At 35.6% G+C, this 121,896-nt stretch overlaps 4 protein-coding genes and 1 long non-coding RNA gene across 7 annotated transcripts in view; 1 reads left to right on the plus strand and 4 right to left on the minus strand.

Annotated features, from left to right (window-relative positions):
* Positions 1-9,592, minus strand: part of acss2 (acyl-CoA synthetase short chain family member 2) — a 22,777-nt gene extending 13,185 nt beyond the window's left edge. Inside the window, exons 1-7 of one of the 2 annotated variants that reach the window (XM_073875037.1) lie at positions 8,768-9,592; positions 8,165-8,361; positions 6,781-6,871; positions 6,571-6,674; positions 4,418-4,490; positions 3,313-3,388; positions 1,933-2,044 (exon numbers count right to left, since the gene is read on the minus strand). In XM_073875037.1, coding sequence (XP_073731138.1) covers positions 1,933-2,044; positions 3,313-3,388; positions 4,418-4,490; positions 6,571-6,674; positions 6,781-6,871; positions 8,165-8,361; positions 8,768-8,894 — 780 coding nt within the window. In that variant the 5' untranslated portion in view covers positions 8,895-9,592. Of the gene's footprint in view, positions 1-1,932; positions 2,045-3,312; positions 3,389-4,417; positions 4,491-6,570; positions 6,675-6,780; positions 6,872-8,161; positions 8,362-8,767 lie in introns of both variants that reach the window. The other variant, XM_073875038.1, reaches the window with a different exon arrangement.
* A 1,890-nt stretch (positions 9,593-11,482) lies between these two features.
* Positions 11,483-14,147, minus strand: rps21 (ribosomal protein S21). Of its 2 annotated transcripts, XM_055188097.1 has the most exons (6): positions 14,073-14,146; positions 13,583-13,666; positions 13,235-13,298; positions 12,818-12,889; positions 11,863-11,918; positions 11,483-11,543 (listed from the first exon to the last, which is right to left on the minus strand). In XM_055188097.1, the coding sequence occupies exons 2-6, from the start codon at positions 13,630-13,632 to the stop codon at positions 11,534-11,536; spliced, it is 252 nt and encodes an 83-aa protein (XP_055044072.1). In that variant the 5' UTR covers positions 13,633-13,666; positions 14,073-14,146; the 3' UTR covers positions 11,483-11,533. The 2 variants fall into 2 exon arrangements, with proteins under 2 accessions (XP_055044072.1, XP_055044073.1); XM_055188098.1 differs by lacking the exon at positions 11,483-11,543 and having other exon boundaries at positions 11,859-11,918; positions 14,073-14,147.
* Positions 14,148-62,162: 48,015 nt separating this feature from the next.
* On the plus strand, positions 62,163-63,548 carry LOC129430273 (uncharacterized). The gene is made up of 3 exons (XR_012373064.1): positions 62,163-62,661; positions 62,816-63,000; positions 63,287-63,548. It is a non-coding gene; the product is annotated as an uncharacterized lncRNA (long non-coding RNA).
* A 1,884-nt stretch (positions 63,549-65,432) lies between these two features.
* On the minus strand, positions 65,433-96,952 carry cables2b (Cdk5 and Abl enzyme substrate 2b). The gene is made up of 9 exons (XM_055188809.2): positions 96,396-96,952; positions 79,444-79,536; positions 75,183-75,260; positions 73,361-73,469; positions 73,051-73,210; positions 70,520-70,614; positions 70,331-70,437; positions 70,012-70,216; positions 65,433-68,475 (listed from the first exon to the last, which is right to left on the minus strand). Exons 1-9 carry the CDS (start codon positions 96,890-96,892, stop codon positions 68,335-68,337), a joined length of 1,485 nt encoding a protein of 494 aa, XP_055044784.1. The 5' UTR covers positions 96,893-96,952; the 3' UTR covers positions 65,433-68,334.
* A 1,407-nt stretch (positions 96,953-98,359) lies between these two features.
* ccm2l (CCM2 like scaffold protein) lies at positions 98,360-117,844 on the minus strand. The gene is made up of 10 exons (XM_055188852.2): positions 117,721-117,844; positions 112,570-112,737; positions 112,351-112,434; positions 112,035-112,218; positions 108,523-109,130; positions 105,856-105,985; positions 104,082-104,145; positions 103,481-103,631; positions 100,924-101,062; positions 98,360-100,162 (listed from the first exon to the last, which is right to left on the minus strand). The coding sequence occupies exons 1-10, from the start codon at positions 117,748-117,750 to the stop codon at positions 99,882-99,884; spliced, it is 1,839 nt and encodes a 612-aa protein (XP_055044827.1). The 5' UTR covers positions 117,751-117,844; the 3' UTR covers positions 98,360-99,881.
* Between the last annotated feature and the right edge of the window lie 4,052 nt (positions 117,845-121,896).

Here is a 121,896-nt window from a genome sequence, read left to right on the forward strand (position 1 = left end):
CTATCTCCGTTGGGATCTGCCCACTTTTCTTGCATTTTTCAAATATTGCCAGTGGGTGGAGTCAGGCTCTGACCAGGGGTTTAGTTACACTTTAAAAGCACGGTCACGTTTACTGTCTACAGCTGCGTCTTAATGTATCCAACAATGGGCTAGACCAAGGGTCAAACAGAAGTTGCGCGCTGCTTTAATCACCCGTTAATAAAATTAGTGGCGTTAAAATGAATTTGCGTTAATAATGCGCTCATCTTGACAGCCCTACTTTTTTATATTAACAGAATAAAGAATCTCATACAGGTTCAGAACAACATGAGGGTGATTAAATGAAAGAATTTTCATTTTTGGTTGAATTATCCATTTAAAAAAGTCTAGTCACTAAAATAATAAGAGCTTACTACACTCTAACAAATGCTGGGTTGTTTTAATCCATGGTTGGGTAAAATATGAACAAACCTTATGGCTGGGTTAAATTAATCTAAAAACGTCAATTTCTGATTAAACAATGGGTTGAAACAACCCAGCATTTGTTTTTGTTTGAAATCGTGCACTATTATAAACATTTGCATATATCAGAATTGGCAGTCAGTACAAATGTAAACATTCATTAGTAAGTATTTAACAAATATTATATAATGCTGGACAGAAGGTTCTGCATTTACAAGTGAATGTATATGAAAATATTATATTAATCTCATTACTGTTTTAACTTTTCTGAATGAAAACAACACAATAAAAACAGTATATACACAGTGCCCTCCATAAGTATTGGAGCAATAAGGCAAAACTGCTTTGTTTGCTGTGGAGTCAAGAAATGTCTGAATATGAGGTGAATATGAGACAAAAGTGCAAAAGTCACATTTAATTTTTCACCTGTTACAATTTAACAAATCAACGAAGCAACACGTTTAGATTTTAATACTCATCTAACGTGATCATATTGAGACCATTGGCTTACAAGTGTTAAGTGATGAGCTGTCGCTTTGAATAAAAGCATCTGCATAATCATTGCCTTTCTTAAAGCAACAGCACACGGCAATTGCCATGCGATGCATACAACTCGAACTCTTCATAACCCAGCACACGCCTCTGATGTCAAACACAAATTTTGAAAGTGAAACTGATGCCAAGACTGATGTAAATAGCAAAATTGCATTTGCAAACGCAAACACACAAAAACACACACCCTCCCAAACTATGAGAATGAGAAGACAGTGACAAAGTCCATTGCAAAGAGTGATAGAGCCGACAAACCAGTGTTAATATGACAAGAATCTAAATGTTTCAAAGGTCTTAAGTGCAACAACTCTGGGAGCTCCTGCAAGACCTTTATGGTTTTACAACAGTAAAACAAAACTCTTAAACAAAAGATATCTGTAACACAGAGATGTTAAGGACAGGAGTTATGAAGAGGAGTTCACTCATAAAATGTCTATCATTTTATTACCCTTGTGCCATCATAACATTTGCTGTTATCTATACGTTTCTTCAGAAATAATCTTCACTCCACTGCAGTCTTTAAATCATAAATATGGCGTTTGATCATGCGAGACATCAAGACAGTTTGACTGATATGCTTTTTGTCCTTTTTAGACCTTGACACATGTTCACCATGAACTTACATTGTATACAATTCTCAGCAATATAGGTATGGATTGAAATGAGGGTGGTATATAATGACAGACGTTTTATTTTTGGGTGAACGATTTAAAGGACCCAAACCAAGAATTAATTAAAGAGATGTGTTTTCAATCTCAGAGAGTACAATTTATATGACTGATGCAAAGATGTAAAGCACCATCATCAACTGGGACCAGTTTAAAGTCAAAATTATATTAGTAATAAATTTATTTTCTTATTATATATTATTGTTTATTCTTGCACAATATCCTGTTTAATATCCTCACATATACCTGATGATAAGATAATAAGTTTTACCTGCAGGTCAGGGCAGGCACGCTTTGCCGGGGGAGACAGCGAGCCAGGGGTGGTGCCTTCATCCTCCTTTGTGAGATGTTTAAGCATTATACATTTCTCCACTGGGAAGGATCTGATGGTGAGAAATCGAGATTTAGGTATAAAGATCAACATGATATAATATGTGTTGATAAAGAGAAGTTACATAGGCTAAAGTTGTCACTTTATTTTATGTTTATACGTAGTGCAGGACAGAACTTTATTTCCATTTGAGATACAAGTGAATATTTTATCTAAAACAAACATCTTGCCAATATCTGTCTGTGCCCATCTCAAATCTCAAGACTTATCAGACTCAACTGACCTATAGCCATCTGGGCACAGTTTAGAGGTCACAGCTTGAATACTTAAAGTCAGTTTGCATGATGGACAGTGGTGGAAGGTGCTTTAAAATGGCTCATTATGGTTGTACGTAGATCCTATGGCGACTTTTGTTGCAGTTTGAGTTAAATCACTCCTCAACTTGGCCCATCTTTGTTCTCACCGTCGCGGTTTTGAAATTTGGCTGGCGGTTAAAGTATAAGAAATTGTGACGATTTATTTCCTGTTTTAGGGCTTTGATGATTATGGCGATTAATTGTCTGTTTTATTGCTTTGACATTTAATTCTCATACTTTTTTCTTTGTTTATGAAATAATTTTCACACATTGTTGTGATTATTTATATTAAAATATTTTGCAAGGTTTACCTGGCAGTAAATATGAATACACATAACACATATTTAAAAGTAATCCGATACGGTCTCGTTTGTACAGGTGCTGCAGCTCCCGCTTGTGTTTTTTAAAGAGATGTACAATCATTGCGGTGATCTGAAATCATCGCGACGAGGTCAAACAATCGCGATGAGACGATCATTTAATCATTGTGACAACCCTGACCGTCGCAAAAGGAAATACCTATAATGCAGATTTATTTACCTGACGGTTCTAGTGGATCATAACGCTTGCGGTTCACGTAAAACTGATGCCCTGTTAAAAATTTGGCGAGGTGCACATAAGGCTATAGATATGCCTACGGGATAGACCTTACACACGACTATAACATGGGCTTAAAGTGTGGCTGCATTTTGCAAAATAAAATAAAAAATCTAAGCTTAGTGTAATTATTGTGATTAACTATTATGTTGCAAGATGGGTGTCACCAGCAATATGGCAAAGCATTTGCAGTTGGTTCATCATATTGTGCTGGCACATGCTATGTGAGATCCCTTTCTCTCTCGCTTCGAAACGAAGGCTTGCGCAGGAGAAAAACTGAGGAGTGTGACTGTAAAAATATTTGAAAACATTTTTTTTTACAAACCGCACCCTGATTATACATGACAGTGAAAGTGTTTTTTCATACTTTTCCCTGCATTTCTGTAGAGCCTCATCAGCTATGAGCTTCAGATTGATCAGCTTATCACCGCGGTAAAAACCATCTGAGGAGAGGGGAGACAATCAAACATAATTGCATTCACAATATATATATATATATATATATAAAATCCAAACATTACAGTCATTACAGTACAATCCTCAGTACAAGCCTAAACAAAACGGCTTTACTCTCGCATGTCTACTATAGGTACTGTGACAATATGAAGGCCCATCTGAGCCCAAATCAAAGCACATAAGCATATCTTTATAATAACATATACATTGTAAATATCAGCTCAGTTTATTTAAGCTTTTGGTGGTTTATTTTTTAACTTTTTGTGATTACCCCTCAAAAACCCTTTCCTGAATGTAATGCACCAGTTGATCTCTTAAGACTTAAAAACAGCTATATAATGAATTATGGAAGTCATCAAGGTCACCAAAGGAGGTTGAGCTTTATCCCACCTGGCACCTAAACTGTGGAATAGCCTTCCTGACATTGTGCGGGGCTCAGACACTCTCTCCCAGTTTAAATCTAGACTAAAGACACATCTCTTCAGCTTAGTATACACATAATTGCATTCTTTAACTTTGAAATATGTTTATGACTTATTAATAACTATCCTCTACCTAATAAGCTATAAACAGCGGTTATGTTTATCCTGAGGCCACTAGCGATTACACCAGCACCAGTCTGGATCCAGCCTCTGTCAGATGACCCAACACGTATGGAAAGATGTCACAGGCCCTTGCAAGGTCTTCAGACGACACCAGTGCTGGACTACAAAATGATCTATAAATTTTAACTGTTGTGTTTTGTGTATAATCTACATTGTGTCCGTTTGTAAAGCTCCTTTGCAACTGTGTAACTGTGCTTCATCTTCATCTAGAAGCCAAACTTTGGCATGGAGTTCACCCTCTACTTAAAACCACAGCACATTGGCCAAATAGCTTTTGATAATATGTAATATGATTAACAGCATAAGTTTTTTTTTTCTGCAGATGAAAGTTTAACTGATCGGTTTCCGGATTAGCTGCTTTAAGACACTGAGAGTAAATTAAGTCAGATTTTTCGGTCACACTTTTCGCACCTGCAGTGATCAGAAGACAGCAGCGAGAGTCCATGATCCTTTCACACAGCGACTCTGCGGAGAAACCTGCAAACTGTAATGTAAACACACAATAAACATGACGTGATTATGACATTTTTAGGGTTAGGGTTTTTTCTTTTGTATCAGTTTTTGGTACAGTGCCAAATCATTTTTCCTCACGAACCAATCAACATCACACCCAAACAAATAAGAATAGGGCTTGGTTTACACGTTTTTTATTAAATGGATAGTGGTGAGGCTGACTTCTAATGCCTAGGGTTAAGATAATGTACTATTAGTTGGTGGACAAACTGTGTATATTGTTTAACAAACAGCACTGTACAACACAACAAATAATTTTACGTTTATATTGATGCTGCATTAAAGGAGCAGTGTGGATTTTTTAGCAGCATGTAGTGCTGAAATCGCAAACTGCAACCAACAGCTCAGTCCAGTGCTGCATCCGAAACCGTCTACTTCCATACTGTATGGGTGATTCTCACGAAACCATTGAAACACCACGGCACTAATGATTTTAGCTTTAAAATGTGTAATATAGTAACATTAAAAAGCATCAGAATTAACACAATACTGTGTTCTACCTTGCACAATGTGTGATTTCAACATAAGAATTTATAATTGGAAATTTTATCTCATTTTCTGCTGAAATTCTCATTACCGCAATGTGTCCGGCTGTGTTTGAACATGCGTTATGTTGTAATTTAATCAAATTAACACAAAAATGTTAAGAGAAAAAATAAATGGATGTTTTGCTAGACTACTTTAGATGACAGAAAAAATATTTACTGAATATTCATGTATAATAATAATGAAGAAAAATTAGGAAAATGATGTGTCCATGCCTGATGTTCTCATCCTCCGCAACACTTTTTGAGAACAGTTTAAGCACACATACAGATTTTTAATAAAGTTTGATTTTGAGTGACCAAGCACATAGACCAGTTACTTCAAGATGGCTACCAGGTAAGATCATTTTTTTTTACAGTTAATTTGAAATATTGTCTTGTCAGAATGCTTACACGACATTTTGATTATCATTACCGCAACAGATGCTTATTAAATGTTAATTTAATTAATAGAAGCATAATACTTTGATTTTAAATGCATGTGCAGAATCTCCAAATTATGTTCTTTCAGGTTTGTCATGTCATTTTGAAAATATGTCAGTGTTTATGTTTTCTGACTGTTGCGGTAATGAGATTTTTTAGGACTAATTTTTTCAATTATGTTACAAAAAGTGTTAAATGATAAGAAAAAGTTTTTAAATTAATGTTCCCATTTACTCCAGACTTTGTTTTTCAATGTCTGGTGGGAAAAAAGTAAATTTAAGCAATTTTTACATTTTCATGCTTGACATGTTTAAAACCAAGTTTTCGTGAGAATCACCCGTATAGTAGGCGAAAAGCAGTAGGCGAGGCGAGTAGTATGTTGGAAAACATAGTATTCCAAAAACAGTATGCGAAAAGTACCCGGATAACATACTTCTTCCAGTTAGATTTTGAAGTGTGCATACGATGGACACTTCAGTATCCCATTCAAGCTGGTATGACATGACGTAATGACGACGTATGTCACGTGATGTATCAACATGGCGGATGTAGTACGTCCGAATCACATTCATACTACCAGGATTCATACTATACAGTACCTACTGTTTCAACGTCATTAAGTATGTACTTCATCTCAGTATGCAGTTTCGGAAGCAGCCAAGAGCTCAGCCTTCATATTTGTAATGCATACAATAGCCGCCACAGGACAAACATGTCATCGTCTGAGACAACGTGCAGACACAAGTAGAACAGTTTGTCTGTTTAGGACGACTGTATAAACTTGATGCCGACTCCATGTAAGGAGATCCGTGTTGTATGTAGATAAAAACGTCTCATTCTAAGGTAATAAAAACAATACAGTTCATTATGTAAAGTCTTTATACACCACTGATAATATGGTTATGTATACTATATTGCATTTCTGTAAAGAGATCCTTCGAAAAGTTACACATTGCACCTTTAATACTTAGCTATGTGTGATGCCCCAAAATACCCCTTAACCCATTGAACACTGTAAACTAGTCTCTGGTGGCTTATTGCTTTATTTCATAGATGTTGATTGGTCAATATAAATCAACTGACCACAATAGAGTGCACCGCTCCGATCCGAGCACAAGCCAACATGGCCACCACCAGCTCCACTACCATGGGCATATAAATAGATACGCGATCACCTTTCTTAACACCTGCACAGAGTGAGAGAGACAATCTCATCTTACTGCTGGTCACGGTTTTATTATTATGATACATAAACCAGTTAAACAGCTTTTTATCTTTGTCGTTGAGTTGTACCTTGTGACTTGAGAACGTTGGCGAACTTGCAGACTTGTTGAAGCAGTTCTCTGTAGCTCACTGTCTTTTCATCTCCAGGTTCATTCCCCTCCCAGTCAAACACCAATGCACAACCAATGCATTATTACTGGCAGTACATTTTAAAACACATTAATATTCTATCACGTTTTATTCAAATATTCCCCCGAAAGTCTGAGACAACTAGTTTGGATTTGATAATTTCATCATAATTTCATGTAATCAGCATAACAACAGTAAATGTCAGGATGTCCTAGTATTTGGTACAGGGTATGCTTTAAAGACAACGTGCACTTAAGATGACAGATTTTAAATCATTTATGTTTTCAGTGTGGTCTCAAGACTTTTTTGAAGAACAGGTTAAACTGTACAGATTAAACTATAACTTTTTTGGCTTTTTGACAGATTGGCTTTCTCGCAAACTTTAAACAGAGCAAAGTAAGGCAAAGTCTGACAGAAGACCACAACTAAAGCACAATTTGAAGAAAAATCCGCCAATGGCTCAAACTTGTGTAACATCTAACACAAAGTGACTCGATATTGCAAAACCGGCATTGTGAAAGCAGAGGACTACACCAACTGAACCAAGAAGCATTTGTTGCACGTAGAGAGGCTATTTTTATGAACCTAAATGCTAATAAACAATGACTGCCAAAAACGAACAAATCTGAACTTGTGACCTATGGGCAGCATTCAGCACACAAAGAAATTTGACCCATGAAGGTGCAACACTAAGGATGCACCTTACTTATGAGCTGGACCTGGGTCAAGCTTATACGATTGACGGAAATAGCTTGAGAGTCTAAATTTATCCCACTTATTCTCCAAAGCACATCTGCTTGTCAGCAGGTCTTTGCATTTGTCAATGAAATATAATAAACAGCCCTCAATTTCTATATCAACCCACTTAACCTGAAAAAAAAAAAACACCACCATGCCAGTATTGTGGGCAAGCATTCATGTCTTAACCAGAATACAACAGTGATGTGGCTTTGTGGTTCTCAAACTGGGGACCGGGACCCCAAGGGGGGCAGCGAGATGGTGCCAGGGGGCCCCAGTTTTATGACATTTTATAAAATAAATAAATGTATCATGAATTCTGTGGAATTAAACCTAAAAAAATAAGGCTACTAACCAACAGCACTACTTTGTATCATTTAATATGTTTTGTTTAATTAAAAGTTGAGTTTTAGAACAGTTTTTTGTCATAAATTTTCTTTGGGGGGCCACAAAGGAATGTACACAAGGGGGGCCGCACGCTGAAAAAGTTTGAGAACCACTGGTTTAAACAACTGAAAAAAAGATGTTGTGATTGTTCGACTTCCATATATTAAAACATCTAAACCCCAATGTTTATTAATACCAACCAGTAAAAAGCCACTCTGTCCCCCAATTTCCTGTCATTGACGTTGCGGTCCAAAACATTGTAGCAAATGTTGGTTGAGGCACCTTCCATGCACTTCACATATATTTCCCCCTTGGTCACATCGAAGTTGTAATCCAGGAACTTCCCGTTGTGTTTCTTTTTCCAGAAGAAATCCTTGACAAAATCCGCCCAGAACTCTGGATACAATGAGAGAAATACACAGATGCTCAATTTATTACAAGACGTGAAAGTCTCAAAACCCCTAACCATCTAGAATGCATTGAGCAAACACGATCTGACAAGGTTGGTCAAGTTATGATGCCCATAAATTGGTAAGATAATATGATATAAGTATGTTTCAAAATCAGTATAACATGCAATGCAAAGTGAAGTGTGCTGGATAGATCCAACAATTACTTCAGCAACGATGACATCATTCACACCAATTATACATAACGTTAGGTCAGAGACAGCACCTGTAGTTATTGATGCCCCAAACTGCTAACTTACCAATCGAGGGCACTAGGATTTGAGACATATGCAGTAAAATCCTTTCTAAACATAATAAATCTTTCATCTAATACATAAAAGCATGAAACTTACCCTCGGGAGACTCGACAGATTTAACGTAGAGCTCTTTATATTTCTCAAAGCTGGGGACGTGGGCTTCTTTCTTAAAGTCCCCTGATGCGTGCAACACATCCTCGCCTGGTGCTTTATCGGGAATCATTTTAATATCTAATTATATTTCTTAATAGCTACTAGAAAGTAAAATAGAAATTACAGACGACTGGCCTAACGTGTATAAGTCACTTCCGCGTGGGAGTGTTTCACTCTCATACACGCGCGGTTTGTTTTTGCGTCTGTCAAATCTTTAACAAAACCTACATTAAAATTAGCATATAATTTTAAATAAGAGCAAAAGGCTCAGATTTTGTTTACCAGAAGGACGTAATGTCAGAGAACCGTTGATAAAACAATTCACTTATATTATTATTATTACTACTAGCAGTAGTAGTAAGCTTAATTCATTAAAAATGTGAATCAAGCTGTTGTAATCGCAATTACTGGACGAATAACCTAAAAAGGTTTTGAAAGTCTTAAGCTAAAAATATATAAAGGTATATAAAGATGCACTTGAGAGCTGTCAGACTGCAGGTCTCCTCCAGCTTTCGTCTTCGTTAGCTCGAGTGAGGTCGATTAAAGGTTGCGATTTTTCCCAGCATTGGAGCGGAAATGCAAGATAAAAAAATAACAGCATTAAATCAAAACAGCCGTGGATGCAGTGTGGGATTATTCATTATTCCACACGTGAATTAGAGATCCTATGTGTGTCTGCAGAAAAGCAGCCATACAACTGTAGAAACAAAATTAACGCGAAGAAAGGCGATTAGCACGGAACAGAGAATGCTAAAGTGGGCGGGGCTAAACGGGCGCGGATGTTTCCTTGTTTTCCGGTAAATAATAACTTTATTATTTTAAATATAGTTTTAACTCTTCGCACGTGCATTTTGTATATAGTCATTATTCAATTGTAACTCATTGTCAAAAACTGTTTCATAAATAAAACAATTTATGCGTTGTCAAGTGACACCCGTTACTTTCCTCATCGCGCATCACGCTTGTCCAATCACATTTGTTCGTGATCACTCAATACTTTTTTCATTTTTAATTGTTTTCTCAGTTTGATTTTCATTTGTTCATGTAGCAGTTTTTAACCTTAATAGACTGAAATGTAAACTAGATTTACAATTCAAATATTTTTACTTTAACAAAATAAACACACTTGACATTTTAATGCTGGTCAACGAGCAATACGGCTCCCTAAGCCGCCATACGCCCCCTACAGGAAGAATTTATGGGTCTCATAACATAGCATCCAGACATCTACAGCCATAAAACTAAAAACAACGAGATACTTCTGAAAACAAGGATGGCAGCTCATTATGCCTCTATCGGACGGAGGACCGTCATTATCATCAATATCAACGCTAAATTATACAAACCTACATAGTCGTGCAAAAAGTAACTTAAAAAACTCAATTCCAGTATGAATAGTGTTCCAATAACAGAGAAAGGAGTTAATGCGTTTTGTAGGTATTCATTAGACTGGAAGTTTAACTTATAACTTTATTCGTCAAGTTAAAACTGCCCTTATGTCCACCAAAACAACCGCTGGATGCTTTGTTGACTTTTATCGCCCCCATCTGGCTAGATTTTGTACTTCATAATAGTATATATTATTTATACCAAAGTTTGGAGTGAAATAAAACTAACGTTTATAATGTTATTTAATGGCTTATTTGGAGACCCACATTTTTATACAAATTCAATATTATACAATATATATATAAGCTACCAACCAATTGTACAATTTAATGTTTTATTTTAAATTGGAGATTGTTACATGTAATGAATATTCTTTGGGGAGACCATGAGGTGATGCATTGCACACTACACAAGGGCTGTGCACGCCAAAAACACTTTATAACAGGGTTGTATTAGTAAATAAATGAACTAACATGAATAATATAGTTTATCAGCATGTATTAATTATTGGCAATGCTGGTTCAGTTACAAGGCTTGATTTTGTAAATGTATTTGAAAGTGAAAATATTAACATGAATTAAGATTAATAAATGCTACACAAGCATTGTTTATTGTTAGTTCATGTTAGCCAATGCATAAACTAACTGTTAACAAATGCAACCCTATTGTAGCGTTAACAAAACTAAATTCAGAAGGGCAATTCCCTGCAAATCTGCAACCTTATGCATACTGACATCTTAGATGTCAATGTTTAGTGGTTTCAATGATCAAAATCTGTGTTAAAGTTTTTAAAGCATTTTCTTATGATCCACAGTTGAGTGCAAATTTCAGAATAGTCACATCCATATAATGGATAAATGTCAAGTCCATAATCCTGTTTCTTCCTCAAATGCACATACAAAACCTAAAATAAATATTAAATGTTCTTTGAAGAGCCACCTCTCCTCCATGTGTCTTATGCTTCTGGTTTCTGCACTTTAATTCACAGAATTCCCACAAAGTATGTTGTCAACGAAAAACCTTGTCTGGTTTTAAATTAATTGGTAATAAATGCATTATCTGAATTAATATTTTTAAGTTAACGGCAAATGTCACATCCTTAAAGCTTGAATTGCCCAAACACTTTGTACATTTATTTTCACAATGTTTTAACTAAAACACTACATGATTTGAAATGTTTTTGACTTGCCTCCTTAAAATCAAACTACTACTAAAAAAAAAAACCTTAACCAACCACAATGTTTTAAAGAGTCAGTTCAACACACAAGATGTAAGTTTTAGTTTATTTTACAAAGACACATCAGGAGCCCATCATTACATTTAGATGTTCCTGTAGAGAGAAAATAGAATAATTAAAGGTTTAATCCAGCAACAGCAAACACATTCTGACAATCACTCAGATACAAATAATCAAATATAGTAATTATGCAAATAGCATTTCAAAAACCTTTTATTCCTTTGCATTACAATCAATTCAAAAGTTTCATACAAACGGGGACATATAACATGCCATGTTTAAAGGAACTTCAACTTGGGTTTTTCAAAACCTCAATAGAACCATATGTTTTATTATACTGGGATTCAGATACCATTTAAAGCTTGACAGGAAGGTCAATTAATGATTAAGAGAATTCATTTGATGATCTTACTTTGCTACAATGCTGTCGTTCTTTGCAAGCCTTAGGAGAGAATCATCAGCTTCACCCTGCATGATAGTAAACAAATGCTTTGAAAATAGATGCGACTTCTAAAAAAAAATCATTGTGCTTTTAACTTGAATAAATACAATCCAATTTTCATGCAAACTTGTTACTAGGGCTGCAACAACATTTTAAATAATCGATAGTGAAAACGGTGTTCAACGAATGTCAATTAGTCTGGTTTTTGACATCACTTGCCCACCAGCCCATCGAAACAGCACGAGCTGCGCAGTTATAAAGTCAGGCACATCTGCTCCAAACAAAGACACTAATATTAAAGAAATTAAACTTTCATTAACAAAAATTGCCCTTTTGCCTCTGTCATCATCCTGTCAATCATCGAGCCGTCTCATGTCATCATATAACCCCCGCTGCTCTGTAGCATGGGCTGTATAAAGAGTAGGGCTTTAACAATAAATCGTGTGATTTGCTTTGCTATACTTCTCAATAAATGATGGTGAAATGTCAAAAGTCGGAGGGTGCTACCGTGCAGAGACTCAATATTTATATCACTGTTCATGACAGGTATGTTCATGACAATAAAGAATATGTATAATGATAATGTTTGACACGTGTTGCCTTTTCAAATGCATGTTATAATTGACTCAAACTAACAGTGATCTTAGATTGATAAGAACTTCCTACTGATCAAAGAGCCGTAATACATGAAGAGCTTTTTTATAATATCACATTTACGATTCAGAATCGAGATCAGACCGGTGTATTAGTGTGTGTGTCGCGATTTATTGTTACAACACTAATAAACAGGAACACCATTTTCATTATCGATTATTAACAATTCATTGATTAGTTGTCGCAGCCCTACTTGTAACATCCGATATATGACGCATTTATGCACAAAACTGGGCTTTAAATGTGGTTTAGCTTTTAAGATCAAACATACCATTCTACGGATGGCTCCACAGATGGCATAGGTTTTAAACTGTCCATTGAACCTGCCTGTTGCCCGATCCAACTATAAAAGAGTGTAAAAGACTGGTTAATAATCAAGTGAATTTTTCAGTTAAACACTTAAACAACATTCATGCAATTTTGTATAGATGCTGTTATGATTATACGTATAAAGGCATTTTATCTCCCACTCCGCTATCTGTATATCATTTGGTCATTTACAGCAATGTTTACAGAATGTTTTAGATGTCTCCTTATATAAATCACCTGATTCAACTCAAGAAGGCTGATGAGTTGAATCAGGTGTTTTATATAAGGAAACATCGAAAACATTTTGGAAGTGGGTACGTAAGGATTGGCGTTTATGAGTCTATATATAAGAATAGTAAAGCCTAACTAATTGTCAAACCTCAGCAATGTTGAGCTGGATGGAGGCATGATCCTTGGCACCAATGATTCTGTTGCTAGCAGAGCTGAAAATAAAATATTATTTAGTACATGAGTATACATAAAGAACATAGTAGCAGTACAAGTTAACGTGTATTGCAGGGATGCTTTAGTCTAAACCCATAATGATTTTATATGAAGACATAATCCAAGTTTTAAAACGGATTACGACGACATGAAAACACATCGCACACTGAACACCACCACGCAACAAATAAATGCACAACTATACATAATCTATAACATACAGTAGACAATCCAGTTTAGTTGCAAATGCATTTTTAACTTTGAAAATCCTGGAAAACCTCACCATTTACGGGGGACGTACAGGTCCACGAATTCACCAGCGTCGTTCTGCATGTTGAGTTTACTTGATGACAGTCAATCAGCTCGTCTGCATATCAATAAATGAAATAAATCATTATTCAAGCAAAAACACATCCGATTTACAAACCCTCTGTACAAGACGAGCAGCGCAGTCAACAGCGTCTGTTTGACATTTAACGTTACTTATATATAACACAGACAACTAAAACCAAACGGAATACATTTTGTTTAATGGGTTGATAACTGGCTCGCGCGGCCACGATGAGCGCTCGACTTCCACATGTGTTTAGCTACCCAGCACTGCAGTCATATTTATTCACAATTAAAGAGGTTCGAAACATATTTATTCAGAAAATATGGGAGAGACCAAAGGCAAAGTACTTTAGTGCGTAAAACAGTTGAAGAAAACATTGATATGAGGCTCAAAGCAATACAAAAATGCTATTATAAACTGGAGCAGAAGCTGTTCTTACCGTTCAACACAAATGGCCGACGCGGAAAGGAAGGAGAATGGGACAGGACGTGACGTCACCGGAAGAACTGTAAGGGAGTGTGTGCCGCTTTATATTATTCAGTAGTTCTTGGTTACAAATATTATTACTGTCGTAAAAAATGGTTTCCTAAAAAATATAAGGACGGAGACATAGATATGTATAAAGGCTAGATGGCTCAAGGCGGAGTCCCTAACGGCATCACCTGGCGGCCATCTTACGACAGGGCGCTCGCTCACTCGTAGCATTGAGTTTAATGGTGCAGGTACTTTTAAATGACCATAACTTGCTCAATTTTCTACCGATTTTCAAACGGTTTGGATTTTTTACAAACGTTATTAACGTGGCTATAATTCTGGATGCTTTAACATGTTTCATGAATTTATTTTTTATTTTTAGTATAGGTATGCAGTGTCATAGGTACATCTTTGACGTTTATAACAAACCAAACCGTTTGAAAATCGGTAAAAAATTAAGCAAGTTATGGTCATTTAAAAGTACCTGCATCATTAAAACTCAATGCTACGAGTGAGCGAGCGCCCTGTCGTAAGATGGCCGCCAAAATGCGGACGTTGCACTCCATTGGCCAGTAGCGCGGACGAGCCATCTAGCCTTTATACATATCTATGGACGGAGATATATATATATAAATTCGAAGCATGAGTGGCATTTCCCCCCACATTTGGGTATAAAAGTCCCTGCGGCATCGGGCAAAATGTGACATAATGGAGAAACAAAACACGTATACAAATACTTTAAAAATAACAAGGACTTTTTTGTAACATATTTATTTAAAAATTAACCACAGCAAATGGTGCATCAGTTTTAACTTTGATTAATGAGCTTTATTCTATTTTTAGTACAGTGTGTTTAACAGCTCAAATTCAGAGATATAATGTCAATGTATAATTTACAAATAAATCCCTTTTGTGATTGTAATGATTCAAACTTTGCAGATCTTCCAAAACAAATAGTTATATCTTCTACCACAGTAGTTCTCAAACTGGGGGCCGTGGCCCCATGGCGGGGCCGCGAGATGGTGCTAGGGGGCCCCAGTTTTATGACATTTTATAAAATACATAAATTTGTTATAAATTCTGTGTAATTAAAAATAAGGCTAACCAACATCACTACACTATATAAATTAATATGTTTTGTTTAATTCAAAAATCAAAACATACTTATAGTGAAAATAGCAGATTCTAATTAGATACATACAAGTATAGATTACAAACCATCACATTTAAGAAGTACTATGTGCAAACATTGTAGTTCCCTCTCACATATTCCCTCTCATAGTTAAAGTGTAGGCTAAATTACACATAATAGGGTTCATTAAAAGTCAACATTTATGAAATATATTTTTAGTTTATGTTATAATAAAGCCCATAAAAACAACAAAAATAAACATTTCATGCCGGCTCTTTTGCATCATATGTAAAATACTATACAGACATGTAAAGCCTGTGGTAATGGATTACTAATATTAGTATGTGGGAGTGGAATTGGTGACTTGTGTTAACTCCTGGACATCAGAAGGTTAAAAGGTCACATGACTGTTTCTTCAACCAATACTGGACTAAAAAACGTTTAAGCTAAAAATGCATTGATTTGTTATGCAAACTACACAAATAGGCCTATGTGTTCACATTTGGCATCATATTTCACAAATACATGAAAATGTATTAAAAATGAATATTCCAAGACATAATACATAATAATTCAATTTATTTAATATCTTAAATATTTACAAATTTGATTTGTATACAGCAACAAAGTTAACATTAATGCATATTTAAAATGTCACAATATTTGTACAATAGAGGCATAACAATATATTTTAAGTATTACAATGTTTTTTATGCATCCATGCATTAATGCCTTGAAACTGTATTTGTATTCATAGTTTAATATGTTAAATGATAGATTTGTACTGAATAGCAGACAGTCAGGTAAGAGCTTCTACAGTCAAACTGTAATACTGTATGGCTTGTTTACTTGCTTATTTTGACCATCAATCGTTCAGTTTTCAAAATGAATGACGTGATCCACCAACGTGTTTCCCAAACATTTACATGTGCCACATGTGCCGGTGTAAGGATTCCCTGTGCTGTGTTCTACTTTCCATATTCAGGACTCCCTCTTATATTTATACTTATTGATGCCTAAGGCGACGTGGAATTGACATTTTTACTCAACTGACAGAATAGACTGAACTAAAGGTGTGCTAAGGATTAAAGGTTATGTGCTAAATGATTAAAAACATCTCATCTTACCACATCATTTTAAAATAGATTTTTACAATATATAAAATTTATATCAAAGTAATATGACACAAACAAGAGGGTTGTATGTTGGGTCATACACATAATAAAATCTAAGTCAAAAAAAAAAGGAAATATCATGTCAATATATAACACACTTTAAATCCATCTTTTTAAAGATCTTGTGCATCATATGCAAAACACTATGGGCCTGCAAATTTTGTGGTAATAAAGCAGTAGTGTTAGTCTGTAATCCGATTGTAAAACAGGGAATTCCTTATTGCTGTTTATATGACCTAGCATCTAATTATAGTACACGTAAAAGTGAAAAAGTTGTCATCAATACACCTCACACATACATGCTTTAAGACAGGAAAAAGGTCAAACGTAGCTGAAAAGGGTCACATGACTCTTTCCTTTCTCAAAACTGGATTCTCTTAAGCTACAGGTCAGTAAGTCATTAAGAGAAGTCATCTGTGTGGTAAAAGGTCAAAAACATTCATTTTAAAACATTTTAATATCATATACTAAAATGTAACATAAGCAAGAGTATGTTATGGTTGTTTAGCACAACTAGTTAAAAAAAGCTTGGACTAGAACTAAATGTTATTATAAATAAATGTAATGTTGTTATTATTATATTTAGCTCCAGTCCTTGAATATGATTGGACGTGAGGTGGTTGATCTCTCATCAAACATATGTTTTAGGCTTTTGCTTTTAACTGCAAAGGTCATGTAAATCCATTGCTTTACATATTAAGGCTTAGAAAACTAAAAACATGTAAACTTTCTTGAAATCCAACTTTTCATTTTTAAATATGCAAAATTCACAATAATATTATTGTATATTTTATGTATTATTACAGGTCCAATTCGCCATTGTGTTTCAAATATCTTTTGTACATTTTGTGTACATATGTCCTGTATGTATCTTAATAAAAAGAGGGAAAAATAAATATAGAGTCATTAAAACCAGCAGTTGGTGTTGGCCTACGACAATACTGTGTATTTTAATGTCACCCAAGGGGATTACTCTTTGGTCATGATGGAGAAATCCTCGTTCATCCCTGGTAAGCAGCATTTCTCCAACCCACTGTGGTTAGGATATCCCATAGAAAGGGAATCCCGGCTGTATGATTGTCTCCATGTATGGAATATTATCTATCATGGTTAGAGCCATCTTACTTCTGCTTTTCATATGCACACTGTGGTTAGTTTACCTCACCCAGATCATATTCAAAACAGAGGAGTCTGCTGTTTAACATGAACTTTCACTATGATGCTTTTCTGTTATTGTGTTTTACAAAATATCTACATGCAATTGGGTAACATTTTCTTTGATTTGGGCAGATCAGATTTTCGGTGAAACCATTTTACAGGTCCACAATAAGGTACCAATTAAGTTTAAATTATAAACTTAAAATATTGAGATGCCTTCAAAATACTTTGGAAGCAATGTTTTTCCAAGCATTTCTAAGTTTTTAAGTTTTACAATATCAAATTTTCATATTATATATTATAAAATAACATTGTATAATTCTATTTCTTTTTTTTATGTATTTGTGTTTTTATATCGTTCCATTTTTTTTTTTAATGCATGTACTACAAAATGCCATTTAGTAATTCTTTGTACAGCACCAGGAAGCAATGTGCTGTAATTTGTGTGCTTTATGTAAGAAATAATTGACGACGGGCCGTTGAATTATTCGAAAATAATGCACAAGGTGGTACCCAAGGTGGTAGTGTGGACGTCGCGAAGCAAAGTGCATTACACCGCGGGTGTGCATTATTTTCAAATAATTCAAAGGACCGGAGTCAATTATTCTGCTTATACCACGGTTACCAAACATTGCTCTGGTGGTTATTTAAAGACATTTGACAGGTTAGGTGTACAGTTTACGTAAGGAATAATTGACGACGGGCCATTGAATTATAAGAAAATAATGCACACCAAGGTGGTAATGCGGCACGACGCGAAGCGGAGTGCCGTTACACCGCAGGTGTGCATTATTTTCAAATAATTCAAAGGACCGGAGTCAATTATTCCGCTTATACCACGGTTACCACAAACATTGCTCTGGTGCCTACTTTTAAGACATTTGAAAAGTTAGGTGTGCGGTTTACAGAAAAATAATCAACACCCATAGAACACTTCTCAGCCAATCAGAATGCAGCATTCAACAGACCCGTGGTATAAAAAAAAATAATCAACACTCATAGAACATTTCTAAACCAATCAGAATAAAGCATGGTATAAAATAAATAAACTAAACCTGATACTAGTAATTATGCTTTATTATCTACATATAGTGCTACATACATTTACTTGCCTTTATTTGCCTTCAAGCTATGCTTTCTCATGTATGTATAGCTGGGGATAAAACCCATGACCTTTGCGTTGCTAGTTAATACTCTAACAATTGAGCTATACAGTCAGCTCAGCAATGAATCGTCTCAGAATGTGTTTTTTCAGGTGGTTTGTTCTTTCTCTAAAACTATTACAGATTTTCAGAATTGACCTTATAGTCATAACAGTAAAAGTAGATCCTAAAATCCTTTAAGTGACGGATTAGGAAACGGCTATTATTGGAGCTTCACTGGTCATGAGATTCACAAACTGTATTCCTCCATTTCATTTACATGTTGCGGTAAGAAAATCCTACTGAGAGGGAATCCCATTAAGGACATGATCGAATAATAGACACATGTTTGTGTTTACTACCTGCAGTATCAGATTCAGATCACTTACTTTGCATACTGACCACATCTAAACAAAACTCCATCTCAATTTTCTTTTTTGAAATTCCCTCTCCATTGGAATATTTTGCTTGTTGCTGGGATCTAAAAAAAATCGACAAAAAGAGGCATTTAAAATAAACCAATTCACATATACTGTAATTTGAATATACTGTGAAATATTTTAAAAATGATGATACAATAATGTTAAATACTTTATAGGGTCATTACAAGACCAAGAGATGCATACGCAACACTTTCTCCATGGTTCATGTGGGTTATACCTGGTGATATGCAAAATTTTATAACGAAAGTGACCTTTTCACAGTATTATAAACAAATCATAAATACAATAAACAAACACAAGATGGTTTCTACCACAGGGGCAATATTACCATCGGTATCAAACTCTGTAGAAGTCTTGTAGGCTGATGTGTGGGCTAGATAGGTTGTTTATCATTTATTCTACTACATAATTCAGCACACATGGAAAATGTCTTTCTCTGTGAGAGATGTGAGTGTATCTTGTGATTAAAAGAGCCTGAATATTATTACAGTATTATGGAGATCCCCTTATTTATTATGAGGGTGGGCTTTACAGACACATACATAACTTATTCATGTTAGTAATTGGGTTGTGGCACCACAAATAATAATTCATGTTTGCTTTAAGATCATATTTGGGTTTTTATTGGTGCCTTGTTTTCTCTTAAATCGAACCCGGCAGGCGCACAAGGGAGAGATCAAGGCTTACATATCATGTTAAGATAATAAAAGCAGGAATTAATATATTATATGTATACGAGCAATTCAATGTAAATGTCAACCTTGTTATGAAAACATTAAGTTTTAACCAAATATTTTTTATCCATACTTATATATCAGATGTTAATATGTTATGGTATAAAAGCATGCAAGGTCTCTGTTTAAATTTTTTAAACATTTGTTTAAATTATTTTTCAGGTAAGCACAGATTTCAGAAATTTCACAACCATAACGGAGAAATGTCACACTCATAATTTTAATTTCCCTCATCTAAAACAGAAAACATATAGACTGATATGTCTAGGGGTTTAGAAAATCATAAAGGTTATATATATATATATATATATATATATATATATATATATATATATATATATATATATATATATATATATATATATATATATATATATATATATATATATATATATAATAATTCTTGGATAAATTATATTTTAACTATTGATTGAAAAATAACATCCATAACGCTATAATATGAATGTTTATAAACAAATGATATACAGTATGTATAGAATATGATATATGATAAAATTACATATGTATAGAGTATGATATATGATAAAATTATATATATGTATATGAAATGTCTTTTCTAAGACCTGCTGTTGTAATAAAGCCCTGGAGTATCATCACTGTCAGCGCAGTATTGTATTTGCTCTTTGTTTTTTTTCCGATTGCTCTTTCGGTGAGATTATGTCACACTGCCTACACAAGATGAAAAAGAGTCCATTCCCACACCTGAATTGGCACAGGTAACTGCATCTTTATGGAAAATAGAGTAGGCATTAGCTGCACTGCTGTTTGTTTCATGCAAATTTGTCGTGTTGGAAAGAGCTTGGTGGACTACGTCACTGTAAAATCCTTAACAGCGTCCAGCTCAAGGTATAAATGTCATTGGAAATCACTCCATACCTGCATTCCTGCTCTGCCTTGTGGATCAGTGGATTTAGACGTTTCTGAGGTGCAACGCTGTGAAAGATTTGAAGAATGAATATTTGCTTGCTGTTGGTGAGTAAAAACATGTACAAAAATGATAGTGTTTACAAAATGCATGTTTAACTGATTGTAATGGTATCGTGAACAAATGAATTGTACTGTAAGTAATGAGATACAGATTTAAAGAAACCTTGTGTCCACTAACAGGTGCTTTGTTTTTTATCAGGTGGCTCTTTCTGCTGCCGCATCTGCTCACCATCTTAAATCTCAGGACTGTTTTGACTGCAGTCAGCCCTGCAATGATGCACAATACCAAACAATTATAAGTCAATATATAGAAAACATAAAGCATTTGGATTGCCATGGAGTGAACTTGTACAAGATCTTAAAAAAGAAAATTCCCTGGAATTGCACGTAAGTAAAATTCATACAGTTGTTCAGTTATGTTAACTAGTTGTATGCCTGGTAATGCACTGTAAGTCGCTTTGGGTAAAAGTGTCTGTTAAATGCATAAATGTAAATGCATAAATGTAAGTAGTGGCATTTCATGAATGTAGTTTTAAAAATCACATACAGTAAGGGTGAGGGTTTTTCAATTCTTATTGTGTACAAACATAGTTCAATTACTTTGATTACTACATTAAACTTGAATAAAGTAAAAATATTTGTGTACTTTACATCAACAAGTTGCTTAGAATTGACATTTCTCATATTGCCCCAGGAGAGGCTTAAGACTAGATCTAGATTAAAACATGTTTGAGCTGTCTCAACTCAACTTGCACTGATAGATTCTAAAATATACAAGAGCCGTCTCAAGATACACACCAGTATCTTTTCTAACGCATGTTCATAAAAGATGCTTAAACATTTTGATTTTAATTTTAATTTAATTAAGGCCTGGTCCTGGCTTTAGCTAAGCCTTCCTTGTGAAACCAGGCTATTATAAAGTGGTTTTGCATTACATGTTTTAAAATCTTACCTTCCTTCCACAGACTGACAACACATCCTGGCATGTTTCCTGACAACTACTATGAAGCCATATGTGACAACTGTAGCAGCAGTCATACAACAGCAGTGCAAGTGAAACAAACAGTAAACATGTTAAAAACAAAGAGCTGTGGAAATGGCAAAAACATATTTGTTGAAAAACCAGTGGAAATCTCAGTAGCATGCACATGTATAAGTAAACAATTGTTAACATTGTATCACTTAAACAAAACATAATTTCATACAAAGCAGCCTTTTATTATTGTCCTTCACAATTAATTTAATACAATATTGTACAAAAATCCATATGTCCAGTTATGAGCCATTGTAAATAAGTAATCTAATAATTAAGTTTGAAAATTAAAAATATATATTTATAACATTTGTGATTATTTTAAATTATTTTTCAGATTGTTTTGCAAAGTGTTTGAAATGTTTTTGTTTTACTGCAAGAATGAATGAGTGTTTTTCATTGTGTGAAAAAGTTTCATTTTATATATTGTTTTTCTAGTGAATAAAGTTTGTTTGCTCCTCTGAATACACCAAGTTATTCTAATTTTTGTGCATGGTCTTTATATTTATTATGATTTCATTCATATACTGTATGTGTAAGTGTGTATGACATGTTTTCTTGTTAATGACCATATATCAGGCTTTTATGTTTAGTTTAAAGGTGACATAGAATGGTTGAACGAAGTATTTATCCTTGTTCTGTGATGTGACATGTAGACAAAAAACATTTTGTTTGGGTCTGTAATGCCTTAGAAGCTTCCTAAAAACTCTCTCGGATAGCTCTATTAGGGTGGGGGATTTTAAACAGGTGGTTTTGCACCTATTTGGCTCCCCCTACTGGCTTAACTTGCAATCTCATTACTGATTGGCTGACTTTGCTGCCACTCAAAAAATTTAGCCAATTATTTTAAAGTAGATGGGCAGTTAGATGCCAGTGATGTCATTAGCATCCGTTTTTCAGATTAGGCTGTTTTCTGGCTGACATTTCTAAAAGAGGAATTTCTATGAAACTGAGATGTTTAGCATGTTTAGCACTTTTTATATGTTTGTGAATGTGGGTAGACTTATTCAACAAAGACAAGGTAAAAATGGGTTTTCATTCTCTGTCCCCTTTAAGTAATTTCACTTTAATGGTTTTAGTCAGTAATTGAAATACCTCATTTTTACAAATGACACTTTAGTCATTTTATTGGTATTTAACACATTTGACTGACTTTTACTGCAAAGTGCAAAAACAAAACAAAGTTCAGATCAAGACCAGACCAGACTTGAAATTCATCCGAAAGATTCACAGTAAAAGTCATAATAGAATTATAATTGACATCATTGCAAAGATTAATTTTGTGTCTACAACTTTCCTTTGGTTGCTATAAAAATGTTTTTACATGTTCCTTTTAACATGTTTGCCATTGTTGTTATAAATTTTAGAAACATGTATGAATGAATGATTTAGTGGTTTGCAGCACACTTGTCTATTATTGTGAAGACATTTCCTCGCCCTTAAACATGTGGCACAAAGTGAAACGTGATTTGTTGCTTTACATGTCAGTCATATGGCTTCTTGGGTGGTCCTTGGCCATTCATGGTTGTCAGACCTTCAGTATGAAGGCAGTCTCAAAAATGTTTTCTACATCACATGCATATTATAACCAATCACATCAATGTGTTGGCCATGTGGAGTCCAATCTGGTGTGATTAAATGGAGGCGGGACTAATTTGTATATTTATGAATGTGGTCTTGACTTGTGCCCTGACACTACATAAAAATACTGTCTACACATATTGGTGTGATATAAATATTGTAAATCATTGCAAATATTGTAAATCAGTGCATTGAAAATACATTGAAATGCATTGATATCCTACCCCGAGCCATTTAGAAAGACGCCCCAGGTTTAAAAAGCTCAGCTGTCACGTGATTCATGGATACTTCAGTTAGTTTGAGCCATTGAAATACATTGAGTTAGAGGCAAAGGGCTGTGGGTTTGTTCTTAATTAATAGTCAAGAAATGAATTGATTTACAATATTTATATCACACCAATATGTGTAGGCAGTAGTTACATCAACAGTGTTTTCTGACAAATAAAATATATGAAGATTAGTATGTTCTGCTGCTAGTTTGTGCCTTGTTTAACAATATGGCAAGCCGTTTTAACTTTTATTCGTTTGATATCAACAATTATATTTTCACTAGTATTTTAATTCTTGATATCAGAAATTACATTTAGTAACAATGGCAATTGTTCATATCAACAATTACATTTCCACTAGCCACCCATACGTTTTATGCATATATGCACTATGTACTGACATCTTATTCAATAGCCTCTAATTACACAATAATGGATGAATCTGCATTATGATAACAAAATTAACCACATAAAGACTGTTAGTCGTTTGTTATGTGTTAACTTTATCCTCACTGTTAATTGTATGCTTGCGTTTAAGAATCCACAAGCTAAATAAGAGAGCATTAGTTACAGTGACTGTGAGGTTTTTGTTGAAATAAAGGGATTGTATTTAGAGATTTACACTGTGATTTTATTATAATCTGAAATACTCCCTACACATTTGTCCTGTTAGAATTGTTTATAGTATAAACCAGCTGTTGGAACTGAGAAATATGCTAATAAATCCTCTTACCTGTAGCCAGTCAATAAGTGATTCAGTGTTTCACACTGTGATTGCAAAAAGTTTCCTGCAGATGGTAGCAGCAACCCAGTGCCATGAACAAAATCAACACTGCGTCTCACTGCAAAGGTTACAAACGTGCAAATGTCTCAGTATGGACCGCTCAAGGTCACAGGATAAGGACATTACACAAATATTCAACAATCAAACAAAATATAACGGAATATAAAATCTTCACATTCAAGAAGTACTATGTGCAGTTCCCTCTCACATATTCCTTCTCATAGTTAAAGTGTAGCCAAATTACACATTATAGGATTTATTAAAAAGTCAATTAAATAAATTTTTAGTTTATGTTTTAATTAAGCCCATAAAAAACAACAAAAAGAAACATTTCATGCCGGCTCTCTTTTGCATCATATGTAAAATACAGACATGTAAAGCCTGTGCAAATGGATTATTAGTGGGAGTGGAATTGGTGACTTGTGTTAACTCCTGATCAAAGACATCAGAAGGTTAAAAGGTCTCATGACTGATTGTTTAACCAATACTGGACTGAAAAAAAAAACGTTTAAGCTAGAAATGCATTGATTTGTTTTCTTTCTTGATATTATGAAAACTACACAAATATGTGTTTTGTGGAATTATGGAATAATTCCATTTATTTAATATCTCAAATATTTACAAATTTGATTTCTATACAGCAGGCCCGGTACTAGGCTTGCTGGACTGGGGGGGCAGTCAGGATTTTTGGGTGGGCAGCCATTTCTCAACTAAAATGATTCATACACTAAAATTATGGATGTTTCAATCCAATATTATTTTGCATATGTCTTATAATAAAAGGCCATTTATATGTCATTTTGCACGTTCAAATTTTAAAAGTAGATGCAATTAGATTAATGATTAATAATGTTATAATGATTACACTAGTTTGACACATTTAGTCACAGTTAATGAAATCAGGCAAGCAGGTGATATGAATACAAAGCTGTACATATAGCTATATTTTATTAATGTTTACACTGCATTTAATCTATTATTTCACTTATAGATAAATTAAAGCCATTCTTATACCTACCATACCCAACATATGCCTTTATTCTAAATAAACACTTGTTAGGAACTTTATTTCCACTTCTCAAACATTTTCTTCATTTAAAATAATGTATTTTCAATGTGATATATGTGATAAGCTGTATTGTCATTAATTCCTGACCCTATTATACATGCTGCTGCAGCAACCTCAAATATCACAACAAAGCACAATGCTTTAAATAATATATTTTGAAACATCATGTAAGCAATTTGACATGCATGTCAAATTCGTTAAAGGTTATCCTGGTTATGCCTATAACAGCACCAGACAAAAGGACAAGCCCTAAAATACTGTAAGTGTGATTTGCGACGAGACCAAAGATAAATCACACTGCTTTGTTCATAACACAGCAAATTAGATATTATAATACAACGCAACATTATAAAATACAAGGTTTACCTTACGATGACCTTGCGGAGTGAAAGCTGCTCCTGAACTTAAAAGTCTGTAGATTTTTGCGTGTGAAGTTTTCCTCAAACGCGAGCTGAATGAGCTGATGAATGACGATGACAAAACCGCTAAAATTTCATTTTAAAAATGCACGCGATGCTCAGCTGTTACAATACTGTATATTTACTGTATAACCATCTTATATCATTTATATCTACTATATAGTATGCCACAACCAAACGGCATATTCTAATTTTAATAAACAGAACTACGTCTAAAACAAACACATTAAATGCTGCTGGAGACTTGCCATTGGCTGTTGTATTTGAATGAATAAATAATGAGGTGAGTCCAAGAAAGGATAAGGGGCTATTTTGGGCATGTTTTACTATAAAAAAAGTTTTAAATTAATTTGTGTTGGGTTATTACGTTTATGCAATACTAAATTGCATTGTTTCTGATATATATTTTAAAGATGTGTTTTTTTTAGTTACCGTCATAGAGAACAGTAGTACTTTTTCTGTGACTTAAATACTGCTGAAAAGACCTCCAATACTTGATTAAGCTAATCAGATGATAGTGGGCGGGAGCTGTAAACGTTAGCGCTAGCTAGACTAAAGAAGACATTTTTTGTTTAAAGACACTCCGTTATTTTAAGGTTGGATGGACATTTTTTTGGGGGGGGGGGCAGAAGGAAAATATGGGGGGGCAATGCCCCCCCAGCCCCCCCGTAGACCCGGCCCTGTACAGCAACAAAGTTAACGTTAATGCTTTTTTTAAATGTCACAATATATGTACAATAGAGGCACAACAATGTATTTTAATTATTACAATGTTTTTCCATGTATCCATGTGTTGTAATGCCTCTATTTGTATTTACAAGAAGATAGAGTTTAATACGTTTAATGATAGATTTGTACTGAAGAGCTACGGTCAAACTGTAATACTGTATGGTTGTTTACCTGTTTATTTTGACCATCAATGGTTCAGTCTTCAAAATGAATGACGTGATCCACCAACGTGTTTCCCAAACATTTACATGTGCCACATGTGCCGGTGTAAGGATTCCCTGTGCTGTATACTACTTTCCATATTCAGGACTCCCTCTTATATTTATACTTATTGATGCCTAAGGCGACGTGGAATTTTTACTCAACTGACAGGATAAACTGAACTAAAGGTGTGCAATTAAATGATTAAAGGTTATGTGCTAATCGATTAAAAACATCTCATCTTACCACATCATTTTAAAATAGATTTTTACATTATATTAAATTAAAGGAACAGTATGTAGGATTGTGGCTAAAACTGGTACTGCAATCACGCAACTGGTGGCCAATACACAACATGACAACATAAACATCAGTTGAGGGCTGCAACTCCACTTTTTGAATGACAATATCCTTGCTTTTAACTGCAAAGGTCATGTAATCCATTGGTTTACATATTAAGGCTTAGAAAACTAAAAACGTCAACTTTCTTGAAATCCAACTTTTTCATTTTTAAATATGCAAAATTCACAACAATATTATTGTATATTTTATGTATTATTACAGTTCCAATTCACCATTGTGTTTCAAATATCAATTACATTTTGTGTACACATGTCCTGTATGTATCTTAATAAAAAGAGTGAAAAATAAATATGGAGTCATGTCACCCAAGGGGATTCCTCTTTGGTCATGATGGAGAAATCCTCATTCGTCCCTGGTAAGCAGCATTTCTCCAACCCACTGTGGTAAGGATATCCCATAAAAAGGGAATCCCGGATGTATGATTGTCTCCATGTATGGAATATTATCTATCATGGTTAGAGCCATCTCAGTTACTTCTGCTTTTCATATGCACACTGCGGTTAGTTTACCTCACCCAGATCATATTCAAAACAGAGTCTGCTGTTTAACATGAACTTTCACTATGATGCCTTTCTGTTATTGTGTTTTATAAAATATCTACATGCAATTGAGTAACATTTTCTTTGATTTGGGCAGATCAGATTTTCGGTGAAACCATTTTAAAGTTCCACAATAAGGTACCAAAAATCCTGGTTCATTTTTTTGTTGTTTAAATTATAAACTTAAAATATTGACATGCCTTCAAAAGTCTTTGGAAGCAATGTTTTTCCAAGCATTTTAAGTTTTACAATATCAAATTTTCCATCTTAACATTGTATAATTTTATTTCATTTTTAATGTATTTATGTATCTATTTATATTTGTGTTTTTATATTGTTCCTTTCTTTTTAAATGCATGTACTATGCCATTTAGGAATTCTTTGTACAGCACCTTAGGAAGCAATGTGCTGTAATTTGTGTGCTTTATGTAAGAAATAATTGACGTCGGGCTGTTGAATTATTCCAAAATAATGCACAAGGTAGTACACAAGGTGGTAGTGTGGACATCGCGAAGCCAAGTGCATTACACCGCGGGTGTGCATTATTTTCAAATAATTCAAAGGACCGGAGTCAATTATTCTGCTTATACCACGGTTACCAAACATTGCTCTGGTGGTTATTTAAAGACATTTGACAGGTTAGGTGTACAGTTTACAAAAAAATAATCAACACTAGAACATGAGCTTTGCGTTGCTAGTTAATACTCTAACAATTGAGCTATAGAATCACCTCAGCAATGAATCGTCTCAGAATGTGTTTTTTAGGTGGTTTGTTCATTCTCTAAAACTATTACAGACTTTCAGAATTGACCTTATAGTCATAACAGTAAAAGTAGATCCTAAAATCCTTTAAGTGACGGATTAGGAAACGGCTATTATTGGAGCTTCACTGGTCATGAGATTCACAAAGTGTATTTCCTCCATTTCATTTACATGTTGCGGTAAGAAAATCCCACTGAGAGGGAATCCCATTAATGACATGTGATCGAATAATAGACACATGCTTGTGTTTACTACCTGCAGTATCAGATTCAGATCAACACTTACTTTGCATACTGACCACATCTAAACAAAACTCCATCTCAATTTTCTTTTTGAAATTTCCTCTCCATTGGAATATCTTGCTTGTTGCTGGGATCTAAAAAAAATCGACAAAAAGAGGGATTTAAAATAAACCAATTCACAGATACTGTAATTTGAATGTACTGTGAAATCTTTCAAAAAATATAATACAATAATGTTAAATACTTTATAGGGTCATTTCAAGACGAAGAGATACGCAACACTTTCTCCATGGTTCATGTGGGTTACACTTGGTGACATGCAAACCTTCATGATGAAAGTGACCTTTTCACAGTATTATAAACAAATCATAAATACAATAAACAAACACAAGATGGTTTCTACCACAGGGGCAATATTACCATCGGTATCAAACTCTGTAGAAGTCGTGTAGGCTGATGTGTGGGCTAGATAGGTTGTTTATCATTTATTCTACTACATAATTCAGCACACATGGAAAATGTCTTTCTCTTGTGAGTGTATCTTGTGAATAAGAGAGCCTGAATATTATTACAGTGTTATGGAGATCCCCTTATTTATTATGAGGGTGGCTTTACAGACACATACATTCACATAACTTATTCATTTTAGTAATTGGGTTGTTGCACCACAAATAATAATTCATGTTTGCTTTAAGATAATAATAATAATAATAATAATAATAATTCGTTACATTTATATAGCGCTTTTCCAGTGCTCAAAGCGCTTTACATATGAATGGGGGAATCTCCTCAACCACCACCAATGTGCAGCATCCACCTGGATGATGCGACGGCAGCCATATTGCGCCAGAACGCCCACCACACACCAGCTTATTAGTGGAGAGGAGACAGAGTGATATAGCCAATTAGTATGAGGGGAAGATTAGTAGGCCAATGGGCAAGTTTGGCCAGGATGCCGGGGCACACCCCTACTCTTTTTCGAAGGACATCCTGGGATTTTTAATGACCACAGAGAGTCAGGACCTCGGTTTAACGTCTCATCCGAAGGACGGTGCTTTTTTTGACAGTATAGTGTCCCCGTCACTATACTGGGGCATTAGGACCCACACAGACCACAGGGTGAGCACCCCCTGCTGGTCTCACTAACACCTCTACTATCACATTTGGGTTTTTATTGGTGCCTTGTTTTCTCTTAAATCGAACCCGGCAGGCGCACAAGGGAGAGATCAAGGCTTACATATCATGTTAAGATAATTAAAGCAGGAATTAACATATTATATGTATACGAGCAATTCAATGTAAATGTCAACCTTATTATGGAAAACATTACGTTTTAACCAAATGTTTTAAATATATATGTTATATGTTGTAGCATCTGGCTAGATTGCCAGAACCGGATCAAATCTGATACTTGGATTGCAGAATAGCTGAGTAAATATGATATTATGTGTTATGCCCCCGTTTATGGCACCTTTTGAAGCTCAACAGAGAGCTGATAAGGAGATGTGGATTGCCCTAAAGATATGGCCTAAAGAATGTCTTTGAGACCATATGACAAACTCTTTTATATCTTGTCTGTAAATACATTTATGCATGTGTGATGTATGTTCGTTCCCTCTTTTATAAACTGCTTTTTAAATAACTTGTATTCCAATTGTGTTTCTATGACTAAGTGCCGGTTGCATAAACATAGCCGTGAGGTTAAGACTGCGTCTTAAGTATGATTCTGACTAACTAGCAATTGGTTAGGGATAATCAGTCTTATTATTTGGATTTAAATTAGACCAATCTACCTTTCTATGTAACATACTTAAAACAGTTATGATCAGTCTTGAAGAAAATTTTTTATGACTAAATTTTAAAGCTAGTCTTAAAGTTTTATGCAACCGGCCATAAGTCTAGATTACCTCTGACAAATAGAGATGTTTTAGTTACTAATACATCGGAATGAATCACAACTTAATGCTTGTTTAAAACCATTCAGATTGTGTATCAAACGGTTCACCTTTCAATTTCCTCTTCATTGATAAATATGGTATGACGGTAAAACAATTCATTCTAGTTATTCAATGATCTGGACTAATATTTTGCAAAGGAACCTGGAGGCAATAAAAGATGCAAAGTTACAGTTAAGGGGGACAAACAACTATCCCCTGCTCAGCTCTGATTGGTCGATTCAAACTTGGATGGGCATGTCCTCCTCAAAGAATAAATACTGGCAAAAATTTTATCTCATTAGTCAGTTGAATTCGTTCTTGCTTATTCGCCTCATCTCTTCTACAAGTGAGCTCTTCCAGCAATTAGGCCTAGAAGCCTTTTCTTTGTTCTGGAGTTTTAGGCCAAACTCACCTGAGTTTTTGACCAAGAATGGATTTTCAACAATCAGAAAACCTCCAACTCACATCTAAACTTTTCGGAACAACTCTTCAAATGGACTGGACGCTCGGTTCGCACACCAACACCCTGGTCTGTTCTTCCAGCATGAAAATGCTTCAACTGGACTCTGTCTTGAGATTCTTCAAGAACCTGCAAAGCCATCTTCTTCTTCCATCTGAACCTAAGACTTTCAAATGCCTTCAACTGCACAGACATGCAAGTATCCTATATCTTAGAATATAGCTGCGTTTAAGTCGGTTAAGTAAGATGAATGTGGTTTATGCAACTCTCTCTCTCTCTTTCTCTCGCTCTCTTTAGATCAATGCTACCTCACGCTCAAGGTTTCTCAGAATTGATGTACAATTTTAGATATAAATTCCTTGGCAAATTAATCAATTAATTGTTACGATTCATTCTGTTAAATCCTACAAAATATTTATAGTTAATGAAGATTAATTGTATGTACACTGAAAAAATGATTGATTGAATTTAATCAATTTTTTTAAGGTAAGTGGTTGCAATCTATTTATTTAAGCTACATTTAAACAAAAGTTTTATATTTTATTTTACTTTACTAATCTTTTTTGTTTAAATGTAGCTTAAATAAATTGATTGCAACCACTTACCTTAAAATAATTGATTAAATTCAATGAATCATTTTTTCAGTGTATTTGCATTTGAGCTAAACCAACAATTCCCCGAAGTGGAATAGTGATAAACAATAATTTCCCTTAACAGAGTGGTGGAGAAAATATCAACATTAATAATTGTAATTATTAATGAATAACTCATAACTCATTATCAAAATGATGATTGGTTGTTTTAAACAACACTATTCCGTAACCCCTCCATTCACCACAATGTATAATAAAATCATTCTTTGTTAAATTATATTTTAACTTTTGATTGAAAAATCACATCCATAACGCTATATTATGAATGTGTATATAACAAATGATATACAGTATGAATATGATATATGACAAAATTATATATGAATAGAATATTATATATAATAAAATTACATATGTATAGAGTATGATATATGATAAAATTATATATAAGTGTATATGAAATGTCTTTTCTAAGACCTGTTGTTGTGATAGATAATAATGTCTTTATAGGCCTGCAGGATCATCACTGTCAGCGCAGTATTGTATTTGCTCTTTGTTTTCAATTGCTCTTCCGGTGAGATTATGTCACACTCCCTACACAAGGTGAAAAAGAGTCCATTCCCACACCTGAATTGGCACAGGTAACTGCATCTTTATGGAAAACAGAGTAGGCATTAGCTGCACCGCTGTTTGTTTCATGCAAATTTGTCGTGTTGGAAAGAGCTCGGTGGACTACGTCACTGTAAAATCCTTAACAGTGTCCAGCTCAAGGTATAAATGTCATTGAATCACTTCATACCTGCATTACTGCTCTGCCTTGTGGATCAGTGGATTTAGACGTTTCTGAGGTGCAACGCTGTGAAAGATTTGAAGAATGAATATTTGCTTGCTGTTGGTGAGTACAAACATGTACATGAATGATAGTGTTTACAAAATGCATGTTTAACTGATTGTATTGATATAATGAACAAATGAATTGTACTGTAAGTAATGAGATTTAAAGAAGCCTTGCGTCCACTAACAGGTGCTTTGTTTTTTATCAGGTGGCTCTTTCTGCTGCCGCATCTGCTCACCATCTTAAATCTCAGGACTGTTTCGACTGCAGTCAGCCCTGCAATGATGCGCAATACCAAACAATTATACGTCAATATACAGAAAACATAAAGCGTTTGGATTGCCATGGAGTGAACTTGTACAAGATCTTAAAAAAGAAAATTCCCTGGAATTGCACGTAAGTAAAATTCATATTCAGTTATGTTAAGTAGTTGTATGCCTGGTAATGCACTGTAAGTCGCTTTGGGTAAAAGCGTCTGTCAAATGCAAACAAAATGTATGCAAGTAGTTACTAGTGGCATTTCATGAATGTAGTTTTAAAAATCAAATACAGTTAGGGTAAGGATTTTTCAATTCTTATAGTGTACAAACATAGTTTTATTTTATTTTATTTTACAAAACAACAGTTACTTTTCAAGTACTTTTTTAAAGTATACTTGAGTGTCTCTCATTCGTAACAACTTTACTACATTCTAATGAATAATACCGACTCACTCCACTACATATCATGAAAACAACCTGTTTTTTTAATTAATACTTTAGTACATTCTATAACATTTAGCTACTTTTACTTGAGTTAAAGTAATAAAGTACTAGATTTTCAATGTAAATAAGTATTACATGATGTTAAATGTAATGTAATAAAAGTATGATATGTGCTTCAGAATGTGATGGAAGTAAAAGAAAGTTGTCTGATAAAGTTCAGATACTTGAATAATGTAAAAATACTTGCGTACTTTACATCAACAAGTTGCTCAGAATTGACATTTTTCATATTGCCCCAGACAAGGCTTAAGGCTAGATCTAGATTAAAACACGTTTGAGCCGTCTTAACTCAACTTGCACTGAAAGATCCTAAATTATACCAGAGTCATTGATTTGTCTCAAGATACACACCAGTAAGGTCTTTTTCTAAGGCATGTTTATAAAAGATGCTTAAATATCTTCATTTAAATAAGGCCTGGTCCTGGCTTTAGCTTAGCCTTGTTCGTGAAAGCAGGCTATTATGTTATAAAGTTGTTTTGCATTACATGTTTTAAAATCTTACATTCTTTCCACAGACAGACAACACATTTTGGCATGTTTCCTGAACATCACTATGAAGCCACATGTGACGATTTCAAGTGTCACAGCAGTCATACAACAGCAGTGCAAGTGAAACAAACAGTGAACATGTTAAAAACAAAGAGCTGTGGAAATGGCAAAAACGTATTTGTTGAAAAACCAGTCGAAATCTCAGTAGCATGCACATGTATAAGTAAACAATTGTATACATTGTATCACTTAAACCAAAGGTAATTTCATACAAAACAGCCTTTTGTAATTATTATTAAAATATTATTAAATTATTATATTTATTTATTTATTTATTTATTTATTTATTTATTTATTTATTTATTTATTTATTTATTTATTTATTTATTTATTTATTTATAACATTTGTGATTATAAATGCTTTTAAATTATTTTTCAGATTGTTTTACAAAGTGTTTGAAATGTTTTGTTTTACTTTGCAAGAATGAATTAATGTTTTTTATTGTGTGAAAAAGTGTCATTTTATATATTATACTTTGTGTTTTTCTAGTGAATAAAGTTATTCTAATTTTTGTGCATGGTCTTTATATTTATTATGATTTCATTCATATTATATATACTGTATATGTGTAAGTATGACATGTTTTCTTGTAAATGAGCATATATCAGGCACTTATGTTCAGTTTAAGTAATTTCACTTTAATGGTTTGTGCTCAAATTGAATCAAGTCTTATGGGGGGTCCCCACCATAGCAGCAAACCCAAAATGGCAACCCATATGTATGATTTATTATGTAAAACTTTCCAAAATATTTTTGTATAAAGGCTGGAAACTAATGTATTAATAATTTCAAAATATAAAGTTTGACTAGATAGGACATTAATGTGGTAAGATCATAAGTGGTGTTTAAGTTGAGTGCAGGATAGCCCACATTAGGGCAAGTTGCTTTCTTTATTAGTCACTTAGTAGACTAATCATTTAACCATTTTTCTTGCCAGTTAATGAGGCAAGTGATAAGAAATGCATTACTAACGCTGAGGCTTCCCTTATTTTCAATGTTTTTGGTCAAAATGCAAATACTTTTGTTGCCATGACTTAATTAGGGGCAATTCTAGGTTTATAATATTAGTGTGGTTCATGTATTAACAAGATGTTTGTTTATAACGTGTTAAACGTACCAAAGTAACATGTATTTTCTAGCTGGGGGAATTATATGCATTCAAGTGATCTTGGTATTTCAGACGCCCCCTCATCAGCAGCATTATCTTTACTAAAATAAAAATATCCGAGGTAACCCCCTAAGTATAATTTTGACTTCTTATAGGGGGTCCCTAATCCCCCCATCCCCCCCTCAATTCAGTTAGTAATTGAAATGCCTTATTTTTTACAAATGTCCCTTTAGTCATTTTATTGGTATTTAACAAATTTGACTGACTTTTACTGCAAAACCCTCTAAGTGCAAAAACAAAAAGTTTAGACCAAGACCTAGCAGTTTTCAAATTCATCTGAAAAAAAATCACAGTAAAAGTCATAATAGAATTATAATTGATGTCATTGCAGAGATTAATTTTGTGTCTACAACTTTCCTTTGGTTGCTATTAACAATTTTTACATGTTAATTTTAATGTGTTTGCCTTGTTGTTATAAACTTTAGAGACATGTATGAATGAATGATTTAACGACTTTTGATCATCTGTCCATCATCGTATAAAGCCCGCCCTGACAATTCAAAGGATCCAAACAGTTTTTGTCCGAGCATAGCGCCATCTCAAGGGAGATGCCATCTTCATCACTTTTTAAGAATTATTAATCACTGAACGTATTAATATATGCATTTTATTAATACAAGTTATTATTAAATTAATTCATTGCATTTAATCTAATTAACTAGCAGAATCACAGCACCAAAAACACTCCATACGTTTTATGCACACTGAAAAAATGATTCATTCAATTTACTCCATTTTCAAAAGGTAAGTTGTTGCATATATCAATTTATTTAAGCTACATTTAAACAAAAATTTTTTATTTTATTTTACTTGACTAATCTTTTTTGTTTAAATGTAGCTTAAATAAATTGATTGCAACCACTTACCTTAAAAAAAATGAGTAAATTGAATGAATAATTTTTCAGTGCATATATGCATAATCACGTTTAATAGCCTGCACAATAATGGATGAATCTGCATTATGATAACAAAATTTACCACATAAAGACTGTTAGTGGTTTGTTATGTGTTAACTTTATCCTCACTGTTAAAAAACACAGAATCACTTATTGACTGGCTACAGGTAAGAGGATGTATTAGCATTTCTCAGTTTGAACAGCTGGTTTATATTTGCACATTTTTACAACTGAAAAAAACGATTCATTGAATTTAATTCTTTTTTAAGGTAAGTGGTTGCAATCAATTTATTTAACTACATTTAAACAAAAGTTTTATATTTTACTTTACGTTACTAATCTTTTTTGTTTAAATGTAGCTTAAATAAATTGATTGCAACCACTTACCTTAAAAAAATTATTAAATTCAATGAACCATTTTTTTCAGTGAATAGACAATTCTAACAGGACAAATGTGCAGCGAGTATTTTTAGATCATAATAAAATCACAGTGTAAATCTCTAAATACAATCCCTTTATTTTAACAAAAACCTCACAGGCACTTTAACTGAATGCTATCTTAGTTAGCTTGGGCATTCTTAAACACAGCATAAAATGACAAACAATAAATAAATAAAAAACTTGAAACAGTGTCATCTGTGATGCTTTTACGTTAAACCTTCCTAATAATTTTCCTATTGACACACTGTGATTGCAAAAAGTTTCCTGCAGATAGCAGCAGCAACCCAGCGCCATAAACAAAATCAACACTGTGTCTCATTACAAAGGATCAAAAACGTGCAAATGTCACAGTTTGGACCGCTCAAGGTCACAGTATCTGGATAAGGACATTACAGAAAAAAATATTCAACAATCAAAATATAACGGAATATAAAATCTTCACATTCAAGAAGTACTATGCAAACATTCTACTATGCAAACGTTCCACTTCTAGTTAGGCAAATTACAAATTATATAATTTATTAAAAAGTCAATGAAATATATATTTTAGTTTATGTTATAACTAAGCCCATAAAAACAACAACAACAACAAACATTTCATGCCTGCTCTACTGCATCTTATAAAATACAGACATGTAAAGCCTGTGCTAATGGATTATTAGTGGGAGTGAAATTGGTGACTTGAGTTTACTCCTGATCAAAGACATCAGAAGGATAAAAGGTCACATGACTGTTTCTTCAAACAATACTGGACTGAAAAAAAGTTTAAGCTAGAAATGCGTTGATTTGTTTTCTTTCTTGACAATATGCAAACTACACAAATATGTGTTTCAGTCCTCCCACCCTCAATAATGAATATGTGCTCACATTTATGATTACTGGCATCATATTTCACAGATATATGAAAATTAAAAATTAAAATTTTAAGACAAAATAATTCCATTTATTTATTATCTCAAATATTTCCAAATTTGATTTCTATACAGCAACAAAGTTAAAGGAACAGTATGTAAGAAATGTATATCAATTAATTATAAAATGGCCCTGATATGTCACTAGAAATTAAGAAATCATTTTCATTTCAAATACTTATCACTGACAACAGTGGTCTGGCCAGGATATTGTCATTTAAAAAGTGGAGTTGCAGCCCTCAACTTATGTTTATGTTGTCATGTTGTGTATTGGCCACCAGTTGTGTGATTGCAGTACCAGTTTTAGCCACAAGTTTTGTGATTGCAATACCAGTTTTGGCCACAATCCTACATACTGTTCCTTTAACATTAAAGGTGCCATTTGTAATAATTGAGGTAAAAGATTTTTAGAAACGAGCTACACGCATCAAAAGAATGAGAAGAAATAAGGGCAAAGATGTCATTAAAAAAATGACTAGGTATAGTGCTGCAGAGATATCAATCTGAATTAGCTAAATTACTAGCTACAGCCCGACAGGTGTCGTAATACCAGTTTCGACCATGGGAGGCTGTATGCGGGCCACGTACATAACCGCCAGCCAAACTGCAATACACAAATAAGTCACACGTGCGGAAAATACAGCCCTCTACTACAGCTGCGTCCGAAAACTAAGGCAGCTGACTTGTTGACTTAAGAGGCATGAAGGCAGCTCAGAGAAATGCAATTCGGACAGCCATGGATTCGGACATGCCTTGATGCCTTCCTGCCTTGCAATAGGGTTTTCGGACGCATTTCAGTTCAGGGAAAAGAGAGCGGAAGAATGGCTAAAGCAAGAGACATTTACCACTACCACAACCATTCGCTGCAGGGAAAACGCGCTCGGAATCACAAATAAAATCTGATAAATAAAGAAACCAAACCAGAGTAAATACTGGCACTGCTTTTCATCGCTGGAGACAACTAATGGACATGAAAGAAATGAGGTTCGACTCCGAAATGACACATTTTTTTTCGATTGGTAAGTAAGATGCTGTTAGTATTTCCCTAGAAGTTCACTTATAATATGCCTTGGGATAACCTATGCTCAGCTTGTACATGAACTACAGTTTTGTAAATGTGGCTCCATCTGAAAGCAGCTGATGGCGATTCACTTTTAATCAAGAAACTGGCTTCACTGACGAGAAGCGCAATGACTATCGCATGCAAATTATCGCGCATCCTTAGCTGTTAGCGTTTAATAGTTAATTAGCTCTACCCACGGATCCCATCCGGTTTTCACCCGTTATCTACCAAGATGATGCTAAAATGTAACATTAGTTAAGAAGCTTGAAATGTCTTCGATGATAATGAACACCAAATGGACGCACGAAACGTAGCGGAAAACATTGCAATGTTAATGAGACCGAATGTTTTTTTTGTGTGAATAATGATAACTTACTTAGTTGCTAATGTAATTCAAACTTATATATGCTGTTAAATTAGCAGCTGCTAAATTAAAATAGACCAACTCACTTTCTGGAGGTATACTGCCCCCATCTGTTTGGAGTGTGGAGTATGAATTGATTTTTTTTGGCGGACATTTTAAATGGTCCCTTTAATGCTTTTTAAAAATGTCACAATATATGTACAATAGAGGCATAACAATATATTTTAAGTAGGCTATTACAATGTTTTTTTTATGCATCCATGCATTTTAATGCCTTGAAACTGTATTTGTATTTACAAGAAGAGATAGTTTAATACAATAAATGATAAATTTGTACTTAAAGGGTCACTTTAAAATGAAAATGCTGTCATCATTTACTCACCCTTATGTTGTTCTAAACCTGTATGAATTTCTTTTTTTTCTGATGAGATTAAAAGAGGATATTTTGAGAAATGATGGTAAACACACAGCAGTAAGTGACCATTGACTTCCATAGTAGGGAAAAATATTTTGGAAGTATTGTGATAAATGAATAAGAAAATATTTTGATAAATAATGTTAAGCACACAGTTGACGGTACCCATTAAATTCCATCATATTTTTTATTCCTACTATGGAAGTCTATGGTCACTTACTGCTGTGCTTTTACCATAATTTCTCAAAATATCTTCCTTTGTGTTCATAAGAAAAAAAGAAATTTATACAGGTTTAGAACAACATGAGGATGAGTAAATGATGACAGAATTTTCATTTTAAAGTGAACTATCCCTTTAAGAGCTTACAGTCAAACTGTTTACTTGTTTATTCTGACCATCAATGGTTCAGTCTTCATAATGAATGACGTGATCCACCAACGTGTTTCCCAAACATTTACATGTGCCACATGTGCCGGTGTAAGGATTCCCTGTGCTGTATACTACTTTACATATCCAGGACTCCCTCTTATATTTATACTGATGCCTAAGGCGACGTGGAATTGACATTTTACTGACAGGATAGACTGAACTAAAGGTGTACAATTAAAGGATTACCTCTTACCACATCATTTTAAAATAGATTTTTACAATATATTAAATTAATATCAAAGTAGGATCGTATGCAGAGATGGGTAGTAACGAATTACATTTACTTCGTTACATTTACTTGAGTACATTTTTTTGGGTAACTAGTACTTTTAGAGTAAATTTAAGGATGGGTACTTTTTACTCTTACTCAAGTATTTCTAGTAAAAAAACTGTACTTTTACTTCGCTACATTTGGTGGCGTTACGGCGCTACTGTCAAATGGTAATAATTAATATATATATTAAACTTTATAGGGCGTGTTCGAAAGTTTCGCGAGACAGGCTGCGTTACCCTTTTGCGCGTGACCGCGCGGTCACCCTTTAGCGCGCGCAATCGCACGTAGATGATAGGAGAAGCAGATGAGGGCGCGTGTGCGTGATACCGGCAGCCCGGAGGCAGATCATGCGTGGCTTCAAGTTCGGCCTATGATTTCACTCCAAGAGGTCAAAAAGAATAGTTTCATAATGTGATGCATGCTTTGTTCAATAAACGAGCTGACATCTCAGCGTACAGGAATTCAAGATCCAACCTGAAGTAAGTGTTACAGTAATGTCTATTTGAACAATAATTAATGGTCATTTCACACACTGTCTGAGTATTTTTGCCATATGCACTCTTGTGCAAGCGATGACAAAACCTAGTGTAAGTTAAACCATACAAACAGCACGTTCACATCTGCACATGTCCATATCATTTCCCCACAACTAAACAAACTGAACAGTATAATGTAAGGACGTCTTGCATTTATACACAAATCCGTACACCTCACTAATGTGTAGAAAATACATTTAAATAAAAACGGGATTGTATTTTATTTAAATCCTTCCTAAAGAATGAATGAATAAAAATAAAAGAATAAAGTTTGATTTTAAAGAAACATGTATTATATATTATAATGCATGTATAGTTGATTTGCACAAACAGATAAGTTCCATATGAAATTCTAAAATGATCATTTTTATTAAGCTCCTGTTTATGTTCAGTAATTGCACTTTAATGGCAATGAAAATAACCTATTCATATAAAAACATGATAACAAACAGACACACACGTTCTTTTTTGTTTACTGTTTGCATGTTTAAAGGCAGATGCTGACAAGTTTGTGTTGTGAACATGAAAATAAATACAGAGTTAACCGTCAGAAAAACATCTGTGTGTATGTTTGAGTTTTTTTCTCAAATGACACGTTATGTGATGTGCGGGACTGAGATAGGCTGCTTTACTTGTATAAGCAGAACAATGAGACTTTTAAGGAGAGGTTTGTGAAAACCCTCCAAGTAGTCTGTAATTCAGTGCTTTTGCGCTTTCGGAAGTAACGAGTAACTAACTACTTGAGTAGTTTTTTCATCTAATACTTTTTTACTCTTACTCAAGTAAATAATTAGATTTGATACTTTTACTTTTACTTGAGTACATTTTTTTATAAGTACTTGTACTTTTACTTGAGTACAGATTTTGTGTACTCTACCCACCTCTGGTCATGATGGAGAAATCCTTGTTCGTCCCTGGTAAGCAGCATTTCTCCAACCCATTGTGGTCAGGATATCCCATAGAAAGGGAATACCGGCTGTATGATTGTCTCCATGTATGGAATATTACCTATCATGGTTAGAGCCATCTTAGTTACTTCTGCTTTTCATATGCACACTGTGGTTAGTTTACCTCACCCAGATCATATTCAAAACAGAGTCTGCTGTTTAACATAAACTTTCACTATGATGCTTTTCTGTTATTGTGTTTTACAAAATATCTACATGCAATTGGGTAACATTTTCTTTGATTTGGACAGATCAGATTTTCGGTTTTAAAATTCTTGGTTCATTTTTTTGTTGTTTAAACCATAGGCTTAAAATATTGACATGCCTTCAAAAGTCTTTGGAAGCGATGTTTTTCCAAGCATTTCTGTATTAAGTTTTACAATATCTGCCACAATAATCAATAAGATTGGATCTTTTATAATCCCTATACAATAAAACATGCTTTCAAACAGAGTGAACTATACAACAATATTTATCTATACTTTTCAGACTAGACAAGTACTTATGCCCCTGGTTTTACAGACAAGGGCAAGGCTTAAAGTTGCAGTGAAATTGAAATGAAAAACTATATATTTTTAATATTGTGGTATTATTGACAAATGACTTATCTGTGAGCTTCATTATTTTTTTAAAATGTGTGTGTGCTCATAATCTTTAATCAAAAATGCAAATCTCCTCCCCTCCTCAAAACGATCTCTCTTCACTTCCGGTCATAAGTATGGCAGGTGGGCGGGGTCAGGTAGAAGATCGCAGCGATTAGCAATTAGCAATACGACCCAACTTCAAACGATCCAATCAGATCTCGATGGACAAATTCAAATCCAGTTTAATTCGGATAAACGTCACCACTGGGAAAATAAGGCAATCGCTACTTCCGTTTCATGGCGACTTTAAGGCTCATCCCAGACTAAAACACATGATTGAATTGTCTCAACTGAAAATAACTTGCACGTACAGGTCTTAAAATATGCCAGTGCCATTGTTTGGCTCAAGCATCTGATCTAGTAACATATTTATTAAGGGATGTTTATAAAAAATGCTTAAACATCTTTATTTAACTAAGGCCTAGTCCTGGTATTAGCTAAGCATTAAAAGCGGAGTCCACGATGTTTGAAAAACGCGTTGGAAAAGGAGACGGGCCACCTACCAAAACACACTTATAGCCAATAAAATCAAATCAAATGCCGGGTTGCGTATGTGTGGGGCGGGTCTATCAACAGAAGGTCCAGATTCTATTGGGGTAGGCGCGTGTTTGTTTAGATGATTTCAAATATCAACATTGGCTTTCAAACATCATGGACTCCGCCTTTAAAGGGGGTGTTCAATTGTATTTTAAGCATTCTGACTTATTAACACAGTTATAGAGTTGTTTCCTCATGCTAAACGTAGGAAAAGTGTCAAAAAAGCAGCTGGGCATGTTACAGAGTATTTCTGTGCCGAATACACTTTGCCAAGTTTCGGGAAGTTTTTTTCGATTACGATCCAACTGAAAGATGAAGTGTGTTTTTGGATGTAAGGAGAAGAAATCCAGCCTTATGAAAACAATGGATATAGTTTATTATCAGGGTAGCAGCGGAGTTTTGCGTGTGTGTTTGATGCGCTGGATTTTCCCAACCAGGTCATGAGTTGCATGCGGTAAGTAAGACTTCTGTCTGATGTTGGAAATAGGCGCGTGCATATTGTATAAATGACACGAACATGTAGTGAATCATAAGTTATAAGTGTTGTATAGTGTTGCATGACTCGTACTCGCTCCACCCGCAGTAGCAACTTATTAATTTATGTATTAGTGCATGATTATTCATGTACTGTTATTGTAAAGTGTTACCACACTGTGTATAATGTTATAAAGATAATCAGGCTTATTAAGATTGTTTGGCAATTTAATAGTGAAAGTCGAATGTGTATGCATAATACAGGCAATAATATAGGTAGCCATAATAAAAATAATAAAAAGGAGCAGGAAATCGGTCACAATAAGGTATAGTGTGGAGCCCCCCCAGGAATTAAATCCCCCCCCAGTTATGCCATCCTGGCGCCAGGCTGTCACAGGAGCAAGAGAACTGTTTTCACTAATGTGACCAAAATGTGACAATACACAATTAAATTTTTCACAGTTTTTTCATTCAATCTATAACAGAACTGATGTGTGTTTTTGAAGAATAGAGTTGTGTTTTTGTTACTGAATGAATCAGCTGCTTTGAATGAATAATGCTGTTAAGGTAAATGATGCAACATGGAGAATAATGATGATAATTTTAACTCCTTAGTGTTTGTATGTGTTTGCTCATACTAGCAACAATTGAAACATCCCTACAAGTAAAATTCACCAAGTCCTGTGGTGTAATGCGGTAACTAAACAATACTCTTGCTTCTTTAGTGAAGTCATTCCGAATAGAGTAGGCACTAACTGCACCGCTGTTTGTTTCATGCAAATTTGTCGTGTTGGAAAGAGCTTGGTGGACTATACGTCACTGTAAAATCCTTAACAGTGTCCAGCTCAAGGTATAAATGTCATTGGGAATCAATTCATACCTGCATTACTGCTCTGCCTTGTGGATCAGTGGATTTTGACGTTTCTGAGGTGCAACGCTGTGAAAGATTTGAAGAATGAATATTTGCTTGCTGTTGGTGAGTACAAACATGTACATGAATGATAGTGTTTACAAAATGCATGTTTAACTGATTGTAATGATAACATGAACATATTAATTGTACTGTAAGTAATGAGATACAGATTTAAAGAAACCTTGTGTCCACTAACAGGTGCTTTGTTTTTTATCAGGTGGCTCTTTCTGCTGCCGCATCTGCTCACCATCTTAAATCTCAGGACTGTTTCGACTGCAGTCAGCCCTGCATAGATGAGCAATACCAAACAATTATACGTCAATATACAGAAAACATAAAGCGTTTGGATTGCCATGGAGTGAACTTGTACAAGATCTTTAAGAAAAATATTCCCTGGAATTGCACGTAAGTAAAATTCATACAGTTGTTCAGTTATGTTAAGTAGTTGTATGCCTGGTAATGCACTGTAAGTCGCTTTGGGTAAAAGTGTCTGTTAAATGCATACATTTAAATGCATAAATGTAAGTAGTGGCATTTTATAAATGTAGTTTTAAAAACCACATACAGTATGGGTGAGGGTTTTTCAATTCTTATTGTGTACAAACATAGTTCAATTACTTTGATTACTACATTACCCACATTAATATGTCATTTGTAATTTTTACAAAACAACAGTTACTTCTCAAGTACTTTTAAAGTATCTGTGTACTTGAATGTCTCTCATTGCTATAAACGTTTACTCTACTACATTCTGATGAATGATACCGACTCACTCCCGACTCACAACCTGTTTTTTTTCCATTAATACTTTAGTACATTCTTTAACTTTTAGCTACTTTTACTTGAGTTAAAGTAATAAAGTACTAGATTTTCAATGTAAGTAAGTTTTACATGATGTTAAATGTAGTGTACTTAAATAAAGTAAAAATACTTTGCGTTTACATCTACAAGTAGCTCAGACATTTTTCATATTGCCCCAGTTTTACAGATGAGACTTAAGGCCTAGATTAAAACACATTTTAGCTGTCTCAACTAAAAGTTACTTGCAATGACATCTTACCTTCTTTCCACAGACAGACAACACATTTTGGCATGTTTCCTGACAACTACTATGAAGCCATATGTGACGATTTCAAGTGTAGCAGCAGTCATACAACAGCAGTGCAAGTGAAACAAACAGTAAACATGTTAAAAACAAAGAGCTGTGGAAATGGCAAAAACGTATTTGTTGAAAAACCAGTGGAAATCTCAGTAGCATGCACATGTATAAGTAAACAATTGTATACATTGTATCACTTAAACCAAAGATAATTTCATACAAAACCGCCTTTTATAATTATCCTTCATAATTAATTTAATACAATATTGTACAAAAATCAATATGACCGGTTATGAGCCATTGTAAATAAGTCTAATAATTAAGTTTGAAAATTAAAAATATATATTTATAACATTTGTTATTATACATGCTTTTAAATAATTTTTCAGATTGTTTTACAAAGTGTTTGAAATGTTTTTGTTTTACTTTGCAAGAATGAATGAGTGTTTTTCATTCTGTGAAAAAGTGTAATTTTATATATTATACTTTTTCTAGTGAATAAAGTTTGTTTGCTCTTCTGAATACATCAAGTATAGTCTAATTTTTGTGCATGGTCTTTATATTTATTATGATTTTATTCATATTATATATACTGTGCATATATCGGGCTCTTATGTTTAGTTTAAGTAATTTCACTTTAATGGTTTTAGTCAGTAATTGGAATGCCTTATTTTTACAAATGTCCAGTGGCGGCGTTTCACGAAAACCTAGGGTATGGCAAAAATTATTCGTACAAGAAGGCCATTCAAATAACGAATCTATGAAACCACATTATATCCATATGTGTACATACTCCACCAACCTGTATAAAATCATACTATGATTGCACGGATGTACACTTACTGACAACAATACGGAAGCAATACAAATGAAAAACAAAAATAGAAATCATGGTTGTTTAAAATGCTTTTCAAATGTTGTCAAGTGCAACTCCAGCAACAGATAAACTAAAAACATACTGTAACATCCCTTCACAAATCTTGTCATGACAGCCGCCAATAAACACAATAAAGACTTTTAATGATGTGATAGAGCACACGTAGTTAACCCAGCCAGCTAACCAACTAAGACTAAAACACTAAATAAAACTCTTAGTAAAACAGGGCTAAATGCAAAAACAAGTCTTACCTTTTGTCGTCGTGCAGTTTTTATTCCACAAGTCGCCATTTTCAAAAACGCGCGCAAATAATTAATACAATTCACTTCGACTGCGCTACAATTTCCCAGTGTAAGAGAACCAACACATCCAGAGAACAAATCATTTTACTTCTGGAATAATGTATGCAATATGCATTGCGCGAGTGTGGGGGAGAACCGTGAGTCTGTTTAAATGTTAAAACAAAAAAAGGAGTTTACTTGCGAAAATAAAGATTATAACAACAGCGGTCATCATGAAACCTCCTGCACAATTCAAGCTGCGCTGCAAGAACGACAGGTTGATGACATCAAAGTACCGCGAGGATGAGGCGAGAAATCATCGGAAGAGTTTGCTTTCAGACCGCTCTCGCGGCACGTTGATGTCATCCACATGTCGGTTCCTGTATTATAGCATGAAGTCGAGCACACGCGTAAATTATCCATATTAGTGATATACCAATGTTCTACTGAAAATATTTAACATTATTTTTAATGAGCTTCATTATAGCCTGTTGATTTCTGGTGTTTTGTCTGAATGCTAGGGTATGGCAACTGCCATACCCTGCCATACGCAAACGCCGCCCCTGCAAATGTCACTTTAGTCATTTCATTGGTATTTAACACCCCCCCCCCCAAAAAAAGTGCAAAAACAAAGTACAAAGCAAGACCAGACCAGACTTCAAATTCATCTGAAAGATTCACAGTAAAAGTCATAATAGAATTATAATTGACGTCATTGCAAAGATTAATTTTGTGTCTAGAACGTTCCTTTTGTTGCTATTATCAATTCTTATATGTTCATTTTTAATGTGTTTGTGTAATAATAGCCATCATGGCTACTTCTGCTGGCCTTCAGAGGTTTAATTTATACATCTGCCTCAGAACTTCATTACCCATCATCCCTTGCACTAGTCTGATCATTACCACACCTGTTTCCTGTGTACCATTATCTGGACCAGTGTCCCAATCCTGGTCCTCGGCACCCCCTTCCAGAAAGTTTTAGATGTCTCCTTATTTAAAACACCTGATTCGATTCATCAGCCTCTTTCCAAAATGGTAAACATGTGTCCCTAACAAGCTGATGAGTTAAATCGGGTGTGTTAAAAAAGGAGAACACTGATCTGGACTATATAAACCATGCTCACACTCACACACATTGCAAAGTATTGTTAGAAATGTCTGCCTACCGAGCGTATTATCCTGTCTCTCTGTTTTTGACCCGTGCCTGTTTATCACTTATGATTGTTTGCTGCCTGCCCTGACCTACACTTGAATATACAACTGTTTTGGATTGCCTATGTTTGCCTGGTTGTTGACCCTTGCCTGTTTGTGGATTACTCTTAATAAAACCTACATTTGGATCTAATCTGCATTTCACCGTGCATGACAGTTTGCCATTGTTGTTATAAATTTTAGAAACATGGTTGAATGAGTGATTTAGTGGTTGCACACTTGTCTGTTATTGTGAAGACATTTCCTGGCCCCTAAACATGATGTGGCACTAAGTGAAACGTGATTTGTTGCTTTACATGTCAGTTATATGGTTTCTTGGGTGGTCCTTGGCCATTCATGGTTGTCAAACCTTCAGTATGAAGGCAGTCTCAAAAATGTTTTGTACATCACATGCATATTATAACCAATCATACCAATGTGTTGGCCATGTGGATTAGGTAGTCCATCTAATGCCATTAAGTGGAGCCTGGACTTATTTATTTATAGTATGGTCAGCTGCTGGTTTGTGCCTTGTTAACATGTTTTACACTGCCTCATACAACTTTAAAGCTTTAAAATGCATCACAATGTGTAGTATGTAAGTGTCACAGGATGGAGCGGACCACAGGTGTCTTGAGTCTCGTCCCTCCCTAGTTTCCACCTCGAGGAGGTCCCAAGAACACCCCAATGACCAGACACACAAGAGCGTAAGTAAACTTTAAAACAACCTTTGTTTAATTTAATTAAAAACCTGGGGCTCCCTGTGCGTCGAGAGGGCGTCGAGTATGGTCATGCAGAGCCGAACGCTTCCCTTGCTCCTCCTCCACTTACGGTTCCAGAGATACTGAGCAGGGGCGAACCTTTGAAGAGGCTCCACACAAGGATGGTTATTGCATGCTGACGTTATGACAGTAACCCTTCGTCCAAGAACAATAACTACAGTATGGTTTACTCACACTGGTTTGCAGGTATACTTCACCACTGCCCTCTTTCAGAGCCAGCAAGGATCAGACAACTTTTATACAGGAAGTCCTATTTGCAACTGCCTTTAAAGCACGCTTCTCTAGCTCCAACGTGCTGTGATCTCCTCACGACTCCTCTGACCTCAAAGTGGCTTCTGTCAACTCAAGCACAGCACTACACTGCAAGCTTTAAGTGTACACATGCACAATGAAGACAAGGACTCACCCACGGCACTCCACACACTTTAAGTGAACTAAGGACTGATCCAAAATCGACGAGGATTCGTCGTGTGGTTGGTTGGGCGTTGTTCTTAGTGGAGAGGAAAAGCACCTAAAGGATGGACGCCGGACCTCCTGCGTTTATTCCTAATTATACTCCGCGGCTCACCCACGCTTCTCTCCACAGTGGGGCCGCAGATCTGTTCGTCCAGCTCACAACACATGTTAGGTAATATACCTTCTTCAACACTACATAGTACAATGGATGGTGTTACTCATGTGCAATTGGCAATACTTCACAACGCTGACTTCCTATACTGTCTTCAAGTATTCCTCCCCGGCTCGCCCACGTTTCTCTCCACAGTGGGGCCGAACACTGTTTGTTAAACTCACAATACACGTCAGGTAATACACTCTTCTCAATACTTCATGGTAAAATGTAACTTGTTACTCACACACCACTGATAACACTCTGCTGGTCTTGTTCCTTTTACAGCTTGTCCGCCGCTGTCGATCGTCCTTGACGATAGCTCCGGTGAGTAATCTCCAAGGTTACTGTTCCAATGACATTCAAACATGAAAGCACATCCGCATCATAACAGTAAACACTCCTCATATACTCAGCCCAGTGACTCGTATCCTTGATACTTTCTTCACCCAGTGGATGACAACCTCTGTTTCCGCATGTAAGGACTTCACCCCAGGCCTCCACTCTTTCCACACCGGATCGGTTTGTGCAACCACGCACAGCACAACAATGCAGAGAAAAGCACCCCTTTTGTATTTCTAGGGCTCTTTTTATACTCCTTCTCTTCTCTTCATTAGCCAATCTCCAATCGTTAAGTTTATTGTACACACCTGTGTTCAATCTGGCCCGATTTGCCTCTCCGAATCTACCGGAAGTTCCAGTGTTTGCAGTTAGTCATCCGGGGAACCAACCTTCCCAACTTTTAATTCCGCCCATGAAAAAGTCACACTGTGACACCTTCCTAATAATTTTCCTATTGACACACTGTGATTTTAAAAAGTTTCCTGCAGATGACAGCAGCAACGCAGCACCATAAACAAAATCAACACTGTGTCTCACTGCAAAGGATAAAGAACGTGCAACTGTTTCAATGTGCACATATTCCCTCTCCCATTCATTAAAGGTGCAGTGTGTAATATTTAGAAGGATCTCTTGACAGAAATGCAAAATAATATACAAAACTATATTTTCAGGGGTCTATAACGACCTTTTTATAATGAAACGTTATATTTTTATTACCTTAGAATGAGACACTTTTATCTACATACACCGAGGGTCCCCTTACATGGAAGTCGCCATTTTGTGCTGCCGCCATGTTTCTACAGAAGCCCTTAACGGACAAACGTTTTTTACTAAGTTGTCTTCGAAGATGACATGTTTTTCTGATGGCGGCTACCGTAGCTTCTCTATGCGTTTCAAAAGCGAGGGGTGAGCAGTGGACTGCCCCGTTGGTTGCAATTCGCAACCTTACCACTACATGTCGCTAAAATGTACACACTGCACCTTTAAGCCCATAAAAAACAACAAGAAGAAACATTTTATGATGGCTCTTCTGCATCATATGTAAAATACAGACATGCAAAGCCTGTGGTAATGAATTATTAGTATTAGTAAGCTAGAAATTTTGTTTTCTTTCTTGATAATATGCAAACTACACAAATATGTCTTTTGTTTCAGTTCTCCCACCCTCAGTAATAAATATGTGTTCACATTTTTCATTACTGGCATCATATTTCACAGATATATGAACATGTATTAAAAATGAAAATTATAAGACAAAATTTGATTTCTATACAACAACAAAGTTAACATTAATGCATTTTTTAAATGTCACAATATATGTACAATAGAGGCATAACAATGTATTTTAAGGATTACAGTGTTTTTTTGCATCCATGTATTGTAATGCCTTGAAACTCTATTTGTATTTATAAGAAGACAGAGTCTAATACGTTTAATGATAGATTTGTACTGAAGAGCTACGGTCAAACTGTAACACTGTATGGTTGTTTACTTGTTTATTTTGACCATCAATGGTTCAGTCTTCAAAATGAATGACGTGATCCACCAACGTGTTTCCCAAACATTTACATGTGCCACATGTGTCGGTGTAAGGATTCCCTGTGCTGTATACTACTTTCCATATTCAGGACTCCCTCTTATATTTATACTTATTGATGCCTAAGGCGACGTGGAATTGACATTTTTACTCAACTGACAGGATAAACTGAACTAAAGGTGTGCTAAGGATTAAAGGTTATGTGCTAATCGATTAAAAACATCTCATCTTACCACATCATTTTAAAACAGATTTTTACAATATATTAAATTAATATCAAAGTAATATGACACAAACAAGAGGGTTGTATGTTGGGTCATATGCATAATAAAATCCATATAAAAAGGAAATATCATGTCAATATAACACCTTTTAAAATCCATCTTTTTACAGATCTTGTGCATCATATGCAAAACACTATGGGCCTGCAAAACCTGTGGTAATAAAACAGTAGTGTTAGTCTGTAGGAGTGATTCGATTGTAAAACAGGGAAATCCTCATTACTGTTTATATATGGCCTAATAATAGTCAGAAGCACCACTAGCAATTTTCGGCCCTATGAAAGAACATGAGGTTGGGCCCCCACCACACCTTTATCGCACCAAAAATACAAGCCAACCTAGCTATCTAAAATCTTCATGTTCAATTAAATAATACAGACTTATTACTTTTGCTATTGCTTTTGAACACTATTATCAGTCTTTAGTAAGAGACCCACAATGTCTGTAGCTATAAAATGATTTACTGTGCAAATGTAAATTTAATAGAAAAATACACTACAGTAATCAAATATTAAAAAATACAACATTATTACACTAACATTACTGGGTATTTTAAACCCCAGGTTAACAGAATCCTGGGTTATTTGTTTCACGTTTCACACTGTTCATGCTTAAAAAAGGGTTAAGCAGAATGAGTGCACAGAAAGAGTGGACTCCAGCCGCAGTCCACTCTTTTATCTCCTCCACATTTTTGAATGGGTTTTGTTTCACAATCCTCTCCAGGGTGCGGTTATCCCCATTGCTTGTACACTTTTTTCTACCACATCTTTTCCTTCCCTTCGCCTCTCTATTAATGTGCTTGGACACAGATCTCTGTGAACAGCCAGCCTGTTTTGCAATGACCTTTTGTGTCTTGCCCTCCTTGTACAAGGTGTCAGTGGTCATCTTTTGTACAACTGTCAAGTCAGCAGTCTTCCCCATGATTGTGTAGCCTACAGGACTAGACTGAGAGACCAGAGTGTGGCACCAGGGGTCTTCAAAATCGAACCTTTTCACAATATTCACATTTTCTGAGATACTGAATTTGGGATTTTGCTTAGATGTCAGTAATAATCATCAAAAATGTCCTGTATGTATCTAAATAAAGAGAGTAAAAATAAATATGGATTCATTAAAACCAACAAAGTTGGTGTTGGCCTACGACTAAGATGCAAATACTGTATATTTTAATGTCACCCAAGGGGATTCCTCTATGGTCATGATGGAGAAATCCTCATTCATCCCTGGTAAGCATCATTTCTCCAACCCATTGTGGTCAGGATATCCCATAAAAAGGGAATCCCGGATGTATGATTGTCTCCATGTATGGAATATTATCTATCATGGTTAGAGCCATCTCAGTTACTTCTGCTTTTCATATGCACACTACGGTTAGTTTACCTCACCCAGATCATATTCAAAACAGAGGAGTCTGCTGTTTAACATGAACTTTCACTATGATGCTTTTCTGTTATTATGTCTTACAAAATATCTACATGCAATTGGGTAACATTTTCTTTAATTTGTGCAGATCAGATTTTCGGTGAAACCATTTTACAGGTCCACAAGGTACCAAGAATTCTTGATGGGTTTAAACCCATGACCTTTGAGTTGCTCTGCTCTTAACAATTCAGCAATACAGGCACCTCTGCAATGAATCATCTCACTGGTCATGAGATTTAAACAAGACTCTCTGGATGGTATTTCCTTTCCTCCATTTCATTTACATGTTGTGATAAGAAAATCCCACTGAGAGGGAATCCCATTAAGGACATGTGATCGAATAAACACATGTTTGTGTTTACTACCTGCAGTTTCAGATTCAGATCAACACTTACTTTGCATACTGACCACATCTAAACAAAACTCCGTCTCAATTTTCTTTTTTGAAATTTCCTCTCCATTGGAATATCTTGCTTGTTGCTGGGATCTAAAAACAATGTAGTACATTATTTTATGGGGTCATTTCAGGATGAAGAGAATGCATGCACCACGTTTTCTCCAATGTGGGTTACACCTGGTGACATGCAAACCTTTATAATGAAAGTGACCTTTTCAGTTTTATAAACAAATCATAAATACAATAAACAGACACAAGATGGTTTCTACCACAGGGGCAATATTACCATCGGTATCAAACTCTGTAGAAGTCGTGTAGGCTGATGTGTGGGCTAGATAGGTTGTTTATCATTTATTCTACTACATAATTCAGCACACATGGAAAATGTCTTTCTCTTGTGAGAGATGTGAGTGTATCTTGTGAATAAGAAAGCCTGAATATTATTACAGTATTATGGAGATCCCCTTATTTATTATGAGGGTGGGCTTTATAGACACATACATGCACATAACTTATTAATGTTAGTAATTGGGTTGTTGCACCACAAATAATAATTCATGTTTGCTTTGAAATATTTGGGTATGGGTTTAATGCACAAACGTTCCCAACAATATGTCTGCCCTGTTTTCTCTTAAATCCCCTGCTTAAATCAGCACATGTCCAGGCCCATCTTAAGTTTACCAATGTCCTTTGGATGATCCAGAGGAGTCATGGGAGAAAGTCATGTGGTCACATGAGACCAAAATAGAACTGTTTGGTCATAATTCCACTAAACGTGTTTGGAGGAAGAAGAATGATGATAACCATCTCAAGAACACCATCCCCACTGTAAAGCATGAGAGTGGTAGCATCATGCTTTGGGGGTGTTTTTCTGCACATGGGACAGGGCCATGTTTTGCGAGATTTTAGGGAACAACCTCCTTCCCTCAGTTAGAGCATTGACAATGACCCGAAGCACACAGCCAGAATAACCAAGGAGTGGCTCTGTAAGAAGCATATCAAGGTTCTGGCGTGGCCTAGCCAGTCTCCAGACCTAAACCCAATAGAGAAACTTTGGAGGGAGCTTAAACTCCGTGTTTCAGTACCAGGCCAGAAATCTGACTGATCTAGAGAAGATCTGTTTGGAGGAGTGGGCCAAAATCCCTCCTGCAGTGTGTGCAAACCTGGTGAAAAACTACAGGAAACGTTTGACCTCTGTAATATCAAACAAAGGCTATTGTACCAAATATTAACATTGACTTTCTCAGGTGTTTAAATACTTATTTGCAGCTGTATTATACAAACAAATAGTCAAAGAACCATACATTGTGATTGCTGGATTATGTCTCTCACAGTGGACATGCACCTACTATGACAATTTCAGACCGCTCCATGATTTCTAAGTGGGAGAACTTGCAAAATAGCAGGGCGTTCAAATACTTATTTTCCTCACTATATATATGTATAGAATATGAATTGTCAAGCTTTTCAAATGCATTTCTAAGACCTGCTGTTGTGATAGATAATAATGTCTATATAGCCCTGGAGTATCATCACTGTCAGCGCAGTATTGTATTTTCTCTTTTTTTCGATTTCTTTTCCGGTGTGATTATGGCACACTCCATACAAAAGGTGAAAAAGAGTCCATTCCCACACCTGAATTGGCACAGGTAACTGCATCTTTATGGAAAATAGAGTAGGCATTAGCTGCACCGCTGTTTGTTTCATGCAAATTTGTCGTGTTGGAAAGAGCTTGGTGGACTACGTCACTGTAAAATCCTTAACAGCGTCCAGCTCAAGGTATAAATGTCATTGAATCACTTCATACCTGCATTCCTGCTCTGCCTTGTGGATCAGTGGATTTAGACGTTTCTGAGGACGCTGTGAAGGATTTAAAGAATGAATATTTGCTTGCTGTTGGTGAGTACAATCATGTACATGAATGATAGTGTTTACAAACTGCATGTTTAACTGATTGTAATGATATCATGAACAAATGAATTGTACTGTAAGTAATGAGATAGAGATTGAAAGAAGCCTTGTGTCCACTAACAGGTGCTTTGTTTTTTATCAGGTGTCTCTTTCTGCTGCCGCATCTGCTCACCATCTTAAATCTCAGGACTGTTTCGACTGCAGTCAGCCTTGTGATAACGCACAATTCAATAAAACTTTACATCAACATGAAGAATACATAAATCGTTCAGATTGCAGAGGAGTGAACCTGTACAAGAACAACAAAATAAAACCCTGGAAATGCAAGTAAGTAAAATTCATAATGTACAATTATTCAGTTATGTTAAGTAGTTGCAGCTTGTAAAATGCATAAATGTTGTTACTAGTGGCATTTCATGTGTGTACACAACAACAGTTACTTCTTAAGTACTTTTTTAGTGTCTTTCATTGGTATTAACTTTACTACATTCTGATGATAAATAATACCGACTCACTCCACTACAGATTATAAAAACAACCTGTTTTTTTCCATTAATACTTTAGTACATTCTATAACATTTAGCTATTTTTACTTGAGCTAAAGTAATAAAGTACTAGATTTTCAATGTAAATAAGTATTACATGATGTAGGCTAATAAAAAGTATGATATGTGCTTCAGAATGTGATGGAATTAAAAAAAGTTGTCTGATAAAGTTCAGATATTTAAATAAAGTAAAAATACTTGCGTACTTTACATCAACAAGTAGCTCAGATTTGAGATTTTTCATATTGCCTCTGTTTCACAGACGAGACTTAAGGCCTATAGATTAAAACATGTTTGAGCCGTCTTAACTCAACTTGCACTGAAATATCCTAAAATATACCAGTCATTGATTTGTCTCAGGATACACACCAGTAACATATTTTTCTAAGGCATGTTTATAAAAGATGCTTTAATATCTTCATTTAAATAAGGCCTGGTCCTGGCTTTAGCTTAGCCTTGTTTGTGAAAGCAGGCTATTATGTTATAAAGTGGTTTTGCATTACATGTTTTAAAATCTTACCTTCTTTACACAGACAGACAACACATTTTGGCATGTTTCCTGACAACTACTATGAAGCCACATGTGACGATTTCAAGTGTCACAGCAGTCATACAACAGCAGTGCAAGTGAAACAAACAGTGAACATGTTAAAAACAAAGAGCTGTGGAAATGGCAAAAACGTATTTGTTGAAATACCAGTGGAAATCTCAGTAGCATGCACATGTATAAGTAAACAATTGTTAACATTGTATCATTTAAACAAAAGATAATTTCATACAAAACAGCCTTTTATAATTGTCCTTCATAATTAATTTATTACAATAATGTAAAAAAATGTATATGTCCGATTATGAGCCATTGTAAATAAGTCTAATAGTTAAGTTTGAAATTTAAATATATTTATATATTTATAACATTTGTGATTAGCTTTTAAATTAATTTCAGATTGTTCAGTGTGTTTAAAATGTTTTGGTTTTATTTTGCAAGAATGAATGAGTGTTTTTCATTTTGTGAAAGACTGTCATTTTATATATTATATTTTGTGTTTTTCTAGTGAATAAAGTTTGTTTGCTCCTTTGAAAAGTTATTCTAATTTTTGTGCATGGTTATTATATTTATTATGATTTCAGATCATAATAATATGATGCAAAATATGATGGGTTTAGGAATTACAGCTGTTTAATATGTAGCTCCCCCTTTTTAAAAGCAGTCAAAAGCAATGAAACAGTTTCCTTAAAAGCTATTTCATGGACATGTATTGTCTATATGTCAAATCACTTCCTCATAAGTGAAGGATGTTAAAGGTCTGGAGTTGATTTTAAGTGTGACATTTGCATTTGAAGCTGTGGCTCTGAACCCACATCACGTGATTCAGGGAGATCTCCATGTAAGTGATACAGACCATATAGGTAGTTTTAAAAACACAACAAATCCATCAGAGAGATAGCAGGAACATCAAGAGTGACCAGATCAACAATTTGGTACATCCTGACTCAAGAATCAACACACTTGTGGGCTCAGCAACCAAAAAAATCTTAAGATAATAAGAGAGATGGCAGGAAATATTTATATATCACATCAATATGTGTAGGCAGTATTCTTATTTAGTTACATCAACAATGTTTTCTGACAAATAATATATGAAGATTAGTATGGTGGTCAGCTGCTGGTATGTGCCTTGTTAACATGTTTTACGGTTCACCCAACAACTTTAAAGCTTTATGCATGTTTACAATGTACAATTGACTTTGTGCGGTGTAACGTTATATATATCGTACCTATTTGATTTATAAATATACAAAACACAAGAAGGCACATCTTCAGTTAATTTATTGTTAATAATAATAATACCACTTGCTCAGTATCATTTTTTATTATTTAAGTTATTAATACATTAATTTATTGCATTTAATTTAATTAACCAGCAGAATCACAGTGCCAAAAACACTCCACCCATACGTTTTATGCAAAAATATGCACTATTTGCCGCCATCACGTTTAATAGCCTGCATATCTCTAATTACACAATAATGAATGAATCTGCATTAAGAGAAGAAAATTTACCACATTAAGACTGTTAGTGGTTTATTATGTGTTGTTAAATTTATCACTTATTGACTGGCTACAGGTAAGAGGATTTATTAGCATATTTCTCAGTTTAAACAGCTGGCTTATGTTTGCACATTTTTACAATAAACAATTCTAACAGGACAAATGTGCCGTTTACAGTGTAAATCTCTAAATACAATCCATTTACTTTCAACAAAAATCTCACATGGCACTTTAACTGAATGCTATCTTATTTAGCTTAGGGATTCTTAAACACAAGCATAAAAATTACAATAAATAAACAAATAAAAACTTGAAAACCGTCTCAACTATGTGTGATTTCCAAATATCTTGTATGCTTTTATGTTAAACCTTCCTAATAATTTCCCTATTGACACACTGTGATTGCAAAAAGATTCCTGCAGATGGTAGCAGCAACCCAGCGCAATAAACAAAATCAACACTGTGTCTCACTGCAAAGGTTAAAAAACGTGCAATTGTTTCAGTTTGGACTGCTCAGGGTCATAGTACAGTATCTGGATAAGGACATTACAGGAAAAAAGTTTTCTACAACCATAAAAATATAAGGAAATCCAAATCTAATTACTATGTGCAAACATAATAGGATCCATTATTATTATTTTAAGTCAATAAAATGTACAAACATGTAAAGCCTGTGCTAATGGACTATTAGTATTAGTATGTGGAATTGGTGACTTGAGTTTACTCCTGGTCAAAGACATCAGAAGGTTAAAAGGTCACATGACTGTTTCTTCAACCAATACTGGACTGACAAAAAAGTTTAAGCTAGAAATGCATTGATTTGTTTTCTTTCTTGGTATTATGCAAATTACACAATGTTTTGTTTCAGATGAATATGTACTCATATTTCACAGATATATGAAAATGTATTCAAAATGAAAATTCTAAGACATTATTTAATTTATTTAATATCTCAAATATTTACAAATTTGATTTGTATACAGCAACAAAGTTAACATTAATGTACTTTTAAAATGTCACAATATATGTACAATAGAGGTATAACAATGTATTTTAAGTATTACAGTTTTTTTTGCATCCATGCATTGTAATGCCTTGAAACTCTATGTATTTACAAAAAGACAGAGTTTAATACTGTAGATAAAGTCCAGACTGTAATACCGTATGGCTGTTTACTTGTTTATTTTACCATATGGCTGTTTATTGTTTATTAAAATGAATGACGTGATCCACCAACGTGTTTCCCAAACATTTACATGTGCCCACATGTGCCGGTGTAAGGATTCCCTGTGCTGTATACTACTTTCCATATTCAGGACTCCCTCTTATATTTAAACTTATTGATGCCTAAGGCGACGTGGAATTGACTTTTTTACTCAACTGACAGGATAGACTGAACTAAAGGTGTGCTAAGGTTTAAAGGTTATGTGCTAAAGAATTAAAAAAAACATCTCATCTTACCACACCATTTTAAAATAAATTTTTACAATATATTAAATTAATATCAAAGTAATGACACAAACAAGAGGGTCATATGTTGGGTCATTCGCATAATAAAATCCAAGTTAAAAAAAGGGGAATATCATGTCAATATATAACACACTTTAAATCCACCTTTTTGCGCATCATATGCAAAACACTATGGGCCTGCAACACCTGTGGTAATAAAACAGTAGTGTTAGTCTGTGATCCGATTGCAAAACAGGGAAATCCTCATTGCTGTTTATATATGGCCTAGCATCTAATAATAGTACACTTACAAATGGAAAAGCATTAATCACCTCTCGCACACATGCTTTAAGACAGATGCTTCAGACACAGGAAAAATGTACCTGATAAAGGTCACATGACTCTTTCCTATTCAATATTGGAGCTACAGGTATGTGTGTAATTTAAAGAAGTCATCCATGTGGTAAAAGATCAAAAATATTGCACACCTCAGCATTCATGTTAAAAAATAATAATATAATAAAATGTAACACAACCAAGAGTATGTTATGGTTGTATATCAGCACGACTATAGTTAAAAAAAGACTGTTATTACTAATAAATGTAATATACTTTACTATGTTATTATTAAATATCACAATATTAAGAGGGAATATTTAATGTCACCCAAAATTAAAGGGGATTCCTCTCTGGTCATGATGGAGAAATCCTCGTTCATCCCGGTAAGCAGCATTTCTCCAACCCATTGTGGTCAGGATATCCCATAGAAAGGGAATCCCGGCTGTATGATTGTCTCCATGTATGGAATATTATCTATCATAGTTAGAGCCATCTCAGTTACTTCTGCTTCTCATATGCACACTGCGGTTAGTTTACCTCACCCAGATCATATTCAAAACAGAGTCTGCTGCTTAACATGAACTTTCACTATGATGCCTTTCTGTTATTGTGCTTTACACTACTTGAGTATTTTAAGTAAATTTTCCATGCATTATGTTTTATCAGAATTTACTTTACTAAAAAATGTTCACTACATGAATCATACTGTGTATTCCTTTAATATTGCATATTAAAATTGATTTAATACCTAATTACATAAAAATTGTGTACTTTTGCTTTTCTTGAGTAAAAGTACAAAAGTACTTTTTACTTAAATAAAAGTAAAAAAAAAATACTAGATGTTTAATGTATTTAAATATTAAATATAAACCAAAAACTTAAAATTATGAAATGTAGTGGAGTAAAAATTATGATATGCTTTGAAAAAAAATACGATAATGATAAAATACGAATACTTAAAAATGTACTTTTATGTAGAAAGTAAAAATACTTAAGTAGTGTCCGCTTCTGTCTACATATAGTAATTGGGTAACATTTTCTTTGATTTGGACAGATCAGATTTTCGGTGAAAACATTACAGGTCCACAAAGTATCAAAATTCTTGGTTCATTTTTTGTTGTTTCTAGTTTTGCCACAATAATTAATAAGATTGAATCTTTAACAATCTGGCTCGGGTCGCCTGCTGTCTAGGAAGAACGACAGGAAACAGAACACCTTACGTGAAACAACAACAAAAGAAAACAGAAACAATACGGACTACCGGCACATCCGGGAACTTGAGTGTAAATTTCGTCACCGCCCCTTTTTGGGGGATAAAAAAAGCAGACCTTTCATTGGCTTCCATTCAAAATAGCGGAACAAACCAACGTTTTTACACAGCCGGCAGGCTTAAATAACTTATGAAATCACTCAGATTAAACATGTCGAGTGTTTGTCTGTCCACTCTGCCTGCCGTGGAGCCCGGGGGATGCATTGACACATTTGATTTGGTCAATATAAAAACATGTCCCTTTCATTCTCACAGTGTCAAATTTTGTGTGACAACGCCATCCAGTGATTGCTGGAAATATCGCTAAGCCAGTTAGTTGTATGGCTGGACGGAAAAGTGCACTCATTACTCTAAATATAAAGACATAATATATAAATACGAAGTAGCTTTCAAATACGAAGTAAAATCATTCACTCTCTTCCCTGTTGACTCGATGAGGTATGAGTAAATGTCCGGGTAAGACACCTCTGGCCAATAGGGAGCGTTGTTACACAAATTTGATGCTGGGAGAATGAAAGAGACATGTTTTTATATTGACCAAATTAAATATGTTAATGTATCTTTCGCGCTCTATGGCAGGCAGGGTGGACAGATAATTACTCAACATGTTTAATCTGAGTGATTTCATAAGTTATTTACGCCTGCCGGCTTTGTACGAAGGTTGCTTTGTTCCGCTATTTTGAATGGAAGTCAATGGAAGGTCTAGTCTGATTTCCTCCAAAAGTGGGCGTGAACCTGTTCAGAGACATTCTATGACGTTGCGCCGGTTGTGCGTATGAGACAATGACCAAATTAATTGTAACAGATAGGATGTGGGAGTGGTTTCAATTAATGTCCATGGTAACAAACAACGGGGAACACTAAAAACAGGGGAGACAGACAGGGATATTACACTGTCATTGTGTCAAAAATGCCATGGAAATTAATACAAATGACCACAAAATCCAAGATATGATCGCAAAAAAGTGTGTATAATGTTCATGTAGCTCAGTGGTAAAGCATTGCGTTAGCCGAGCAAAAGGTTGTGGGTTTGAACCAAGGGAACACACATACCGATCAAATGTATTGTATACCTTAAGTTATAATGCCCTGTAAGTCTCTTTGGATAAAAGTGTCTGCCAAATGAATATTATAACATTTAAACAATATCACAGGAGCAAGAGAGCTGTTTTCAATAATGTGAGCAAAACGTGACACACAATGAAAAAAAAGATTTTTCCAGTTTTTTTCATACAATCTATCACAGAACTGTTGTGTGTTTTTGTTACTGAATGAATCAGCTGCTTTGAATGAATGATGTTGTTAAGGTGAATGATTCAACATGGAAAATAATGATGATAATTTTAACAATTCAGTGCTTGCTCATACTAGCAACCATTGAAACATCCCTACAAGTAAAATTCACTACTGTTACGAAAAATTATTATTCTGTCATTTAGGTTTAGGGTTGTGGATATTTTTCAGATAAATTTGAGGAGCGCATAACAGTAAAGGTAGATCCTAAAATCCTTTAAGTGACGGATTAGGAAACGGCTATTATTGGAGCTTCACTGGTCATGAGATTCACAAAGTGTATTTCCTTTCCTCCATTTCATTTACATGTTGCGGTAAGAAAATCCCACTGAGAGGGAATCCCATTAAGGACATGTGATCGAATAATAGACACATGTTTGTGTTTACTACCTGCAGTATCAGATTCAGATCAACACTTACTTTGCATACTGACCACATCTAAACAAAACTCCGTCTCAATTTTCTTTTTGAAATTTCCGCTCCATTGGAATATCTTGCTTGTTGCTGGGATCTAAAAAAAATCGACAAAAAGAGGGATTTGAAATAAACCAATTCAAATATACTGTCAAATCCTGGTGATATGCAAACCTTTATAATGAAAGTGACCTTTCGACACTATTATAAACAAATCATAAATACAATAAACAGACACAAGATTATTATTGAAAGGATAGCCCCTTGAGATGTAACATCTCATTCTCAAGGGGGTCCCACTCCAAACACAAGATGAAAAAGAGTCCATTCCCACACCTGAATCGGCACAAGTAACTGCATCTTTATGGAAAATAGAGTAGGCATTACCTGCACCGCTGTTTGTTTCATGCAAATTTGTCGTGTTGGAAAGAGCTTGGTGGACTACGTCACTGTAAAATCCTTAACAGCGTCCAGCTCAAGGTATAAATGTCATTGGGAATCAATTCAAACCTGCATTCCTGCTCTGCCTTGTGGATCAGGGATTTCAACACTGTGAAAGATTTGAAGAATGAATATTTGCTTGCTGTTGGTGAGTACAAGCATGTACATGAATGATAGTGTTTACAAAATGCATGTTTAACTGATTGTAATGATATCATGAACAAATGAATTGTACTGTAAGTAATGAGATACAGATTGAAAGAAGTCTTGTGTCCACTAACAGGTGCTTTGTTTTTTATCAGGTGGCTCTTTCTGCTGCCGCATCTGCTCACCATCTTAAATCTCAGGACTGTTTCGACTGCAGTCAGCCTTGTGATAACGCACAATTCAATCAAATTTTAGATCAACATAACAAAAACATAAATCGTTCAGATTGCAGAGGAGTGAACCTGTACAAGAACAACAAAATAAAACCCTGGAAATGCAAGTAAGTAAAATTCATACAGCCTATAGATTAAAACACGTTTGAGCCGTCTCAACAAAAAGCAACTTGTACTGACAGATCCTAAATTATACCAGTCATTGATTTGTCTCAAGATACACACCAGTAACATATTTTTCTAAGGCATGTTTATAAAAGATGCTTTAATATCTTCATTTAACTAAGGTCCTGGTCCTGGCTTTAGCTTAGCCTTGTTTGTGAAAGCAGGCTATTATGTTATAAAGTGGTTTTGCATTACATGTTTTAAAATCTTACCTTCATTTTTACACAGACTGACTGTTCTAAAACATTTGGACATGTTTCCTAAATGCTACTATGAAGCCACATGTAAAGATTTCAAGTGTCACAGCAGTCATACAACAGCAGTGCAAGTGAAACAAACAGTAAACATGTTAAAAACAAAGAGCTGTGGAAATGGCAAAAATGTATTTGTTGAAATTCCAGTGGAAATCTCAGTAGCATGCACATGTATAAGTAAACAATTGTTAACATTGTATCATTTAAACAAAAGATAATTTCATACAAAACAGCCTTTTATAATTGTCCTTCATAATTCATTTATTTAATACAATAATGTACAAAAATCCATTTGTCCAGTTATGAGCCATTGTAAATAAGTCTAATAGTTAAGTTTGAAATTTAAATATATTTATATATTTATAACATTTGTGATTAGCTTTTAAATGAATTTCAGATTGTTCAGTGTGTTTAAAATGTTTTTGTTTTATTTTGAAAGACTGTAATTTTATATATTATATTTTGTGTTTTTCTAGTGAATAAAGTTTGTTTGCTCCTTTGAAAAGTTATTCAAATTTTTGTGCATGGTTTTAAAATGTATTATGTAAAATGCTTTTTTAAAAGCAGTCAAAAGCAATGAAACAGTTTCCTTAAAAGCTATTATGGACATGTATTGTCTATATGTCAAATCACTTCTTCATAAGTGAAGGATGTTAAAGGTCTGGAGTTGATTTTAAGTGTGACATTTGTATTTGGAAGCTGTGCCTCTGAACCCACATCACATGATTCAGGGAGATCTCCATGAAAGTGATACAGACCATATAGGTAGTTTTAAAAACACAACAAATCCATCAGAGAGATAGCAGGAACATCAAGAGTGACCAGATCAACAATTTGGTACATCCTGACTCAAGAAACAACACACTTGTGAGCTCAGCAAAAAAAAAAAAAAAAAAAAAAATCTTGGACGTCCCTATAAGAGAGAAAGCAGGAAATATTTATATCACACCATTATTTCCATATGTTTTTTGACAAATAAAATCCACTAAGATTAGTATGGTCAGCTGCTGGTATTGTGCCTTGTTAACATGTTTTATGGAGCATCCAACCAGTTATAGCTTTAAAATGCATCACACTATGTAGTATGCAAGCTTATAATGTTTATGCATGTTTATAATGTACAATTGACTGTGTGCTGAGTATATACATATCTCGTGCCTGTTTGATTTATAAATATACAAAACTTCATTTCATTTATTGTAAATTATAATAATACTAATGGCTCAGTGTCATTTTCTCTTTGTTGCTAATATGACCATCTAATGGGAGATGCCATCTTTATCACTTGTAAGTTTTATGAATCCCTTTAAACTTATTAATACATGTATTTTATTAATACAAGTTATTAATACATTAAATTATTGCATTTAATTAACCAGCAGATTCACAGTGCCAAAAACACTCCACCCATACGTTTTATGCATAAATATGCACTTTAATAGCCTGTATCCCTAATTACACAATAATGGATGAATATGCATTAAGAGAACAAAATTTACCACATAAATGCTTGTTGTAGTTTGTTATGTGTTGTTAACTTTATTCTCATTCTGTCCTAGCTTGACCCATTTTCTACTAACATCCCCTAAATCAATGTACTAATTGTGCATTGACACACAATGTGATTTGATTCAAATGTATTGCTAATATACATTCTTATTTTTTAAACTTCTTAAGTCTTTCATCACATTCAGTCTTTCCTGCTGCCGCTCTATGGGGCTGACAGTAACTTCTGGGAACTCTTGATCCCCCATTGCTGTAAAAAACCTTAAAGTGAATAGAGTTGACGCAACTCTCTTTCTAAAGAGCTCTGATCCTACCCATCAGATTGTCCTACCCTTGCGTTGACTTATGTTTAGGTGTTTGGTTAGGGGAAGGGTTGGGCACAATACGGTTCCACACAGGTACTATATGTGCTATATGGCACTTAAAATGGTTCCCCTATGATTACGAGCCACTTAATTCACAAGACGAGACGAGAACGAGATTTTTAATTTTTTTTAAATAAATCCTCAATGATAAAATAAATGAAATGGAAACTGAAATCAAATTATTTTGAAATGTTTTATCTAATCTAGGACTGTCCCTAACAATTATTTTGCTAATTGATAATGAAGTAATTTAGGATTTTTGGTAATAAAAATAGACCCAAGTGAGCAATAACCATTAAAATTACATAATAATGACGATGCAATAATAACTGGTTCAAATAAAGTATCAAAACAAGTAAACACATTACAGTAATATAGCCTATTCAATAAAAACAGCATTAAGTATTATAACAAATGCCTGCAGGGGGCGCTAATGGACCCGCTTCTGTTACTTTTACTTATTTAGATTGAGAAAACGTTTAATTTTAGCCAAACAACGTTTAAATCACTTTAAATCTTTAACATTTGTCCAATTCTTTACAATAGAAATGATACAGCCACTGTTATGCTTTAACAAGAACATGCTGTAATAAAATCATGTGAATACTGAGTGAGGGTTTAATCTGACACTTCATATAGACAACAGACAAACACAGCGCGTTTCAGACGAACATTATTGTAAAAAAAAAAAAAAAAAACACACGCAGTTAAAGACAGAATATAATGTATGCACATTGCACTAAACATTTTTTTTTGCCAGAAACTTAACTTTATGCTGATAGACAGTGGCCGTTTCTCAAACAGAAAGCTGCATCTCCGGAGGTCGCATCTACAGGCTGCCTACGTCATCAAGCCTGATTTATTTCAGTTAATTGAGCAAGTCATAAGCATATTACAACAATTTACTATAATAGTAAACGTTATAATTGTTAATATTCTGTAATAAGACGTCTTTATGATGCAGTCTACAAATGCAACCTCCAAAGGATGCAGCCTTTTGTTTAAGAAAGGACAGCACAGCATTTCACCATGACCTAATTAATTTCGCGATACATATTTAATCTCGCGAGATCTCGTCAAACCCCCACGAGCCAGTGAAGTACTTTTAGTGCTATTTAGCAGTGTTTGTTTTTAGAGTGTAGGCAAAACCTCAAGTGAAACAAAGTAAACACACTGTTAATAATATACTGAATCACTTATTGACTGGCTACAGGTAAGAGGATTTATTAGCATACTTCTCAGTTTAAACAGCTGGTTTATATTTCCAATTTTTTACAATAGACAAATCGAACAGGACAAATGTGTAGGGAGTATTACAGATTATAATAAATCACAGTGTAAATCTCTAAATACAATCCCTTTACTTTCAACAAAAAAACCTCACAGGCACTTTAACTGAATGCTATCTTATTTAGCTTAGGGATTCTTAAACACAAGCATAAAAATTACAAACAATAAATAAAACACATCTCCTCTATGTGTTATTTCCAAATATCTGGTATGCTTTTACCTTCCTAATAACTTTTTTATTGACACACTGTGATTGCAAAAAGTTTCCTGCAGGTGGCAGCAGCAACCCAGCGCCATAAACAAAATCAACACTGCAAAGGATCAAAAACGTGCAAATGTCTCAGTTTGGACCGCTCAAGGTCACAGTATCTGGATAAGGACATTACAGGAAAAAATAATTTTACAATCATAAAAATATAACGGAAACTGTGGCCAACATTGACAGTTTATAATATGCGTAGAAACAAGGACCCAAATGCATTAATTAAAATGTATATAAAATAAATCATTCTATAAAGTACAAAACCTCCAATGTCACACATGACCTTTCACACAACAACAGATCCTTTCTGCTGGGTAGGTGTGATATGTTTTGCAATTAAATGAAAAAATATATAATGTTAAAGCGATACTCCAGCCAAAAACCAAAATTACCCCCATGATTTACCCACCCGCAAACAATCAGAGATACACATGTCCATCATCTTTCAGAGTACATTTGGAGTTATTTTAGTAAATATCCTTGCTCTTCCAAGCTTTATAACGGTAAAAAACAGGGATCAGGGAACACCTTCTGACTTTAAACCCCAAAATACTGCATTCATCCTTCACAAAAGCAATCCACACGGGGTTAATAAAGGTCTTTTGCAGGTAATTGATGCGATTTTGTCTGCGTCGTTACCAGAAGCTAATTATTATAGTTTATAAAGTTTAAAATATGGATGTTTTTCTTACAAAATCGCATCTATATTACCCTTTAGAGCCATGTGGATTACTTCTGTAAAGGATGAATGCACTCCTTGGGCTTCAAAGTCAGAAGTTGTTCCCCGATCGAGGATGAGTAAATCATGCGGTAATTTTGATATTTGGCTGGACGCTTTAAATATTGCATAGATTGTGGGGGTGCAAGTGAAACCCTGTTTAACATCCAGAGTGTCATTCTATTGCTAACAATGTGTTTATATCCATCTCATAAAGCAGTACACTGTGATGTCACATCTATAGTTTTTGACAAAGGTTAAACATATCAATATAAAATCATTCTGCATCCAGACATAGCAGCACAGCAAATGTGCTTTTCGACATATTAGCTCTAATATAGAGCACTTTTTTTCAATAAAGTGCAGCAGAGTCCCACAATAAGGCTGTCATAGACATAAAGAGATTAGGTTTGAATACTACGGTGCGGTATTGTAGGTTCAGTCACTCGGTAATGCTATAGAAGTATGTTACAAAAATAAGTGCATACTCACGTGACATCTGTGCTAATGGTTATATTATTATTGCATTATGTTAAGAAAAGTGCTTTCATGTTACAGTGGATGATACATAATCACACAAAAGGTGACATCTATATTAAATAAATGTTATTTTTGGTAAATAGTATATGGAATGTTTAAAACAAGCATGCATGCACTCTTCACACACTTCAAAGTGTTTTAAATGAAAAGTCTCTTTTTAACTTCTAGATCTTTCTTTTAACATAATTCCCATGGTGGTATGAAAATAAATAACACTGGCCTGAGTGTTAAAAGTAGCATCATTTAGATCGTCATATCTTCCTCGGAGCGTTGTATGTTGATGTGTGCTTGCACCGACACCACCGACGGGCACCACCACTCCTTCATGCCATATTCACATGTCAGGGTTGTTGAACCAGCCTGCGGTAGTGAGGCATGACTTTACTTTCCGGTAGGTATAGAGCCATTTCCAAAGCCACCAATACGGTGAACTCAACCACGATCAACTCTCGGCGACTTATTCGAAATCTCTCCTCTAATTTCTATAGGAAAATAAATAAATATATAACCATTCTATGAGTGGTTAATGTTTAAAGGATTAGTCAATTTTCTTAAAAAAATCTAGATAATTTACTCACCACCAAGTCATCCAAACTGTTGATGTCTTTGTTCAGTTGAGAAGAAATTATGTTTTTTGAGAAAAACATTCCAGGATTTTTCTCTTTTTAATGGACTTTAATGGACCCCAACACTTAACAGTTTTAATGCAATTTAAAATTGCAGTTTCAAAGGACTTTAAACGATCATAAACGAGGCATAAGGGTCTTATCTAGCGCAACGATTGTCATTTTTGGCAAGAAAAATAAAATATGCACTTTGAAACCACAACTTATCTTATTCCTCCAGCTGTGTGACGAGCCAGCGCAACCTCACGTAATTGCATAATGATGTTGAAAGGTCACGTGTTACATATATGAAACGCACATTTGCGGACCATTTTAACCCGTTAATTGGCGCTGTCCCGTGAGCGGGACACCTACGTTTATTTCAATATTTTCTATGTAAATGTTAATCTTTTACGACAAACTATATATTGTTGGAAAGGTCTAAGAATGTAGTTTTCATATTTCAAAACCTTTTAGCAGTAATAATAATGCAGTAACTGTAATTTATTCATTTGTGACACAAGTATGCAGCAAACCTCAAAGCAAACCAGCACAAACCTCAGTTTTTTGACAATTTTATGTATTAAAAATTATACTATATTGCATTTTTATTTATTACAAACAAATGTAAACTGCTTTAAAAAAAAATCTATTTTCACCTCCAGACACTTCCCTAAAAAATGTTGAAGTGTCTTCTTTAAAACCAAAAATTACCAAAATTAAAACCAAAATTAGGCTTCTAGACCAAAAAAAAAACAAAAAGCCAGAGGTATATTAATTTAAAGGTGTATATCACCTTTTCACCAACCCCCCACTCAAAAAGGGCTGCGCCAGTTAAAGGGTTAAACAATAAACTGACACAAAGACATTAATTAGCATCATTCCACATACAACAACGTCGAAACGGTTCTCTATCTCCACACTTGTAAACACTGGGGCGTAGTTTCGATACGCCATCCGTGACCTCTTGACTTGATGCCGTATTACGTGAGGTCACAGGACGGGAGGAAGACGAGAAGTTGTGGTTTAAAAGTGCATATTTTTAACTTTTTTTTGCCAAAAATGAAAATTGTTTCCCTAGATAGGACCCTTATGCCTCGTTTGAGATCGTTTGGAGTCCTTTGAAACTGTAATTTTAAACTGCATTGGAGATGTTAAGTGTTGGGGTCCATTAGGGTCCATTAAATTTAGAAAAATCCTGGAATGTTTTCCTCAAAAAGTAAATAAATAAAAAAATAAAATTGCTTCTCGACTGAACAAAGAAGACATCAACATTTTGGGTGGCATGGTGGTGGGTGGATTATCTGGAGTTTTTTTAGGAAAATGGAATAATCCTTATAAAGTAGACAAAAGGTTATATTTTAACAAAATGTTTCATACATGATGGTTTTATGATTTTAACACACAACTCACATCAATCAGTTGTTTGACCTCCTGTTTCTTCAGATCACTGCTGATCTTAGCGGCGAGCAGGAGACATGCGGCCGTCACCAGCTTTCTGTTCTGCTTGTTCAGATGTCCCTGTAGCACCAGCTTCTCGAAATATACGAACGCCATCGCTATTGTGACCGGCTGCAGACCGGACTCCTCACCCACTGAACGGATTTCTCTCTTCAGACTGATGATAGAAAACACTTTAAGTACACATTAATCCATTCATTTTTATTATAAAACACTCGCTATTCAGACTGGCAACAAATACATTGGTGCGTACATACATGTGTGTACGTACCTTCTGATTTTGCTCAGTGTGAGTTTGATGTTGGGAAATTTTTCCTTGAAAGTCTCATTCATGTCTTTCTTTAGATCTGATGGCTTGACGTACTCTATTACTGTTGTCTGTGAAAGAGAGAGAGTAAATACTGCGTCTACATTAAAAGCAAACAGTAAAGAGAAGGTGGATTTCATTTGATCATCTCACCATATACGAGGCAAAGATGAGAACCCTTTTGTGTTTCCCACATGGCCACTGGGGGTCGCTGAGCATGTTAGGGTCATAATCGCTGTCTTCAAGACCTAGAAAGAAAAAAAGAAGGTCATTTTTAAAGGTAAACACCACCATTTTTCTATATTTTACTATGTTCTTACCTCAACTTAGATGAATTAATACATCCGTATCTTTTTCAATGCGTGCACTTTTAATCTTTGTACAGTGCTTCTTGAATGTGTTAGCATTTAGCCTAGCCCCATTCATTCCTATGGCTCCAAAAAAAAGTTTTACTTTGTGCCACCAAACTCACTCGTGTAACTACTCATGTAACAGTCTTAAAATATGGAAAACATGGAAGTGTTTGGTGGCTTTCAAATTCATCCCTGTTTGGATCCTAAGGAATGAATGGGGCTAGGCTAAATGCTAACACATTCACGACGTGCTGTACAAAGATTAAGTGCACACATTGAAAAAGATAGGTATGTATTAATTTATCTAAGTTGAGGAAAAAACATAGTAAAATATTGATAAACAGTGATGTTTTCCTTTAAGACAGTGTTGACCAAGTAGGGCTATACTGATCCACACACTAGAAAAACAGTACGTAATTATATATACAGCTGACACATGTGCCTCTATTGTAGGGTTGCTAAATAAGATACACTAAAAGCAGTGCTAATGACTCACACACACACTATTTAAATGCTGTACAGAAATAGCAGCATTAGTAACAATGACACACACAGATTCATGCATCTGTGCCTGAGAAACTGTGATTATAACCATGACTGCCAGGGTGACTGAAATGTCCCCACCTACTTTGTGAATAATATATTATTAAAAGCCTTTTTAAGCTCCTGTCAGTTATTATTATTAGTTGCATTCACTGTGAAATGTCTTCACGTCCACATACAGCTTAAATTGCTTCGAGGTATTATGACACATCTGTTGCTAAACTTGCAATGCCAACGTCATGGGTTTGATATTAATGAAATTAGCACATAAAATGTATTCATTGAATACACCCTAAGCCGCTTTGGATAAAGCGTCTGTCAAATGTAGTATAAATGCAAATGACACACAGTAGTCTTCAAGAAATCTTCAGAGTGTGTGCATGCATGCATTATTAATGCTTGCAATGAATTATAGTTAGTCTGTATTAGTTATAAATAAGTTAAAAACCTAATAAAGATAATAGTAATAGTAGCTCAAATGGTAGAGCATTGCATTAGCAAAGGGTCATGGGTTCGAATGCTATGGACCACAAATTCTGATAAAAATATATGAATTGCACTGTAAGTCCAGGGCTCCAGACTGCCCCCAAATGGTGGCATTTTGCCCCTAAAATTTGAGAGTGTGCCACTGAATTTTACATCGTTGCACATGTGCAACCAGTAAATTTTACCGTATTTTCCAAAAGTGCACAATAAAATGTGACACTGAATTTGAAACAGCACATTGTATTTTCTGCATCTATCATCAAGTATTTATTAGTAATACAGTGGAAATTAGAAGAAATGTGAATATTTGTTTAGCATGTTGATTTACGGTGTGTGCCCCTAAATTTTCTGGTTGCGGCCCTAAAATTTTCAGTTGGGGGCCACTGTGCTCCTAGTGAAAAAAGTTAGTCTGGAGCCCTGAAGTCACTTTGGATAAAACCATCAACTCTTTTCCACCATTGACGAATTATCTTGTCAATTAAGAGAAATCACTTGCATGAAAAAAATGTGTTCCTGATGAGTTTTTGTGTTAATCTGTAATAAATTATTATTTTTTTATAATTTTTTTTTTACTAATTTTAAACTCTGTATTTTTTAATAATCGTTCTGAATCTGATTTCTATTAAAATTTCTTCACAAATTATTTCAGCTTTTTGCTAAAAAAATATTTTTTTAAGAAAAATATCCATATTTAAAGGTGCAGTGTTTAAATTTTAGCGGCATCTAGTGGTGAGGTTGCAAATTGCAACCAACGGCTCAGTCCACTGCCCAACCCTCACTTTTAAAATGCATAAAGAAGCTACGATAGCCACCACCGGACAAAAAATCAATTGTCGGAGACAACGTAGTAAAAAAGTTTGTTCGTTAAGGGCTTCTGTAGAAACATGGAGGCACAAAATGGCGTCTTCCATGCTAGGGGACCCTTGGTGTATGTAAATAAAAACGTCTCATTCTAAGGTTATAAAACATAACGGTTCATTTTAAAAGGTCTTTATATACCCCTGATAATATAGTTTTGTATATTATTTTGCATTTCTTTCAAGAGATCCTTCTAAAAATTGCACACTGCACCTTTAAGAATTTATAAGCAGAGAAAAAAATATAGATAGGATGAAACGTTTTTTTCCCCCGTTAAAGCAGAGGGTCTGTTCTTTTATTTGATATACTTGTATGTTTATATATTTTTAGAAGAAAAATTTCCTGGAAGGCATTTTGTGAAAATCACAAGAAATGCTGGCGGGCAACTTTTCAAAAAAGACTGGCAGGGAATGAGTTAATGCAATGTAATGTACATGTGTGTACCTAGGTCAAGGCCCACAGCGCTGTTGAGGCGGGAGGGTGGATAACTGCGCGGGATGCTGTTTCTGGAATAGGGTATAGGTAGCGCCAAATCCACCGGTACCGAGGGCTTGTGGCGGTCCAGAGCATTTGTGGGGTACAGGAACTGAGCATATGACACCGTCTGCACAACAAATAAGATCATAACAGCCTGTCAGTCTGAGATATCCAAACAGACCATCTTACCAGCTGGGGTGCAATAAATGAAGTAAGCCGCGGGTTGACTGTCAGTTCACTTGACAAAATGACTGACAGGTGTGGCGGGAGTACTTACCCTGCCATACATGCCAAGCTCCACCCCCTCCATCCCAGGAAACATCTCCATTGTGGAGGATATCCCACCGGATGAGTGTCTCCGCCGCTGGTCATCCAAGCGAGGGTCACTGAGAAAGAGAAACAGATGAGGTTTGGTTACCCGAGTTGAGCTGCCTGTGAGTAACAGAGCGAGTGATAAGCACTTACAGATGGGGTTATAAAATGAAACAGACTCACATCCCCTCGACTTTCTTATCTATACTTTTAGCCTGCTTGTGTCAAATGGCTGCAATTTCCTCTCTTTTGCTATCCATTTATGTGCATATATGAGAAAATGAGGGGAAAGTATGAAGGAGAGTTTCCCAAGGTCTGTTTCCTTGTTTATCTCTTTTAGAGAGAGGGTGGGAATGGAGGGGGGTTGATGACTGTGTCACGTCAGAGTCACAGACCCAACTCAGGGATGTGGGAAACATTTTTTCCGGCTGTATTTGAGTTCCCTAGATCCAAATCCCCAGAGAAGAGCAGTAAAACCTGATAGACTACGCATTGAACTTACAATTAGCTATCCAAAGCGACTTACAGTGCATTCAAGGTATTTGTTATATCAGTTTGTGTCCCAAATGCTACTATGACAGCATTAATACTAATTTGAGTACACCCTAAAATAAAATGGTCAGTGACATAACTTTAATTATTTTGTGTCCGTGTGGTTCAATTAAAATGTAAAAGGTTTAAAATTTCAAAATAAATTTGCAGATTACTTGCATACATTCTCTTTTTTATTTCATTTTGACAGAATATTTGGGGGATAATTGCAAAAATCTTAATTTGGTGTAACCAGTCTGTGTCAATTGGTGTAACTAGTATTTTTTTCAATGAAAATATATATATATTCAAAAATGTGGAATAAAATATAATCATCTAGTTTAGTGTAATATGATTTTTTTACATACATTTTTACATCATTTGTAAAAGATTATTTAGAAAAAAGAGCTGTTTTCAGCATACGTCACTCAGGACAAATATGACAAAAACGTATTAAAATTTACATTTAGAAATAACTAATAAAATTATATTTTAAAATTCTTTTTTTTTAGGATTACATGCTATCAAGGTGGATAAAATATTTAATTAATATTTCTTATTCTTTAGCGCAATTGGCGGTTACACCATATAAAATTTTCAGGTCCATTCAGTGTAAACTGTCATAAAAATGGTGCAAATGTAATTTTTTATTGCATAAAATTAACATAAATACACTATGTGCATTGAAATAAACCTGATGCGTGGTTTTAAAACAAGTTTTGAATTTCTCATTTCGCCAAACCGTTTTTGTCACTGACTCAAAAACTTATACACGACAATATACAAGATTCCAGTAAAGTTTGACAATAACAAATAGCTAAAACTGTGAATAAAATGAATAAAAAACTTTACATAAACTGCTGGATAATTTTTTTCACAATGCATTCTGGGATATTAACTGGAACTTGAACATGCTAACATGTAACAGAAGTGACTATTGTTGCCTATGTAGATGAATAATGTAATCGCTTAAGGGCCCATTATACTTTCACATAGGACATATGCCGTAGCACTACGATATGGGACATACTACTACTCATTTTAAATACTTGAACAGATAGTTTGTGAATTGGGACGCAGGAATTGGTTGCTATGGTGAATTTCTGTAAAGGTTCTTTGGTTAACCAGCTAAATAAGAATAAGTCCAGCTCACTATGGTCAACCTACTTCTCTAGCTAAGCTTTCTTCATAAAGAAGGACCACAACATATAACCAAATGTGACCATAATATATATTTAGTGTGTGTGTGTGTGTACCTGATGTAGAAACTCTCTCCGTACGGCAGCACTGAGAAGGCAGCACACAAAGACCTTTTGGCACAGATTAGCACAATCCTGCAGTGAACAGAAAAACGCACACACATAGGCCATTACTCAAAACTTTATTAGATGAATGACACACAATTAATCCCTTAGTACATTCAGACCACCAACAAGAACAAACACGACAACACCCGTTATGCCAAAAAGTGACAACCTTCAAAATACTGTTGAACGCCCTCTCTCTCTTTCTCACAAACAAAGCATGCACGCACACGTGCAGTATATCATCCTTAAAATTCAATTCCCTTGCTGTCAATATGATGAGGAATATAAATTTGTATCTTGTTTTATACCCTAAACATAGCTCTCACACAAAACAATATTACACTTGAAGCAACAGATACATAGCAAAACCACGTTCAAATGAACACACGGCCTACACATGCATAGGAAAACAAACGTTCACAAACACACACAGGAAATTTGATGGTATATGTGTCACTTATGTGTCTTTGACAGTATTAACCATTACTGAGTAAAGAAAAATACATCATCCACACAAGAAGATATTGAACAGAAAGTTTATTTAAAGATCTGATCACACATTGGTCTTATCAGTTTTACTTTGCTTTCCTTATCTTGGGACCCTGTGAATGTGAGTATGTTTGTGTGGAAGAGCCTGGGAAAACACAGTGGAAAATAAGGGTTGTTGTCTATTTAGGGACGTTTATATTGGGATTGTAATAAACATAGCTGTCATTCCTTATTTAAAAGAAGGCCAGATATCATAGAACAACCACGAAAAACCCCTAAAAGCACCCCACCCGTTCGAGCATTAAAGATTGTTCCTTCAGAATGCATAAGTAATTATGAGCCAAACCTTAGGTTTATACTGTGCCTAAACTGACCAACAATAATGTATTATTTAATCTCTAAGTTAAAAATAATCAAAAACAGTTTTGCTTTTTAAAAGTCATATACTTTTTTAAGAAATTCACTTATGGCAGTTAGCTGAAATTTACACCAAGTGCAAACAGTGTCCCTTGGTGGCAAACGCTCCACCCACTAATGTCTAGTTGGACCACCAAAGTTTAAAAAGATGCAAAAACACTCAAACGTCTTCAGTGGTGTCGGCAGTAGTGACAAAAATCGTAGCGCGTGATGTCCCCGGTTATAATCCGCCTTTTGCCGACCACATTCTTCTTCCTTTCCCTATTATATATTACACCGAAAAAGCATTTACTTTCAATAAAAATAAAGGAAACGATCAAAACGTGAAAACAAGTGACTAACGAGTGTTTATTTACAGAAAAATCTATTGCAGACAACGTTGTTGGGTAAATGCTGTTATTGTCACTTAGTGTAAATAGTATCTAACGATTAATCGCGTGATTATGCTTGCTATGCTTCTTACTGAATTAAGGTGAAATGCAGCTATCCAAAAACCAGTAGGGCTGGACCAGGCCCGGGGTGGGTAATCGGGTGAACCGGGAGAATTCCCGGTAGGCCGCTTCACTTTTTGGGCCGGTCGAGTTTTTTTTTTTTTTACATTTGTCACGTTAGTGAGTCTATCTTCTCTTAAATGACACTTCACACGTTTCCCATTGACACTGCAGCGCGCAGCCTCTGCATGGGTTGTACCATGTGAAGGAGTTTTCCCCTCCCCTCCCATAGAGTTGGTTCGGTCCATATAGCACGTCCAAGAAAACTTTTCTCCGGTAGGCTGGGCCGGCCCTACCATAACAATACGCGTCTGAGAGGAGGAGGGCGTAAAAAACAGGTTGAAGAAAAAATCCATTGGAGGATGATGCTGCCAAATGTGCCAAACTTACAGATTTTATTTTCAAGAGGACAACAACAGGTAACAACAGGTAACTTAAAGAGAAATAAGCCTAGTAATTAGCATTAGCAACGTAATTATTCGGCTAATACCGTTGTCAAACTATTTACAAGCCAACTTTTTTTTTGTTAAAATATTAGCCTTTTGTGTATACATGGCGATTCATAGACTTTGCAAATATTATGCAAGCAGCTTCTGAGCAGCAGATAAGCCAATCCCCGCTGAAAATGAGGAGGCCATGAGAAAACAATACGAATTAAAGTTATTTAACCCTCAGGTTGTGTTGAGAACCATATAACACATTTTGTGTTCCCAGTCAAAAATGACCAGCCGAAAAAAAGCTTATAAATCACTTGTTATGCTATATATTAATTTACCCAATATTGGATTCAATATTTTTGTCAAATTGTTTTCTTTTTTAATTAGGACTGGGTTTTATATTTCTATTTGCACCTGATTAATCATAGGCGTCATAGCATTAGCAATGCTAATAATTTATCAACCTTTTCTTGTGGAATAGACTCCAAAAAGGGCTGGATTATTTTTGACCCATAATGGGTAAATATTGGACAGAACACGCTGGGTTAAAATTGACCCAATGCTGGGTTGTTTTAACCCAACTGTTGGGTTATTATAATCCATGGTTGCATAACAACAATCCAACATTTGGTTATTTTTAACCCAGCGTGTTCTGTCCAATATTTACCCATTATGGGTCAAAAATAACACAGCCTTTTTAGAGTGTAGAGGAATATTTTTGTTAACTTCTCATCTTAAGTGAAATATTATTTAACTTTTACCTTATTTGTTTAACCATGATATTAATAGAAACTATAGTAAGAGCTGAACTGTTGCTTTATTTATCCAGTTTTAAAAAAGTGCTAATTTGGAATAACACTATGGAAAAAGTGGGCCGGTCTTGGGCCTGAAACTCCTGGGCTGAAAAGTGGCCCCACTCCGGCCCTGGGCTGGACAATGTATCGCAATTCATACTAATAATACCTAGGGCTGGGTATTGGTAAGGGCCTCATGATACGATACGTATCACGATACATGACTCATGTATCGTACAATGTATACAATGTATATCACGATACAATATGATACGTTGCATGGTGCGATACATTGAAATACTTTTTTAATCAAAAATGTAAAAAAATAGTGCTGAATTTTTTAAAAACTTTAAAAGCTGCAGGTGTTTTTAAATTTTCTGCCATTTTCTCACTCCTGCTGACTTCTGAGACATTGGCCGAATGGCCATATATGACACACAATTGGACAGCGACGACTACAGCAGCGGCGGAGGAGGCCATTTGACGCACACAAAGGGTTTCGATTTTTTTGGTTTGGTTTAATATTGACAGTAGAGATTGAAAATTGGAAAATTATCACGATAGTTAACTGTATCGATATTTTTGCATAGCCCTAATAATACCTGTCTGAATCGATTATGAACCGCAAAAGACACAGCTCTTTCATGTATTATGGCTCTTTTTCAGTAGGAAGTCCTTATCAATCTAAAATCACATGGATTTGAAAAAGCAACACTCGTCAAACATAGTCATTATACATATTCTTTATTATCATAAAAATACCCAAAAAGGTTTGTTGAACAGTGATATTAATATGCTTATAGACATTTCTTGAAACTGTGTATGTAAATGGTACTTCGTCTGCGAAGCATATTGTGTTTCTGCACAAGAGCGCCCTCTGGCTTCTGAATGTGGCGGCATTTCACCGTAATTAGATTGATAAGGACTTCTTACTGATCAAAGAGCCATAATACACAAAAAAGCTGTGCATGACTTTGCGATTCAGAAACGTATTATTAGTATTAATAGCGATTTATCATCGCAGCCCTAGTTAATAGCATCTAGCGCTAAACAATATGCTATTTCCACTTAGTGTAAATAGTATGTAACACTATCTGCACTCAAATTTTTATTAGTAGTTACATACAACCTCAAACATCTTGTGTTGTCCCTTTTACAAAATCAACACGAAATGACACATAATGTGTTAAAATAACACATAATGTGTTAAATAGTTTATCACAAAACAATGTGTTAAAATTAACACATTCTGGGTCACAATTTCAAATTTCAAAATTCTGCTATGCATAATACATTAGCCTGAAAATAATCCTAAAGATCTTTAAAGTATTTGTGTACACACTGTCAGTGCTTTGTGAATAATCTTACATAAGCATAGCATGCAACAAGTATAGAGAATTACTGCCAAAAAACATTCTGTTATGTGAGGAAAGAGTGATTCAGGGGGAAAACATGACCAATTTGTGGGAAAAGACTGACACACACACAGACATGATGTCAGATAATGATATAGACCCTGGTCCAGATGACACAGACCCAGCCACAGGACTTTACCACCCAAATATGAAGTTTATAAACACACCTGCTGCCCCTGGTGTCATACTGCCTCATGTTCCTAATAAAGTGAACTTTCTTCATGGAGCGTGGACGAGGAGAACCAGATGGATTACGACTCCTAAAAACAAACAGAAAGAGAGGACAGGGGTGACACATTCAATCTATTTGAACAAAGTCTTTCATATTTGGCTTTACATAAACCACTGATTAAAGATAATGCACAACTTTTATAATGCATTATTTCTGCTGTGTGACTTAAAAGTTGAAATATTAGTCGCTTTAGACTGGGTAGCTCAAATTCCCAGAGGAATTTAACCCAGGCATGACAACATCACATTAGCGAGAGGAACTGAAATAAACAAATTCAAACATAAAAAGGTTTCAAGCTATGTCTGGCTATATTTGATTTTAAAAGGTGTTTTACAATTCGTTGTAAACATGTGGACCTATTTTTCCAAAGGCCTCACGTACATTTTTGTGTGAGCATATCAGTGAATGCCCCTGACCACTCGGTGAGTTTCACGTCTTTGTGGACAAAACTTTGGTACATTTTAGGAAGGATTGTTCCAGTGCACCTATGCAGCCATTGTGGGGGCTGATACAGAGGAAACCGAGAATTCTCGGGCCAGCATCATGTGTCCAAATTTCAGTCAAAACTGTTCTATTTCATCATAAACAATCTGAAAACAGGGCTTTAAGTGTTAAATACTGAACTTGTCCTTTAACAATTAATTTAAAATAAAACAAGGGTTTGAAAGTTTCAAGTGTGCATTGCGGCATATTCAGTTCTAATACACTGTAAAAAAATTGTTGGTTCAACGTAATAAGTAAGTTTCCTGTTTGAGTTAGTTTGACCTAAAAATATTAGTTACTGTATGACATAAAGAGACACAATTGTCGTTTTTCTTTTTTGTCGGTTTCAGTCTTTGCTTGCTTTATTTTTGCTGTTAATGTTGTTCATGTTAGATATGAGAAAGATGCTGTTCTTGCATTTACAGCGGCAATAACGGCACGCTGGCGCATGACACGGCTGGTGCAAGACAAGAAGTTGTGGTTTAAACGTGCACATTTTTTATTTTTCTTGCCGAAAATGATAATCATTTTGCTAAATAAGACCCTTATGTCTACGTTGGGATCGTTTAGAGACCTTTGAAGCTGCGCTGAAACTGTAAACTGTTAAAGTCCAATAAAGTCCACTATATGGTGAAAAATCCTGGATAAATTTCCCTCCAAAAATATTTTCTTCTTGACTGAAAAAAGACATAAACATCTTGTATGACATGAATGGGGGAGTAAATAATAAGGATATTTTTTAAGATAGTGGAATAATCCTTTAACACTAGTCACAATCAGTACTAAAATAATTCCTTTTAGGTTGATTGTCTAAAAAAAACTGACATTCACTATAAAATCAGCTTTTTTGTTTTATAAATTATGTAGAAACATCACATAACAAAAGAAAATCAGTGGAAAGAGAAAAAGTTAATTTGGGATGTTGCAGATTAAGTTTTAACCTGGATTAACCTGTGTCATACACATCTTGTATACTTTAAACCAGTGGTTTTCAAACTGGGGGCCGGGGAACCCAGGTGGGCCGCGAAATGGTGCTAGGGGGGCCCCAGTTTTATGACATTTTATGAAATACATAAATTTATCATTAATTCTGTGTAATTAAACCTAAAAAAATAGGCTACTAACCAAAGGCACAACTGTTTTGTATAATTTAATGTTGTTTTTATTAAAATGTTGAGTTTTAGAACAGTTTTTCTTTGGGGGGCCGCGAAGGAATGCACCGTACACAAGGGGGGGCCGCACGCTGAAAATGTTTGGGAACCACTGCTTTAAACAACTGTTAATGCATAGGACTGTATAAGAGGGCTCTGCAATTTTTGTGAAAAATACAGACTATGAAACGCAATATTAGGAGATCAAGTTGGAAGTGCTTGGTGTTTTTCCATCTCTGCTGTGTTAAAAACACCTCTTTAGACCACATCTATCAAAGTTAACAGTAAAATGTCATGAGTCATTACTTGCATCATTCTTCAAAAAACCTTGCAACATTTAATTTGATCAAGAAATCAAACATTAAGATTATGTTTCTTCCCCATTCTGCAGTTACGTAATATTGAGCGTATGTTTGTTCTGATCTGCTTTTTTCTTCTTTACACAAAAATCACAAATTTCTGCCTCATGCTTTGAGCACAAAACCAGTGCGTGTCTACCTTCTGTTTGGTTTGAAAAGTATTATACAACCCAGACAAAAACACACAAACAAACAATGCTCCATCTCCTCCCTCCGCCAGAATCTAAATTACTGTTATCATAACCCGGGGCGAGAAACGCACCTGTGTGCAAGCAAGCGAGAAGAAGAGAGCAATGGAAATTTGAGACTGTGACAGAACACAAATTACTTCAATCTCGTTTCTTCATCTTTCTAAACAATTAAGATAAAAACAACACGACATGAACTTTGGAGCAGCTGCCCATCTGTCTCTTGCTTGATCCCACCGTTTCATTTTTTTCTTCACTCATTTTTGGTGTCTCTATTTCCTTGTTAATCCCCATTTGGATCCAACTCAACTCCAGGAAATAAGATGGAGAGATGAAACGGAGGAATAAGTTTGATGAGGTGAAACACGAGTCAGTTTGTGTGTTCCCCGGGATTCAAACCCACAATCTTGACATAAGGAGCGAGCTACAATAAACATATCTGCCACGGAATAGGCTTTATGCCCAGCTGCACTACTTCCTGAACTTCAGCCAGCTCCTTGTTTCCTGTCTGCCATTATTGGACAAACTGATTAATCCAGGTGTGTCTGATTATTGTTGTTGTGACTACTGAGGTCAGGCACACCTGGATTAATCAGTTTGTCCAATAATGGCAGACAGGAAACAAGGAGCTGGCTGAAGTTCAGGAAGTAGTGCAGCTGGGCATAAAGCCTATTAAAGGAAAAATTTAACAAAAAATGAAAAATCTCTCATAATTTACTCGCCTTCAAATCATCCCAGGTGAACATGATTTTCTTTTCCAGCTGAATATATTTTATTAAAATGTTATCATTTTATCTTCTTACACACGACTCAAAGACACTTTAAAAAGCAAATAGGTACTTGCATGTCTCACATCTCATGATGACACATAGATTTTACTGATGTGTTGCCTTATCTGAATTGAGTGCTTTTTTTCTCAATAAGCTCAAAATATTGACAATTTTCTCTCACCAAACCATCGTTTTGCTTTAGAAGACATTTAACAATCATGGTCCCTTCCCTTAAAGGGGACATCTCACAAGTTTTTTTAAGATGTAAAATAAATCATTGGTGTCCCCAGAGAACATATGTAAAGTTTTAGCTCAAAATATCATAGATAATTTATTATAGCATGTTAAAATTGCTACTTTGTAGGTGTGTCCTTAAAATGCAAATGAGCTGATCTCTGCACGAAATGCTACCCAGTCTCCTGAGGATGCGTATAAATAGCAGGAAGTGTAAAACTCGTGCAATACATACGCCAAATTCCACTTTGGCATGCATATGATACGCAAGTCCTTCCCATTCACTTAAACGGGGCATCTTTTTTTGTCGTTTTATTTATTGGTTTCTCATTTGTTTTCTGTTTTTTAAACCATTTTCGCTTGGAGTTTGGGTTAGTATGTCATTTTTATATAACAAAAAGTTGTTCTAACCCTAAACCCAAGCAAAAATAGCAAAATAGCAAAAAAAATGATAAACCAATAAATAAAACGACAAAAAAGATGCACCGTTTAAGTGAATGGGAAGGACTTGCGTATCATATGCATGCCAAAGTGGAATTTGGCGTATGTATTGCACGAGTTGTACACTTCGTGCTATTTATACGCATCTTCAGGAGACTGGGCTCATAAAATGGCAGTGCCGTGGTTGGATAGCGCAGATTAAAGGATAACTCCACTTTCTTAAAAAAAATCCTGATCATTTACTTACCCCCATATCATCCAAATTGTTGATGTCTTTCTTTGTTTAGTCGAGAAGTTTTTTCAGGAAAACATTCCAGGATTTTTCTCAATTTAATACACTGTAAAAAATTCTGTAGAAATTACAATGTTATTGCAGCTGGGTTGCCAGTAATTTACCATAGATTTAAATTTATGTTATTTACTGGCAAGAGTTTGTTCAAATTTAAATAAATTTTAAATATTAACAAGTCTTTATCTTTACAGAATAAAACTATACAATAACAGCCTCATGCAAAGCATTCTGGAAACCAGAAATCATCATCAACCTTTTTCTGTTTTTTGCTTCAGATTTTGTTTCCCAGAACGTTTTGCCTGATGCCGTTCTTTTTAGTTTTACTCTGTAAAGACAAAGACCTGCAAATGTTTAATGTTCATCCAACTTTGAACAAAATGTTGCCAGCAAACAACACAAATCCAAATCTACGGCAAACTACCGGCAACCCAGCTGCAAATTACTACGGTTTTTCTCACAGTGTAGACTTTATTGGACCCCAACAGTTTACAGCCAAACGAGGCATAGGGGTCTTATCCAGCAAAACGAATTTCATTTTAGGCAAGAAAAAAAGCACTTTTAAACCACAACTTCTCGTCTTGCAACAGCCGTGTGACGCGTCAGCTCGACCTCACGTAATCGCGTAAGCACGTAGAAAGGTCACGTTTTAAATATCGTGGCTGCCCGATGAAACTCACATATGTCCAAAACGGTTACTTTTCAGGAAGTGAAAAAAAAAACACTGTATTTCAAAAGCAGTTGAATATAGCGTTGTCCTACTTGGTAGGGCATCTTTACATGTAACCATATTCTTGTCAATGTAATGATATAATCCATATTTGACCAAAATTAAGTTTAAATGGACATACGTGCACATTTTACACTAACGGTGGTCGATGCGCGTTCTTCCGATCATTAATTAGAATGGCCAAGTCGCGTTTTATATTGACAGATGAATACGCTCAGTTTATTAAATAGCCTACGTCTTAGTTAAATACGCTTAGTTTATTTAATATTAATTATACATTTATTACATGTCTCTTGCAAACTATGAAGGGACAATGAATCAATACACTGACATCAAAATCAGATGACATGATTTCACAACTTTTCATTGGCCATTTAGATATGTGAAGCATACTGTATACGGAAATTAACCTGGACATTCAATCCGTTGAAAAATCTCAAAATCGGCAAAATGGACATACGTGGATTTCATCGGACAGCGACGATATGTAAACACACACTTGCGGACCATTTTAAACAATAAACTCTCACAAAGACATTCATTAGTATCATTCCACATACAACAACATCGAAACGGTCCTCTTTTTTCACATTTGTAAACACTGGCGTAGTAGTTTTGCATACCTCATGTGTGACCTTTTTGACATGATGACGCATTACTTGAGGTCACGTTGGCGCATCACACGGCTGGTGCAAGACAAGAAGTTGTGGTTTTAAAGTACAGATTTTTTATTTTTCTTGCCGAAAATGAGAATCGTTTTGCTAGATAAGACCCTTATTCCTTGTTTGGGATCGTTTAGAGCCCTTTGAAGCTGCATTGAAACTGCAATTTTAAACTACATTTAAACTGTAAACTGTTGGGATCTAATAAAGTCTATTAAATTGAGAAAAATCCTGGAATGACATAAGAAGGAGAGCCAAATTTCAATGAGCTATTTTTTCACATGCTTGCAGAGAATGGTTTACCAAAACTAAGTTCCTGGGTTTTTCTTTTTCACATTTTCTAGGTTGATAGAAGCACTGGGGACCCATTTATAGCACTTTTCATGATATGTCCCCTTAAATACCACCTGCTACTAACTACCAAGTTGCAAATCACGATTGATTGGCTATGACAAAATCAGTCAATTTTAAAAAGGCTTGAATCTGTCTATTCAAATGTCCTGTTTAAATAGGAAATACATCAACAAAAAAAAGAAAGCCATGCTCAGTAACCCATTTAATGGGGTCTTTCAAATCTCCCTCTCCTCACACAGCACTAGTACTCTTTATAAAACATAAATCTCATAATCTCAGGTCCAGTAGATATCTGTCTCTCATACCAGAGGATCAATGATGTTCCTGGCTCAATGAGGAAATGGCTGGAGTCAGGCCACAGTGATGTCACAAAGCTCTCAATAAATACCCTGCAGTAATCCTGCCTGACTGGACAAGCACAGTATTACCGTACAGAGCGAGCATATGGCCCAATTCCATGTTTTCCATCGTCCAATGGATGAAAGATTCAGACTAGGCTGGATTATCAGAGCTGAAGCAAAGACTGAATTCACTGTATTACAAACCAGAAAGGAAGTGGCTTAGAAGATGCGTGGGTGAAATGTCAGACCTCAGTCAGTGGGCTCACAGGTTACAACACAGTTTGCGTACGATGGCATATTTATTTAGCTTTTGCTAGCTATGTCTTAAAAAACACATCTTCACCCAACACTTATCAGTTCGCCTACAAACCTAAACGGTCAACCGAGGATGACATTTGCCTCAGCCCTTTATTCTGCCCTTACACACTTGGACGGAAACAACACATATGTCAGAAGGCTATATATTGATTTTAGTTCTGTCTTCAATACTGTAATTCCATAAAAGCTCATCTCCAACCTTCCTGTTTCGACATCAGCCCCTCCCTCTGCAACTGGACTTTCTTACTAACAGAACGTAACTTGAACATAACTACCTACATTGCCACTTGCATTACAATGGCCATTGGACATTTATTGCGCTGTAAAAAAAATCTGTAGAAATTACAATGTTATTGCGGCTGGGTTGCCGGTAATTTACCGTATATTTAAATTTATGTTATTTAATGGCAAGAGGTTGTTCAAAGTTAAATAAATTTTAAATATTAACAAGTCTTTATCTTTACAGAATAAAAGATGCGAGGAAAGAGTTAACTGCACTATCCATAGTTATTTGCATTGAGCTGATCTTTGCTTCTCTTACAATAGTCTATTGTATGTACAATACATACTATATGTAAGGAATAATTGACGACGGGCCATTGAATTATAAGAAAATAATGCACACCAAGGTGGTAATGCGGCACGACGCGAAGCGGAGTGCCGTTACACCGCAGGTGTGCATTATTTTCAAATAATTCAAAGGACCGGAGTCAATTATTCCGCTTATACCACGGTTACCACAAACATTGCTCTGGTGTCTATTTTTAAGACATTTGAAAAGATAGGTGTGCGGTTTACAGAAAAATAATCAACACCCATAGAACATTTCTCAGCCAATCAGAATGCAGCATTCAACAGACCCGTGGTATAAATTTATATAATATTGTTATTTGCACTTTTGGTTAGATGCTAACTGAATTGAATTGTCAGTGAACTCTTCCGAATGACAATAAAGTTGAATCTAATCTAATATTCAAAACATACTTTGGCATCGAATCTTTACATGCAGGCAGCTGTGTTTCATCAACCTCCTGCTAGCATCACGTTGCTTATGCGCAGTGTGAACGCTGTAACTTGTTAACAGGGATGCCAAAGGTTACAGCGTTCACACTGTGCTCATAGGCAGCATGCTGCATAGCAGAACTAAGCTAGCTACAAATTGATTTGAGGCCAAGGCTATATATTACCTCTAAGTATAAATCAATATACTGGATAAAACTAGACAAGCCAATGCTCAATATGGCCAGTCTGCCGACGAAAGTCGCGCCTTCCAGTTAAAAGAGCCAATCAGCAATTGAGAAAAACTGACGATTCTCTGGGGGTGGGGCTCTGTACTGAGTTGCTTGCCAACCTGTGTGCATGCGTAGTAGCTGAAACTACCTTGAAAAATATTTTTTATTCAATTTTTTGTAAATGCGATATCAGTAATTGTAGGATAGAAATATTTAGTGTAATTGTTATTTTAGCATGCAATTTGAAACGACTGATCAAGTCTACACCACTTCTCAATAACCACTTTATAATTTATAGCTGATGTCGCTAAAGAAAATACTCAACATGGTTACTCAGAAATCATCTCTGTTTAGAGCAGCTCAGTTACGCAACAAAAACGGCATCAACCAAAGCACAAAGCCAGCCTGCTTTAGCAATTACTGCTTCACACGTGATGTAAAACATGCAGATATAATGACACTATTAGCAATAGCATCCGTCATTTTAAATTCTGATTATGACACAGGTCAGGTGCTATTAACATACCAGCAGAAGACAAACCCAAGGTCCGTCGGCAAACAATTTCACTTCCCTAACAATACATATAACAGGTTTACTTCTTCACTTTTGAGTACTGATTTCCTATAAAGAAGTCAATTTAAAGGTCAACATTGTAAATGATTTTCATTCTGAATATATATATTATTAATTAGTGCATTGTGTGTTTTAGATCTTAGATCTCACATTATCTGGCACCAGTGTCTCTGTAAATCAGTGATGGAGTACTCGAGTCCTGGACTCGGACTCGAGTCCGACTCGAGTCACTATTCTTTGGACTCGAGTCCGACTCGAGAATCCATTCTCTGGACTTGTGTCTCGACTTGGACTCGCGGATTGATGTCTCGTACTTGGACTCGGACTCGAGGATATATACAATCGGACTTGAGCATTCATCACTTTGTTTTTGACTAAATATGTTATAAAAAATTATATAAGGTGTTACACTTTTCCTGTTTCGTGCCCAAGACCGGTCGCGATCTCCCTTCACAGACACTGCTACCTCTCGCTCTCTTTGCTTGACAACACACTCACTGACGTCACTCACTTTTACGCTTGTGCAATGCATGATGCATGATTCGCGGGCTAAATGTTCACATTTGTAAAATGCAGAAAGACGTGCCCCGGATCGTGAAGTTCGCCTACGCGAATTTTGCTTCTAATGCTGGAAAGAGCAGCGCTAAATGTTGTGTGTGTAGGTAAAAGACTGGGACAACCTCAAACTTTAACAGACACCTGTCACGGATGCACACAGAAAAGTAAGCAAAATGCTTTGCTTTCCATTGCCTAACGTTAGCTTTTTTTAAAAAATATTACTGACTAATGCATATATAACAAACAGAAGAAGCTAGGGTTAATGTATGTCTGGTTCAGATTACAGCATTTTTTGTCTGTTGATAACTTAAAAAGAGTAACTACCCTAATCCAAGTTTATTTAGTTACTGATCTGTAAGAATGATGGTTTATTAGTGCTGTTCATTGATTTTGATGTACGTTTGGATATAAAGTGTTTCAATACTACAATATATGGTGTAAAAACGTCTGAGTGCTGCCCTCTTCAGGTTGAACGGTGGCTACTGCAGTTGAATTTTCCTATTTGATGTTGGGTCCAAAAAATGACTCCTACTATGGAAAATAAATTGTTTTTTTAAGAAAATAATTTCAGGATGTTTTCTTAATAGACTTCAATGCCAACTCAGTTGTTTGTTCTTATTTCCTCAAAAAACAAAATGCAGCATGATTACAAATTAAATTTGTAAATTTTCTACGCTAGTTCTCAATCACAAGTTTACAACAATGGAAGTACACACATGCTTTTGATGGCTTCGTAAAGTTACAAAGTGTGTTCCAAAGTGTATGTCAAATCAGTAAATAAACTCCCTTTGGAATCGTGACAGTGGTGTCATTTTTGTTTAATGTAGAACCTTTTTAATACATTTTATCAGTTTTTTGAAGGTCCCAAAGTGGAGACATGTAGGCACTCTCAGACTCGAATACAGGACTTGAGACTCGACTCGGACTCGAACTCTGGTAATGGTGACTCGACTTGGACTCGACTCGGACTCTTCTTTGGTGACTCGGACTTGGACTCGGACTCGAACACTGGGACTCGAGACTCGACTCGGACTCGACAGTTGGTGACTCGACTACAACACTGCTGTAAATTAATTTCAACTCAACAGTACCTTTTCAGTACTTTATTCTCAAACAAAAACATTTAATTCTGTGAAAAAATAAGTCCAAACAATTGATATATGTGACCCTACCTTTGAAACCCTGGCTAAAGTTTATTTATGGCGTCAAATATGACCATAAAAATGACAAAAATATGTAATTTGTGATTATTGCTGTACATTACTTCAATAAGTCTTCAATATAACATACTTAATCTTTTATTTAAAACATGAAAATTACTGAATTTAATGATTTATTGACACTACACTTTATTATATGTCAAAATACCTGAACTTGGCTTGCTAAAAAATGTACTTTGATCGTCTCTGTTTTCACTTTATGCAGACAAAACACGTGATAATTCTTATAGCATTCATTTTAGTAACCTTTTTTCATTAGAAAGTGAAAACAGATCATAATAATAAATCGCACCAGCGACAATCGGGTCAGTGCAGGATAAGGCATAAATATTGCGACTTAAGCCCAGTATAATTTCAGTGCAGATATTTTCGTTTCTTCTCCAAAATTCCAGAAAGGCTGATCTGTTTTTCAGCTTAACTTTTGACAAAATAATCACCCTATAATAAATACATTTTAAAGCTGCTGCGTGTCGAAAAAAAATTAAAGGACAAGTTCGGTATTTTACACTTAAAGCCCTGTTTTCAGATTGTTTATGATGAAATAGAACGGTTTTGACTGAAATTTGGACATATGCGGCTGCCCCGAGAATTTTCGGGTGTTTGTGTTTCACCTCCCACCTCTACAATGGGTTTAATGGTGCACTGGAACAATCCTTTCTAAAATGCATTAAACTTTCGTTTCCAAAGACGTGAAACTCACCGAGTGGTCAGAGTTGTTCACTGGTATGCTCACACAAAAATTGCTGCAAAATACGCATTCCAACAGGTTTGCCAACTCCATTGACTTGTATTAGATGTGCTGTGAGGTACGGTGTTACTCCGCGCCGGGAACTTTGTTTCTATTCTTCCAATTGGCAAAGGCGGATTATCGCCACCAACTGGGTTGGAGTGTCTATTATTCAAGCTCTAAGCGGAAGAATATACGGGTGTGAGGCGTTTGGAAAAATAGGTCCACAAGTTAACAACGAATGCTAAAACACCTGTTGGAAAGCATCTTTTGCAGCGATTTCCGTGTGAGCACATCAGTGAACACCCCCGACCACTCGGTGAGTTTCACGTCATTTTAGGAAGGATTGCTCCAGTGCACCATCAAACCCACTGCAGAGGTGTGAGGCGAAACACAAACACAATTCTCGGGGCAGCCGCACATGTCGAAACTTCAGTCAAAACCGCTCTAACCCATCACAAACAATCTGAAAACAGGGCTTCAAGTGCAAAACACCGAACCTGTCCTTTAAGTTTTTGGATGCTTGTGCGCAACAAATTCCTGTTTGTCTGAATATGATACGCAGCACCTGAAGTGCGTATTCAAAGCGCAATCGGTAAAATTGATTTCAATGTTTTTCTTTAGACATGCACATCATATAAATAAACCTGTTTTACAATATTTTCCTATAAATGTGTCATTTATTACTGAAATCGAGAGACTTAGCTTTCATGTGGTGCGACAGATATGGTTCGATTGTGCTGCAGTATTTTTAAATTTGAATATCTCAAAAACATGATTTTCTGAAATTAATCAAATCTTTGACGTGGGCTACTTCCCAATATATCTGCCAATATGGTAAAAAAATTATTATCGGCATCGGCCCATAAATCTTTCCTTTCGGCCAAAACATTTTCCAGTTCGGCTGCGTTAACATTTTGTTTTTCTTATGAAGATCGGTATGCTCAACCCCACAGACTAATCGATGCACGACACCAAAAAGCACACTAATTTTAGCTATTAATTACTGTAGACTGTAAACAACTTTAAGTTTAAAACTTTTAGACACTGCACACAAGTCGCGACTGAGAATTTGGCAAGGGCAGTCAACAAGCTCCGACTTGTAAGACAGTATTTTCACGTTTGCTTTGAACATGCAAATTATGGTTCAATTGTGCTGCCGCTAGATATATGCTTGTTTTTATATTTCGAATTTCTCAAAAACATGATTTTCTGAGACTGAAATTTACCAAATCTTTGACGTAGCCTAACTCCCGATTAGGGGTGCCACGATTCTCCAAATCCTCAATTTAATTACATTTTCGATTCTAAGGCCTTGATTCGATTCGATTCTCGATTTTTAAATTTTTTTTGAAAGCAAAAAATGCTATGCCATTTTTAGACTAGACTTTTATGAAATATAATATCGCGTGGTGTCTCTTGGATCTGCTATGCTATCTTTTAACTGGCTGTAGCTAGCTAAGTTAGAGGAGGTTGACTCGCAGCATTCAACATGTGACATGGGGGCGTGGCAGCATCGACAATTCCATTTTTTAATTGGAAGTTCGAGGTTGTGACTTAAGAGTGACACCCTTACTTCCGATATATCGGGCAATATTTGAAAAATATATATATTATCGCATCGGCCGATAAATATTTCCTTTTGGCAAAAAGATTTTCCAGTTCGGCCGCGTTAGCATTTTGAAGATCTGTATGCTCAACGCCACACACCGATCGATGCACCACACCTAAAAGCACAACAATTTTAGCTACTAATTATTGTAAACTGTAAACAACTTTAAGCCTAAAAACTTTCAGGCACTGCACACGAGTCACGACTGAGAATTTGGCAAGGGCAGTCAACAAGCTCCGACTTGTTAGACAGTATTTCCATGTTTGCTTTGAACATTTCTCACCGATGTTAAGTTTTGACTAATTTGATCAATTGTTAACTGACAAGGAAGGGCTGTTATTAAAACGTACCTGAATTTGCATTTTACTATTTGTACTATGCGTCCACAAATCTACTGCCTGACAGACTGATACAAAGCAAGAGAAGTAAATATACATGCATGTCAGATAAAATTACTGAAACAAGTAATAATACAGGATTTTTTAATGCACTCTTTTAACATTTGTATCCCATAACATTAGCCGTAATTCATTCTCCAGTGAGGAGACAGCTCATTCCCTCAGGCATGCAGAGACCCTTTGAAGGGTTGAGATGTAACAGAATGTCTTTAGCTTTAATCTCTGCAGGTATTTTGTGCATAAAGCAGCAAGCATTGCTGAAAAAGCAACACCACCCTTATATTCAGCACTGACCTTAAGCTCCAACTGATAAAGCAAAGCAAATGTCTACAGCGACTGTCAGCTTGGCTTGAATTTACTTGTCACAGCCGCACCCATTGTGAAGAATAAAAGGGGGAAAGCATTGGGGTGGAGGGGTATAGTCAAACAAATAGAGACCACTTATTGCTCAACAACAAACCAGAGAGATTATAAAGCTAAACACAACATCGTTCTCTTACTTGTGCGTATGAAAGAGGACAAACCTTTTCACTTCCTCGTAGTGGACAGATGAACCAGTCTACAGCGAAAACATCTTGCAAATAGCCATTTTTAGGCAAAGTTTATGTGGTTATTAACTCATTTGAATTCCAGTGAAGGGTTTGTTCAGTCTGTGGTCTATGAGTGGCGTCAGAATGAAAACAGCACGTTTAACATACTTCTGGGCAAACTGATAAAATCTTTGATGGTGGTTTGTCGTTTCAGCTTTATTTCTACAAGCTGTATAGCAGTTTATTCAGTACTTGGAGAATGAAGAGTTTGGTTCCAAACAAGATAACTCCGTTTTTAAGATTTTATTGCCAAAACGTATTTATTTTTATGTTATTATTGTGTTTTAATTAAGGCTGTCACGATTATGAAATTTGGCTGACGGTTAATTGTCTAATAAACTGTGACGATTATGTCAATTAATTGCCTGTTAAGGGCTTTGACGTTTATAAAGATTGTCTGTTTTATGGCTTTGACATTTAATTCTCATAATTTTTTTGTTTGTTCATGAAATAACACTTGGTACACTTTTATCCAAACTGACTAAAAGTTACTTCAATTTAGAAAGTATCAAGGAAAAGTAAAAAAGTAGGTTTAAAAATACAATTAGCATAGTTTTCGGAGATGGTAAATTAGCTTTTTGACATCTCTGTAACATAATAGGAGGGTTAAGCAGCGCTATCTGACACTGTCTCGTTTATACAAGCACTGCAGCTCCCCCTTGTGTTTTTTAGAGAGATGTGCAATAATTGGGGTGATCTGAAATTATTGTGATGAGGTCAAACAATCGCAATGAGACGATTATTGTGACAGCCCTACTTTTACTGTGCTACTTAGCTGTATTGTTTTAGTTATGAAGGCTTAAATCAAAACTACCAACTGCAGTTTGATTGATATTAATTGGAATGCTCAATCAAAAAACAAGATTAATTTTTTTTTAAAAACTGAGTTATCTCATTTTGGAACCAAACTCTTCATATTCTGAATACTGTATGTTTTCAAAGTAGATAAGATATTGGCAAGGTGTTTGTTTCGAACCTGTTAAACCCAGAGTGGATACCTGTAGATGCTTCTTTTATGTAAATAGGGGTGTATATGTAAAAAGCAAACAAATTGCATACTGATCCAAGAGATAGCTTTGCCCTACTAAATATTACAACAATTAAGTGAAACACGTCTGCTATAGACAGACACAATTCCATAGATTACATTATATATTACACTTCATTTTTAGTCACTCTGCTTATAAATAATTACAGATGCACCAATGTACCAGCTGCTAATATAGTTATTATGGTTTCGATTTCCAGTAAACACACATGAAATAAAGAAAAAATGTATAGCTTGAATGCAATGTACGTAACTTTGAATAAAAGTGTCTACCAAATAACTATAGCCAACTGTAAATGTAAAATTAAAACCAACAGAGTTTTGGTTATAGCATGAGAAAAGTCGATAACAAACTTAAGTGATTATTATTTAATGTGTGAAGGCATAATTACAGAAGCTGTTTTCTCACGATCTCGACTTGATTTTCTCAAGATAACAAAAGTTTTTGCGCCTGATTTCGACATAACAAAAGTTGTATTCTTGTGATGTGATTAAAGCTTTCGTGTACTCGATAGAACGTGTTGTTTTGTTTGTAGACAACAAAAGCATATTTTGCTGAATTAGCAGGGATGAACAAATGAGATTTTACTTGGAGATTCACTCAAGCTGAAACAGAATTGCCAATAATTGAGGAGTCAGTAAATTTCTAAAGTTATTCCATAATATACATGTTTCTACTTTTAACAGCATTTAAATGGAATGACTTACAGTCAGAGGTGGACACTACTTGAGTACTTTAAATAAATTTTCCAAGCATCTGTGCTTTATCAGAGTGTTTGTCTAGGGAAAAATGTACTTTACTTAAAAATTTTCACTATATTCTAAAGCATAGAATCATACTGTGTATTCCTTTTATATTGCATATTAAAATTGATTTACCTAATTATATAAAAATTGTGTACTTTACTTTCTTGAGTAAAAGTACAAAAGTACTTTTTACTTAAGTAAAAGTAAAAAGTAAAAAAAATAATAGATGTTTAATGTACTTGCCAGCTATAATGCACACTTTTTAGATTTTTGATATTTATTCAAATAAACTATTAAACACTATTAAAGATAGAAACGTGTACATTATTACTTTAGAGATGGTCCCTAACTTCACGAACATCAATGTCCAACTTTATTATTCATTAAGTCTATCTAAACGTGTGATAACGGCGAAAACCCTAATCATAATGCATCACCAGTCCACTTCAAAATACACAAAATATTACGGACAGGAAATTACATGACATTTGGATTATGTCAGAATAACGAGAAAACAACATTTGTTATTTCGAGATCATGAGAAAATTAAGTCATGATCACAGGAAAACAACCTCTGTTATGCTGAGATCACGAGAAAACAAGCAAGCAAAAATAAAAATGAAGTCCTCTCTCGGCTTCCATACATAATATCATTTGCATAACTTTTTCTTGGAGTAAGATAATTATATACTTGCCAAAAATTACCTTTGTGTCAACAATAAATTTATTTGAGAGCATAAACTATTTAGGTTTTCATGTTGTCATATTTGTATGTTTTACTGTATTTATTTTACAGATCCAGTCCTTGTTCAATGAAAATTATTTGACAGTGCTGCAATAAACTAGCTTGTGTACCTTAATGCAGTGGTTCTCAAACTTTTTTTGCATGCGGCCCCCACTTGTGCCCTTCGTGGCCCACCCAAAGACAACATATGACATATAACATTGTAAAACATAAAATTTTGAATTAAACAAAACTTAATGCTGTTGGTTAGTAGCCTTATTTTTCTGAGGTTTAATTACACAGAAATCATAATAAATGTATGTATTTTACAAAATGTCATAAAACTGGCACAATCTCAGGGGCCTGCCAGTTTGAGAACCACTGCCTTAATGTGTTTTTAGTTAATTTAAAATATGATCAGAATAATGATCTACAAAAATTCAAATAAGCAAACAGAAGACAAATTTTAGTATCAGTATCGGACAAAATATATCCTACTGAATACCTATAAATAATTACGGTGATTAAGTGAGAATTATGTGGTTGGCAACATTATTATGTCTAATGAAAACATCATATCAGCATCTTAACAGACTGTCTGCTGCTCCCACGTAATGCAAGTTGGGGCGGACCTGTTATAATTCTCACTATGCTTAAACATTGTCCTGTTATCACAACAATACTTTGTCACAAAAGCAAATTAGTAATCCCAAATAGTTGCACATTAAGTGTATTTCTCGACTATGAAACCATCACCAGATAAATGGCAAAGGCAAACTTAGACAAACAACGTACAAGATAGAAATGCTGATCTGAGCACAGTGTGTGCAAGAGAAAAGAGACTAGAGTTTTTGACCTGGATGCTGTGACATTGCTGTCATTTAGCTGTGGCCTTCTATGATGCCCAAATATGCTGTCTAGGTAGTTATCTATAGTTTGAGACACACTTTAAAAGAAACTTATAGTGCATTCAATGCATTTTTATCAGCATGTGTGTTATCTTAGATTTGAACCCATGACCTTTGCGTTGCTAGCGCTATGACCTACCAACTAAGATGGGCTGCCATAAGTTTATGCAAAGTAGCAAAATGCATAAAAATGAGATCTCACAACTTAAGTGACAGAGCAAAAACTCACCGCGGTCGAGACTCGAGCGAAGAGCCGCAGCTCTGCACTGACAGCAACGTCGGTGACTTCCGCGGTCCTAGCGGAGTGTGCGGCAGACCTCCGGGAGTGAGCAGATTCCCCTGCGATGAGAACGACGAGTCCCTCTCTCTGTCCAATAACAACTCGGTGCTCGCGGATTTACAGAGCTCAGGATCCGACGGCAAAACCAGAATGGGTGGGACGTTGAGCAGTCCGAGTCTGGGGACTGACAGGTTGTTAAAGGTCCCGTCGCTACTCGCCGCAGCGGACAGTTCGCTTGCAACCGCGCCGATTTCAGCGCACCGGAGTTCAGCATCACCGGGGCCCGCATTGTTCCGCACAGGCCGTCCGTCCAGAGATATATTAGTGAGGAATAATAGCGCAGCCTGTCTCCTCCGAGAGTCTTTAGTCCTCCGCGGATGCTCTCTGTGCAGTTTGCCCGCGCATGGGTTTAGTGTACTCTGCGTACTGCAAGCAGCAGTCGCCATTCTCAAGTAACCGCTCTTCTGATGCTCAGCTCGGTTTCTACCAAGGCGCTACATGCTCGGACACGCCCACTCAAATCTTATTGGCCGAGAGAAGAGAGCTTTAGTAAATAGACAGAGCGTGCGCGGATTTGATTGGCTGACGGGTCTTTATTGTGAAACGTTTGAAACAAACGCACAGGCGCGCGCCGCGAGGAGGAAGAGAGATAAAGACATGACAGCTGTGGATGTCAATAGTTTTGAGCGCTCCCACTGTCGGAAACTCACAGTTTTTTGTATCCAATACATTTTTCTATATTTTAACTTGAAAATATGTATACTGGTTATAATGCGTTTATATATTTTTACGCTCCATGTTACAGTGTAATTATGCATTTAAATAATGAGTAATAACGATTAACACAATTTTTACCACAGGGCTGAATCCTTTATTTTGATTGGTTGAGAAATGTGTCACAGGTATGCATTATTATTTGATAAATGCACACCTGATCTGTCAAATTTCTTAAAATAACCTCCAGAGCAATGTCTGTACCGTGGTATAAACGAAGTAATTGACTCCAGTCATGAATTATTTGAAAATAATAATAATAACTATGCTTCGCATCGTACCACATTACCACCTTGGAAGTGCTTTATTTTCAAATAAATTAACGACCCGTTGTAAACTAAAGCAATAAGCCCCAAGAAGCATTGGGTACCCGTGCATTTTATAACAGCTAAGGGGCGTTGTTAGGCAAGACGCGAAGCTGTTATAAAATGCACTGTAACCCCACTGCTTCGTGGGACTTATTGCTTTTATAAAATGGTTACTTCATATACATAGCAGGTTTTCATAAAATAAAACACAAATAAGTTGTAATTATATTAGTACAAATATTAGTCTTCCGCCAAACAAAGTAGTTCCTCAGAATCAAGTGTTGCTGCAACAGAGGGCAGTTCACAACCAACACGTACGCAGCAAAGACACAATGAAAATATGATTAAAGACTGTGGTGTTTATTTTTATAAATCAACATTCATCTAATATAATTTATACATTCATGTTTATATCGTGCAACTGTTGAAGTGATGATCAAATATGCTTGGAAGCATGCTTTAACACTTTCCCCGTCAGCGTTTTTTTTTAAAGTTGCCACCCAGTTTTAGTTTAATGCCTTACAGAAAAATTATCTTCTTTAAATAAACATAAAATATCAAATGAAAGAACAGACCATCCACTTTCAAACAACGCTTTCATCCTACCTTCATTTGTTCTCTTATCAGTTATCACCTCTCAAATTTTCAGCTAAAAGCGGAGATAATTCCATTTTTGTGAAGAACTTTTGTAAGAGATCAGATTCAGAGCCATCAAAACTTACACGTCACTCTAAATCCACCACAAAAAACCTTCTTTTTCATGATATTATCACGAATTTTTCCGTATTTTTTCGTGATCGTATAACGAATTCCTGTTTTCGTGTGATTATCACGTATTGGTTACTCAACTGTCTTGTCCTATTTTCTTACCATTGTCGCTTTGGTTTAGGGTTAGATTTACATAAAATGACATCCCTACCCAAACCCAACTCTAACCCTAACTCCAGGCGACATCGTCAATTCGTTATACGATCACGAATAAACGTGGAAATTCATGATAATATCACGAAAATAGAATAAAAAAATATGTGACTATATCACGAAACCTCGTGAGACTGTAGTTATATGCTAGTTAATGCTATATGCTAGTGTTTAGGCTAAAGTTCTACTATTGACATAACAGTTTTGCCGCTCAGAAACGACCATTAACAACCTCCAAACAATTGTTTATTCCTTTTCGGGCTCAAAGATAAGGTCTGTTTACACACACACACACAGAGCTACTGAAAGGAGCTGCTTTATGAAACAGCCAATCAGAGCAGAGCTCAATATTATTATTCATGACATTTCAAATAAGGTAATAATAGACCATTTAATTCTAAAGGCAAATCCTAGGATTGTAAATGGACATGTAAAACGTAAATGTTTTGTAAAATGTTGATATCAGAGAATAATTTAAAATATTATTTCAATGCATTCTTTAGTACTTTTAAGATTATATCAGTTCATTTTTTTTATTTGTTTATTATACAAAAAATTCTAAAAAACAAATATTATAAGCCTATACAAAATTACAAATCACTGACTAACGTTTCTGACGTTCTGCATTACTTTTAGTGAGCAGTAGACAATTTCCCTGCATGACACCTAGTTCACCTCTTTATTTTAGTTTACGAGGAACAATAATAATCAGTGTTGTATTTATAGCAACGATGATGTGTAAAACTTTATCTAAACTGTATCTCACCCTGTTCTTCTCTGCGGTCAATCGTATTACACAACAGTATTATTACATGGCCTGACATATGTATGTGCCATTTTGATAACCCTCAATAATGGGCACATGCCCATTAACTCTCTCCAGCTGGCACAGATAAGAGAGCAGCAAGGGGAAGGGCATTGGATTGTGAAGGTGACAGTGCCTGTGGAAAGAATGACATAGCTGTATTTGTATGAGCTATTCTCCCTGCAGACCAGAGTGACCCATGTCTCCAGCAGAGTATACTCTTCATCATCATCTTCCTCGTTTTTGATATGATACATTGGTGACCTTTATTTGAGCATTTTGTCTTTTCTTTCTGGTATTTTCTGACTCTCCCTCACTGTGCTGGTCTTCTAAATGAATCTATTCCGAATATGAAATAACCAACCCGTCATGCAAATGATACAGTTGCAAATTAGATGCAAAATGTGTTATATCATAAACAGCACCTCTGTGGTCAAATAAAGTGCATGTACATATAAATCATTAATCTTTGGGAAAAGACATACAAAGACATAATATATAGATAGATACAGTAACCAAACATTTGAAAGCTAAACCCTGTTTTCAAACACCTCAATAGTGCAACAGTTATAAAACACAGTAGCTTGACTTTAAAACTATGATTAATAAAAGAGAAAATAATATGTTTTAAAGGTAATAGTCTTCTTCTTCTATGTCTCCATTCCCTTCCTCGAAGCCCAAGGCCTCAATGTCATGTGTGATGTCATCGATTCTGCGGTTGAAGTCCTGAGAGCCGGAAGGGAGGGACCAGCCGTCATAACCTCGAACCGCTGTGGCAGAAGTGTTGCTCATGCTTCGTTTGATTCGCCCAAAACTGTCTGTCAAAATCCCGCCCTCACGGATCCCAATGTCCTCCAGGAATGCCTCGAAGACTCCTACATCCTTATCGGGAATAAAGGGTCTCATGCCTGCTCACACGGGAGAGAAAATACATGAGATTTAAGAGTGGCTTGTTGAGTTGAAATATTAACAAATTTTATATGCTTTACATAATTTAAATGAATGCATAAAACTGCACAAACAATACTGAATGCTGAATGTCTCTGACTGTATTTAGACAAGAATCGAGCTGACTTAGACTTTGCTTGCGTGTCGGGTCAGATGTTTGTACGGCCAGCAGAGGTATAAGTAGCTTTTTGTGAGAGTGTTATGTAATTGTGTCTCTTCCGTGTCTTACAGTGTAAGCCGTGTGGCTTTATGTGATTTGCTTACTCCAGAAAACTCTTCACAGTAACTATCTAACTGTGAGAAATACTCACACTGCCCATTTACTGTATTCTTTATATGGATCATCTTCTAAGTATGTTATTTATAGCCTGTCATGTTTCTTTTCCTACACTGACGATGGTAACACGCTGTGTAAATCTGTCACGCTGAATGTGCGATGGAATGACTTTTATGACCATGTGCTCATGAATATTCATTATGCATGTTACTATATAATGAGCCAATGATAGGCACCAGTTACACATCTCTAAATACAATGCAAACGTTCAGTAAACATTAGTAGAATTATACAGAATAAGAGGATAATTTACTGACAATATAGCACAAAATAACTCAATGATACAGATATGCATGCAGACGGAGATGATTACAGGCACACAATCGGCTAAAGAAAGAAAGAGAGACAGAAAAGAGTTTTGTATTGTGTGTTGTGTGTTCTCACCGAGCAATAGAAACTTGCGTGAGTCTCCATAGAGCTCCAGCAGATCTGTGCAGAATTGCTCTATGGGAGCACCCAGTCTGTATTCTCTCAGGAACAGAGCAAACTGCTGAATCTCCTGTGGTGTCAACTTACTTCTCAACTGACCAATGAGAACAAAGCAGAAAAATACACAGCAGTGTTATAATACACTGTTAGAGAAATGGTCTGAAAATGGCCCCTAGTTGTTACTGGGGCGGTACCTTTACAAAAAGTACACATTTGCACCTTAAGGGTTCATCTTAGTACCCTTAGACCATTTTTTCTGACAGTGTAGAGTACTATGATAACAAAGCGGCATGGATATTATGTCTAACATCTTATTTTGTGTTTCACAGAAGAAGTAAAGTTATACGAGTTTGGCTTACGATAAAAACCTTTTTCCATTTTAAATTTCTGTGTAAGTTTAAGTTGCACTGTGTAACTGTTAGGAGGATCTCTTGACAGAAATGCAATATAATATACATAACTATATTATCAGTGGTGTATAAAACGAACTGTATGGTTTTTATTACATTAGTATGAGCCGTTTTTATCTACATACATTGCGGGTCTCCTTACATGGAAATCGCCATTATGTTTCTACAGTAGCACTAAATGAACAAACTGTTCTACAGAGTGCGTTTCGTCCCTACGTTGTCTCAGGCGATGACGTGTTTGTCTTGTGGCAGCTACCATATGCGTTTTGAAACACACCACCTTTAACTAACAATACATAATGTTGCAAATAATACATTTTTACAATACAAAAATGTTGTTGCCCCTTCGGCTCCCATTTAGGAAGATAACACGGCAGCATATTAATATAAAATTATTTGTGTTTATTTTAACAAAAAAGGTCATATACATTTGGGATTGCATGAGGGTGAGTAAATGAAAAGAGAATTTTCTTATTTGGGTGAACTATTCCTTAAAGGTCCACTGTGTAGATTTTTAGTGGCATCTAGTGGTGAGATTGTGAATTACAACCAATGGTTGAAAGTCCACAGCTCTCCCTTTCGAAACACAGAGAAGCTACGTTAGCCGTCACAGGACAAACACATCAATGTCTGACACAACGTACACTGAAAAAATTATTAATTCAATTTACTCAAACTTTTTAAGGTAAGTGGTTGCAATCAATTTATTTAAAGGTGCACTGTGTATTTTTTAGAAGGATCTCTTGACAGAAATGCTAAATAATATACAAAACTATATTGTCAAGGGTGTATAAAAACCTTACATTATGAACCGTTATGTGTTTATTACCTTAGAATGAGACGTTTTTTCTACATACACAAAGGGTCCCCTTACATGGAAGTCGCCATTTTTTGTCACCATGTTTCTACAGAAGCCCTTAATGGACAAACTTTTTGACTAAGTTGTCTCCAACGATGAAATGATTGTCCGGTGGCGCTACTGTAGCTTCTCTATGTGTTTCAAAAGCGAGGGGTGGGCAGTAGACTGAGCCGTTGGTTGCAATTCGCAACCTTACCACTAGATGCGGCTAAAATTTACACACTGCACCTTTAAGCTACATTTAAACAAAAAAGATATTAAAATAAAATAAAAACTTGTGTTTAAATGTAGCTTAAATAAATTGATTACAACCACTTACCTTAAAAAAACTGAGTAAATTGAATGAATCATTTTTTTTCAGTGTAGTGACAAAACGCGCTCTATAAGAACAATTGTCCATCTAGGGCAGTGGTTTTCAATCTTGTCCCAGGAGACCCACTGCTCTGCATTTTGTATGTCTCCCTTAACTGACACACCCAGTTCTGTTCATTGATCTCATCCTTCCGATCCAACAGAAGTGGATGTGCACAAAGATCGCTGAAAGTGGAAGTAGCTACTATGTATCAGCGTGATAATCCCCTATTCATTTTATAAGGTCTTCATTAGGGTGGTCCTTATAATGGGTCAGTTTTTTTAAATGTTCAACTCTCACCCCCTAAATGTGTTAGGATATCAATAAAAACACACTGTGCACATTAAAAACCATTTAAAAACCGCACAACACACATAAAACTTGCTTCTTGGAGGGTAACTTTGTTTCAGTTATTTCAGTCTCTTCTGATCAGAGTAACAATATAGCGGACTTGCTTTGTGTTGCTTCAGCCATTGTCTCAGTGTATATTGTCTATTGTGCTTCATTCACATTGAAGCTTTCTTGCTTTGGATATCACAACTAAAACAGGAGTTTTAATTGCATAGAGCAAATAAGTCCAATGCTGCCATAAGTATATATCATATACATGCTAGCACAAAGGATCACATAATACGCAAATGTGTTAAAGTTCAAAGGTCTTGAGCAACCTCTAAATATTAATAAATATTGAAAATAATTTGCCCAATTTTTGTATTTATTTAAAATTCAAACATATTGGTGTGGTGAGAGCATGAACTTTTAAAAGTTAAAAAATAAGGACCACCCTAGTCTTTATACACCATTGATAATATAGTTGTGTAATATTATATTGCATTTCTGTTTATATTATATTAAGATCCTTCATAAAAATGCACCTTTAAAGCATCTTACTATGATCATGTATTCCTGCAGGCTGGCATTAGTCGGCTCAGGATCGCTGTGTGTGGAGGCCAGGCTTCTATAAGAGTCATGATAGGAGAGAGATGAGCTCTCACTGTAGTTCTCACTGTAATATGCCTCAAAAGCCTCCTGAGAGCCATCACTGTGAGAAGAGATAAGAGATAACATTTTTTCTTTGGCACTGTAAGCAAATTTTAATACCGTACCAGATGTCTCCAGTAGACAGATATCAAAACAAATGGCCTTACACAAAGAACCTTATAACAATACAAAAATACTTATGGACAGCTCTCTTGGCATGAGTTAGGTTGGTTGTTTAGGGTTAAGACAATGAAAGTGATTGGAAAATCTGTTTTTGTGTATTGATTACCATTGGAAACCATGATTTTACTATAGTAACAACAGAGGAACCGTTTTTTTTCTTCGGTAAAAATAAAAAATAAAACCACGGCTACTTTTCGTAAAAGATAACAGCAGAAACTGTGATAGAGATCAGAGTTAAGATTCAGAAAGTAATGTAGGCTAATAGCAATTCATAAACACAGATTTCATGAATTGTGGATTTTTAGAATACACAAACACAGATACTCACTATGAACTACAGCAGCTGAAGTCTGTGTCATAGCCGTATGTCATATCACTCAGACAGCTGTCACCTTGGACAAGTATTGATGGAAAGGGAGAGAGACAGACATGATATATATTTGTGCTTTCCTAAAGGCATGTGATACTCTATTGTGAAACGATTTCTTGGCAACCACAGCGTATATATACATTGATAAAATCTGCAAAATATAGATGGCTTTTCTTTCATGCAAAATCTCTACTTGTGTCTGTACAGGCAAAGTTGAGCACAGACAATCATAAAACACTATATTGATGATCATGGGTTTTTAATAGTTTATAATAGTGATTTTTATCTGAACTTATGCCATAATACTGTAAAATTAGCCTGGGTTAGACATAATAATAAAATAGACATAAAAAATAAAAGATATGAGAATAATATTCTTTTTTTTTTATTTGATAAAAGTTTTGAAACCTTTTTTTTAAACCTTATAGCCAACCACAGGATTAATGTTTTTTCAGGACAACCAAGTCTATAGTGTTCAAAAACATCTAGGGCTCTATCTTACACAATGCGCTACGCAAGTGTCTTTCGCTAGTTTCCACCCTAATTTTCACGTTTAGCGCCGCGTTGTTTAAATAGCAAATGCATTTGCGCCCCCTTTTGCGCCCATGGGCGTTTTGGTCTGAAAACGAGGTGTGTTCAGGCGCATTGTTGGCGCGTTGCTATTTTGAGGCAACTAAAATAGACTACGCCATTGACCAACAAAAACCTGGTCTAAAGTCTAAAGTCAATGGCGCAAAGTGTTTTATGTTATTTAAAGAGCGCATTAGTAATATGCGCCTATAAACGGGAGGACAAGGCGGGTTTGCTTATCACAAAGTACATTAATGCGCAGCAGCACAAAAATGCTTTTAAATATGAAAGATTAAAGGATTGAATGTAAAATATTATTATTGAGTCTCTTGGACATAAATGAGGACTAATTATGAGACGTTAGAAGGCGCAAAGAGCTGCTTCACCTGCAGCCTGATAAGTAAATAAATGCTTTGCTTTAAACAAATGCATCTGTTTTTAAATGTTTTTTTTTTTAAATGCTACCTCACGGATTTATTGTATATGATGACTCTGTACCTGCGGATATGGTGAGATGAGAAACATTTTTAAGTAATGGTTAAAAAAAACTCTTTGCTAAAAAACGCTGTCCAAAGTGCTGAACATGAGGAGAGCCGTTTGTAAATTCTTTATCTCATGTTTGTTACAAATAAAGTATTTTTAGAGTACAAACCTTATCTTACATACTTGTAAATTATTTTTTGATGATATTGGATAGCCATACATTTAAAGCAATTACAAGCCTGCTTTTTTACTTCCATGACTAAAAGAAAACGGGTTTTAAAGGTTTTAATAAAAAAATAACAATTTCAATACAAGTGAAAAACAACACAATTATTTAACATTAATCTTAAACTGGGGATCTTCTTCCTCTGCTTAGTTTTTCAGTTTACAAAGTCCGTCATCTAAATAGGGATTAGACATAGCGCCAGCACAACTTGCTTTTAAAGGGGATGAGAGCTGAGCTTCTCATTGGTTTACTGCACGTTACGCCCAAAATACTCCCATTACAATAGGACCAACCCTTTTCGACCATGTGCTCGGCGCACAAACCATTTTTCCCGTCGTTAAATTAGCAAAAGTGGATTCGGACACGCCCATTTAGACGTTGCGCTGTGCGCTTTAGACAATGCGCTTAGATCGTTAAAATAGGGCCCCTAATGTCAATGTTGATGTCACTCACTTCTTTGCAGCCAATAGCGATCGGGCATGGTGTAGTGATATCCCGCCCTGTCGACGCACTCAATGGTCTGATGTCCATAGATGATCTGAAACATTTGACAAATGAGGGCGCAGTATTCCTCTGCAGCATCCTGGATTAGTGTTTGTGTGTGACCAAAGTAGAGATTAAGAAAGAAAAATTAATGGGTATATAACATACATTGACCTTTCTGTTTTTCTTTCTTTTACACAGACATTTCATTCCCAGAAGCAGCAAGATCATAATGTGGGTCAACACAATCCCATGCATATTAATGACCGAACACACACGCACGCACACACACACACACACACACACGCACCACATGTGCTCAGACCACTGACACAGAACCTTGTTACATAAGACTTAAGATTACATCACAGTCTGCTCTGAGAGCGCTGCTTACACATCTTGTCAGTGAAATCACTGCAAGGGGCGGAGCTAAAGCTCACAGTGAGGCATTTATATCTATAACATTATCTGACCAAACTAGAAACTCCACATCCTATTTCCTTCAAACTGTCCAACCTAATTATCATAAAGATATATAATAGTGAATATATATTTCTTCAAGTGGCACATTTACAAATAGTATTAATCCATCCATCCATCAACAGAAATAGCCTTTTAAAATATTCATCTTTCTTTCATTTACATTAATAGCCTATAGGTATCCATCTACATTAATGACTTACTGACTAAACCTTTCACCCAAATGAATTACTTAGTGATACTTTCATCCATCATCCATCCATCCTTTCTGTCATTCATTTATTCATTCATTCATTCATTCAGATAAATGACTTAATAATCCTTTCACCCAAATTAATTACTTAGTGATACTTTCATGGATCCATCTATCCACCCATTTATCCATCATTCATTCTTTCTATCATCCATCCATCCATCCATCCATCCATCCATCCATTCTTTCTTCCTTCCTTTCTATTCATTCATTCATTTATTCTTTCTTTCTTTCTTTCTTTCTACCTACCTACCTACCTATCTAACTATCCTTTCTTTCTTTCTTTTTTTCTTTCTATTCGTTCGTTCGTTCGTTCATTCATTCATTTAACCTTTCTTTCATTTATTAATTCGTTCCTTTATTTGTTCTTTCATTCACTCATTAACTCATTCATTCATTCATTCATTCATTCATTTAACCTTTCTTTCTTTCGTTTGTTCATTCTTTCTTTCTGTCTTTTTTATTCATTCATTTTTTCTTTCTTTCTTTAATTCATTCATTCATTCATTCATTTAACCTTTCATTCGTTTGTTCGTTTATTCATTCATTCATTTAACCTTTCTTTCTTTTGTTTGTTCATTCTTTCTTTCTGTCTTTTTTATTAATTCTTTCTTTCTTTAATTCATTCATTGATTCATTCTTTCATTCATTTAACCTTTCATTCATTTGTTCGTTCATTCATTCATTCATTTAACCTTTCATTCCTTTGTTCATTCATTCATTCTTTCTTTCTTTTTTTCCATGACTTACTGACTAATCCTTTCAACAGAATAAATAACTTAGTGATACTTTTATCCATCATTCTGTTCGTCCATTTATCCATCCATCCATCCATCCATTCATTAATGTATTCATTCATTCATTTAACCTTTCGTTCGTTTGTTATCTTTCTTTCTTTCTTTCTTTCTTTCTTTCTTTCTTTCTTTCTTTCTTTCTTTCTTTCTTTCTTTCTTTCTTTCATTCATTCATTTATTTATTCGTTCATTCATTCGTTCGTACGTTCATTTAACCTTTCATTCATTCCTTTATTTGTTTATTCATTCATTTCTTTATTTGTTCTCTCATTTATTCATTAATTTAACCTTTCGTTCTTTCTTTCTTTCTTTTATTCTTTCATTCTATGACTTACTGATTAATCCTTTCAACAGAATAAATTACTTAGTGATACTTTCATCCATCCATCCATCATTCCGTCTGTCCACTCATTCATTTATTCATTCATTTATTCATTCATTCTTCTTTTTTTCTTTATTTCTTTTTATTCTTTCATTCATTCTTTTATTCATTCTATGACTTACTGAATAATCCTTTTAACAGAATAAATAACTAAGTGATAATTTCATCCATCCATCCATCATTCCGTCCGTCCACCTATTCATTCCTTCATTTAACCATTTGTTCGTTCTTTCTTTTATTCATTCATTCTATGACTTACTGACTAATCCTTTCAACAGAATAAATTACTTAGTGATACTTTCTTTCATCCATCCATCCATCATTCCGTCCGTCCAATCATTTATTCGTTCATTCATTTATTCTATGACTTACTGACTAATCCTTTGATCTGAATAAATTATTCCATCCATCAAATATGTCCGTTCATCCCTCCATTCATTCATTCATGCACCCACATGAATGACTTCCTAAGTAAAAATGCCTCTATTCATTCATTCATTTATTCACATTAAGTTTGGTTACCCATCAATATCATCTGTTACATACACATTAATAACTTTTTTGTCCTTTCACCCAAGTGAATGAAGAATAAATGCCTCTATCCATTTATGCATTCATTCATTCATTTATGGCTTGGTATTCCATCCATCTATGTTAACATATTATAATTACATCTGTCCATCCATTCATTCCCCATCCCTTGTAATGGATCATTTAGCCAGTCTCACCCTGTTCTCAACAGCCAGTATGACCAGGTTACAGTAGGCATCAGGGCATGGCATGGGTTCTAAAGGGTTGTGGTTTCTTCTCTCCCAGCTGCCATAAGACCTCCCCCTTTCCCAGCTCCCTGTGCAAGCCTGCCTGCGTTCCCAGCTCCCACCCGGAGTGTGTTTCCTCTCCCAACTGCCACCTGGTTTAGCTCCGTGCCTCTTCTCCCAGCTACCTCCTACTACTCCACCTCCACGACGCTCCCAGCTTCCCCCTACAGGGCGCCTATCCCAGCTTCCACTCATGGTCCGCTTCTCCCAGCTACCTCCGCAAGGCTTCCGGGCCTGCCTGCGCTCCCAGCTCCCGCTCACATGTTTCCTCTCCAGGCTGCCACCGCCACCACTGCCTCCTCCACCTCCAGTCCCACCACCTCCTCCTCCCACACTGCCCTGTTTGGGCTCATGGCGAGAGGACAGTTTCCAGTCCACACCACAGATGGTGTGCCGGCGCTCCATAGTGCCTCCCGCAGGTCTGGGATCGGTATTGCTTATGGTTTGTCTGCGGCTCTCCAGACCAGTAGGCCTGTTCTCCAGACTGTCACCTGCTAGCACAGTGTCTACATTTAGACCTGAAAAGACAAACAATGAAATCAGAACTAAACCTGCAACTACTTTTTCAACACTATTGTCCCATAACACAAACACAACATGATTTCACAGAAATGTATTAATTTATTTGTGTCCATGGCACAAAATTCAGCCCTTTTACATACCTGGAGCATGATTTTTTTGTGTAGTTTTATGTAGCTGTTTTCTCTTTTTTCTATTTTTAAATCATTGTCGCTTGGGGTTGAGGTTAGAGTCGTGGTTTGGATTAGGATGTAACTAAATGATTCTAACCCCAACCCTTAAGAGGCAATTGTAAGAAAATAGTAAAAAACTATGAGAAAACAATACATAAAATGGCACGAAAAAGAAAGTTGTGCCACGGCCACGAAAAACTATTTATAGAAACTATTTTAAAGTGACACGAAAAAGACATTCATGCTCAAGGCACGCAAAAAAGCCGAACTCAGCGCCATGGACACGAACAAATTAATTACATTTTTCGTGACTATAACACGAATTTCTGTGAGATCAGTCTGCACAAACAATGATGAATGAAAACATAAATGTATGTACAGTAGAGATGAAACAATATAAAAATGTTACATCACAGTTATAGTGACCAAAATCACCATGGTTAATAATATTATTAGGTTTCGTAAACAATTTCTAGAATAAACTAAAAAAACTACAGATGCAAACCAAATTTAAAATGGATTTTACATGTAATTGCACTTTTGTTTAGATAAAAATTACATTAACATTAATCGTGGCACATTTGGGGTCGTGAGATAAATGTTTATTTAGTTTAAATAAAACACACTTGAGAAAATCAGATTTTCATGTAAATACAGGACAAATCAGCAAGCATCTGTCTGCATATGTTATGAGAAATAGGGTGTACTTTAGGACCCAGGAATAAGCTGCACGACCGCTGCTCTCACAGCAATCGTGGAAGAAACATATGAACAGAGTAGAAAGGAGCTCACATCTGTAGTTCTGTTCATTTGGTCCGAACCAAAAGCAAAAAAATGATACATTGTAGCAGTTTAAGTTCCTTTTCACACCACACCGATGGCTCTGTTCCGCACCAGTTGAAACGAACCAAAATTCCGTCATGTGGTAGGATCTACATCACTCATTGGCCACATGTATTTGAACGTATTTCCTAAACTGCTTTTCGATTGGTCCGAATCAACGTGCGCGAAATTCCAACGGAACCCCGGAAGTAAACAAAAAGAAGGAAAATACAGCAGACACCTGCTGTATGTGCGTGATGTAATTATGTCCGTGGTTGTTATACATAGTTTGTATACAGCGCTCTAGACAAACGGCTTGAAAACAACATTTTAATGCACTACAAACGGTAAAGACACCAAATTTCCGAGGCTCCGCCCGCCCCTCCTCACAACTCCAGGTATGTCCGCGATCTGTCATTGTGCTAATATTAGGTATGTTGCTAAAATTTTAAAAATGGTTAAATGCTAAAACTAGTTGTCCCGATAGAAAGATCTTGAAAAAAAAGCTTTTTAATGAGACCAAGATCATGTTTATGGGTTCACTTCAAGAATAACAAAATACTGGCCATTTGAAAATCGAAAATCATCGCTTTATTTTGTCCCATGCGTTCCATTAAAATTCAAGGTAACTTAATGGATCACCGAATCATGAAAATTATAACGTTTTTTGCTATAACTTTTTTAATTTTTGAGATACTGACCTGAATATTTCAGGATAAGCTGTTTGCCATATCTTCTAAATATTCTTTTGAAAGAATATTAATATTCTTCTGAAAAGTCAGATGTATAAAAAAACAGACCACTAATTACACCAAATAACACTCTTTATTCAGAATATCGCTAATAACGGCTGCTTCACATTCTTTGTCCATTCAAGCAGATTTTGGAGGTGGTAAAACTCCCGTGGTCGTCGTTCAAATGTATTAAAATTTCGTTCACTCGTAGTTTAGCAATTAAACTAAATGTCTATTACAATTTCAAGAATGTCTTACCCAACTTCAAAAACAACGATTTTACAAACAACAGACTTTGGCGAGCTCACACGGCCAGTTGTTAAACATGAAAGGTGGTGACTGAAAACGAGAAGGTACCTATGATTCTTCCGGTGGTGTTAACAATAAAAACTTTCGCCATCAACAAAGCAACAGAACCATTATTTTCCACAACACCGCGCGCCGCCCGAGGAAATCGTTGAGCGAAACCAAAAAGTCAGCCGCGATAGCGAAGTTAGCAACATACCTACTAATATTGCTAATAGAAACTGTCAACAACCACTTCCACATCCGAGAATGCACGGCGCAGTCGACTACTCCAGGTATTCGGTCGGGTCCATCTTGGATCGTGTTCTCACCACAAACAAACCGCTCTAGAGTTCGTTTGAAAGCGTACCGAGACCACCTTTTCAAGGAGGTCTCGGTCTGCTTGTTTGGTCCGCTTTTGGTGCGCACCAGAGTTCGATTGCTGCATTTTCACCTGCCCAAACGAACTGAACCAAGTGAGCAATCGAACTCTGGTATGATTCAACCGAACTAAATAAGGCAGGCGTGAAAACACCCAGATCCCATCTTTTAATGGAAAATGAATAGAAAAGATCGATCTGTCTAAAGAAATATAAAGTAAACTAACTAGATTTCCCTAAATGTGAGCATTTTTTTGGATATACATTCAGTCAGTGAAGCACTGTCAATACAAACAGATGGCAGCAGATGTGAATGTGTTTGTCTTATTGCTCAAATTGGTTGATGCTGGACAAGAGCTGTGACACGAAACGGTTAAAGAGTAATTAAAGAATGACGCGGTTATACTAACCGTTACCGCAGTTAACCATTAAACCGGTAATCGTTACATCTCTAATGTACACTTTACACTTCAATCCCTCGATTGTTCAAACCAAATGTTTCTACAGACCAGTTTTGAGCACTAGGAGGTGCAATGCATCGTCCCGCAGGTAGGAGGCAGCAGCGATTTCATGTGTAGGAATTCTCAGCAACAATTTTTCGTTGTCTCTCCAGGTGAGCAACAGACAGCGAGCCGACAGACTGAGAATACAGTCCTGCTCTATACTGGTCTTCAGAGGTAAAACCCTTAACTTCTACAAACAGAGAGAGAGAGAGAGAGAAAGAGAGAGAAATAAATGAAACTGTAATCACTGTTGACTCTACTTACATCACAATGTAGTAACCATACATCTCAAGTTATTTTGTGTCATGTACGCTGCTCTCACCCTGGCTGTGTCCAGTAGTTGCAGCAGTTCGTCTCTGCTTGATGGGTTCAGAGAACATGACACCCACGTCAGGTGTCCCAGAAACTGTTGGTGACATACACAAAAGTCAAGCTTTCTGAAATGCATACAGAATCTGCCAAACTCAAATCATCTTTCATCAAGTCTTTCTCCTTAAACATTGTGAATATGACTAATGGAGTGTATAGTTGTGTATATAACCTTAACTTCCTTCTCCACATAGTCATAGATGAGTCTCTCTGGATGGATGAGGTAATCTGGTGGGTAGAGGGGCACAGTGTGCAGGGGTCTACGGTACACGCTGCCTTTGTCTGTCTGTCGCCGGCTAGATTTAGAGAACACCAGGCGCTTTATTGGTGACACAAAACCCTGAAAGACGAATTGGAAATATTTGTAAAATAAACGTATGTGGCCACAAAAATCCCAAGTGCTGTTATGATGATGATGTTACTCAAATACATTAGACAAAATGTGATGGCATCAGCGAGACAGCTGTTAGATAGATTAGACACTAGGTGCCTCACTGACAGCCTTATAAATGATATGTGTATGTTTATTTATGCATTCTTGTCCCTCTATATAATCATACATGTGAGCACGTCAGTAAACTACAATGTGGAACTAATGATGTAATGTTCGGTGAATCTGTATGTAAATGTGTGTGTAATGTATCGATATCAATCAAGCATTTTCGACATGTCAATGACTGAATGTGTGTGCTTATACAGGATGTGAGTTAATGATCCCTATCAATCATCCTGGCTGCTTTCAGGGTGCTTGTCCAAATGCATTAAATTCACAAGAAGGCAACTTCCAACTAATGAATCAACCCTGTCGCATCATGACTATATCATTAAATCCAAACAATAACTCCATTATCACATTCAGTTAGGCTACAATGCATTCCCACTTCGGAAATACGTAATGCGATAATCCTTTGTACATCATATGAAGCTGTGGTATTTCCTATATGATATCTGGCCCAATGGTGTCAAAAAATGCACCTTTGCGATAGGATTTTTTTGGGCCGATACCGATTTAAACAGACAACTTCTGGCCGATAGCGATATTAAACACTTGTATACAATACTATACAATTGGTCTATTAGCTAGTTTATTTCTGCATCAAATTATTTTTAGTGAACATGGATTTGATCTAATTAACATTCAACTGACCAACATAATAAGAGAGGCACAAATTAAGCTAAAACAAATATAATAAGACAGCATGACAACCTTCAAAGGTGGTTTTTGCTATTCAGAATTTATTTTATTAACAACATTAGCTCATTTTTTTTTTTACATATAATGGATTTCTTTATGCAGTTAATTAATAAACAATCTGTATCGGCCTTTCTCGTGCGATTGCCGATATGCCGATGGTTTCAAATTCTTCAAAAATCGGCCGATAAATATCGGCGGCCGATACATCGGTGCATCACTAATTTATACATTTGAAAATATATTTCGTTTTAACCTTCCTATATGTATTTCAAAATGTATTGGGGAACAAGTACATTTCTACTCTTACAACCCATACGACTATACTGTATATATATACACAGTACTGTGCAAACGTCTTAGGCCACCATCACCAACTTTGTTGCTTTAGCAAAGTTTTAATGTCCATCCATATTTATTTTTCACTCTTTTTTTAGATACACACAGAAAATGCAGGAAAAATGTACACAATATTTAATACAAAACAATTTTCAGGACTAAATCAGGCATCAGTCATATTTAGTGTGACCTTTCTTGGCATGAAACACATCTTGAGCTTTTTTGAGGAGACTGAAGACCAGAAGTCATTCTATTAGAATTAGAAATTAGGATTTAATTAAATTTAGGTTTAAGAGATCCTGCAGCTGCCTGCTATTGCTCAAGTGGAAGGGGAGGTTACCCTAAATACACTTCAGCAAATACTTTTATACAGTTTTTAATACTACATACACATTTCCTGTATTTTTTGGTTGTATTCTAATAAAAAGACTGTGAAATAATTATATATGATCACATACAATTGCAACAAATCTATTGGTCCCAGGTGAAAAAGTAGTACACTTCCATAGTGTACTAAAATGTTTATGTACTTAATATGAATATGAATATGAACTAAAATGCACTTTTAACATACTATCTCTGTATTAAAAAATGTATTTAGTTAACACTTGTATTAAACTTGAACTCAACTTTCATACAAAGATGGGTTCAAGTTAACTACATGTGCTACCCAAATACATTTTTTAAATACATTTTTAGCACATTTTAGTTCATATTTATGGTGTCTCAAAATAGCACAGTGAAGTACACTAAGATGTTCTTAAGATTATCTCAAGTACTAAAGATACATTTTTAGTATATTAAGTACAAAATTAGTGTGCGAAAATAAAGCACTTTAAGTATGGAAGTGTACTAATCTTTCACCTGGGGTAGCATGGTGGCCTAAGACTTTTGCACAGTACTGTGTATTTATTTTTCCCTGGCAAAAATATAAAAGTTTGTATAAAACATATAAAGTATAAGTATAAAATGCATTAGTATGTGTAAAATATAAAATAAGTATATTTCTGCAGTTGAAAATATATTTAATCTAAATCTTTTCAAAGCTGTTATGTTTACAGGTTTGTAACTAACAACGTTTTATTTTTCTTCCAATGCGATGTGAATATAAATTCTTTAAATTTATTTCAAAATATACAAATAAATGGCCGAATTTAACTTCAAACTATATTCAGTATTTGGCCTTTTAAAAAATGTATATATATATTTAACATTATTTTTGAAAATATATGTTTTTGCCGTATGGGTGTACACTACAGTTCATTATTTTCTAAGTTTTTAATGTGGTCACAATCATTAGATGCCTAATGAATATGTAATGCATAATGTGCACACATAGATACTTGTGTTTACATTTACATTATATATTTAGGCGTTTAGCAGACGTTATCCAAAGCGACAAAGATAGAAAACAATAAAAGCGATGTGTCATAGGGAGGCAATAGTACTAAAGGTGCTTATAGACGGTTTCAGCTAGCCTGGGTGCCAGACGATCTTAGCCCCGCCCACCACGATTTGAAATACGGGGAAGATCGGTCTGGCGTTTTTCCGTTGAGGAGCTGCTATGCTAGGAATAGAGCTGGTCGAACCAATCAAATTGTCAGGGCGGGCTTTATACGATGATGGACAGATGATCAACAGTAACGTACTCAATCACGTCATCAAAGAGCGCGTGTGATGAATCTGTTTAACGAAATGGCTGCCGCTGGAGAATTCAGATGTGTGGATTCTGCAATCGAGTCTGTTCTAAAAGATATCGACAGAGGATTGATTTTAAAAGAAGAACAGATAAACGCGATCAAGGCATTTGTTGATAGAAAGGATGTTTTTGCCGTCCTTCCAACGGGATTCGGCAAAAGTTTAATTTATCAGCTAGCTCCGATGGTCGCTAGGAAGACGGGGCATGAAAATCCTATTGTCATTGTTGTTTCTCCTTTGGTCGCGCTTATGGAGGACCAAGTTAAAGAGGCAACTGATATGGGAATCACGGCGATGCAACTCGGCGTGCACGACGAAATAGATATAATTAGCGGTCGTTGCCAGCTTCTTTTCGGAAGCCCGGAGTCGTGGCTGCTGAATAAGAAGTGGAGGGACATGCTAGGCTCCGAAACTTTTCAAGCCAACGTAATGGGTATTGTCGTGGATGAAGTTCACCTAACGTACAAATGGTAAGAGATAGTCTTACTCTATGACTTAGTAAATACTTCATGTTGTGATATAAACGAAATGTTGTAAACATAATAGGTGTTGATGTACATTCGCTAACTCAGTATAATCACAATGTTGTGTCATTGTAGCGTTGTAGCAGTTCGGTCAGGCTGCAAATACGTAATTTCAACATACATCACACACTCCGTTGCTCTGATTGGTCGTAGGTCTATCCAATTGAGTGCAGAGGCATTTTTCGGTTGAGACACGCCTCATAATTATAGCTCAATGGAGCGGTATCAGACTCAAATTCTGACTAGAATTGAGTATGGCAACGTCAGGCTAGGTTTCAGCAGTAACAACATATACAAATGGCTTTCGTGGAACAAACGTAACTTCTGGTAAACTTTGCAAAGAATTCTTAGAGTAGTTTATTTCTAACAAACAAATTAAACAAGTATATTACCTTAGTTACCTTAGATAGCCAAAAAGTTTCTGAAACTACACTGAGCTGACGTTACTGTGTAAAATGTGTACTATATAATGTATACAACTTCAAATCAGCTGCCAAACCTTCCTATCACATAGCGGTGATCCATGATGGCCATCTCTCCTCATCTTTAGGAAAACAAAACATTTCTTATTTTCAACGAGGTATTTGTTCAAGAGTTCAGTTTAGCCACTAACCAGACCATTAAACCGGAAGTTAAGTTCCTTCCAGATACGTAACCGTGACAGCGCACGTGCATCCAATGAAACCGTTATTAACAAGATACAAGTTTTTACTATTCCAAAACAATACCTGTTGAGAGAAAAAGAAAGATTTTTTTATCTGAAAAGGGAGAATAGATAGAAATGCGGCCAATATCTATGTCAAGTATCTATGTCAAGTATTTTTGGAAGAGATTGGGTTTTTAATTGTTTCTTATGTAATTGGTGCTGGATGGCACTGATGTAGTTGCATGTACCCAGTAGCATACAGATAACAGTGTAGGAAATCTCTCGAGTGTAAGCTTGTGTTTGTCCTGCAACCAGAAAACTTCATTCCCCTGAGATGATCTGCCTTTGAAACTGCAGTGTGGCTCAGCATGGAAATCTTTGGAAAAATTGTCTCATGATAGTACCCTGCATGATAATACAATTGAGAAAATAGGAAATCGAGTTTGCCACCTACCAGTAACTCAGCTGGGACAGCATTGCACTAGCAGTGCAAAGGTTATGGGCTCAATTCTGAGGGAGCACACATGCTAATAAAAATATATATACCCTATATGCACTTTAAGACGCTTTTTACATAGATGCGTCTGCCAAATGCAAATGCAAACTGTAATGCCATCAACTAATTATAAAAAATAATAAATTAATTAAATTAAGTAACTTCCCAATGAGTGTTGTTACATTTAGCAAATATCACAGTTTATGTAAAAATGTGTGAACAAACAAATTTGATTGAGAAAGTTAGCACAGTTATGTGGTACATCGACATACATATGAATGTAAACATAAAAGGTCACATGATCAGGTTTATCGAGAATGCAGTGTGCGGCGTACTGTACAACAAACAAACAAACACACACATAGCCTAAATATTCTTATGTCCAGCTAGTTTAAATGTACATTATAATGTGAATGATATGAACTTACCTTCTTGATTCGCTTAGGCTCATACTCCATATTGACCAGCCCGATGGCTTTGTTGTGTGTGAGAGTGTGTTTGTGTGTCTGTGTGTAGGACAGACCCAATCTCCTCTCAGCCCTCTGGAGCCGGGCAGGACTATGCAGGAAACACACTTCCTGCTGGACAGGAAACTCCACCAGAAAGTCGAAAATCCTTCAGTCTCAAAGTACTGATACACACATACTGACACAGCACAAAAAGCCAGGTAGCAAACACACCCAAAAAACTTCTCCAAAATAGTCATGAGAGGAACTAATGGGTTGGTACGTATTGGCAAGAGACATCAAAAACATGTACCTAAACCATATCGGCATGGTTTATGTATAAATAGTCTAGTTTTAGAGGGGGTTTAAGTATTTTAACTGGTCAGTCTGGTCTTAGCTGGTCAGGCTCAGCCACCAGGTAAGACCAGCTGAACATCACTGGAGGAGCCATCTTAAAGAAAAACACCACCGTTTTTCAATATTTTACTATGTTCTTACCTCAACTTAGATTAATTAATTCATACCTATCTTTTTTCAATATGTCCACTTAAGCTTTCTACAGCGCGTCTTGAATGTGTTAGCATTTAGCCTAGCCCCATTCATTCCTTAGGATCCGTACAGGGATGCATTTAGAAGCCACCAAACACTTCCATGTTTTCCCTATTTAAAGACTGCTACATGAGTAGTTACGTGGTGGCATCGAGCACTGATGGAAATTTAAGCGAGAGAGGGAGTGATGATGTTATTGCGCGCTGAGGTCGAAATATTGCAAACGTAGTGTTCTTCCGCTGTACAATATAGTTCTCAAAAAAATCGCCATGTTTTATTTTGTGCCACCACACTTACTCATGTAACTCCTCATGTAACAGTCTTCAAATAATGCAAACATGGAAGTGTTTGGTGGCCTCTAAATTCATCCCTATTTGGAGCCATAGGAATGAATGGGGGCTAGGCTAAATGCTAACACATTCACAACACGCTGTACAAAGATTAAGTGCACGTGTTGAAAAAAGATAGGGATGTACTAATTTGTGTAAGTTGAGGTAAGAACATAGTAAAATATTGAAAAACTGTGGTGTTTTCCTTTAAACCAGCTACTTCTATCTTAAACCAGAAAAGACCACCAACCAATTTAGCTGTTGTGTATTTGGCATTTAAAAATAATGCTCTGAAATAATAAAAAAAGTTGATGATGAAGTTCATTGGCCACGTTTAAAGTATTTCTCGAACAGAAAGATACTTTTCTGACTTTGAAATGATTAAAAATGATGTTTAAAGTAATTCATCTGCAATGGATGTCTATGGAGCAAAATAATTAAATCGTTTGTAAACTAAACTTTGTAACATTTATCCTTGCACCTATTATACATAAGTTACCAGCTTTATCTAATCATGTAAGGAAATGATGTGATGTACTGAACAGACAATTGTAATATGTGATTGTATCACACTAATGTAAACATATATAGGGGCGGTTTCCCGGACAGGGATTAGACTAGTCCTAGACAAAATTAAATGTAACTGAAAACAGCTTGCACTGACATATCTTAAAATACATCAGTGCCATTAGTTTGGCCTTGAAGTAATGTTTTTAGTAAGGCATGTTTGTTAAAACTAGTTATATTTCCTAATTAAACTAAGGTCTAGTCCTGGCTTAAGCTAATCTCTGTCCGGAAAACCACCCCATAATGTTTAAGTCTGTTTAAGATATACTTTTAAGAATACCCTTATAAATTGTATCACCATCTCAATGATCACTAGGTTTGGGTTTGACCTCCAAGAAGTCGTGTCAATCTTGCTGCAGTTACTCATAGCATCCACAGGGTGGCAGTGTGGGCCAGGATTTGTAATAAAATGGGGAGTGGCACTTTTATATGAAGAAAAGAGAGCTGATCACCTGCAGAGGTACAGCACGCTCACTTACTGCCAAACCCCCCCACAGATTCAATCTTTAAAGCCTTTGGTACCAAGAGTAATGTCATACAGTTACATACTTCTGAAGTGTAGAAATGTATGTTTATTCAGTTAGTGACATACTACAGAAACATAATGAAACTCCTTAGTTTTCAGTGACAATGTACTCGGATTGCTAAACAGCCCTGGGAGGGTACTGGCATACTGGTAGCTCCGTTTAAGAAGAAACAGATCATATAAACTCAATGTCATACTGGGACAGCGGCCAAACAGACCATGAAAATCATTGGCAGATGATAACGAAGCCTGAGGAGAAAGCAGTGGACTGGTGTGTTTGCTTAAAGTCAGTGTGAAATCAGAATATTTAATCTTCAAGCTCGATTTACATTATATGTTTAAAGAAAAGTAATCTTTCGTAAAAAATTCAACCATTCTACAATCTTACCAATAGTTTCCGACACAATATAATGCGGATTATGTCTAATGTAAGCGGATTATGTCTAATGTAAGTTTTATGGCAATAACACATGAAAGATAGCCTACTTTTGATAAAGATCCATAACCATTATAGGAAACGTGGTCATGCTGTCTAGAGGAAACTTGACCTCATGTCCATATCCCAGTGAAAAAGCCTCCTCAAAAGTATGCACTGCGGGGGTAACCCACAGCCCACAACTGCAAACTTGCATTCAGGTCTGGTTTCATTTTGGTTTGGGACCCACATATTTTACACATCGATTCCAGATCCGATCAATTCCCAATGGATAAAATGAAGTCCTGCGAGTCAGTTGTAAGAAGTTAACCCTAAATGGTTTCTTGCAACTTGGCCCTTGCACTCTCAGAAATAAAGGTACAAAGCTGTCACCCGGGCGGTCCCCTTTTAAAAAGCTCACTTTTTTCTGAAAGGGTGCATATTGGCAAAGATACCGTATATTTACATACAGTAGATACATCAGTAGCGGCTGTTTTTATGGGCCGCTTTATGCAAGTCTTTCGCCATATTGAAACGGTCCGAAGTGGTACCTTAACCAGTGTTGCCAAGTCTGCGGTGATCACTTTAAAACTGGTGACGCAGATTGCTTTTCCTGCTGTTAAATGGTAAAGCCAGAGTTTTGTTATCAGCTGTCAATATTAAGGTAAAAAAAGGGCACTGATGTATTTTAGCCCATTCCCCGCCAGCCATTTTTTGAAAAGTTGCCCACCAGCATTTTTTTGTGATTTTCACAAGTTTTATAAAATGCCTTCCAGGAAAAATGTCTTCTAATAATATATAAACATACAAATATTTCAAATGAAAGAACAGACCCTCTGCTTTTAAACAAACGATAAACAAACAAACAAAACGGGGGGAAAAAACGTTTTATCCTTTCATCATTTTTTTTCTCTGCTTATAAACTCTCAAAAAGCTGAATGATGCATTTTTGTGAAGGAATTTTGTTAGAGATCCAATTCAGAACAATTATCAAAACATGCAGAGTTTAAAATTAGTAAATAACGTTTTGACTTTAAAGGTTCTCTAAGCGAATTCACGCGTTTTAGACCATAAAACATTTTTTGTTACATACAGCAAACATCTCCTCACTATCTGCTTGCTTCCTGTCTGCTGATCAAACTGTAAAAAAAGCGATCTCTGTAGACAGCCCAGCCTCCACAAACTGCAGTAATAACAAACTGGCCAAACCTACACCAGAAACCATAACAAAGTGTTCTAACCAATAAACACCAAGAAGGATTTGGTGGTTGGGTTTGGGCGAGTTTATGTAAGCACGGAAGGGAGGAGGAGGAGTTAACTACGCTCAGTTTGTTTGAAAATACATTTCAAAAATCAACACACAGATTCGCTTAGAGAACCTTTAACGTTTTTTTTTTCATAAATTGGGTAAATCATCTAGTGGATAATCGCGGTATTGCAGATTAACATAAAAAAATCATCAGGAGCACTTTTTAATGCAAATTTTTTCTCTTAATTGACAAGATAACTCGTCAATGGCGGGAAAAGAGTTAAGATATGTCAGTGCAAATTGTTTTCAGCTTAGACACTCTTAGATTCATTTAAGTCTAGGGCTAGTCTAATCCTTGTTTATCCTAGTCCCAGACTAAAATGTATGTTTGAGCTGCCTTCATTTCAAAACGCCTTGTACTGACATTTTGTAACATATATCAGTGCCACTTGCAGTGGCGGTTCTAGACAAATTTCACTAGGGGGGCCAAGTAGTGGCCAGTGTTTTACCAAAGGGGCACATA

This window comes from Misgurnus anguillicaudatus, chromosome 13 (assembly GCF_027580225.2).
Source record: "Misgurnus anguillicaudatus chromosome 13, ASM2758022v2, whole genome shotgun sequence".
Taxonomy (NCBI): Eukaryota; Metazoa; Chordata; class Actinopteri; order Cypriniformes; family Cobitidae; genus Misgurnus; species Misgurnus anguillicaudatus.

Coding starts and splice junctions, on each gene's coding strand:
- rps21 (XM_055188097.1), bottom strand. CDS start 13,632: ATGCAGAACGACGCTGGTGAATTCGTGGACCTGTACGTCCCCCGTAAA. Junction 12,890..13,234: donor TCCAGCTCAACATTGCTGAG/GTTTGACAATTA, acceptor ACTCTTTTATAG/TTGGATCGGGCAACAGGCAG. Junction 11,919..12,817: donor GTGGAGCCATCCGTAGAATG/GTATGTTTGATC, acceptor ACTATCATGCAG/GGTGAAGCTGATGATTCTCT.
- cables2b (XM_055188809.2), bottom strand. CDS start 96,892: ATGGCGACTGCTGCTTGCAGTACGCAGAGTACACTAAACCCATGCGCG. Junction 75,261..79,443: donor TATGACACCAGGGGCAGCAG/GTGTGTTTATAA, acceptor TGTTCACTGCAG/GATTGTGCTAATCTGTGCCA. Junction 70,438..70,519: donor TCATCTTTGCCTCGTATATG/GTGAGATGATCA, acceptor TCTCTTTCACAG/ACAACAGTAATAGAGTACGT.
- ccm2l (XM_055188852.2), bottom strand. CDS start 117,750: ATGGAGTATGAGCCTAAGCGAATCAAGAAG. Junction 109,131..112,034: donor CCTCCTAGTGCTCAAAACTG/GTCTGTAGAAAC, acceptor TTGTCTTTTCAG/GTCTAAATGTAGACACTGTG. Junction 101,063..103,480: donor TGCAGGAATACATGATCATA/GTAAGATGCTTT, acceptor CTCATTGGTCAG/TTGAGAAGTAAGTTGACACC.